The sequence below is a fragment of the Cavia porcellus genome, unplaced genomic scaffold (genome assembly GCF_034190915.1).
Source record: "Cavia porcellus strain 051 isolate PalLab524CR breed Dunkin Hartley unplaced genomic scaffold, mCavPor4.1 scaffold_9, whole genome shotgun sequence".
NCBI lineage: Eukaryota > Metazoa > Chordata > Mammalia > Rodentia > Caviidae > Cavia > Cavia porcellus.
The window spans coordinates 2,703,583-2,847,761 of NW_026947492.1; the positions used below are offsets into that span (position 1 = coordinate 2,703,583).

General features: G+C 39.0%; 1 protein-coding gene, 1 long non-coding RNA gene and 1 pseudogene across 4 annotated transcripts; 2 read left to right on the forward strand and 1 right to left on the reverse strand.

The window, feature by feature from the left end:
* Window positions 1-4,370: 4,370 nt before the first annotated feature.
* Rdx (radixin) lies at window positions 4,371-89,891 on the reverse strand. Of its 3 annotated transcripts, none has more exons than XR_010049615.1 (16): window positions 89,759-89,891; window positions 72,197-72,274; window positions 58,150-58,233; window positions 52,677-52,772; window positions 51,522-51,796; window positions 48,241-48,324; window positions 47,890-48,036; window positions 45,328-45,424; window positions 43,457-43,620; window positions 38,176-38,306; window positions 31,053-31,213; window positions 30,111-30,203; window positions 27,451-27,693; window positions 11,739-26,526; window positions 7,248-7,337; window positions 4,371-4,930 (listed from the first exon to the last, which is right to left on the reverse strand). XR_010049615.1 is itself a non-coding variant. In XM_063255723.1 (16 exons), the coding sequence occupies exons 2-15, from the start codon at window positions 72,206-72,208 to the stop codon at window positions 7,271-7,273; spliced, it is 1,815 nt and encodes a 604-aa protein (XP_063111793.1). In that variant the 5' UTR covers window positions 72,209-72,274; window positions 89,759-89,891; the 3' UTR covers window positions 4,371-4,930; window positions 7,248-7,270. The 3 variants fall into 3 exon arrangements, 2 of the variants coding, with proteins under 2 accessions (XP_063111793.1, XP_003462435.2); XM_063255723.1 differs by having other exon boundaries at window positions 26,366-26,526; XM_003462387.5 differs by lacking the exon at window positions 89,759-89,891 and adding an exon at window positions 72,698-72,767 and having other exon boundaries at window positions 26,366-26,526.
* Window positions 89,892-90,306: 415 nt separating this feature from the next.
* Window positions 90,307-110,248, forward strand: LOC134477602 (uncharacterized). Its single transcript, XR_010049617.1, has 5 exons — window positions 90,307-102,178; window positions 106,609-107,693; window positions 107,948-108,003; window positions 108,086-108,144; window positions 108,830-110,248. It is a non-coding gene; the product is annotated as an uncharacterized LOC134477602 (long non-coding RNA).
* Window positions 110,249-143,413: 33,165 nt separating this feature from the next.
* Window positions 143,414-143,537, forward strand: LOC111754467 (small nucleolar RNA SNORA2/SNORA34 family; annotated as a pseudogene).
* The last annotated feature ends 642 nt before the right edge of the window (window positions 143,538-144,179 follow it).

A 144,179-nucleotide genomic window follows, 5' to 3' on the forward strand; every position in this document is an offset into this window, starting at 1 on the left:
AAAGATGAACATGGTTCCAGGAACAGCAGCAGAGGAGGATTCCAAACAGGACAGGCGACTGAATGAAGGGGGAAGTGGAGGGCCAACAGCAGGAGGACAGCAGGGCAGAGACAATTCAACGTTAATAAAGACGGCCTCAGTTCAGCAATAGAAAGAAACACAGGGAGAGTGGATCAAGAAACAAGATCCATCGGTATACTGTGTACAAGAAATACATTTAACTGGAAAGGAAATTCATAGGCTGAAGATCAAAGGAGAGAAAACAATTGTCCCACGTGACAGGAGACCAGAAAAAAAAAGCAAGAATAACTTCCCTATCAATCGCAGAATGGATAAGAAAGATATGATATTTTCATGGAATGGAAAATTGCCCAGCTCCAAAGTAAAATAATCTCATAGCTCTTGTAGGTAAATGGATGCATTGGAGATCATGTTCACGCGTGAAGCAGTCTGAACTCATATGAGTGAACTCCAGCATAAAAAACAGAAGGAGTTAATGGGATCCAAAAAACAAAACAGTAATTATAAAAGTGACAGAGCAGGAAACACCTGGGAGGGAAAGGTGGCAACTACTAATTTCTTATTGTCTTGAACTCTTGAATGGTTTTCACAATTTTGTTAGGCTTGGCTTTTGTTCTGTCTTGATTTTACTCTGTCTGATGGATGGGCTGCTATTTTGGACATAATGGGATGTATTATGGTAATCATGATTGGTTTCCTATTATATGGTTTTGAAGTCATAATGCTTTCATTCATCTGTTTAATTGGCTTTATTCTGTTTTGTTTTGTTTGATTTTATTACATGTATGGGATGAACAGGTATTTTGAAGAAAACGGGACATCATGGTAGCCATTGCTGACTTACTGTCATCTTGTCTTGAAGTTCTGTCATGCTTTTTATTCTTCTGTTTGCTTGGTTGTATTCCATTGTGTTTTATTTCATTTTATTATGTGTGACAGTATGAACAACTTTTTGAAGAAAATGAGATATTATAATAACCATTGTTCACTTCCTGTTATTTGGTTTTGAAGTCCTGTAATGCTTTCATTCTTTTGATTGGCTTTCCACTATTTTGTTATGTTTGATATTATTGTGTGTGAAGATATAGTCAACTATTTCAAAGAAAACCAGAGACATTATGGTCGCCACTGTTGATGTCCTGTTGTCTTGTTGTGAAGTCCTGTGTTGTGTTGCTTACATTGTTCTGTTTTGCTTTGTTCTGTTCTGTTTTGTTTCATTTTCTTTAAAATAAAAAAATTTTAAAAACAAAAAAGAACATGCAGAGGGGTGAAAGCACACAGTGGACGAGGGCAAGGGGACAGCAGGACCGGGCCCTCCAGAACAGGTCGATTCCTGGGGGGCACAGCCAGGAGGGCGTGCTATGGCTGGATGTCAGTAGAATCCATCCTTCATTTCCTCTGCTGAAGTGCAGTGCCCAGCCCTGAGCTGGTAATGACCTTTAAGAGTGGAAGTGATAGGTCGTGGGCACCGCCCTCACAGGGGATGGAGCGCCCCCTGGCATAGGTGGCTGTAAGTGAGCCCCCCACCACGTGTCCTTGTCTTCTACCCTGGTTGCTCCTTGGTGTGTACAGCACGGATCTCCCTCTGGCTGCTGGAACCACGATGTTCCTTCAGCCACCAGGATCACAAGTAAAATAAACCTCCTTCCTTTCATACGGTACGTATGCCCCTCTGTTATACCCACACAAAACCGATACCAAACAGTCCTTCCCCTCCCGTTTGCTCATGGCCTTGCAGCTGAGAGGGCTGTGTGTTTAGTTCTGATGTGATGCAGGGGGGGACGAGATGTGTGTCCCTGGGGAGACGAGCATCTCCTGTGACCCTGCAGGGCACCAAAGGCACACAGAGAAGGAAAGGGTCTCTGCAGTGTGCGACCTTGGAGGATCTGTCCCCATGCTGATTGACAGAGTGGGGTTGGAGTAGGAGCGGCTTGCAGGAAGGTGCAGGGTGGGAGGGGCAGGTGTAGACCGAGAGGACGGGAAGGGCTTGCAAGCAGGCATGGACCAGCCTGATGCCAAAGGCCAGCAACAGGTGTCATGCGGTTGGCAACAATGCAACCAGGCAAAAACAATTTAAAAGACGCAATGCTGCAGAGTCCTGCTGAACGACTTCATGTGTGTAAAGTCCGAGCAAGGTGAAATGCATCTGCCCTCCGAGGGTCTGAGCAGGGACTGATGCTGGAGAAAAGGCCCAGGACCCGAGAAATGTGCCTGGGGACCTCTGCAGGGACGGCTGTTCTGTTGGTGGTCTTGTGCTGATTCCACAGATGTGTTCGGTCTATAAGGATTTGTTCCCTTATCCATAAATGTTTGCCACTTTATATTTCAATGGAAATTTTATAAAACCCACTATCTTTACCATTATTAAAATTCTCAGCTAAGTGTTTGTGCATGATGCTCTGTGAGGTTTTATCAAAGAAGAACGGCATGCATCTCTTCGATCCTGTGTTAGATCACCCTGTTAGGACTGATATATGGCTGGCATTGATTTAGCTTGTGTTCTACTTAGAACCAAAATGAGTGTAATCTGTAGACATTTGCTTCTCCCCCGGGCTGCGGCCGGCAGAGGACATTGATTTGTAAGAGTTGCTCGTACTGACCAAGGAGTGTTTTGCTGGCCCTGGTTCAGCAAGGCTGCTTGGCTGACTCACACAGCCTTGAGAACATTCGGTTCTTTGAGAGGTTGAGGGAAAGAAATAAATAGAATTTTCTTAGCCAAGTGCGTCTGAGTGTTAAAGGAGCCCTCCATCCAATAGCTCAGGCTCGCCAAAACTTGCTAGAAATGTAGACGCTTGAGCGCCATCCTTGACCTCTCAGTCAGAAACTGGAGGTAAAACCCAGCAGCAGTGTTGTGTTCAGCAGATCTTCCAGGTGATTCTGATGGATGGTGAAGGGCGAACATTAAGGTGATTAATGGTTCATTAAGTTAAAAGTTTTTAAAGCAGGAGAAGACTTAAGGATTGCTAAGCTCTTGCTGGAGAATGTGGCCTGTGTGGGTGGGAACTGGGCTTCCTTCCCGATACTGAACCCAGGGGAGATGGTCACACCCTCCACTGTCGGAGCCTGGGCATGGCTCTGTGTGTCGGAGCCATGCAGGATCTGTGGGCTTCCTGTGGAGAGCCAGGTCCAAAAGGTAAATCCAAGATCAGGATTAGGCTCCATGGGCGAGCAAAAGCTATCTGTAGAAAAGGCGATAAAGTGATTTGACACACGGGAATCCCCTGCGAAGGCAGCCTCTGTCCTTCCGTTTGGGGGCTTCGGTTCTCTGACGAACCCCAGAGGCAGAAGTAAGAACAGGTGAGCCCCAGCCACTACAGCATTGTCAGCTCCAAGTCAGGAGGGTTCAACCACGTGATTCCTTCAAGTCCCTTTCAGTGTGTATTCTTCTTCTGGAATAGGAAGTCTCTGAAGGGTTGCAAACTCTTGCTGTAGGATATTCTAACTTCTGGCCTGTAGCATTCCTGTATTTTTTGCTCTGTTTTGTTGTTTTGCTTTGTTTCTTGAGTCACAGGAGCACTATGTAGTCCAGGCTGCTGCAGCCCAGGCAGGCCTGGAACCTGTGCTGATCCTTCTGCCTTGACCTCGCAACTGCCAGGATTACAGACTGGCATCCCCATAGCTTACAACTGACTTTTTGTTTATGTTCAAGAAAAGGCCTAATATGAAGTTACAACAAAGCTATTTGATTTTTTTAAAAAACCCGCAAAAAGTATATGGTTGTTTTTTATACCATAAAGATTATTTCAATCTAATTAAGACAAATTAAATATTTGAATAAAATATTTCTTGATAAGAGAATATTTCTTGATAATAGAGAAACATATTGTATCTTATCTGCCTTCCTGTAGAAGGAAATTGTCTTTAAAACAACTAAACTTACTAAATGCCCTTAACAATCATCAGTGACAGACTGAAAATCTGATGTCACATGGGCATATTTTGTGTTGTGCTCTGCAATCTTGAACGTGCCTTTGTGCCTGTGAGTACCTGTCACAGCACTGCAGCACGGCCTGTTCTTGAAGAGTGTCAGGATGACTATTAAGACAGCTGACTCACATGGCACTCATCACCCAGCCCTCTAAGCTTCAGTTCTTGGACATTCAAACCTCCTCGAGGGCCAGGAGCAGTGCCATCTCCTGAATTAATAATGCTGTTCCATGTCCCAGCTCTGCCACTGTATCCTCCTCCACCCCTTCTCCAACACTGGCCAAACCCCAACGCTGTGAAATTAGATAAGATTAGGATCTGAGACGGGTGAGCAGGCCCCACTGGTCGGGGTGGGGGGTTCCTTAAGAAGGTGTCACTGCCTGCCATCAGGATGCAGAATAAAACGGAGAGTAAGGCCAAACTGATGATAGAATAGATTTATTGCTACATTTATATACAATTATACAAACAGCCCAGACAAGAAAAATTTTGTTTGCGTCACTTTCTGCAGATTCCACAGAGAATCACATGGGAACAGAGCGTGCACCACTGAGCTTGCCCAAAATCAGCCACATACATTTTGTTAAAATGGAAAACTCTTGAAAATTCCCCCCTTGGATTCCTCCTTACAAGCTAGTCATGCAGAAAAAGTGGATTCTCAGAAGCCAACGCCTTTAGGCATATGTTTGGGGGATGATGTCTTGGGGCTGCGGGTGCAGTGCAGAAATCCCAAGTCCTGGGGCACCTTCCTAAGGCCTGGCCCTGGGAAAGGCAGTCAAGAGGGGTTCAGAAAGAGAAAACAGCAAGAAAGGAAAACCCAACAGCCACGAGAGGAGGAGGGAGCCATCAGCAAGAGCCACGCTCGAGGGAGTACCAGGTCATCGAGTTCAGCTGCGATGCACACTTTGGGGGAGTTCCAAACACCAGGACTGTCTTGGTGTGTCCTTATCCTAAAGTTCGCCATGTGTCAGTCGCCAGGGACCTGTGTAAGGGCAGAAAAAATCACCAGAAGAGTCAGGCCAGAAGGATGAAAAGTGTTTCCCGAATGGGGTTGTAAAAAGGCGTGAGTCTGGGTGCCTCCCCACACCTGTAAGTTAAATTCTAAAGCGTGCTGCCTTTGGGGAGGGGAAGGGCGCTGAGGAAATAGAGCGAGGCAAAGAGCGTCAAAATACAGGGCTCCACAGTCTCTTTAGCCTGGTTAGAATTAGGTGTGGCTAGCTGGCCGTGGTGGCAGATCTTGTAATCCCTGCTCCTGAGGCTGAAGCAGGAGGACTGTCATGAATTCACGACTAGCCCAGGTTACACAAGCGAGACCCTGTCTCAAAACAAACCAACCCAAAAGAATTGTATTTGGCTCAAACTAAATCTAATGTAGTAAATAAATTCTACAAAGCTCCAATCCAGAATTATGATATAGACACCAGGTTAAGGCACAGATATCCTCCTTTTCATGTAATAACCACGAAACTTTATGATGAGAGCACCAGAAGAAGTATTAAACAGCCTGTGTGGTACCTGTACCCAAGGACTGGGTTTACCTCACTGACACCAGCGCCACCTGCCCTGCCTGAGGCCGCATCACGATTCGAAGACCCAGGAGATGGACTCTCAGGTCAAGTCCAACTTGGTCTGGGAGCAAAAATTAACCCAGAACTTCAGAGAAGAGGCATGCACATTGAAAGCAAGAGGCCCAGAGACATTACCAGTGTTGGGGGCTTAATATAATTTGGAAAATGTCTGTCCAAGACTGTGTGAGTTTCTACCCGCAATGAAACCGGGCAGGTGTAGCCCATCCGGGATGGCACCTCTGATCCCTCATCATCGTCCTGCACTTGGTGCCCCTCGTGATGTGCATAGCGAAACAGTGCCAGGAGAGAAACACTAGTCCCTCTCCCGATCAATATGGGATCAATAACAGTAAAATCAATTAAGGAGGGGAGTGGTTCTTTCAAGATTCAGAACTAGGTGATATTTCTAGCTGAGAATGTGGCATTGCCACCTCCCTCGTCCCCTTCACACGATCTCCTCTGGATCATTGAGATTCTCTGTCAAAATGTTACTTATCAACAAACAAAAAAGAGTGTGTTACATAAATGAATTCTTGCACTGGAAGAAATGGTCTAAAGATGAATAGCTAAGAATATTACTTGTACCAATCTGTGGAATTTTAAATTGTATTTTAACAAAAGATTCTAGTTCAAACACCCAGAATAAGACTAGCTGAATTTTAGGAATTTTTAATCAGTTACACCCTTTCCAGATGAGGACACATTATGGTGGATGTGTCACAACTCTTCAAGTGGACTTTGAAACAAGGAAAGTCTCATGACTGTACCAAGAGATACCAAGGATTCTAGTATATGCTTAACTTCATCTCAGAGCAATCCAAAATTCAGGACTGAAGAAGCAAATTGTTTGTAAAAATTCACTGCCTTACTGTAAGTCATTGGGAAAATTTATATATAACAATTTTTTCTGTCACAAGAAAAAAAATCTAAAAAATTCTATTGCAATAATGGATATTTCTTCCATACCTTAAAGGATTATCTCAAATATATGCACATTTGGTTAGAATTAGGTTTATAAAACCTTAGGAGGCTTAATCAGGAAATCACACATAGCATCCTTAATCTATATAGGATAAACTGTTATGGTTTTACTTAGAGTTGAGATGAAATTAGTTTCTGCAAGAAAAGAAATGTTTTAAAACAAGCTCTTCAGGTAATTTTGTTGAGAAATGACTTTAAAATACTGTCAGCTTGAGGTGAATGCATAATACTTTTATTAACCTGATTAATGAAGAGTTCCTTAATCCTTCTTCTCAAAATACATGCAAAGCACTTTATTGGTACAGGTGAAATTATTTTTTAAAGGAAAATTTTCCAGCAAGACTCCTGTCCTGTGTGAGCTCGCACTAAGTTAACTATTCTTGTTCCTGACCGAGAGGGTCTTTCTAAGCATGAGAGAAACTTCTAAAGTAATAAGACCAACTGGATCACTAAGATTACAGATGGAGCGTCCCTTTAGTAAACTCTAGCTGACCTTACAGCTATTAAATTGGAATAAGATGTGCTTGATTGACAGGAGCCCAAGAGATGCAAAGTGCTGCATAGAGACTGCAGACGGTGGCACTGTGCTGCAGAGGTGGCTGGAGAGTGCTCTCGGCGGCTCCCCCCTTGGACAGCGTCAAGGCCCCGCCTGTGGATGAACAGATGCGGGTCTTTTGAGGTCTCAGAGCACCGTGACAGGGCTGCTGTGAGTGTGGGCTAGCGCTGACCACAGCTCCCAGAGGTACCTACCTGGAGAGGATGCCTCTGTTCTGTTACATTTGCTTTATACTGCTTTGGCAGGAGCGCATCTGGAACAGTGCGTACAGTTTGGGTCCCCACCTTTCAAAAGAGACATCAAGATATTAAAGAGCATTTAGCAAAAGACAGAGAAGGAAGCTGAATGCGGAGGAGCGCGGCCTGCTCGGCAGCTTTCAATGCCAGGACACTTTGTTGCTCCGGGTTAATACAGGACCAAGTGAACAACTAACTGCCGAATAACCTTCCTAATCTTTACACTCTTGTTTTAATTTTAAATTCATCTTTCAAGCTCCACCACTGGAAAGTGAGCGTAAGAGTCACTAAATCTGTCTTTGAAACAGCAGCTAGAATTCTCTTAAGAACTACAGCAGCTCTACACAAACTGATCAGTTCCACAAGAATAGCCGGGCTCAAAGCCATCAACATCAGAACCCCCTTAGTGTCTAAGTAACGCGGTCTCATAGCTATTACGGATTATTTCTACTTCTCTCCTGAAGTTTCTTTCTGGTAACAGGCAGTCTAATGAAGCCAAAATACTGTGTGCTGCCTGTTTTGAAATCCACAGCTGCTGTCTTTCAATAAGCAAGTTCTCGGTGTGTACCACCTGCCGGCTAAAGGGCAGGGGTGGGACAGGTCAGACACAGGGAAAATGACCACTCGCAGTGGCCACAGAGATCAATTGCAGCCCCTTCCTCGGTGTTCCTCAGCCGACTCCCCTGCCATTCTCAGACACAGCCCTAGAGATCCCAGAAACAGTCACAGTTAACTCCACAAGGCAGCCGCAAGCCGGCCCTTATTCACCTGTCACTTCCCGGACGGAAGCAGTGCCCTACCAGTGAGTGTTTCCTAAGCAATCGGAAATTGGTGACTGGCAGTCTCTAGCTTCTACATGGATTATGTACTCAAACCACGTCTGTGGTGGACTGGTTACCCTACAAATCGTTATGGGCGATGGCTCCATTTCCAGGCAGTTGTTAACCTGAAAACCTGAATCTTTCCAGTAAGATATGGTGGAAAATTTCAAAATTGTCTAAGTTGATAATAAAGAAACACAGAAATGAGATTTATCAACAATTTTATATTCTTTAATACTTGAATGTGAGGTTAAACTGGGCAAAATAATTAGAAGATGATTAAGTAGTACTTGAAATTTAAGAATATTTTAAAGGGAATTGTTAATATTGTCAAAGATTTCAAAGGCAAGCAGAGCTAGCCCTTTATGATATCAAAGGGCATTTTATCAGCATAGTTTTACTTTTTTGTAATCACCATTTCGACTCATGATCACAATGACTGGTAAATTTAGACTTGTAAAGGGGCACAGGGAGAGAGAGAGAGAGAGCAAAAAAGAAAAGGAATGGTTTTCTAGACTGTATTACTAAGAAAATGTAAAGCTCAAGAGAAAGGAGGATGGGGAAGTAAGTGGATAAACATAAGGCACGAGAGAGAAAACAGGATGAACGTAACTCGTACTTATTACAGAGAAACATCACGCGTACATTTCCGTAGAAAGAGACATAAATCAGAAATTTCCCAAACTGAAAAAAAAAAAAAAAAAAAAAAGAAAAAGAAATTTCCCAAACTGGCCACCAGGCGGCGCCATGAGATTAAACTACTGTGAAGACAGTGCGAGCTGCAGGCGTGCAGAGCGGGGACACACACAGTTCAGATGGGCAGGACACTCCAGTGCGGCAGTGTACCACGCAGTAGGCTGGGACATATGTCAGGTAAGTTAGTCCAGGAATATAAACTTACGTTTCATGTATCTGGTTTTCTAGCTCAACGTACTAACAAGTTTTGAAGCACAGATACAGTTATCTCAATATACACAGGAACTGTACTTAATTTTATACTTTCCTGTTTAAGAAAGCCTCAGTGGATCAATATCTAAGATATATAAGGAACTCAACATCAACCTCCCTATCAATAAACGGGCAAACAAAACCAATTCTCAAAAGAAAAAGAAATGGCCAATTAATAAAAAAAACTGTACGACATTTAGCATTAGGATAATGCAAAGCAGAATGACTTCTCAAACAAAGTAAGAATTCAGCAAAGTTCCTAAGTTAAATTCAGCAAACAGAAATCAATTGCATTTGTCTATAGCAGCCACAAATAATTTTCAAATGTGGCTCTTAGAGATGCTAAATTATAAAATAAATCTAACAAAAGAAATACACGATTTTACCAACTTTAGTTACACGTACTTTACTAACATGCACTAAAACAGCAGTAAGACACGGCTGAAAGGCACTAAATGAAGAGGGAGAGACTGCACAACCACGATTAGAAGAGCTTAACGTCAGATGTAACTTCTTTCCAGGCTAATCCGCAAAAGTTTCCTCCGTATTCCCCCACACAGTTTAAACCCATTCTAAAATGTATACACAAAAACAAACACCCAAAAGTAGTTTACTATGAAAACAGAGTGCAGACTTCGAAAGGAAGCTCAACCAGGTATCAGCACTTGTCTAAGCCTGACGCTCTGAAAGGCAGGAGGGCTGTAAGTTTGAGCTCAACCTGGGCCTTTTAATGAGACCCTGCCTCAGAAATTAAAAGTTAAAAAAGGACTAAGATGTAGTTGTGTGAAGGCCCTGAGTTCAATCTTCAGAACAGGAAAAAATAAAAATCAACACATCTGAAAATGTCATGCCACTGGCCCTTGGAGAAATGTACCTGTTTCTTAAATCCTTTAATTCAAGGAGCACCAAACTGGCTTGTGGATAAAATCCAACCTGCCGCCTGTTTGGTACCAGTAATTTAAGAATGCTTCTAATATTTTTTAAAAATCAAAATATGCATGACAGTGAAATTTATATGAAATTTAGATATACCTGTGAATGAATTTCCATTGGAACACATTTACATGTCTTATAGATGTTTTTGCTCTTTAACTATGAAGCCGCAGAGCTGACACAGAGGTGATCTGGCTCACAGAATCGAATATATGTGGTATCTGAGCCTTTACATAAGTATTTTTTTTTTATCGGTACTGGGGATCGAACTCATGACCACCTGCTTGCAATGCAGGTGCCTATGCTGCTGAGCTAAATCCCCAGCCCCTTACCTAAGTATTTCACCAACCTTCATTTTAATATGGTAATTAAAATGTACTAATCTTTTTAAAAATATAACTGGGTACAGCAGCACACACTTGTAATCCTATCTTATCAAGAGACTGAGGCAGCCAGGATTGCAAATGTGAGCAACTTAGTGAGATCCTGTCTCAAAATTTAAAATACAAACCAAAACACTTTTTTTTAAAGGATCAAGGGATATATACCAATGCAAAGGTCAACCCTCAGTACTAAAAACAAATAGCAAAATGCTATCTAGGCAACTGTGTCTAAAAATGTAATTTTCACTTAACTCAATAAATAAAAATGCCATAAAGAATAATTAAGGTAAGTCAGGTCTATTTTTATCTGCAAAGTAAATCAGATAACCAGCATATAACATCTTGAAAATTATTGTGCTCCTCTCTCCATATAGCCCAGTAAGTGCCAAAGAACTGACTTGTAAACTTTAATGAACTGCTTAGTCACATTTAGTTCTGAACATTGATTTAGCATTCCCTTCATGCAAGCATGCATTCAGGTGGCCGATGAACCTACACCCTAAACTTGGCTCAGTGCCGTCCCCCGACCTCCCTCAGACCTCACGTGGAGCCCCCTAAATTCCTTTGAGTTTTTCCTCCGCCTTAACCAAGCACGAAGACCCTTCTCTCTGTCCGCTGCCTCTTAGATTTTCTCTAGACAAAGTTTAGTTCATACCACTAATGTCCTGTTCACCAAGTTTCTAAAATACTTTATTCAATGCCTAGTGGGTATTTAAAGCTTATTTCTACCTACATCCATCTCCACGTCAATATTATTTTGCTCCAGGTCTCTAAGCTCTCTTGAGCAGATTCTTTTTTTGATGGGAGGGTCTTAATATTATTTATTAAAATAATAAATATTTTAATTTGAATCCAAACTTTATCGCATCTTGAAGTTAACAATTTGACCAAATAGATGAAAGAACTTGATGTGCAGTTTGATCTCTGCTGTATTTTCTGTATTTTAACTTGAGGTTTAATATGTTCACCTTGGTCTGTAAATGAATAGACACATTATGTGATAGAATAGGTCTACAAATATAATTAAACATATCTCAGTTGGCTTTAAACTGGAAATGTGCTTTGTAATAAAATGAAAAAGTCTTCCACTTCAAAGAAAGCCAAAATCCAAATGCAGACACTGCTGCTAAGGTTGTCATTGGGCTTTTTGTTCTGTTTTTTTTCCTATTTTCTTCTGTTTTTAGACAGGGTGTCCCTCTGTAGGTCAGGCTGGGCTTGAATTCACTCTTGTAGCCCAGGTTGGCCTCGAATTCACAGCGATCCTCCTACCTCAGTCCACTGGAGTACGAGGATTACAGGCAATGTGCCTCCTCCCCTGGCCACTGGGCTTTTCTCTGAAAGGTAAAATGGACTGAGACACTTACCTTCAGGGACAACTGCAGTGTTGCGACATCTTTTTGTGGGTTAGAACAAGCTCTCCTTCCTCCAGCACAAGCAGCACTGTGACCTCAGGGTACAGGGTTCGTGGAGTCCCAGCTCAACCAAATTTGCATTCTATCTGACCATCAGACTCCACCAAAGTTACCTTAGTTTAACTCTGGCTGGAATATTTTTGTCTTCAGGGTCCAACTAATCAACAGATGTTGGGTCCAGGTCCCGAGGACTTTCTGCATGGTTTAGCAAGCTCCTCTGTGATGTGGCCCCTTCTGACCATCTCCACATACCGCTCTCCTCTGGTTGCCGAAGCTCCAGAGACACCACCAGTCTTTCCTGCAGGAGGCCAGCCTTGCTCGCCTGAGGTCTTTGCAAGTGCTATTCTCTCTACTGTGAGCCTTTGCAGAAAGGCTGGAAATTGCTGAGCAGGCCTCCTCTAGCGAGCATACATATATCTTGATGTGTTTACAATGTATTTTCTAAAAGTTCAAAATGGCTAACATGTAAAATCTGGCAAATTTCACACAACATTAAACTTGAGTATTTGAATGCTTTTCTTTGAGTCACTTTGTTCCTTCTGGTGGACATCAGGTCCACTCTGGGCCTGCCCCAGCTGAGGAAGTGCTGGCTTCCTCTTTGGATACAATTAAGTCTGCCGGTAGCCGCAGCCCCAGCCAGGCCCAGCCCTCTTTTATTCTCTGGTATTTGCATTCTAAATGGAGGAAGAAGCCAAGCAAAGCTACCTTTTTCTTCCCTCAGGTGCAATGGATAGGCTCTCTCCTCAGAGAGACTTTTCCTGACATTTCAACCTCTTATTATCAACTCTGTATTTTTTCAACCCAACTTTTTTCATAGTATCATAAAATCATTTTTATAGTTTAAGGATGGTCAACTCCTAGTAATTTTACAAGTTTTACAAATTTTACAATTTTACTCAAGTTGCAACTTTATAGTTACTTTGCTTCCTGGTGTTCTATCTTTTCCACAGAAAGTCAGTTTATTAGGGCAAGAGTTTAGTCACTGTAATACCCTCGATGGCAAGCTGGTAGGCAGCAGGCACTAAAATATTCGGATGACCTTTTGCAAATGGAAAGGGGATCTAGAGATGGAGGACAGGATGGGAGGAAATAAGAATCAAGACGTGTTACGTACATGTATCAACTTCCATGATGAATGTAATCAGGTACTGTAAACACGTACTAACAAAACCACGTGAGTATGTGGGTGAACAAGTGAACACTTCTCTTATCAAGGTTCTTCGGTGGCCCCAGAACACATACAGAGCTCTCTTGATCTCCCTGATGCTTCTGAAAGTAGCCCAGGTTAAAAGCGAACTTGCCTACCCTGCAGCCCATGGCAGTCCTCCCGCCAGGGCACCATCCCCTAACCCTAAGCTCTGTCTCACACAGCGGCCGCCCTCAGAGCTGGTGTCAGAAACCAGCCCCAAGGCGTCGCGCACTCCGTACCCCTAGCACAAGTCAGCCCTGAAGCCACCTCTGCACTCACTGAGCTGTTCCCTGGCCTGAAAGGGAAGCCGAGGGGCAGCCACGGACAAGCACGCTGACCTCTGCCGCCCTGCCCACATTAGCAAGGGGCTGGGTGCTCCCCGGCTCTCTGCAGGGACCTCCTGTTCTCTTGGCAGCAGGCACAATTATTTCCAAGTCTTCTGCTTCCTCCCCTGGACCGCAGATTATGTTTAACACACACGTGGATTCTCAGGCCCTAACCTCCGGCATCTATTTTTTAATGATGAAATTATTTCAATAAATTAAGTCATTCGAGGGCCACATGGAGCATATTTACCTTATAAGGTAATTATGGGAACAGATGTTTACTTCATTGTGTGTAATTCCCTGGACTTGGGTGGGTTCGTGCCACAGAGTGTCAGCTTCAACCAGCGGGAGTCGGAGGAGATTGCTAGAAAGAGCGTTTTTCTGACCTGTGCTGGGTTAATGTAAATAAGGACCAAAATGCGGGACAGATAGATACTGGGAAATGGGAAGGAAAATGTTCAAATGGAAAGAGAGTCCTGGGGATGTATGTGGCTCAGGGGCAGAGTCTGCCCTGCATACACGAAGGCCTGAGTTCTGTCCCCAGCACCACATAAAAGGGAAAAAAAGAAGAAAAAAAATTAGAAAAGGGGGAAGGGAAAGAAGAGACAAGGGAAAGAAAGACTAGAAGGGAATCACTGGAAGCGAGGTCTTTGTCAATAAGGAGGGAAGAGGGGCGTGGGAAAAAAGAAGATGGATGTGCAGGTGCAAAGTCCCTGTGATGAACACTGTCATTATTACGTACATCAAAGTATCTACCAGTAATATTTTTTAAAACAAAAAATTGAAGATCACAAAGAGGGATAAAAAACTTACGTGGGAAAAACTATACAGAAGACAATGCACACTTAAACTTTAAGGTAATTTTTAATCCCTCTCAAAATCACTCTTTTCAATGATTTTTTCCAAATTAGTGAGCACGTTAAGTATCACAGTAATGCCCTCCCGTGGCGGCCTTCTCCTGTACACCCTTCTCTGCTTTGGCCACGCTGCCCTGGTGAGGTCCTGGACTAAACCCAGTTTCTCTCCTTATGTAACTGACGTTCAGGTCAAACGTGACAGGTACCCCACAGCCTACTTGCCCCCACGATTGTCTAGCGTTCCATGAGTTTGGAAATCTCTGGAGAATTCTGAGCAGAAGCATAATCTGATTTGTTCAGAGCTACTGACAGGGCACCTCGCTCACCCAGTTAGGCGCCTAGGCAGCCCAGCTGGCAGGCAGCAGGAGCAAGTTCAATCCCTGCATTCTCCCTGGGATTTGTTTAAAGCTGCTGTTCACACGAGAATGAAACGCTAGCGGAATCCCAAACTTTACATGTTGTCAGTACAACTGGGCAGTTTTCAGCACATTCCCAAGTCTCTGCACCTTGATTTAAGTTGCAGATGCAGGTCCTTCTATTTGGTAGCTTTTCTATCTTTAATCTCATTTGAGAACCCATCTTCAAAGACTCGGCACAGGAACATTCTGCTCTGTGAGGCTTCCCTGGAACCCTCCAGCAAGACTGGCTGTCTTCCCCCTGAGCTCCCAGAATTCAACTGCCATGCATGTAACAGACAAGCCTCTATTCTGTGCCAAACACCACTATGACACTAAATGCATGAGTACATAAATCAGTAACACCCTTGCCCTCATGGAGCTTACATTCTAATGGGAGGAAGCAGGCCTCCTGCTTTTACAAGGTAAAATATTCTGTGTATTAGATGATAGGGGAAATGGGAAGCCACATCTTCAAAAAGTGCAGTAAGAGAAGCCTCACTGAGGTGACATTAATGACAAGGGAGCAACAAATATCTAGGGAAAAGCATTCCAAACTGGTTTTGAGCCAGCTAGTTTTAAGGCTAACAAAGAAGCCAGCGTGAGTTCTATTGAATGAGAGGAGAATGAGAGGGGTTGAGAGGGGTCCAGGAGCTGTGATGGGGATCAAATCATAGCGAGCTGTGAAAGGCCTGGAGAAGGACATGGCTTTTACTCTGAGTTTCAAAATTTCTGGAGAATTTCGAGCAGAAGCTAAGTAATCTGATTTGTTTAAAGCTGCTTTCCTAAAAGACTACAAGTAAGAGAAGAAAACATTGGAATGGAAGGAAGGCATTGTGATCACACAGTTGTGGTTAGAACAGAGTGAGGAAGTGAAGAACGAAGCTTATGTTCTAACAGATTACGAATTCTGAACGCTGAGTTAACGGATTTGTGGTTGGTGTAGATGTCAGATATGAATGAAAAAACCCAGAGATTTGAGTCTGATTAATGGAAACAGTGGACTTGTGCCTCCTCGGTGGGGAAGAGGAAGACTGACGCAGGAGAAGTTTCAGGGAAGAAACCCCTGAGCTTGCTTGGCCGGAAGTCCGAAGTGCCTGTTAGGCACCAAAATGGAAACACACGTGCAGAGGGGGCCTTGTGCGTCCCGGTGTCAGAAAGTTCCTGACTGGAGATCTGCTTCCAGCACACAGCGGTATTTAAAACAGCGACACAGGGACATGTCTAGGCGAGTTAAGAGTAGGTGATGAAGGACGGAGGCCTGAGCACACTGACAGTAAGGGATGGAGAAGGGACCTCCTGTGTCTGCAACACACAGACACACTGGGAGCGAACCACACGGTGTTTACTGCTTAGGACAAAACATGTCTTTTTAAAAAACTCTACAGACCTGGCACAGGGCCTCGCACACCCACAGTAACAGACAGAACAAAACTCTAGGAGAATCTCAAGTAAAATCTTTAAAAGGTAAATAAAGCACTGAAATGGAATCCAAAGTTTTAGGGTACAAACACCAATACTCACAATACTAACAGGTGAACAAAAATAAGAAGACCATTACTCACTCGGGCTTCTTTCATGGTTTTAAATGCTACAGATTAAAACCAGGGCCTCTGAGCTACCATCTCAGGCCCACATATATGGTTGTCTCAAAAATGCATATAAGCTGCTAAATGACAAAATGGTTTTGTCTTGTATCTATCAACAAAAACATTTTCATACTAATGATTAACTACTTTTAAAGACATTACTAATTTGGGGGGAAATAAATGTCAGGTACTGGAACAAATAAAAAGTTTCAAGAAACCTCAATAAGCAATGAAGTACATGTGCCAATTGTAGTGAAATAAACACATCACTAAATTATGATTTGCTTTTGCATATTTGATTTTACTTTTTTATAGACATACTTTTAAAATACACATATTAAAAAACTGCTAAATCTATACTTAACCTGTACACAAACAGCAAGACATATTTCAAAATGCATGCAGAGACACCATCTATTTGCAATTTGGATCACCAAGAGATTATATCCACCGATATTAAAAAGTTTTTAAATGTCAAAAAACTGACCAGATTGTATTAGGAACCATCTTTCCATTAGGAGGAAACAAGTGAAAATAAAGACAGACCCTGAGAGATCATCTGAGGAGAAGCCCATGAATCACATCATCCCTCTAGTAAAAGCTAAGTGGGTGAGCATAATCAAATATGACTCTCAGTTTTTAAAAATCCTAGTGGTCAGGCATGGGAACATATACCTATAAACCCAGCATTTATGAGGCTGAGGCAGGAGGACTGTCACCAGTTTGAGGCCAGCCTGGACGACACAATGAGTTCAAGGCCAGCCTGAACTACATAGTGAAACCCCTATCTCAAAACAAAACAACCTATAAAAAATTCCAAAACGCGTTTTTTAAAACTACTGTAGTTAATGTGTACATGTTCTAAATTAACCTTCACTAGGTTATGTTTTAATAATTATAACTTCCATAATTTTATTTTCTAACCTATAAAAACCTTTCTGAAGATTCCAGAAGAACATGGCGGATAGATAACAGCAGCCTCTGAGGCTCTTGGAGAAACTGCACTTGAAATCTAGCAATGGTGCTGGACAGGAAGTCCCAGGCAAGGGGGATATTCTTTGCTGACCAGGAACGAACTAAATTAAGAGAAACCATCTGGAAACGCAATCCTGGTGAGACAGCAGGCACAGATAAGGTCTCAGCACGGAAGCTGGACCCCCGCCACTGGAAACTGCGATTTGAATTACCTGCAGCCGCTGTTGCATCCCTGCTGTTGCATCCCAGCTGTTGCCCAGCAGGGAGAGAGATGCGAAAGCTCAGAGAGTGGGAAGCCTTGAAAGGAGTTGGGAGCAGGACTGGCTGGGTGCCCTGCATCCACCTGCGGTGAGTGAGCGAATCAGACCCTTACATAGAGAAGGAGGCTTCAGCGGAGGACATACTTGGACTGGGCAGACTTCCCAGAACGAGAAGCTGCAGTGACTTCAGTCACATATCCCCCTCTCGAGCGGGACTGGTGGGGAGTGCCTGGCCTGTGAGATGCTGCTGGCTGAGACCCAATAGGCTAGCCCAACCCAGGTCCCAGCACCTGAAGGTGCAGCCTAGAGGTGAAGCCTTGGGATAGGTTGACCTGGAGGGGCGGGCCCAGCAGAGGCTGCCCAGGTCTGTGTCTCCCTAGTACACTGCAGGGGGCGGGAACACCTAGCTGGCACAATTCAAACAGACTGTGGCCGACAGGGAAGGAAGCTGGGCCTCCTATACACGCTTAAATATAAGGAACAAAGAATATGGGAAGAGGGAGCAACAAGAAAGGGTCCTCGGCCCCCAATCCTGAGAAACACACAATAGCAGACACGGCACCAATAGATATAAAGCGCTATCTCCAGAGCCTCATAGACGAGTTCAGGAATGAAGTTATTAATGACCTGAAGCAAGTCATAAGCAGAATAGTTAGAGAAATGCTAAGCACTGCCGAAGAAAAAACAGATGGTGGGATGGAAGAACAGAAAAAAAGGGGAGAATTGTTTGATGGAGAAGATAGAGAAAATATAGAATACATGAAGCAGGTTCAAAGAGATTACCAGGAAACTAAAAACTATCGAAAACTGGCATAACAGCTTGAAAGAAACTAAGTACAGATTATCTGAACGGGAGGGCAGATTTGTAATATGGGAGCATGAAATGAAAAACTTCTTAAAAATAACAAAAAAACAAACAGCAACTATACAAAAACTAGAAGATAAGAGGATCTATAACTTAAGAACATAAGAGAAGTGGGGACACAAACAAATGGACTACAAAAGCTATTCACAGAAATAATCCAAGAGAATTTCCCTAATTTGGCAAATGGTAAAGATACTCAGATATATTAGGCATACAGGACCCCAGCAACCTACAACCCAAACAGAGCTACACCCAGGCATATAATAATCAAAATTCCAGAAATCCAATGTAAGAACAGAATATTAAAAGCCGTCAGAGACAAGAAACAGATCACTTACAAGAGAACACCCATCAGAATTGCAACAGACTTCTCGGCACAAACCATCAAATCACAAAGAGTCTGGGGGGGAATAATTCAAGCTTTGAAAGATAATAACCTCCAGCCAAGATTGATACATCCTGCACAACTGTCCCTAGAAATTGATGGAAAAACAAGGTGCTTCCAGGATAAAGAGGAACTAGGGGAATTAGCAACCACCAATTCGACTCTACAGAGAATACTGCAGGGTATTCTAAAAAAGGAAAATACCAAGATTCCAGAAATAGTGGCAGAGAGGCCACAATGAATGGAGCAGAAAACGAAATGAAGAATGACAAACTGACAACAAACGACAGAAAAAGAGCTCAACAGAAATGAGGCAGAGAAGATCAGAAGGTAGGAACAGCAATTTTGGAGAAAACAAGGCATCATAATAGCTAGTGCTGATTTAGTATCATCTTGTTTTGAAGTCCCAACAAACATGTATTCTTCAGTCTCCATCGGTTTTAACGTGTTGTATCTTATTGGATTTTATTATATATGATAATATAAGCAAAAACTTTTATAGACAAGGAGTTTATATAGAAACCATTGTTCATTTTCTGTCAATTGGTTCTAAATACCCTGTAATAATGTCATTCTCTTGAATGGTTTTATAGTGTTGTGATATGTTTGGTGCTACAGTATAAGAAGTTATACTCAAAGATTTCAAGGAAAGAGACGCTATGGTAACTATTTTTATGTCAGAATATCTTGTGGTGAAACATTGGTTTGCTTAAATGGTTATGTTTTGACCTGTGCTGTTCTGTTGTTATGCCCTCTTTTACCTCAATCCCCCCCCTTTTTTATTTACTTTTTTCTTTTTATTTTTTTAATTAAGGGAAAAATAAAAAAAAATAGCAGGATACATTTATAGTAACCTACTTTGATTTCCTATTAACTTGATTTGAAATCCTGCATTGCCCTCACCATCTTGTTTTGACTGATTTTCCTCTATTCTGCTTTGCTTGATAGTACCAAGATTGAAAGTATAGGCATAACTGTGAAGACAATAAAGAATCATGATGCCCATTCCGATTGACTATTATTTTTTTTTAAATCCTGTAATGTCTCCAATGCTTTGGTTTTATTCTTTACTGTTTAGTTCAATTTTATTATAACTGCCAATTCTTCCTAAAATAACAAGAGGCAGTGTGGTAACCATTGTTGATCACCTTATATTTTGTTTTTACATTATCTATTATGTCCATCCTTTTGATTTGACTGACTCTGTTCTGATATGTCACATTTGGTTTCACTCTCTTCAAAAAAAAGTACTAAGAACTGTGGGAGTAATAAAACCCAAAATGTGTAATTGTCATTGTACAAAAGAAAGGAAAAGAAAGTGCTCTAAAGGTTATAACTGCATATATGTTTAAGTGTATAAGATAGATAACCATATTACTGTTTTTTGGATCACTGAACAAAACTGTTTGCACTCTCACTGTTTGAAAGTCCACTTTATATGCTTCAATTTTGTAACTTGAACAACTATTTCCAAGATGAGAATATGTAATCTATTAACTAGTGATTTCTTACTGTTTATTTTATTATTATTATTTGTCTTTTTCGTTTTTATCGGTACCAGGGATCGAACTCACGACTGCCTGCTTGCAAGCAGGTGCTTATGCCGCTGAGCTAAATCCGCAGCCCCTTACTATTTTTTAAATTTTATATTACTTGTACCCTTTTTCTGTTCTTTTTTTTTCCTTTTTCTCCTTAAATAAAAAAATAAAAAACCTTTCTGAAAAAGCCCTTCTTTCACCAACTTAATTAGAATTATATGAGAACACAAAGATTGAGGGAATTACTGTTAATATGTGTGCATCACACTGTAATAATCCTGAGTTATAAATAATTCAAAAATGGATATTAACTATGGCTAAGACCACATTTTTGGAAAGACAACACATCTGGAATCAAAGTATCCATCTCTAATTCCAGAGAAAGTCTCTGAAAATAATCTGATTCAGAACTGTGAAATCAATTACCAAATTAAAATACCAACGAGTCAGACATAGAAACAACTTAGTAGGAATGCAGTCCATTACTGCTACCCTGGGACATAGTAAGACAGCTCCTTAAAAAACACAATTATCATCTGATCTGGACTTATCATCTGATTCAGCATTTCAATTTGTGGATATCTACCCAAGAGAAATCAAAGTAAGGAATCTGTAAACTAATGTTCCTAGCAGCACTGGTTACGAACCAAAACGCAGAACCCAAATATTCATCAGGTGATGAATGGATAAACAAACTACACCATGCATACAGTGGAGCATTATCCGGACTCACAATGAAGTCAAATTCTGATAAACACTTATACTTGGATATTAAGTCAGACACAGACAAATACTGAATTCACTATTAGGAGGTACCTAGAAACCTTAAATGTATAGTGATAAAGTGTAACAGTGGTTCCCACGGACAAGAGAGAAGGAAAGAAAAGGCGACTGCTGTCTAACGGAGCTTCAGTTTGGGCCCTAAGACCTGGAGACAGACACTGGTGATGAACGTACTTAATACCAATAAACAATAAACTCAAAAACGGTTAAGGGAAGAACTGGTTTACGCATGGGCTTATGCCCCAATGGTAGCTCAGTTTTCCCTTTATCTTTCCTTGTTTGCTCCGACAGTTCCTAATAAAATCTAGTCAATTTTTAGAACTCAAAAGCTATTGAAACTAAAGTGTAAGATGTTGTCTCTTTATGAATTTTGAAATATAGTGTCTTACTACTCATATATAAACTAAAGATATTATGTGTACTTTGCCACAAAACAATCCATAAATATTCAACATTGAAAACTCTGCTAAACTTCTCAGCATTTAGTATGCATATTATCTATTACTAGACTTGATTTCCTGTAGTAATGAGTCTTTCTATAACATGAGGAAAACTTATAAAATTAGGGACTTTATCTTTCAGGATATGTTAACCAATGTTTAAAATCTGATCTACGAAACTCAGTAATTTCCTAGGGAACAAGCACAGTTGAGAGACCCACGCTGCCTATTCATTCGTACTGTCTGCCAGTCGCTCTCCTAGTGTTGATTTTTTCTATACTGTACTATAATGTTTCCTTCATTATACAAATATATACTTTAGTCAACAGTTACAACTTTAAAATAATTACCTAAGTGGAACTACTGCATGTTTCAATTATTTGACTTGAATTTTGTAACTTTTCAGTATAAACAAAAGGAAGATACTGTCTTATAATTCTAAGAAATATACACATTTCTAAGTCTAAAGCAAGATAAAACATTTCAGTTGAAAAAAGCAACATGGCTATGACATACACATAATCTATGTTTTCTCAGGAGTTTTTTCAAAGACAGTCAAATCAATAATCTTAGGAATATGGATGTCACACTGCCACTATCATGGACACTTAGCTGTGAATAGGTAAAAATAAAAAAAATTAAAATAAAAACCCAAAGCCAGTATCACTATTTTCAGAGTAAAGTTGATGACACACACAAATAAAATGAATCCAAACTGTTAAAACTATAAGTGAACAATCAGAATATGATAATAAAAATAATAAACTTTACAGATGGAAGCAACTGGCTAGCCAATAAGCATGGAGGAATCTGGGCATCCAAGTAATATGAATCAACAACATGGCATTGACACGCTGAAACATCTCTGATGTGTAAATAAATGCAAAAAAATCTAAAAGTGCTAAGATAAACATTTGGAGTGCTTATTTTAAAGTGGCCAAAATGGTCACTCTAATATTGCTTTTGACTCCTGAAATATAACAAGCTCTTAATAAAAACATCCTTGACTAAAATATTAAATAAGAAGATTGAGCCACTTTCAAGGGAACTCCAGAGCCAGATATAAACCTGAATTCAAAGGATGTGTCATTTGAAGGATGGATTTTTAAAATTCCGTAGCGAACAGTGGATATACTTAAACTCCTAAGGTAGTAATAAATACAAAGCCCCAAATCAGAAAACTGTTGTGTTACAGAACGTATAGGGCATAGTATGGAAGTGATAACAGGCATTTTTCCAGAGAGAAAATGGCAGCTCTTAAATTCTTGAAAAACAGACATTTTATTGAGTGGGTTTACTAAGGAAAAAGTGGAAGCTAAAAATCATTTAATTAGCAAGCGAAAGAGAGTGTGACACATTGGGCACTACTCTGAACCAACTTTTTCTATGTACCACTGCAGAATGTATGTTATCAGGTGACTCAGACATTTTTGTTGTTTTTTGTCTTGAGACAGGGTCTCACTAAGCTGTTCAGCCTGGCCTTAACTCACTTTGTAGCCCTGGCTGCCCTTGAGCTTGCAGCAACCCTCGTGTCTCAGCCTTCCAAGTAGAGGGAAGCATGGACATTTTTATGATGTAATCAAAACCTACAGTTTTGAGCTCTCAAAATGTACCAGGATATTGCCATTCTACATGACATTATTTATCACTTTGGAATATTTAGAATTTGACAAGTAGGTTATAGTTAGCCTAAAAGGCATAAAGTATTAACATGTTAAAGTTCTGCTCACTTAGAACAAATTTAAGAGAGGAACCTGCCAGGAGAGTTGCACATTTAACTGTCTCCATACAAATTGTATTTAAGCTTCTCTTACTAACAAGCTCAGAAAATTAATGCTAAAGTTAGCAATTCCCTACGTGTTAGTACCAAGCTTGAACTTTCAAAACACATGAGCTGTTTCAATCGTGTGTGCATACAGTGGGATGCTTTGGGATTTAAACAGTTATCTTTTTATTTCTAAAACATCTCAACCTTACCAGGTGGTTAAAATTGGAACAGAAGATGGCAATTTTTTGTAATCATGGCATTAATATTAAGACATATTTTTTAAGGATAAGAGTAAGTTTAAATATAAGTCTGTAAATGGTAATTCTGGATCTTAAAGAAAAACTCAGATAAAAAGCAAAACAAAGATTACAAGATCAAAGAAGTGGCCATCTGCCCCTGAATAGATTTAGTGACAAATACTACTATAAATTGAGAAAATGCCTGGTTTTTATTACTTTTGGAAAAGATTTACCACTTTTAGACTTCGTTACAATTAGTAACATGCTTTTAAAAAAGCAATTTGCTTCTAGACAAGATAAATGTATTTAAACAATTGCAGTTAGCAATTCTTTAAAGAGTATCAGAGGTTTACTATGACAATGAATCAATGATAATGAATCTACATCTTACTTAAGAAAAACAAATTTAGCAGCTATACAATAAAAATGACTGGAAATCCTAAATTATCCTCTGTTGCCAAGACAATAAATTTAACGATTTAATTTTCCACAGAAGCAGTAACTATTATTTCCATTGTAAATGAGATGTAATTTGAGGTAAAGAGTAAATCTATGAGAATTTTAAAGCTCTTCCCTATCCACTCTCATTTTTAAGATGTGATGATTCATAGCTCTGATGGACTATACTTTTCAGGAAATATACAAGAAATCTATGTTAAATAACAACAGTGGACCTTGAAGGCATGAGCTTTTGTCACTTTATTGTTAACCACTGAATATTATCCAAAATTAGAGATGTAACTGTAATTTTAATTGTACAACACAAAATTATGCTAATGGTAAACACCTATCGGAATTTACCAAATACTCATTAGTATATTTTTACATTGCTATATGGACATGTGCTCTCAACTGCTAATGATAAAATTATGAAAATTCATATGCAAATGGCTGTTTCTGTTTAGAAAATTCACACAGCTTTAAAAATGGATTAAATCCACTTTATTCCTAATCTACAAATAGATTATAAACAGCAAATATAACTGGTAATTTTTCAACACTGTAACAAGCTGATGTATCAATGGTAGTGCACACAAGTCAAAATGAGAAAAATTAATGAAAATCCAGTAGAAGTTCATGTTTTTCACCTATTATGGCAATTGCTTTAATGCTTTGGAAAAGTGAACATTTGTATTTCAAAGCATGAAGAGCAAGATCTCTTTACCCCTCTGATGTACTGCAAGCAGAAACATCTCTTCTGGAGGATTTTGAAGCATGTGCATAACCATTGTACAACAGTCACTTCAAGAGTAACCAGTTATCTTTTGTCCTACAAAGTCCAAAAAATATATTAAGCAAAATCTTTCCTTTTCATAATGTCTGCCCAGATTAATCCTTTTAAAGTCAGCAAAATCAAAAAAGCATGAAATATTTTCAGGCACAACTTAAAACTACTGTGCATGAAAAATGTTTAATAAATGGCAATTTAACAGAATATAAATTTGAGTGCATAACACCAAATGAAAAGTAGCTGAACCACACAGAGAAAACAAGGCTTTCCATATCTTCAAATTCAGGTGTTTCACAATAAAGACAATATTAGAACATCTGGGGAAAGACTTCTTAGGTAAGACATGATGGAAATTAATATAGTCTAAATTTGTAATTTCTAAAATGGATTAAATTTTTTTAGAGATGGGAAAAACAAATACAGTATAAAAACAAGGATCATGAACTATCATCAAAATGAAGGTACAGACATTCTGCATATACCACAAAGGTTACATCTTACATAGACACACACACACTTTTCTTCAGACATGACACCCCTCCAGTAAAACATACCAGTGTAAGCTTATAATTTTTGATACAAATCAGAGCCCTACCATTCAGCTCAACGAAGGCAGTTTAAAAAATTAGCACTAAGATATACTGAAGGAAAATAAAATCTCGAAGTATTCTTTCATGATTGAGACTGTCTCTGTGGAATAAAACCTACAGCTTACACATTCTATCATGTTTGAATAACCAATCACTGCAGGTGTAGTGGTGAGGTAGTTCTACTGGCCCTTCTAGGAACTCTGATGCTTTCACAGGCTGCCTTCCAGATTTGTTTTTTTTTAATGATTAAAATCAATTATGAATTAATTACTTTTTTTTAATTAGACATCTGTTTTTCTAAATCACCTTATGAAAGAACAAAACTTTTTGGATCTTTCACAGATAACTTGTTGACAGGTAGTTTCATCAATAAACTCTCCTAGAACTACTACTTGCTGTCTACACCAGGGTGAAGTGGAAGGCAAAGAAAAATGTCTCTCACATACACACACACATCACAGAATATGAAACAGTAATCAATTTATCTGTCAAAGATGACAGCAAGGAAGTAACAAAGGTCCAATAATATAATTATATTGGGATTTTAAAAAAAACCCACACACACACTATTCTCTTTGATTTATAGTTCTCTGCCATGATTTACGGTCATCTACTACATAATAATCCAAGACTGTCCACCCAGCCACTTACAATCACTTTAAATACTGCCAATGATCTGCATGGCAGCAGGCTTATGGTCATGGCAGGGTAAAAGGGTACACTGAGCAAACATGAGAATGTGGAAATCTATGCCGGTTCAATATGGAAAAGGCAAGGGAGAACTGAGTGATCTAAGCACTCTGAAATAGTCATCATTACCCTTTTAAAATGCACAAAGTGTCAGAACACACATTTATCAGACATGATTATTAGTGTTACTCGTTAACAATAATGAAAAATCAACAAATGGAAATGCAAATGGAGGTAATGGAACACTGTGCTCAATTTCCTGGCCCCAAAGAAAACCAAACACAACGGGACACTGCCTTAAAGTTGAAGCGCTCTCCTCCAATCTGTCTGGAGCCCACAGTCACACTGGTACAAGTGCTTTGGCAAGGTAGGCGCAGCCCATCACATCTGCACAGGCCTGCTTTTCTCTGCGGGTGGTTCAGCTTAGGAAGGACATGTACGCAAAAGAACAGCTCTCACATGGCCTCAAACTCATCGATGCGCTGCTTCGTGTTGCCCTGCCGGATCTGCCGGAGCGTCTTGTACTTGTCACGGCCTGCTTTCACATTCTCGGCATGAAGAACGTCATTTTGTGTTTTCTTGGTTTCATCTCTGGCTTGGGCTAACTCGGAACTTAATGCCTGTGTTAGAGGATAAAAAATGGCACTGTCATTTTTTCCCTTTAAAGTTTTTATGAGAATGGCTTAAAGATGCAAATATAAATACACCAAATCTCTAACTTTCAGTATATTAAACTTTTCACCACAGAACGGTTTTCTTTCAAGTGCATAACCTTAGGTTTAGGGAAGAATACCCATGCCTTTCATCCCCACACCCAACCATGGGAGTTCGCACATTTCAAATTTCCTTAATTTTCTCACCCAATACTTATTACAGAGCAATGTTACTTTAAAATCCAGAACTATACCACGAGTGAAGTTTTCTCCAAAAGCCTTTATGTATTATACCTATCACTTCATTTTCCTTATTAATGTTTAAAAATTGTACCAATTAAAAAACAATTCATCTGGAAAAGTTAGGTTACAATTTTATGTTTTGAATTAATTATGCACTTTTAATAAATAAATTTTTGCCTTTATAAAATCTGGCTAATTCACATTATGTAATATCTTAAAGGGAGTCTACTAAATGTCACTGCAAGGCTGGGGATTTAGTGTAGCAGCATAAGTGCCTGCCTGGCAAGTGTGAGGTCATGAGTTTGATCTCCAGTACCAAAAAAACAAACAAGTATCACTGCCTTTCAATGCATGTTTTACTGTTTAAAAGCTGAATTCATTGTTTTCTATCACCACTGGAATAGTTTCTGTCTTTTAAAATGGGTAAGTATAATTATACATGACTCACTAGTTAACAAACACCCGCTGATATGATCATACAACAGAAAGGAAATAACATGACTCCAGTGAAGTACTCAGAAACCAATCATAAGCCGGACAGTGTCAAAGATCCTAAAAACCTCCATCCTTCATAAGCACACTCCTCTTAGGTGGGAGGCACCTAACGTGCATTTTAAATGTGCACACACGACAGCAAACGCTAGGCACCTGAAGCTGCTTCTTCACACGTTCGTTTTTCTGGGTCTCCGTCACGCGCCCCTCCTCACTCCGGTGGTTCGTCACCCCCTCGCTGGACAGCTCGGCACTGGCCTCGGCGCTGTTCTCATCGTGCTCGTCGTGCTCATTCTCCGTGGGAGGAACAACTGGCGGGGGCGGGGGCGGAGGGGGGGCAGACATTACAGTTTTTAACTCTTCTTTTGTCTTTTCCAAGTCTTCCTGGGCTGCAAAAGCCTAAACAGTAAAAATAAGTTTATGAGCAACTTACTATGAAAAACCGGTAATTAAAATCAAATTATCCTACTTATACCAGACAGTAACTACACTGCAGGGTATTGAACATAGGCTCTACTAAAGAAAGTTGTATTTTTTCTGATAAAAACTGATCAGTACAAGAAATAAAATTTTTTAAATATCACTTTTTAAGTCCTAAAGAATTACTCTGGCAAGGATTACCCACTGTTGCTGAAATTGTTATACAGATGCTTGATCGGAAATTATTTAATATAATGACTGCCACATATAACATTGTATTTGGGGCACACAGTTTAAATATAATCAGATAATAGAGGAATTAGTTAAAAGCACTAATGGGGCCTTAACTAGATACTAAGTATCTCCTGCCATGACATACTATGTATGAAACATCTAACTTTACCAACGATTTGGGTGATTATGTTTTCCTGTATAAATTTTTTGAGCTTGTTTTTGTTTTCTGAGACCGCGTTTGCTCTGTAGTTAAGGCTTGTTTTAAACTTTCTATGTAGCCCAGGCTGGCCTCAAACTTGCAGCGATCCTCCTGGCTCAGCCTCCCAATTGCTGGAATTACACGCATCCACTACCACACCTAACTATCCTGTGTGATTATTAATAACATTTCCATCGGGCATGGTGGCTCATGCCTGTAATCCCAGCACTCGGGAGGCTGAGGCAGGAGGATCGTTGAGTTTGAGACCAGCCTGGGCTACAAAGTGAGCTCCACAACTGCACAGAGACTCTGTCTCAAAACAAACAAACAAAAACAACAAAACCATTTTCTTTACTCTCAAAAGTGCTCCCTTGGGATGCTAAAGTATAGTAAGTCCCACCAGAAATTCTGAATACAGTGTAATATCAGATCAAAATTCACTAAAGTAGAATTGTATATACAGTCTGATCTCAATAAGATATACTAGTATTTTATAATCGTATTCTAGCTTTTGAGTTTGATTTTCCTTTGTGTACAATTTCTAACTTTCCACAGTTTACAGGAATTAAATCTGTAGTTATTTTTAAAAGCATGTCTTGAATCCATAAATCATCCATAAATGAAATGTGTAAAATCTATTAATGGAAATAGTGTACTCAAGACACTAACATAATTTTATTCCTTGTTTTTCTACCCTTAGCTCTTTTATTTTGAGACAGTATCTCACTAAATTTCCCAGGCTGGGCTAAATGTATACTCGTCTTGCCTCAAGCAACAGAGTGCTAGGGTTACAGGTAAACGCACCTTCCCCGCCTGGCATTCCTTCTGAGGTAACTGACTGACTGATACGTGTGTGTATGTATGTATGTATGCTGCCAAAGGTAAAGCTAAGAAAAAAAACAAAATTAAACTTCCCAATGAAACTTAAAACTTGTAAAAGAAAATCCAACTACAAGCCAAAGAAAACCATTTTCCATGATAAATACATTTTAGTATAGAAAAACCATATTAACTATATAACTTTAAAAGCAATACAACTACTATATTGCAAATGTAATTATATTTGCATTTAAGAATTACTGTCATTTAATCCAGGCATGGTGGTGAAAGCCTGTAATCCCAGCACCTGGGAGGCTGAGACTCAGTTTAAGAGCGGACCGAATTATAAGCAAGATTCTATCTCAAAAGTCACTTAAAGTTTGAATTAAATTCTCATGATCTCATATACCCATTTCTCCAACCTCAGTGTTCAAAGCCCACACATGGGTTATTTTTGACAGCAGCAGTTTCACGTATCTTTGAGCTCTCATTAAAAATCGTAACTGCAAACTTGTAATTCAACTTCATGTCCAATAATTGGTTGCCAGGCCCTTTTCAGTCTTACCAAAAATGTTTAATTCATTCTGTCTTTATATTCACTGATACATCATTTTGGGTCTCCATTTCTCAAGTGTCCAATATTCCAACCATCCTCACACCCACTGCTAAGTTATGTTATAAAATCATAACTCCGCATGCTACAATCCTGTTTTATAATCTGCAGAGCCTAACATCAACAGACGCCTTAGCAGGCTTTTAAAGCCCTTATAACTCAATTCCCTAATTCTGTTTACCAGCCAACTGGTAATTAATTCTATTTATCAGTCAACACAGTCGGCCATTTACGGACTGTCTTCAAATTTATCATGTAAGCTCATGCTTCTAGTTGTTCTATTCCCTTCTATTGGAATGACCACCTCCTTTACTCCTCACCATCCTCAAAAAGGTACAAAATCTAATTTACTAGTTAAGACTCAGCTTAAATGTATACGGGTTCCCAATACCTGTCTTATTCCACAGAAATTAATCACATCTGCATTCCCAAAATAATGAATACACATTAATCTGATATTCATCTCTAAAGTCAACATATAGGCAAGAACAAGTATTCAAAAAGTTAGTAAATGAACAAATAAATGATTACTTTGTGTTGCCACTCAGTAGCTTCCTCTTCCTTCTTCTTCTTGGCTTCTTCTAGAAGTGCAATCTTGGCAGTGAACTCGGCAAGTTCCGCTGCCTGAAACAGGGCATGTTAAGTTAAACAGCTTTCATGTATACACCCGGCTACTTTTTTTTCTTAGTCGTCTATTTTTATAAAAGCAAGATTCCTTAACGGTCTCAGGGAGTTTATTTTTATCGTGCTGTAACGAAGTAATGAGCTTAGGTAATGAACTAATGAGACCAAGTCAAAGATTCTACAGACAACTAGTTAATATTGTTTGAGTAGTAGAAATTTAAAAGGTGTTACTTAGGAGCTCCTATTATCAAGAAACTATTTGCTAAGTATACAAATAAAATTATGTGATGCTTAACAGAACTTGGTCAAATCTCAGGTGTTTCTCAGCAACCTAGTAAACAGTATTACCTCTGTTTTCAAAGGGAGGAACCTGAGAGGTTGAATAAAACGTGAAGAAATATAACAAGCAAAATTAATCCAACCAACTATGACACACAGTTATCATTCAGGGACCAAAAATTATTGTGTCAAATTATATAAAACAAAACATGCTAGGGCTGGGGATTTAGCTCAGCAGCATTAAGTGTCTGCCTGCAAGCACAGAGTCGTAAGTTCAATCCCCATACCAAAAACCTCCCCAAAAAACAAAAGATGCTGGAGGGCTCATTGCAGAACTAATCCAAAGCCTAAGTGAATGAGAATCTTTTCTTGACAACTGGATAGTTCACAGAAAAGTACATTTTATCCTGTTTTACTTTTAGGGTTTTTAAAAGGAAGTGAACATTTTGGGCTTATTTTCCTATTCGGTCATTAAGTGGCTCGGGCCTGCATTCCGGAATCCACTGTACCTGGTTTAGAAGGCTCACACACCTGCTCATCTGAAGTCTAGACCGCGCGTGTCTCCCTTACCAGCTGCTCCTGGTTCTTCAGCTGGTCGGCAGCCTGCTTCGCGATGGCGGACTTGGCCTCTTCAGCGGCTCGGCGCTCTTTTTCCAGCCGCTCTGCTTCTTCTTTTGCTCGTTTTCGTTCCTGATCCAATTCTAGAGCTTTTCGAGTCTGTTCTTCTAGTTCTGTCAAATATATGTATTACCCCATACCCCAAAAACAATTAATTACAATTATTCTTACCAAAAGAAGCATAAATGTTAGCAAAGACTCATTTGTTCAGTTTCTCAAAATTAGCATAAGCCTCAACTTTAACTTGGTGAAAAAAACTGTAGAAATACATTCTGTGACTTAAAAATGCAACAACTGAAAATGTTCTGTAATTCAAGATATTTCATAAGGCCTAAAAGCAAACACCTAAAACGTATTTAAAGTTTTGACCACAAGAAAAACATGTTTGCTGGTTGTGGTTGTGCATGTCTGTAATCCCAGCACTGGGGAGGCTGAGGCAGGAGTGCTGCCGCATGTTCGAAGTCAGCCTGGATATTACATAAGAGTTCAGGCCCTGATGTACAGGGTGAGACCCTCCCAAATCCTCCCTTCAAAGAAAACCCAATCCTTCCTTTAAAAAAAAAAAAAAAAAGAGGAGGGTACCCATCAATAGTGGAAGCCTTGCCTAGCATGCAAAAAGGTCTTAGGTTCAGTCTCTAGTATCATTCTAACCTCAGTAAACAAGCTATTATGTTCAGAAATCTTATGAAACAGCACATATTGAAACTTACATAATTAAAATATGTACATGTACCAATTCCCTAAGGTGAATGTAATGATTATGTATTACAAATATTAATAAAAGTTAAAAATTTATGAAAAATTTTACTCATGTAAGCTAAGTACATGTTGGGTCTCCTTTTTATCTGAAATGTGTGGAGGATGTAAATATTTCAGATTTCAGAACATATACATAATAAAGTAACAGGCAGGGTATCTGGTCTAAGCATAAAAATCATTTGTTTACACCTTATACTCAAAGACCCAATAATAATTTAATGTAATATTTTTAGTATATCTATGCTGTGACTAAGATCAGCCAAACAAGCAACGGAAGACTTGAAAGCAATGTCTCAAGTGTTTGTACACCCACATTCATAACTTTATTCACAATACCAAAAATGTAGAAGCAACCCAAGTGTGCCATCTGATGCACAGATAATTAAAACGTATATACATTCAATGAAGTAATTATTCAGCCTTAAAGGAGGGAAATCCTGACACGTTCTAACATAGACAATCTTAAAAACACAAAGCTAAGTGAAACAAGCCTGTTACAAAAAATAATTTATGATTCCACATATATTACTTAGTTAGAATGGCCAAAATCATAAAGACAGAAGAACAGCAGCTGCCAGGGGTTGGGGAAGGAGGGATACAGGGAGAACTGTTTAACAGGTAGTTTCAGGTAAAGCTTCAGTTTTACAAGTTGAAAAGACTTAAAAGATAGATGACAGTGATGACTGTTCAACATTATAAATGTGTTTAGTACACTGAACTGTATAATTAAAGTGGGCAAGATGGCAAATTTCCAGACACTACCATCCTTCATTTTATCTCAAAATAAAAATACCTTCTGTACTACAAGCAAGAAAACAGAAATGAGTTACAATGTTAAATTCTGAAATATTCCTGTGTTTCAAATGAACCTTCTAAAAAGAGAACAGATGTGATATTTTCAAAGTATTATTCTGAGGATGTCCCATAAATGACTTTCCATTTTTTTCCTTTCTAGTTAACTGAATTAGAACAGAGGTTATAGCAAACTACAGCCTATGAACCAAAGCCAGTAATGTTTTACTGGAACACAGCTGCATTCATAATGTTTAGTATTTGGGTCGGAGATCACATTAGAACCTAAAACACTTACTGAATTAGACCATCCACCAGTTGAAACTTCAGAGGACTCTACACAAGGTCTCCCCCTGTCGCCCCACCCTTTGGCCTCTCTGGCTCATAAAAATGTAAATCTTGAATTTTGAGTCTACAATGGAACAAGTAAGTATCAAAGATTTCTGGCTTATTTAGAAGTGCAGCTCTTTCAGGACAGGTTAAAGGTTCCAAGAACCAACTGCCTCTCATCAATAATTCCATAGTGACACAGATGGTTACAGTGTTTAATTGGTGGTAAACCTGGAAGGTTAATGTCAACTCAAGTTAAGAAAATTAGACAAAGTTTTTCTCATTCAGACTTGAATTCAAGCATTATAGGATTTTTGCAACCAAAAAACTTTTTAACCCATGATGCTGTGAGGACAAAATTCAGAAGCTTCATAGCCGTGAAATTTTAACAGCATTACTAACAAGAATACCTTAACAGACTATATGTCCCAAAAAGATTAAAGATTTCTCCTTTTCTAAGACAATTTATTAAGTACCACAGTTTTTTTAGACTAAAGAGAAAGAACACTATTTTAAAAGAAAGGCAAATACACTGTGCCTTGGTTTATAAGCCTAATTTCTTTTAGAATTTGGAGGAGGCTGACTGCATTTGTGTTTGTGGGGGGAGATGGCCATGGCCATGTTTGTCACCCAGTGAGGAACCTGGAAGTAAAAACAGAATTTTGTCACTTTTGTTTGTGAACTAAGTTGTTTGCAAACAAAAGCTTTTGTGAACCAAGATAGTACTGTAATAGCTCCAAAATCAAAATTCTTAGAAATCATGGAATAAAGACTGCAAACAAACTACTAGTAAATTAATGTTAAAATACTTGCACCAATCTAAGCAATGGAGTCTTAAGCTTCTACACAAAAAAAGGGAAGATTTCTGAGAATGTGCTGTATATGGAGTGGTTTTCAAGATGAAGTAACTGAAAAGAGCAAGATGCATGAGGATATTTAGTCAGGGGTGAAGACGTTCACTTCAGTCCCAACTACTCTAGAGACTGAGGCACGAAGACAGATTGACCTAAGCGCTCACGACTAGACTGGGCAACATACAGCAAGACCCTCTCAGAAAAACAGACATACGAGCACCGTGCACACAGGCATGCTCACACTTACATAGATGTAGTATTGTTGGGTAAAAAAGAAGAGGAAACAAGCATCTATGTTAATATGTATGTACCATGTGTTTATTTTCTATGCAAAACAGGCATTTGCTATTCCCAGAAGACTGGATAACCAGAACACGACAACATGGGAACAGCACCGAAACCAGCAGCATTCTGCCAGTCAGGAAACAAAGATTCAAGCATTTGGGCATGACTCTGAAAACGAATAAATACAGAAGTGCTTGTCTAAAAATTTACATGCTATTTTCCCTCAACATGTTTGCCAACTCCCAAAATGCATACATATGGGTGACACAATAAGGAAAAACCCAACAGAAAGCAGCTAAAGACCCAAACGGAGTGACTGACGCCCTCTTACAGCTGTGAAACTCAAGGGTGGCTGTCAGGGGCCCTCCAAGACAAGTCCTAGTCAAAACATCATCTGAAAACTAAAAAGGCAGAACCATAGAACCAAAAATACTTGCACATCATGTATCAGATCAGGAACTTGTGTACAGAGTATAAAAGAACAACGCTAGTAAAAAGGGCAAAAAGATAATCCCATTGAAAAAGGGCAGACAATCTGAACACTTTTCAAAAAAATATATATTTATGGCCAACAGGCACACAAGAAAATGCTCAACATTACCTTAGACACTAAGGAAATGCAAACCAAAAAAACAATAAGATACCACTTAAAACCCAGTAGGATGGCTACTATCCAAAAGACAGACACTAGTAAGTGTTGGTAACCCCGGTACCAAAAAAACCAAACCAAAACTGAAGTGTGGATAAGCAATGTAAAGTAATCACACACTGCTGGTGGGAATCTAATTCAGTACAGTCACTTTAGAAACCACTGTGGCATTTCCTCAATAACTGAGTTAACACAGCCCAGCAATTCTACTCCTGAGGTATATACCAAAAAGAAATTAAAACACACAAACAAAAACTTTTAGAGTATTCGTAACATTATTCAGAATAGGGGAGCCAACCTTAAAAGTCCCTCAGTTGACAAAAGAAAAAATGTAGCATATATATAAAATGAAGTATTACTCATCATTTTAAAAAGAATGAAACACTGATAATGCTACAACTCAGACGAATACCTAAAATATACTAAACAAAAGGAGCTAGTTATAAAAGAACCACATTTTTCATGATTCCATTTCTATGCAGTGTCTAGGCAAATCTGGAGAGTGTCAGCAACTGCTCACACCTGGGAGAACAGTACTGGGAAAAAACTAATGTGATCATTAATAATAGGTATGGGATTTATTCTCAGAGTGAAGAAAACATTCTAAAATTGGTGATAACATATTCAAAATCATTAAATTATATACTTTAAATGGGAATTATATGGCATGTAAATTATATCATAAGCTATTAGGTAAAGGACTAAAGTACTAAAGTTTATGATCATGTAAGTCATAATAATATAAATCACGGTGGGAATGATAAAAGGAGTGCAGGGAATATCCTGTACAGTAATACCTCGGTTCACAAACCCGATTCTTTCTACTATTCCGGTTGCAAACTGAATCATATGAAAACCAAATCAAACTCAATGGTTAGTTCAATGTTGATCTTTTGGGGAAATTTGATCTGGTTTTCATCCAGTTCAGTCTGTAGCCAGACTCATGGAGAACTGAGTTCATAAAGTGAAATATCATTGTTACCTTATTCTGGATGGTAACAAGAATAAACTCACTTTGTAAAGTCATTGGCCCTTACCCCTAAGAGGCATGCCTATCCGTAACTCAATGAAAAAGTGTGGTTTTTAAAATATTTGGAATTTAAGGAAACTGAGAAGGAAAAATGACTTGCATATAGTCACTTGCATTTTACTTCTGTCATAAATTAATGACAGAAGTAAAAAAAAAAAATGTTCCTAATTGGGTGCATGTATATCTAAATGAATATCCTTCCTGCCCACAAGTATTATCATTTTTATAATATCATGCTACTTATTTTATAGCAGTTAAAATTACCTAAAATTTTACTATGTTTAATTTATTACTCTGTCCTTCCTCAATAAAATGTTAAGTTCCATAAAAGCAGGGACCTTCTATGTCCAGTACTATCTTCCCAAAACCTAGAACAGTGCTTAGTACACACAGGATGCTTAATAAATACCCAGAATAAATGAATGAAACTGCACCTCAATCATTTTCTCTAGTTCATCTTATTGAAGATGGGAATGGACTTTGAAATCTGTTGAAACAGTAACCAAACACAAGTCTGGTTAAATCATCACCAGTGTATCTTCAAGACAGTTAAAAAGGATAAATGAAAATAAGTAATAATACATTATGGAACAATGGTTCTAATTAATGATTCAATTGGAAGAAAAACTTCAATAAAAAATTAAGAAACAAAATAATGAAGTAAAGTATCTCAAAAAATTACAGCTTAATCTATTAAGCAGTGAGATTTAAATATGGCCAAAGTTGTGGCATTTGAACGAAAGGTTACCATAAATTACAAGACATTCAGATTTTAGAACAGCCTGGAAAAACTTTACTGGAAAAAACTAACAAAATGGATGTCTTTTGCCTTAAAGATGACTGCTTTGAAATTGTCTTGATAGGAAATGCTTTAAATTCTTTTGTACGCTCTGTCTCCCTTACATTCTTTAGTGCTTTGAGTTGTTTTAAAAGTATGAAAATGATTACTACTATTGTCCTAAATGAGACTGAAAACTTTACTACGTAACTACTCTCTAAGAAAGGTGTTACATAAATGAAAAAGTGCTGATTCAATCCTTTTTTTTAATTCAACTAGTATATAAACATTCCTTTCTTGACATAAATTTGAGTCCAACACAGACTGTACGTGTATGGGGATGGAACTCAAGGTCTGACATACGCTAGGCAGGCACTCTTACCGCCGAGCTACAAGCCCACCCTCTCCCCAAACTAGTTTATTCCAGCATGAAACGTTTCACACTCCTGTACGCTGTGTTAGCAGTCCTAGAATGCAGCATTACATAGGTAAATTATAAATGTTTGATTGACAAAAAGGGTGACTGGAGTGGCAGCAGAAAGAGCACCAAACTGGAATTCAAGAAACAAGTTCTGGCCCCGAGTTCTGGTCTGCAAAATGCTTTACAACCCTTGGAACTTGAACTACTTCAGCTTCTAAGTGTTAAAGCCTTGAGAAATGAAACTTCTATTAAATCAAAGTGAAACCTGGTTTTTCCCTCTCTGGGCATATATAATTGTAAATTATTCTACATACTGCTAAAGAGCATTTCCTCACTCTAAAGGGCTAGTGCAAGTAATTTTAAAATAAAACAAATGGTTATTTCCAGTAGAGGTGAAAGGCCAGCTATACCAGCTGTTAGGAAAGCAAATGTTTACCAAAAGTGTCACCTCCAAGAGATCCTACTGCTTAAGAAGAAACAAAGCATTTTATTTTGTTCAATATATTTTTTCTTTTGTTCTCTTTAGCACCTTGTGTGAAGGTAACATCTCCCACAGCCCTTTAGTATAGGCCACACATCAAAAAACTTTGTATCTTTTTCATACACTGAAGCATTTCGGTTACATGCTGCCTAGGAAATCAGATCCTCCAAACACATTACCAACACCAATCAAAAAGTATTAACGTGGATTATTTTTTGCATAGCAGTGCTGGGGATCAAAGCAAGGACCTCTGACATGCTAACCGAGTCCTCTGCCACTGAGCTATCCCCAGGCTACAGTGTGCTTTCCAGGCACTGGTGTCTTATTTAGGGTCAGAAGAGCTGAACATGCTTCTGTGAAGTACTGGATAGATGCTTTTGTTTAAAAGCCAAGGAGTACTGAATGTGGTTTTATTTAGAGAACCCCGAACAGGAATAGGTATAAATTAAATTAATATATTCAGTCGTTTTCAATAATATATAGTGAATACACATAAAAAATATTTGTGTGATAAAAGGAAGTATCTAGCTCTGTAGAACTGAAAACACCTTTGTCAAAAAGCTTATGATAGGATTCTAACTAAACCTGGCAATTAAGTGCAACTGTCCAATGTAACACAGTAACAGTAATAACAAGTAAATACCATCAGACAACAGAGCAATGATTCTGAATTGTTAAAAAAAAAAAACCTCTTACCTTTTTGGGCTTTCATTGTCTGTTCTTCAATCTGCCTTAGCCGTTCCATTAGCTCTTCCTTTTCACGTTCTATTCTTTCCTTTTCCTTTTCTGCTATTTCTCTTTTCTTCTTTTCATTTTCTAATTGTGCCCTTAGAATGAATGCAATTCTGTGTTAGTAACAGGATGTTATTTGTGTAAAATATAAGTACTTAGACATCAACTAAAAACAAACTACAGCACAAATATTGTCTGAGTTTTCATTATACTCAGTTACGTTCAAAATACAGGACCACACTGTTACATACACTCATATGTATACACACCTGTGTATACACATGATGGGATCCAAACATTTCTTATTATGTGGTCAAAATCAAGACAGTTGGTAACTATTTTAAAGATATTAAAAACTTAGCTGAGCACACACTTAAATTCCAGCTACTCAGATGGCTGAGTCAGAAGAATCAAAAGTTTGAGATTAGTCTGAGCAAATTTAGTGAGATGCTGTGTCAAAATGTTTAAAAACACCTGGACAAAACTCAGCATTGTCAGGGCTCAATTCCCAGGACTGGGGGGAAAAAGAAATCAGGAACTTGTTTTTAAGGCAGACTTCAACAGGTAAAAAAACATTTAGATTTCTCATTTGCATACACAGGAAGAACTGACAACAAATTGTGTATGTCAGCATCGTAGGAGTTAACAGCACAGGTGTGATACAAGAAAAGGCCTTCTGCAGAACACCGGAAGTCCTCCCTGGGAAATAACGAAAGCTTGAATACAGAAAAGTAAGCACCATAAATAGAAAAACAGCCCGAGAGCGCAACAATTTTCAATCAATAATGAATTCAGGTTTAATTTCTGGGGCAATACCCATTTATGCCTACACAAGATGACAAATCAGTTTTATCACGCTTGACAATTCTATTAGAATGTTAGTAGGTGTCTAATGCTACTAAAAAAGATTATCATCAGAGCCTGTGGGGGGAAAATGCCTCAATCATTTATTATAAATATAGCTAAAACTATCAAACGTCTACCAAAAGCCAACCTGGGTCAAAAGAGAAATTTTAGTAAGTTTAAACAATATTCAGATCACTACTACTGTAACAATTCATTTTTTATTTAAAAATATCAATTTTTGTCTTTAACATTTCACAAAATGACATCATCTAGTTTCAGTTCAGAATTTGATGCATAAAACCTCATTTGCAGTCTCTCATAATAATGAAGTTTTACTATCAAAGTATTTCTTCTTTACTCTTTAAAACTACATTTTAAAGTTCTTGCAGATTTTACACAGTCTGGTGACCTCACCAAGCCAAGGTCACTGTGCTTTCTGCTGGTTTAATGAACTGAACTAAGGACCTGGCTGGGGCTCCTCACCCCAGGGAACCCCACTTCGGTTCTAGAGTTCTCCATGCGTATTTTCTCAGCACCTACGAGAAAAAGCCAAATACTGTACCCGAGTTTTGGGTTCACCTCTTTATACTTATTTCAATCTATAAAGCATACAAAGGCAAAGAGAAGACAAACGATAGAAGCTTACAGGAATGTCTTCATTTCCCAGTTTTCTTGGCCAAAACAAGGGCCAAGCACTGTAATTTTAAAGAATATCAAATGGACCCAATTACATTTTTTTTCCAATTACATTTTTCTTAAGTAAAAATTAAGAATATTTAGCTCAGACTATGTATTAATTATGGTAACAGCTACTATTTAATAAACACCAAATTCTTTGCTAAATTCTTATACAGCTGCATTACTATTTCTTATTAAAAACCCTTAAAGGTAAGAATATTTTCCTGGGGCTGGGGATTTAGCTCAGTGGCATAAGCGCCTGCCCTGCAAGCAGGCAGTCGTGAGTTTGATCCCTGGTACCAATAAAAATGAAAAAAGACAGAAAAAAAAAAGAATATTTTCCTGTTAAAAGAAGACTAATTATAAGGCTTATGTTCTTTGTATAACTATAGCCATTACACACAACTCTCATAGCTGATCTACAATTGTTACATGGCTATCTGATTCTAAATTATAAACTTGAGGCTCTAATTTTTAAATTTTGGTAACAATTTTGGCCATATAAAAACTTTTTTTTTTTTGTCTTTTTTGTTTTTATCGGTACCAGGGATTGAACTCACGACTGCCTGCTTACAAGGCAGGTGCTTATGCCGCTGAGCTAAATCCCCAGCCCCATAAAAACATATTATTTGATGTGGATGAAAATAAGAGCAAAGACTACAGTGATCAACCACACAGATGAGGTCATTTTCACTGCCAAAAAAACCAAAGTTACAAGAAAGATGAGGAGAAAATCAGGCCACATATACCAACACACTGTACAGAAAGAGGTTTCCTTTCTGTCTTCCCCTCTCCACTACCATTCTTGCCTGAGAGTCAAGCAGCACAAGCAGCACACCTCTGAGCATTCATTCCCCCAAGTATCTCGGCTGGCTACTTCACTAGCGAGTGTGACCAAAATATTTCTACATACACTGCTGCCATTTCTCTCTGACTTGTAAAGCAAGGAATAAATGCAGACCTTGCATGCCAATTGCTGGACAGCTAGGGTGATAAAATTAGTGCACTCCTAACTCTGTATAAAGCAGTCAATCAATGCTTAATGATGAAAAGTTGTAAAATGTACTCAAGAGAGGACCTGTGGATTATTTATACCACAAAAGAAACTTAAGTCTGAGTGTAGGCCTTAGAGTAACTAAAATATAGCATGATCACCATATGGTAGCATATACTAAAAGCCACAGAGCATTATGTGCTGAGAAATGAAAGATATATGAACCAGGAAAATACAATGGTCCCTTAAGTTATGACCAGCCTTGCATATGAATAACTTGGGTTTATGACCAGAATTTTAGGTTTAACTTAAGACCAAGTCTTGAGTTACAATCCACGTTTGTGTGGTTGTAAACACAGAGTTGCAATGACGGAAAAGTGAATGGAAGCATATATAATCATATATATCAAATGCCTATATTTATAAATGTTATTTTGGTCACTGCTCTATATGATCTCCACAATTGCTGCTGTTAAAACGGCCCCCAAAAAGCCACAAAAGAAGCTAAGGAAGGGAGTGTCATAATAGAAAAGACCAGTGTTAAAGAAGACAGAAACAGACAACCTTAGACCAGTTTTTAAGCAAGCTACAGGTCCTAATGCGTTAGATTCTTCCGAGAGAAAGGACAGCAGAGCGTAGGACGAAGTTCTTAGGGAAGGGCACTCTCCTTCCAAATAACACCACCTTCCATTGCTCCTCCTTGCAAGCCAAAGATGTCAATCGGAATGAAGAAACTGTTGTTTCTGGTAAAGTAGGCATATTTTATAACTTTTTGGTGAATACACTAGGAAAATTATTGGTACTTCTGATAAGTTACACACATTATACATGAAAAGGTCTCTTATGGTATACTTTGGGAATTTCAGAACATTATGGATATTTTTTATAGGAAAACTGCCTTAATGTACAACTAACTTCAGTTACAACCAGCCCTTGTGAAGAAATCACGTTCATAAGTCAAGAGTCACTGTAGTATATCAACATTATGGACAAAATAATCAGTTAAGACATAATCTCAAATGGTATGATATAGAAAATACACAGAGAGTAACTTTTCATGTAACTTATGATACTGCAAAAGACGTTAAAGAAACAATGTAAGCTTTAAGGAGATGATGATTTTAAAAAATAAAGACCAAGGCTGGGCATGGTGGTGCACACCCATAATCCCACCACTGGGGAGGCTGAGTTCGATGCCAGCCTGCGCTACGTAGTGAGTTTAAGGCCAGCCTAAAATACAAAGCCAAATCTTTTCTCAAAAAAACTGTAAGAATATATAGAAAATACAGCACAATAAAGAATTTAAAAAAAAATTTTAATACAAGAACATGAAAGCAAGTATTTTAAGGAGCCTGTGCTATAGCAGGGGAGTGTCAGTGAACAGGAGGCATCTTCCTAGACCAGCACCCAGGAAGTAACTGGGGAGCCCTGCTCGTGAAGTGTGTAACAATAAACCTGGAGCCACAGTGTAACTGAAGAACATACGGGCACAATAAAAAAGAACAGAGCCCCAAGTAAAAATCGAATTTGGTTTCTCTAGTTACAGGATCACGAATTACTGAAAAGCTTCATGCCCTTATAAAAAACCTAAAGTCTGGGCCAAGGGTTTAGCGCAGAGCATAAGTGCCTGCCAGGCAAGTGCAAGGTCAGGAATTCAATGCCTGGTACAAAAAACAAAAACAACATGTAAAGTCAGAGTCCCCTGGGGCAGTCTGAGTTAATATTACAAAAGAAGCAAAATTATATATGCCTGGATTACTTTAACATTTTAAAAAATCATTAAATACAAATATGAGGTTAACAGGCAGAGGGCATATTACCAGATACAAATCTTATTATTTCCAATATGTTTGAAATATGAATGTCTACTGTCCTCAGTTTTAGGTGGTTTTTTGGTCTGTTTTGTTTCTTTGAGACAGGGTCTCACTGTGTAGCTCGGTTGCCCTTGAACTCACTGCGTAGTCCAGGCTGCCCATGAACTCTCAGCAAGCCTCCTGTCTGAGGGTTCCCAGTACTGGCATGACAGGTGAGCTCCACCGCGCCTGGTCTTGGGTTTGTTTCTTAACAGCCTATTCGATTTCTTATTTTGTTCCTTTCTCAAGGATAGTTAGTAGTTTTTTTCCAAATAAAGCATGAAGTCAAAATTAGTCAAGAATCAGATTTGGGAGTTATGTTATTGGACCCTGTAATATGGTTCCAAGGTCCATAAAGACTTTAGTGTCACTTCATTTTCTGAATTCTCAATTCTAATATATCTGTATTTGTATCTTATTTAAATGAAAGGAAAACAGCTCAAAAAAAATCGGTAGCTTTAGCAAGGATTACTGTTTTGCTACGCTATCAATGACTTTCAGTACAATTCCGTAATGTCACTAACACTGCTTCAGCGTTTCAGCACATTTATCCCTGCAAAATTCAGTGTCACGAGGAAAACAAATTTGAAATTTTCTAACTGCAATGTCTGTCAGTAAAAAGCATGTATGATAAAAGAAAAGCACGTCTGTGAAGTCATGAAAAGCTATTTTCTCAGAAATACCTGTCAAAGATTTCTACCTTGAAAATTATGCACATTCATTTTAAAGGAAGGTAGTGGAGTAATACTTTCAGTTTACATACATGAAAGAATGTAAAAATCTAAAATTAGAGCACTTAATGAAACTAAGCAGCCTTACATTTTAAATAGCATACACTCCTATCAATGAAAAGTTAAAGGTTATAAATTCATACCTTTCCAACTGCTTCTGATGTTTCTCCTCTCTAGCCTGAGCCTTCATCTGTTGGACTTCGATAGTGTCAGGCTTCCTTCTTCGCATGTATAGTTCATGGTTTCCCATACATAAGGCCAAAATCCGCTTATTGATTCTCAAACGAGGTGCATAAAAAACAAAATCCTACACATAAAATATTCTGAATTTAAAATCTTCCCAGATAATGTCTTTCACAACATCTACTGAATACCAACATTAGGAACAAATTCTGTAATATTCACCTAGATTGGAAATCAGTAAACTTCATAACTTCAGTATGCCATGTTTTCATACAATTTCTCACTCTCATTCCTCAATAGTTTTATAATGAGCTTAACATCTTATCCTGTCAGTATATTTATGTACTTATTTTTCTTCCCCTAAATTGCTATAAATGCCTATTTTTCATACCTTAGAGGTTTTTCTTTGCCTTAAAAATGCCACTAAAATGTCAAAATAGTTCCTTGTTGGCAGCTTTTTAACCTGGAAATGTTTTCCAAATTTTTATAATTTCGGTCCACAGAGAAAAAATACTGCAGTAAACTTGACACTAGATAAATTTTAAATACATATTCAAATTAGAAAATCCAAGGCTTCAAATTACAAAAATAAAAGTTCATGCCAGGTACGGTAGCACATGCCTGTAATCCTAGCACCTAGGAAGCTAATGCAGAACGAGCAGTTCAAATTCAAGACCACTTTGTATACCCTACTATGTAGACCTCACCTCAAAAAAATCCATGAATGAATGTTAGGAGCCCTTAAAGCTGGAAACTGACCACATCTGCGGGAGCCAACCTGCCTGGTAAGAGAACAAAGACCACCCGGGGTGAGCCACAGAAAAGTGACTCCAGGCCCCAAAAATCCAGGCCCTTAAATTGCCATACAGGTAGATATCTCTACAATGGGGTGTCATGTGACATTAAGTTACTAAAAGTATAAATAAGCGTCCCTACAGTGCGGGGACAGTTTCTTTCTTCCCACCTGGAGAGGGAGGGCTCCAGCCGATCCCAACTTTTATCTCTTCTTTATTTTCTCATCCTCTCAGGGTCTTTGACCCTAGGAACCTCAAGAGCCACTCAAGACCATGGCAGATGAATGAATGAATGAATGAATGAATGAATGAATATTCATAATGCAAAACTATAGTTAATTTAGAATAGGGCTACTTCCACTACATTCAAATCACCAATAAATAAAAATTTTAAAACTGCTTGGTAGACATGCTGATTGTGGTGCTGGAGGTTTAGCTCAGCAGCGTAAGTGCCTGCCCTGCAAGAGTGAAATCTTAAGATCAACCTCCGTACCAAAAAAAAAAAAAATTTGAAGAAGAAGAAGAAATGGTGATTGTTCACCTAATAAACATTACTTGATAAACAAATCTCGGCTAACATAAAACACATTTTATCTTTTATGGTTGTACCGAGGATCGAACTCACGACCTCATGCTGGCAAGGCAGGTGCTTATGCCGCTACGCTAAATCCCTGGCTAAACACATATCTTTTTATTTTTTTCCTTTTTGAGACAGGGTCTCGCTATGCAGTTCAGGCTGGCTTTAAGCTCACTTTGTAGCCTAGGCTGCTCTCAAACTCGCTACGAGCCCCCTGCCTCAGCTTACCGAGTGCTGGGATTACAGGTGTGAGCCACCACGCCCGGCACACATTTATATCTTGTAAAAAGTTTAAGATCTTGTATCTTTCAATAATATTGTGTTAACTTTTTATCATGGGGAAATCATGGAATATTTCTCAAAGGCCATCTAATAAATGTGAACTCCATTCTTCAAGCATCATTGTAGGAAAGTAGCAGAAATTTAAAGAGTACACAAAAGGTTAAAAATTTTTACTTACAGGTGCCTTTTTGTCTATTGGCTTTATAACAAATTTTTTGTCATTAAATGAAATATTTCTGATTTCACTCCAGGGAAAGCCAATTTTAGGTGTTAACCTTAAAAAAAAATAAAAAAGAGTGCTTCCCTTTAATTAAAAGCAGGAAAACAGTAGACAAAATTATTAACTTTCTGGGGTCAGTTTATTGGAATGACCACCCATAAGAATCCTAGATTTTCAAAATATATTAATGTACTCATTATATACAGTCAACATTCAAAAGAAATATAATATACAGAGAAAACAATAGCCATTTTAATATTTCATAAATGTATCATGATCCTTTAAAAGCATTATAGTTTTCAAAATTACCTAAACAAACCCATCTGTTAACCGGTATAGAAGTGAACCTCTTGCAGTTATTTAGCACTGATTCTACTTAATTTTTATTCTATTTTGTCTCAAACTACCATACCTATCGGTTTAAACTATTTTCAAGAAAGGAGAAAACACTTAAGCCACTATAATTTCTCATGTAGATTCTGGACATAAATTACTGAATTATTTCCTCTATTTAATTAAAAAAAGGTTTGGACATATGACTATCAAACACGCTGTATTTTCAGTATATCCTAAAAGGATTAATTTATAATGTATGAATTGTATCTCAATAGAAAAGTTTTAGGCCGGGTACAGTGGCACATGTCTGTAACCACAGCACTTGGAAAGGGGTAAGGCAGAAATGTAGTGGAGTTCAAGGTCAGCCTGAACTGCATCATTAAACATCTCAAAAAGACAAAAAAAAAAAAAAGCTTTAAACATTTACACACATGAATGGCTGGATCAATGGCAGAGCCATATCTCAAACAGACTATAGAATACTTGGCTCCCTTTTTTACCTTCCTAGTCACAAAGATACAGGAAATGAGATTAGAATAAGTAATTCTGATTCTGCTTTTTCATATATTTTCCTGATTCAGACTGTTATTTCACTGTGCATACATAAATGCCTTACCATCATCTCCTAATCACAAGAGTGAAAAATGTGACCACTATACTGGCCAAAAGACATCTTTCAGTCAAGCTTCTGATAAAGCAAGAATCTCTACCTATTTCTACTACCTTTAATGTTTAAGCAAATTAGTCCCATAGCACACAAATCATTTTTTCTATGTAAAAATTCTTTACTCAATGTGGTATACAGCCTGAGATAAAAGTAACTTGCTTGAAAAGGAGGTTTTGGGAACATAATACTTTTAAGGTAATAAATACTTTATTGTATTTATATGCTGCCTTAAAAACTTCTAAAACAAGTGTCTGAGATGATCTTGGAAATCAAAACAAAAATGTTAAAAAAAAAAAAGAGAAGAAGAAGAGAAGTAGAGTCAGTCCATTAAAAAAATCAGTATTGAAGTGATCTTTTTTTGAAAAAAAAAAAAAAATTCGAAGTTTTTCTTCTGAATACAGCATTCTAACTTGCTCTGTGATATAACAGAGTAAGATCTTTATTTAAATCCTTTTCTGGAATCATTACATATACTTTGGGATACATATATTATTAGATATAAGCATATAAAAACTAGAATTCTGGAATCAATGCAGAATAAAGAATACTGTAATGCCTTAGGGAAAAGGCTTTACTGGTATAGACTTGATTGCTTTTATAAAAGAAACTTTTTTCTAAAAAAGGGCTAGGGCTGGGGATATAGCTCAGCAGCACAGTGCCTGCCTAGCAACCATGAGGTCCTGACTTTGATTCCTGGTACCAAAAAAAAAAAAAAAAAAAAAAAAAAATACATATAGCAAGCACAAGATCAAGATCTTGCGTTCAATACCTGGTACCAAGAAATAAATAAACAAACAACAGGGCTATAAGAATCTCGTACATTACATATAGTTCTATACACCTAGCCGTGTTTATTTAGCATATATACGGTATATATACAAAAAGTATTGATGAATTGTTTACATAAATAAAATTTTAAAAAGCCAGTCAACTGTAAAATACAGCTATTCTAATGATGTTCAAAAGTATTCAAAACAATTCCAATAAGCGTTCAAACAATACGTTCTAAAATGCAACAAACATACCTCTATTAACTTCATTTTCTCATTGCTTCTTGTTTCTTATATACATTAACTTCAATTTCAACCTATTTGTTAGGCATAATAAAATGTAAGGAATAATTCTTAACCTACTGAGGGAATCTTTTTAAAAAATCTTGGCAGTGCTGGGGATTAAACACACTAAGTAAGTGGTGTCCTATCAATGAACTATGCCACAAGGTCTGAGGGAAAAGATTTAATTAAGTTACTAAACATAACTCTCAAAAGATAAACTTCAAATCAAAGTATCATCCTACTTGACCAACATACTGAGAAGTGGAACTCTGAAACTGCAAGGTGGTGATAAGAAAATAGTAATCCAGTATCTAACAGTCTGTGACATCAACAAATCTTGTAATGTGATGAAAAAATTATTAAGGGCAATAAGACAAGAAGTAACTTCTACAAACAACATAATGTGAAAACCATTTAGACCACCAAATAATGACTACCTGACTATGCAACTAATTTACTTACTTGTCATCGTGCTCATAAATATTCAGGCCCAAAGCATCAACACCTAGCCACAATTCAGTACCCTTCTTATTTTTTATTTCAAAATAGTTGACACCATACATTTCTAGATCCTGTGCAATCTTCAAGTATTCCATCATCGAATCTTCCCTGTTGAAATAAAGGTAAATGTAATACACTTAAGTATCTAAACATTAAACATACAAAAATATCTGGGATTAAAATTTAGTGTTTTTACATTTATCTATGTAAGTGAAATGATTCCAGAGTGATAATCTGATGTAACACTAAATATCAGACCTTTAAAAAAATACTTTTAACTTGAAAAAGACATAAAGATAGCCAAGCAACTACCTTAGCATTCCTCTATGTTCTTCATGCCAGTTCTGTATTCTTTCTTCCCACTGTTCTTTAGTCAATTTGTGTTGTTCCAAAACACTAAAAGGGGGACAAATCCGTTAACACCTTACGATTCGAAATTAATGTTCCATTAGAAGTCTAGAACCACTTTGTTAATCTAGCTGTGGTAGTTGTCATAGCAATCAATATACATGGCAAAATTGATGAATGTGAATAGATGGGGTCAACAGCAACACGTTGGTTTAATACCAAACTCCACTTATACAGGATATGACCACCTGGGAGGATACATGGAATCTATCATCTTTAAAATACTAGTATCTGAGCCTGACAGGGTGGTCTACACCTATGATTCCAGGATTTGGGAGGCTGAGACAGGAGGATTGCCATGAGTGCGGGGCTGGCCTGGGTTACACAGAATTTAAGGCCAGCTTGAACTATATAGTGAGACCCTGTCTCAAAAACAAACAAAATATATACATATACATGTAAAATAATAGCATTCAAATCTATAATTATCTCCAAGTAAAAAGCTTTTGAATAGCTTATTCTAAATAATATAGTTTTAATTATAGCTGTTGTAAAGATAGCTGATAAGAATTCAAATGTTTCTAATGAATAAATAGAACTCAAAAAATGGCTCGCTCTCTCTCTCTCTCTCTCTCTCTCTCTCTCTCTCTGTGTGTGTGTGTGTGTGTGTGTTTTGTTTTTTAGGACAAGGTCTCACTACATAGTTGAGGCTGGCCCTGAACTTGCTATGTAGCCCAGGCTGGCCTCGAATTCAGTGATCCTCCTGAGCGCTATGATTATACGCATGTGCTACCATGCCTGGGTTGGCTTTCTCAGTTTTAACATGGAAAATCAAAGGACAGAAAACCATGATTCTTGGGCCCAATTCCTCCTTAAGTTACATACTAGTTTCTTTTGTAACCTCCAGCGTTCATTACTCAAATGTAAATAAGTACAACCATTCTTATCTTTTACTGTCAGTGTTTTAACAAAAAATTAGGAAAATCAACATGCTTGTGCTTTACTGCTCTACACATTATGGATTATGATTTTCTCTTTGTGCTATAAAATAACTGTTCACTTTCCATTAGTGATGAATCCTTAGATCCTACTTCATTGATCGCAAAAGCTGTTGTACTGAAATAACAGTTGCTTTACTTGGTAAAAATTGTGCATGAAACCTAGGGATTTCTTGGCAGTATAAGGAAATCTTAAGGCTGGGATCTTTCCCTGGACAAGTTCTACACAACTTAAAGTGGATTTTTAATGGGAGTCTGACCATTATGTTTTTATTACATCCGGCTGCTTTCTCTAGGCACTCTCAAGCTCTTCCTTCAGTGAGGAATTGTGTCCTTGTGTTTATGTTTCCTCCTTTTCCTTGTCTGTATGCCCTCTAGCTCCCTTGCCTCCAACCTGGTAAGAAGCATGTGGTCAGCCTCAGACGTATCACCCAGGATAGCCAACTGCTCACTAGCACATGGCCGCTGGTAGCACTGGAAAAGCACAAACGTGTACCATTCATTCTCTCCCTCTTGAAGGAACAAATCTAGAAATACACTTTCTTATCCCTAGAGTATTCACTTCATTTTCAGAACCAAATTTAGGAACCGTCCACATTCTCTAACCATAGCTTCTATACCTGCCATTCACCGTCCCCAATCCATAATCTGGCTTCAATGTGAAACACAGTCTACAGAAATTGCTTTTACTAATGTCACTACCAATTTCTAATTCTAACAGATACTTCAGTTTGCTCTCACACTTGATCTCTTTGAACTACATGACAGGCTGACCAGTCTCTCTCCTTAAAACATTCTTTTATCTTGGCTTCCATGATACAACACTCCTCCAATGCTATTTTGAATCACTGGTTATTTTATACAAGGGCTTCTCTCCTCTTCTGCACTTAGAAACTGAGATCAAGCAGCATCCGTCACTGCTTATTCAACTCACTACTTAAAAAACCTGAGATAACTGGGCACTGTAGTTCTGGCTCTTAAAAGGTTAAGGCAAGATATTGTCAGGGACTCAGCATCAGCTTGGACAATGCAGTGAAATCTTGCCTCAAAAAAACAAAAAGCAAAAAAAAGGATTTGGGGTTGGAATCACTATCAAAACAGAAGGACATTTCTAGGTTCTCCTCACCAAAACTCATGTTGATAGTTTTGATAAGTGGTGGGACCTTCAAGCACAGTAAAAAATCTTTCCAGGTTTTAAAACAAAGACCTCAATGTACTTTTTCTTACCAGGGACGTATGTGCAAGTTTAACATCTGAGATTTTAAAATACATTTGACAATACACTTTCTAATTTAAAATAATAATATCAAACTACAATTGTACTATACAAGTTGTAAACCACCCATTTTGTGAATTATATTCACAAGCTGGATGCCAGGAAGAACAGAACTTTCATCCTAACTGCACATCAATTTATTGCAGTTCAGAAATTTTAGGCTGTATATATTCAAGGTAATGTAATTACCAAAGAGTAGCATCAGTATTCAAAACCTAGTTCCCCATTCTATGTCATGGGACTTTAAGATAACTTAAAGAGGTAGATCAACACTGTAGACTGGAACACAACACTAGAAAATAAGATTGAAACCCTTGGTTAAAAAGCCTTTTCAAAAACTTAAAAACAGCCTGGCATGGTGACAGTGCATGTCTGTGATCCCAGCAAACAGGAGGCTGAGGCAAAAGGACCACCTTGAGTTCGAGGCCAGCCTGGGCTACATACGTAAGTTTAAGACCAACCTGCACTACACAGTGAGACTCTGTCCCAAAAAAAGAAAAAACAAAACAAACTGTAAGAATAGCCAGGTATTGTTGCACAGGCCTATATGCCAGCATTCCTGGAGGCAAAGGCAGGAAGATCACAAATTCAACTCCACCTTGAACAACTTGGCAAAACCCTTTCTCAAAAGTTTTAAATAAATAAATAAGCATTTATTAAACACCTGTCTACATGTTTCAGAATTCTTACTAAACAACAACTGACATCCTTTTTCAAGCACAAAACATCAAAGCCTCCTTACTGGTCATGCTATGGAAATCAAGACAGAAAAAACTACTTTAGGCAATTATGGAGCAGATAAATCTATGTAGTGACTAGGTCATGATTTTTAAAAATATACTTGATCAGAAAACATAGATTCTGATCCATTTTCCTGAGATTCAAGTATAGGAAAAAACACTTTTTTTTAAATTTGAAACTTCCGGTGTAAAATTTTCAGAGACTATAACCTAAAGGCGTGTTTCACTTACCGCTGGGGTAACAGTCTATCATTGGCCAGGTAGCCTGGTTTATGAATCTCTTTACTATAATCTCCATATTTGGCTTGGACAGCATAGGAAGCCAAAAGAACTGCAGTTTCTGGTGGGCAATATATCTCATCATTTAAGATGGCTTCTTTAACTTGCAGGAAGAAAAGTCTTTGTGTTATTTCTTGAATTAATTCTTCAGAAACATCTTCAGGAAAGAATTTAGCTCTAAACTTGAACTGTAAGGGATTCTCTTTTTTAACATCTTGCTGTGTCACCTGGAATAATAATTTCAAGTACAATCATCAAAAATCTTAAATTCACAATAACTGAATCTAGTCACATCACATTTTTTTGCAAGGAAGTAAGTGAAATAAAAGATTATAAGTTAAAAAAAGATGAGAAAAAAGAAAAAGATGGAAACAAGTCTTTTATAAATAAGAAGGAGACAAGAGGTTGAAGAAGTGTAGAGGAATGAGACAAGAAAGAATCAAGTTATATCCTGCACAGGGACAAGTTCCCCACATTGAATACCTAAAATGCATACCTAAATGCATACCTAAAATGTACCAACAAACTTAATTTTAAAAAACTCTAAATCAGTAAGTAGCATTAAATATGACTGTGAATCTGCAAAGACACATGTAAGAAAAGAAAATTCTATGTTCAGCTATACTGAAAAGCTTTTCTTCACGTTCTTAAGAAGCTTATCTTGTGGATTTTTTTTTTTTCCACTAAGGGTTAAAACAGTGCCTTCACAGGGAGTTTTATCCCCCAGCCCTTTTTTAAATTTTTATTTTAAGAAAGGGTCCCGCTAAGTTGCCCAGAGTGGACTCAAACTTCCAATCCCTTTTTCTGAGCCTCACAGAATGCTGGGATTACAGTCCTGCTCAACCATCTCAGCTTTATGCTACAAATGTTTAAATCAGGGCGAAAGTACTTAGTTATCCCATTTGTAACACATACCTTAAATCAGAGATTCTTATATGCTAAGTTTTCAAGTGGAAAAATGAGCAATCTTTTTCCAAAGTAAGAAGATGAATTAACATTCTGTAATGATTAACAGACACAGCTGCGAAAGACTCAGAACTTGTCGGACCCTTGGCTTTCCGAGCTCAATCTCTAACTTCAAATATAAGTTAATTTGATCATACATACCTTTTTATTTAGTTTAAGCCATGTTGAATAACCTTTGCTATCAACATACTGCAGGCCAAAAAACCAGACCTCACGCAAACCAACGGTTTTCACCACCTGGAAAACAAAATAGTTCAAATTCACATTATAACTAGGTAACTAACACTAGACACTATAGATTGAAAAAACAAAACTATGTAAGCACAGATATATTGTTTCCCCATACAAAAAGCCTTTCCTAAGTTTGCCATTTTCAGTGAGTATTAAATTCAAATGTTCTTTTTTTTTTTGTTTTTTTGGAGAGGCTCTCATTTTGTTACAAGTTGAACTTGTGACCCTCCTGACTCAGCTTCCCAGAGTCCTGAGATTACAAGTGTATGCTGCCATGCCTAGCTTAAATTCAACTCAGGTTTTGTATACTCAATTTTACAGTACCATTTTAATCTTCCTTTCTTATTTGAATTTTTGTAACATCTCCTTATTTCCCATCATAACCTCAACAACTAACTCGGGAGAATATAAAGTTATAATCATCCTCATACCTCTTTCAATTTACTCCTCCTACAAATACAGTACTTAGGCAAACAGCATCACACCGGTACTACAGAAATCCACTGCAGTCTGCTTCACCTCGCTGAGCAGCACAGCGCCCTGGGAACCTCACCCTTCTGGGTCTTTGCTCGTGCTTCTTTCTCTCTGCCTAGAATGTTTCTTCTGTACTTTTATCACCTGTTGAGTACTTCAATCTTCAAGCCCCACTCAACTAATACGACTTCTATGAATAAAATTCTCCTATCATCCAGATAAAATTAATCACTTGTTCCCTAATGGTCCCAACATACTTTTTTTACTGGTTAAAATACTATTCTAGCCTATCATCATTACCTGTGTTATTTATTATTTATAGCATATTTATTCTGCTTTAATATGTAACACTTAGGAACAGAGATACAATTTTATTGTCTTAATACTCATGTTTTCTTGTAAAATTGTAAGCTTGTGGTAGGCACTCAAAAGTAGTAAAGTAAATGAAATGGTGGAGATACTCATACTATCCCCACATTTAACAAGTGTCTGTTAAAGGAACAAGAAAAACTGTACTTTAAAAACATGTAGGAAATAAGCCAGGGACAGTAACCTCATCAATGTTTAGAAAGCTTTACAAAACATCCGTTCTTAATGATAAATATTCATCTTTTTTTAATCTCCTAACACTGCAGGCTCTTGATTTCAAAATACCAAACTGAACTCTTTGCTTTACTTGCCCTTATCTAAAAAATTTCCTAAAATGATACATACAGATTTCTGGAAGATATGCAATATAAAGACTCACACTATTGATACAAAAGCTTATTAGTAAAAAACAATGAATGATGAAACAAACGGCAATCCCAAGGAATCACAGAGAACAGTTCAGCTGAGAGGGGCAGGAACAGGAAATGCACAGGTCAAGAGCGGCGCTGTGAAATGAATCCAAGCAGCCAGTCTCAGCTTTGGCCTGCAGTGCTTTGGGAGATTCACAGTGCTGGCTGAGCACAAGGAGCATGCAGCCTTTCAAAACAAACACAGGAGGACCCAGAGAGCTCAGCTGTGACGTACCCCAATAGCCTTAATCTCCCCACTGACCTTTCCCCTACTTCTTCAGGATATGCAAACAGCTACTTTTGATTACATACTTTTATAAGTGAAAACTGCTGGCAAAAAGTACTGTATAGCTATAAATTTACTTACAAGACTTACAGTATACAATATACACTACCGATAGTACATAGTATATACTATTGTGCTAATATACTATAAAGCATGCCTCTTTTAAATAAATTTGGAAGAAGAAAGATAAAAATACAGACATTTCAGTATTTCCTGTAACCCTAAAAGGTTTTCTTTGCACATTCCCTGGGCACATGGATACTTTTAATTTCACAAGCAGAAGTTGGATGAATAGACCCATAAGAAAGACTAAGGAAAGAACAAGCTGAAGGACTTCATTCCCTCAATGCAAGCGCCTCTAACCCTTGCAGCTGGCCTCCATCTAACACTATCATCGAAAGTAGGGCTTTGCTGATGATGTGGACCGTACACCTTCTCTTCAGAGGGCTCTGCTGCTGCTCTCACCCATTTACCTGCCAGCTCATCCACACACTCACTGCAACCAAGGTAAAAACTGCTTTTACATTCTTCCATTTGGGTCCAGGGCAGTTGTCAAGAAACAGAACAACGACTGAAGAATTACTAAGAAACCATAACAAATAACGATACTCAATCATCTCTATAACCATCATTCGCAGTGTGAATATAGCTGCGTGTAAAACTGTCACATACTGTTTCACGCACTTTATCTAGATTCACTTTTAATTCTCAAAAATAACCCTCTGAGACAGCAATGCTATCATCACCCTAAATGTACAAATCACAAAATGAGGCAAACAGATGAATGCTCCCAATGCCACACAGGCACTACTGACAGTACTAATGGCACCTTCACTGCAGAGCCCACACACTCTGAACGACGGCACCTCACTGTCTAGTATAGTGTGTAAGGGTTCCCTGGTGCCCCGTGAATGCAGTTCTACTTGAAAAAGTAAATACTTCACAAGGATAATACCAAAGAAGCTGACTGATTTTGATGATTAATTTCAATATAACATTTAAATTAGTTGAGTACAAGAAACACTAACTCTATTTGCATTTTTATTCAAAATACATATATTTATGTATGTTCGTGTACACACACACACACATGCACCAAGAGGCCTAAAAGAATCCACAGAACTGTCTATTAATTCACAGGCATGATGCACACAGATCATGCCTTATAGTTACACTTTTTGCTTTACAAATTTGCTCAAACATACATACAAAAAAAACCTGTTCATTAAAAAAACTTTTTAAGATTTAAAACTCATTAATTATCCAATCAGGAAATGAAAAATTTCTTAAAATTTTAATTTTTATTTCATCAAACTTCTATCAGACAGGCATGGTGGCGCATGCCTATAATCCCAGTATGTGAGAGGCTGAGACAAGAGGATTGCTGAGCCCGAGGCCCGCCTGGGCTCTGTAAGTGGGTTCAAGGCCAGCTTGAACTGCAAAGCAAGACCCCACCTCAAACAAACAAATAAGATATGTATCAGTATGTGATAGAATGGCACATAATAAAATCAAGATATCTAGTATTTACTGCAGTAATGCTAGACTCTTTTTAACGCTTAGCTAAATTTCCAGCCCTCTTTTTATTTTGAAATATGATCTGAGTAAGATGCCCAAGGTCAAACTTTCAGGGTTTCTGCTTTAGCTTCCCAGAGTGCTGGGATTGCAGGCACGTACCACAGCAACACCTGTAACTATCTCATTATCAAGATCAAGTTTAGGATCAGGGATCTGGCTCAGAGGGGCACAGTGCCTGCCTGGCAAGCGCAATATTGTGAGTTCAATTCCTGATACCCCCTCCCCCCTCAAAAAAAATCAAGTTCACCTGACCATACACAAGTATTCTCCTGTTCTTGTATAAAAAAAGTTCACATAAAGTTTATGTAAATACTATTATCCTTTAGATCTCAAGTCATGTATGACATACTGCCTTCCTCTCTCACAGCAATGTATCTCTTTAGTTTCTTGTTTGGCCTCTAGGCACTGATCTCTTGTTTCCTTTTCTCAATAAAACTTGATGACTTGCCAGGGATTTAGCTCAGCAGCATGAGCACCTGCCTGGCAAGCACAAGGTTGTGAGTTCGATCCCTGGTACCACCAAAAAAAATAAATAAATAAAACTTGATGACTTACAGAATTATAATACAGCATGGTTAGAGCAGTTTAAGTTTTAGAATACTACTATAGTAGGCCCAGACAATGAAATAAGAATCCCTAAAAGGAGTTTGTAAGCACTGACTTTTTTTTTCTTTTTCTTCAACATACACATAAACACACACAGACATGAGACTCTCAAGACTGAGGGGGGAAAACAAAGACAACCTCAACAGTCCCAGTTACCTAAGAGGACACAGCTGATCTCTATGTCCTATCCACTGTCTAGAAAATCTTGAGTCAGGGACAGCAAACTGCTGTTAACTGTTTCATTACAGCACACAACTCCCCATGCTTTGCTCCTACCGCCCTACCTAGGACCTTTATCTACTTCATTCAGAGCTACGTAAGATGTCTGTAAATTCCTTTCAATCACCACTACATTGATTTGCACAGGAGATGGTAAGGAACTGCTGATACTATTATTTTAAAATCCTATCCTACAATAACATGGATGGAATCAGAAATCATTATGTTAAGTAAGTCAGGCATAGAAAAATAGGTACCACATAATTTGTCTCATGTGTAATAAAAAAAAGTTGATCTTGCCGGGTGTGCAAATCCCAGCACTCGCATGGCTGAGCCAAGAGGATAGCTCCAAGTCTGAGGCCAGCCTAGGCTACAAAATGAGTTCAAGGCCAGCCTGAATTCCACTGTGGAACCACGTCTCAAAAAGACAAAAAAAGAAAAGAAAGAAAGAAATAAAAAACAATCTCCTAAAAACCAAGAACAGAATGATCATTAGGAGAGGTTGGAGAGAGTCAGGGTAGGGAGAAATGAGGAAAAGTTGGTTGATCAATGGGTTCTAAGAAGCAGCTTGAGAAGCTATTAAACAGAAAAGTGACTACAGATAATAATGTACAATACATTTTAAGAAGCTAGAAGAAAGCATTTCTAATATTTCACCAAAATGAACTGAGCAGGGGTCAGTGCCACTCACAGACTGTGGAGGGAGAGAACCACGATCTACAGGGCGAAGATCCCCCACCCTGGAAACCGTATCACTTTCACTGTTTCTCCTTTTGGGTTGGGGTTTATTCCCTTTTGTTTTACTTATGTTAACTCTGATGGCATGAGCAGCTATTTGAAAGACAGCAAGACATACTATGGAAGCCATTATGAATTCACTATTGGCTTGCTTTGAGGTTCTTTATTGCATCCATTGTTTTGTTTTTATTGTTTCTACTCTATCCCATTCTGTTCGATTTTTAATATGTCCGAAGGTGATATCTGCAGCTATTTCGAGGATAACAAAGGCTTTGTGGTAACTGCTGTTGATTTCAAAAGACGTGGAAGTTCTGTATCATTTATTTTGGTTTATTTTGATTGACTTTTTCCCTTGGTTTTTTCCTCTTTAAAATAAAACAATAAAGTAAAAGCAAGAACTGAGCAGGTACATTAACAACTTTAAACTTTATACATTATATATATGGACATTACATTATATATAATTATGTGTATGAATTAAGTCATTTTAAAATTTAAAAAAGTCTTACTCCATAAATATAGGAATGAGACTGAATAAAGAATATCCCTATAGCTGATTAGTTACCTAACTACATGCTACGAAAAACTGCAAGTGCTACATTGTTGGATTATTGATGAAAGTATAGGAAAACACAGACACAGAAATATGCAATAATATCCGTATTATGGTGTCACAAATTGCATGCTGCATGCTATTAAATACCTGGTCAAAAAGTTGTTTCCCAGTTGTATTGGGCTGAATGGCAAATTCCAACTCTGCATCCATTGTAGTTACTCTTACATTGATCTGTAATAAAAACAAAAGGGACAATCTAAGAAAAATAATACACTTTTTAAACAGGAATTCTGATTTATATTTGCTTTATTAAAGTGATAGATTTTAGTTATAGGAAATCTTAAATCTATTTGAAAAAGAAAGATTATGAAGTCCTCATTTGCAAACATCTATTACTAAATCTTAACATACACTGGGTCATTGGCGACTGGACCTTCTGTGCTCTCATTTACCCTTTGCAACAGTACTGGGAGAGGCTGTTTTCATTTCCATGGGAACCCATAAGGTCCCCTTTACTTGTCCAAGGACCATAGATTTCAAACGACAGAACAGGTTTTAAATTAAATCCTAATGTCACTCACTAGCCCTTGTTTCTTTCAACATAAAATCTAATACTATCACACTGCAAATGTATTCTTTACTTTAATTAAAAAAACATTTTTATAAAGCCCTTTTACTTGCTAGACTGCATTTTAAGAACTAATGTTTTGTGTAAATACAATTCTAATGAGGTATCTTAAAACTTAGCATGCCACCTAGCATGCCTTAGCAAAATAATTTTTAGCCTACAACAGCATAACCCCTCATGTGGTCCGAATCTGTTTTGTACCTTTAAAATATGAAAACTCTCAGACTATTTTCCTGTATCTATCTTAGTCACTACAACAACTACAACCTCAGCATACATTATGGCTTTTACCTAAAATACTAATCAAATCTTACAGATTCATCCTCCTTTAAAAAAATCTTGTTCTTACAAATGTGTTTCTTGACACAAACAAGTTACAAAGGCATATTACTTTATGAAAATTCATCAACTACACATTTTTGACATGTTCTTTAATTATAATTATCAATCAACACAAATTATACAACACACATAATCACTGATGTATTCTTTTAGTATGAACTTTCTACTTCAGTTTTCAGAAAATGCAACAGTCTGATTTTTCACAATTATAGTTGTAAGATTCAATGTTTTGTGAATTTTATATGCCCATTCTCTTGTCAATGGATATTGTTTGCCATTGCTATGAACATTCCTATACATGTCTCCCAGTGCATATCAGAATCTCTCTAGAGTTTAAGTATATATCCAGAATTCCTAGATAAAATACTGTATTTCTTACAGTAACCTTACATTGTTACATTATCTTACAGCATAACTGTATCAACTTATACCCCTATTAACAGTGTGTAAGAATTCTTATTTATCTCTGTTTTCAGTATATGCTCAGATTTCTTACCACTTGACAAGACTGTAGGTATACAACACTATTATCAATATGGTCTTAAAATGTAGATTACTGGTGATAAGGCTGAGAAAGTTTTTATACAAAAATGTTACATGGCAATCACAATTCTAAGATGACCCAAATAGAAGCATGACTGAAAGACACATTCCTGCATCTGCTTCCTCACTGCCATGGAATAAGCAGCTGTCCTCCACCACATGATTGCATCATGTTACTTCTGCCTTAAGGCCAGCCTACCATGGACTGAACCCTCTGAAAAAGGAAAGAGAAAGAAAGAGAGAGAGAAGGAGGGAAAAAGGGAGAGAGAGAGAAACAGAAACAGAAAGAAAGAGAGAAAGAGAAAGAGAAAAAAAAAGCAAGCAAGCCAGCCAGTCAGTCAGTAAGCAAGCCAGGCGGCCGGGCAGGCAGCCAGGCAGGCAGGCAACAAAACTGTCCTTCGAGTTGTGGGTAAGTGCTGGCTATTTTGTCCCAGCAACAGGAAAATGACTAACACAGACACTGAAATCCGAATTTCATGTAATATTCATGTAGTATAAAATATTTTTCAACCACTGAAAATGTAAGAAAATCATGCTTAGCTCATAGGCAGTACAAAAACAACTGTCTCCCTTCATTTGGATTGTGAGCCATAATCTGCCATTGCTAATATAAATAATCTTAATACTTTCAAATCATGTTTCTACCTTTCCATTTCTTAAATTGATCCCTTTTTTCTATACAATAGGCCTCTTATTCAAAGTTTGATAGCTGCAATAATACAGCGTAACTCTTATTTCTGATTTTAGAAGGAATATTATCATATTCAAATCAGTTTTTATTTTAGGTTTCCTTTTAAACCTAGCTTAAGAGGTCACAGTTTTTATTTTTTAAATGGTGAGTGGTGATTCAACTTTAGCAACTAGGTTTTCTTAATTTATCATCATTTTCTCCATTATACTAATCATGCAAACGTCTCAGACAACAGCAAGATGGGGAACAGCAGAGAAACAACCTCTCCTGTATTTGGAACCTAGATACTGGAATACATAGCAACATGAGAAAGAGAATGAGAAAAAAAGTAGGTACCAGGAACCCAACAAATATCTGAAGGTAGACTCAGAGCCCACAGGGACAGCAAAGAGCTCAAATCTATAGAAGCACACAGTGACAACTGGAGACCCCACAGGCCACCAAGGAGAAAAGCACTAGTGGAATGGAGCAGTGAATGCAGGAGAATACAATAGCTATGGTTTCGGGCACCTAGAATAATATAGTATTTATGACAATTAACGAAAAAGTATAATATAGTACAAAAAACTGTTCACAGAAGTCATGGCAGAAAATTTCAGAAGCACAGAAAAAGAATTTGACATACAAGTAAATGAACCATACAGAGCTCCAATTAGCAATGATGTAGCCTGCAAAAGTATCTCTCCAAACTGACGAAGAAATACAGTATTTCCAAGACAAAGAACACCTGAAGAAATTCATGAGCACTAAATCAACACTAAAATATGCTAACTGACATTCTAGAAAAAGAGAACAAAGACAACTACAGGAACTCCAAAAGAAAGAATAATCCAACAGGCAAGGAAAGTAATTAAAGGATAAAGAAAGGCAACCAACAGGAGGAAATACACGTAACAAGGACAAGTCAATACACATCAATTATAACCAGGAATGTTAAAGTTCTTAATTCACCAGTCAAAAGAGACTGGCAGAATAGATCAAGAAGCAAGATGCAACAATACGCTACATACAAGAAACACATTTAATTAGAAAACAAATTCGAAGACCGAAAGTCACATGATGGGAAACAACACTCCATGTGAAAAGAATCCCAAAAAAAGCAGATCAAGAGAGACCAACAAGATCTCTACATCCCTGTTAAGGGAATAATCCTAAAAGAAAAGAAAAAAAAAAAACCATAAATGTATGTGCACCACAAACCAGTGCAACCGGGCTGGAGACACAGCTGAGTGGCACTGCATCTGCCTGTCAAGTGCACGATCCTAAGTTCAATTCCTGGTACCAAAAACAAAACACACACACATACCAACCAGTACAATCAACTATATAAGACAAATACTAAGAGATATGAAAAGTCAAATAAGCATGACTACAACTGTAATGGGAAACTTCATTACCCCGCTGTCAGAAACAGACAAATCAACTAGACAAAAACAACCAATAATGAAATACTAGAAATGAACCAAACTTTTGAACAAATGGTTTTGGTAGATGTCTACAGACTGTTCTACCCTACAACATCAAAGCACACTTTCTTCTCAACTGTACATGGGTCTTTCTCCAAAAGAGACCACATACTAGCTCATGGAACATGCTTAAGTAAATGCAAAGGAACTGAAATCATCCCATGTGTATTATCAGACCACAGCACAATGAAATTGAAATCAATGGCAAAAGAAGCCACAAGAACTTCACACACACATGGAAATTAAGTAACGGTCTCCTGAACAACCAATGGGTACAGATGAAACTAAAGAAATTATACAGCTTCTACAATTAAATGATAATGTCAATACAATACATTAGAACTTACAGGACACAAATGAAAGCAGTCCTAAGAGGGAAATTTATAATGGTGAATATACAGGGAAGCAAAGTAAGCTCAAATGGACAAACAATGTTGAACTTCAAGCTTCTAGACAAAAATCAAGTCGTCTAGAGCTCATATGACAGAGAGAAATAATAAAAATCAGAGCAGAAATCAAAGAAATGGAGACTAAGAAAACAACACAAAGAATGAATCCAAGAGTTGTTCCTTGAAAAGTTAATAAAATTGATGAACCCTTTGCCAATCCTATCAAAAAAGGAAAGAAAAGACTCAAATTTACCCAATAAAGAATGAAAAAGATGGAATCAAAACAGATCCGGCAGAAATGCAAAAGCTCATCTATACCTACTTCAAGAACCTGTATTCTAGTAAAATGGAAAACGCAGATGAAATAGACAAATTCCTAGATACATATGAACTACCAAAGCTAAATCAAGAAGATAAATGAATTCTAAATAACACAGTCTATGAAATTGAACATGTACTTAAAAACTTATCAACAAAAAAAAGTCCAGATCCTGACAAATTCACTGCTGAATTCCATAAGAAATTTAAAGACCTAATACCACTACTTCTTAAACTATTTAATGAATTTGAAAGGAAAACAATATTCCAAAATTCATTCTTGGAAACAAAACCAGAGAAGTACCGAATCAAGAAAGACAGTTAGGTCAATATACCTCATGCATATAGTCGCAAAAATCATCAGTGAGACACTGGCTAATACGATGCAGCAAATCATCAAAAAGATTGCACAGCATGAACAAGTATGGTTCATCCAAGAGATGTGGAGTGGTTCAAGAAACACAATATAATACACCATATTAACAAAGTCAAGAACAAAAAGCGTATGATAATGTCAAAAGACGCAAAAAAGAAAAAAAGTATTTGACCAAGTCCAACATCCATTCAGAATAAAAGCTCTACAGAAAACTGAAATAATCTAATAAAAGTAATTTATGACAAACCAACAGCCAATGTCATACTAAATGAACAAAACTGAAAGCTGTTATCATTATTTGCAGATAACATGATACTGAACAGTACTCCCAAAACTCCACCAACATACTTTTAGTTAGTAACCAAATTAAATAGCATCGCTAGATACAAAGTTAACAAGTAAAAAGTAATACCAATCCTGTACACAAATATAACAAATTCACTCAGACAAATAAGGAAAAATCACACCTTTCACAACAGCATCCAAAACAATGAAATACTTAGGAATCATTCTAACGATCTCTACACTGAAAATTATATAGTATTTTGAAAAAGCAGATCAAAGAGGGTATCAGAAAATGGAAAGATAACCCCTACTCTTAAATAGGAAAAACCAATATAATTAAAATGGCCATATTTCTGAAATTGTTAGGCAGATCTAACACAATCCCTACCAAAATACAAATAGTATGTCTCACAGAATTAGAAAAAACAATCCTAAAATTCATTTGGAGCCAGAAGAGATCCAGAGTAGCAATAGCAACAAGGGATACAGCAACAGCACGGCAATGGGCATCACAATTCCTGAGCTGAAATTACAGTACACAGCTGCAGTGATAAACACAGCATGGTACTAGGGAAAAGTGGGGGACTCAAGGATCAATGGACTGGACTAGCATATGCAGGAAAAACTCCAAACATCCTTATCTCTGACAAAGGAGTCAAACACCTTCACTGGAACGATAGCCCTCAATAAATGATGCTGGAAAAACTGGCTTTCCAGGTGCCAAAGACTAAAACTCTACCCGTATCTCTTCTCATGTACTAATGGAACTGGATCAAAGATCTAAATATTAAAACAGAAACACTAAACCTGCTGGAAGACAATCGTGTAGGCAGGTTTATGAACAAAACCCCGATCCTCCTGGAAATATCACAAATCATCCACAACGGAGATCCCATCTCGTTAGAAAGCTACTGCACAGCAAAACAAGAGTGAAGAGACAACCTACAGAGCAGGAAAGAGTTTTCACCAGCTGTTCCTCAAAGGACAATGTGGAGATTCCGTCTCACTTCAGAGAGAATGACTATTACCAAGAGGGGCTGCGTAGAAAACCCTTCTGCTCCACTCCTGGTGGAAATGTAGACTGGTGCAACCACTGTGGAAATCAGTGCGGAGATTCCTCAAAAACTCAAACTACAGGTTCCATGTGACCGAGCTAGTTCCCTTCTTGAATTTTTCTGAAAGAATTAAACCATCACACCACAGCAATATATGCAAGCCCATGTTTACAGTGGCAGCTAAATCTGTAACAGCTAAATCTTAGAAACAGCCCAAACGTCCATCAACTGATGAAGGGATAAGGATGATGTGGTTCTTTTATACAATGGAATTCTACTTTGCCATAAAGATAAATTTGAGACTTTTCTAATTAAATGGATCTACCTTGAGACCATACTCTTAAATGAAATCAATCAGATGCATATGTTCAAATATCACGTTTCTTTGATGTGAGAAAATAAAAGTATAACTAAGGACCAAAGTGTGTAATAGATATTGTGAAATAGGGAGAAAACGTTCAAATGGGAAGGGGAACTAAGGAGGAGGGAAGGAAAGAAGGAAAAAGGAAAAGAAGAAAATTCAAGGAAAAAAATGGAAGCAAAACTTTTGTAAATGAGGTGAAGAGGCGTTAAAGGGAGCACAATGGGAAAAAAATTAAGACTCCTACGCACACGTACAAATTTCATATGAATATTATATCTAAAATATACCAGTAAAATAATTATAAAAAACTTTAAAACATAATTAATCATGTGGCTGTGGTAGGTAATGCTTGCTGTTTGACCACCAAAATCTATTAGAATTATACAGCTACTGGGTTATTTTTCTTAGAACTAGGTATGCCTACCTGACTAAATTCTGATGAGCAGAGCCCATGCATTAGAAGAATACTACTCCTACACCTAAGCTTAAAAAAGTGGGAGCACCTCTTCCCTACGCTGTATCTTCTTGTCCTACTGGCAAGAACCCATTCATAGTTGTAAGACAACTTCAACTATTAACACCATAATGCCTACACATCTAGGGTAGATATTCGCAAACTTCATGGACTTGGATTTCTGTACACTATTAAAAACTACTAACCATGCCAAAAGCTACACACACACACACACACACACACACACACACACACACACAATCAGTATTCTCATTAGAAATGAAAGCTTAGGGCTATAGTTATCGTTCAGTAGCCAAGCAGTTGCCTGGAGTGCATGAGCCCTGAGTTTGATCCTACCACTGCAAAAAAGAGAAATAAAAGCTGACAAAACTTTTAAATATAATAATGTGCCTATTACATGTTAAGATAAATAATACTGTGACAATAAAACACTTGTAAGTAGGTGTGGGAGGGCAAGCATTAATTGCAGCATCTGTGTGTCTGAAGCAGTCTTCTAGCTCTGAGGCCATCCTGGGCTACATGGTGAGACTATGTCTCCAAAAAGTGAAGAGGACAACCTACAAATAATTTAATGTTTAATTTTTTTAAAGCACTAACAAGCATCTTTCGTAATCTTTTCATTTGTCCTGATAGCAATTATTTGAGATAACCCCAAAGCATTTTTTACCAAGTCAATTGTACCTTACAGTGAAAAAAATAAAAAACAGGTTTACAGCCAGACACGGTAACACACTCCTGTAACTCCAACTCCCAACTGGTAGCGAGGCTGAGGAAAGAGAGTCCTAAATTCAATGCCAGTGTGGCAACTTAAGTAGACACTATCTTAAAAAAGTAAAAGGTCAGGGACATGACTCAGTGGTAAAGTGTTTTCCATGCATATACAAGGTTCTGAATCCAATTCCTCATACTGCAAAAAACACAGCTTCACAGAAAATGATCTGATGACCAACCAAGGTTATACAACTATTAAGTACAGAGTTAAAAAAAATAGTCAGCATACAACATGGAAACCAACTTAGGTTTCTTTAAACCTCTATTTTGAAAGAACAGACTTACTTTTATTATTTATTAGAGTAAGTAATGGGTTAGCTATTCTCTGACCTTAAGGAAGAAAACCACTATTAATGTTGAAATTTTTTTCTTCTAAATTTTTAATGCATTAACACACGTAACTGATAATCAATAAATTTTATTCACTAGCTAAGGAATACATAAATGTTCACTTAATTACAGTTAAATTATTTTCCAACACAGCTGTATACTTCTGCATTTCTACTAAAAACATTTACATCCTCACTTATACCGCATTACCTGATCTTACCTGTCTTTAACTGTTGTTATCCTAATAAGAAAGTGATACTTCATGGTATTTCTGACAACTACAAACATGTGGAATCTGTTCATGTTTGTGAGTTATTGATATAGCTTTTGAGAAGCAGATGTTCAACTTTTTTTTTTTTTTTTTTTTTGGTAACGGGGAGCGAACTCACAACCTCACACTTGGCAGGCAGGTGCTTATGCCTCTGAGCTAAATCCTCAGCGCGAAAAAAATGTTTGTCCATTTAAAAACTAAGCTGTCTTATTGAACTGTAAAACACACACACACTTAATACTTTGTCTTTCTGGGGGGGTACTGGGGATTACACTCAGGACCTCGCACTTGCCAGGCAGGTGCTGTGCTGCTGACCTAAATCCTCGCCTTTTTTAAAGACCAGGGTCTTACTACACAATTCAAACTGGCCTTGAGCTTCTTGTGACCTTCCTGCCACGGCCTCCCAAGTGCTGAGATGACACACATGAGCCACCATACCCATCTTCTGTTTTGTTTTGCTTTTCATTAAACTTACTGGTGCATTTCAGCTACACACAATGACCATATTTATTATAGGGAATCTGTATCTGCACATGAATACCTTGATCTTTTTTTCCCCCATTCTCATCCCTTCTCTTCAAACCTCCTTCCTCTCCCTGTTCAGAAGCTGCCTTCATTTTATCCTTTTCTCATTATTTCCTTTCCCTTCCCCTCCATATTTCCCTTCTCCTTTGAACAATTTCTTCATTCTTCACGACAGCTATTGTACATTATTTATTTTTTCAGTTTCATACACCAGAGAATGCGGTACTTACATGGGTCTAATTGCACTTATTTGACTCTCAAGGTCCATCCATTTAGCTATGTTTCATTTTCATCTTGCTTTATGGCTGAATAATACTCCATTATATTAAAAATCCACATCTATTTATCCATTCATTGGTTCATGAGCTCTTGGGCTGCTTTCAAGACTTAAGTTATTACAAACTAGGCCACTATAAATGTAGGAGCATATACATTGCTGTGATATAATAAGTATTAATTCTTCTGGGAAGATACTCAGAAGGGGAATAACTGGGTCAAACAACTGCTAATCCCAGTGTGTTTTGGGGGGTATTTTTTTTTTTTGAGGAATCTCAATACCGATTTCCACAGTGGAGAAATGCGCCAGCCTACACTCCCCAAAACAGTGGAGAAATGTTCCTTTTTCCTCACAGCCCTGTCAGCGACTGGTTAATTTCTTGAAGATAGCCATTCTTTCTGAAGTGAAATGGAATCTCAGCCTTATTTTAATTTGCAATTCTCAAATCACCAGTGATGCTGAACCTTTTTTTCATATATTTATTTGTCATTTATATTTGAGAAATGTCTATTCATCTCAGATGCCCATTTTTGGATTGAGTCCTGCAATTCAGAGGGTCTGATTTTTTTCCAGTGTTTTGTATGTTCTAAATATTAGTCCTTTGTCTGACAAAAAGTTAGCATAAATTTTTTCCCATTTTGTGGGTTGTCTTTTCACTCTACTGCTGATTTCTTTGGCTGTGCAAAAGCTTTTTAATAAAATGAAACTTTTAATAAGCTTTTTAATAAAGTCAATTTTTCGTGACATTTCCAGTACAGGGTTTTGTTCACCAAGTCTTTGCCACACTAACATCTTCCAGAGTTCCACTAGACTACCTTTCAGAAGATTTATTGTTTTTCCTTTAATATTTAGATCTTTGGCCCATTTTGATTTTAGTTTACTGCATGATGAAACGTAAGGGTCTAGCTTCAACCTTCAGCACGTGGAAAGCCAGCTGTTCCAGCACCATTGTCCATCTTCCAGTGAATGTCTTTGGCCCCACTGTCAAAGATCAGGTGGCAAGGGCCTGGAATGTGACTGCGAGGCACAGTGCCTGTCTGGCAAACACAAGCTCCTGAGTTCAATTCCCAGTTTAAGAAAAAACTCAGATGGCACAGTGCATGTGGAGCTCTTTTATTGCCAGTACCATGCTGCTTTTATCACTGCAGCTTTGTAGTATAATTTCAGGGATAGTGATGCCTTACCCTTACCCTTACTGCCTAGAACTGTTTTTGCTATTCTAAGCCTCTTTTGGTTCCAAATGAATTTTAGCAATGTGTTATCTAGTTCTGTGAAGTATGCTAATGATATTTTGATTGAGGTTGCATTATATCAGTATAGAAATTGTGGCCATTTTCCCTGTTGATTCTTCTTAAGAACAAGGGATCTTCTCATTTTTTGATATCTTCTTCGATCTCTTTTTCCAGAGTACTATTAATTTTCAATGTAGAGATGTTTTACTTCCTTGGTTAGATTGATTCCCAAGTTGGTTTTTTTTATAATGCTACTGCGAAAGTGGCAGTTTCCCTAATTTCTCTCTCAGTGAGTTATGACTGACTTTGTATCCAGCTACTCTATTGAATCTGGTTATTAAATCTAGAAGTCTTTTAGAGTCTTGTGGAGTCTTCCATGTATGTAGAGTAACATGTCATCTGTAAATAATATAGTTTAATTTCTTCCTTTCCTATCATTATTTCTTTTATTTTTTTGGTATCTCAGTGCTCTGGCCTAAGTTTGCAGGACTATATTGAATAAGTGTGGAGACAGTGGGCATCCTTGTCTAGTTCCTGATTTTAGAGTGAAAGTTTTTATCCATTTAGCATGATGTTAGCTAAAGTTAGCTAAAGTTAGTTGTCACAGATGGCTTTTATCAGACTGAGATAAAGACCATCTATTCTGATTTTCTGTAGGGTTTTTATCACGAATAGATGTTGGACTTTGTCAAATGTGTTTTCTGCATCTATTGAGATGATCATGTGACTTTTGTCCTTTGTTGATTATTAATTTGCTTATGTTGAACCATACCTGTATCCCTAGGATGAATGTTACTTGGTCATGGTGTATAATCTTAATGATTTGCTGCATTCTCTTTGCCAGTACCCTGCTGAGCATTTTTGCATCCATGTTCATTAAGGAGACTGGCCTATAGTTCTCTTATTTCAGTGGGTCATTTGTTGGTTTTGGTATTAGGGTAATACTAGCTTCCAGGAATGAATTTGGGGACATTTCTTTCCATTTCACTGAAGAGTCTCTAGTGTAGTGGTATTAGATCTCTAAATTTCTCTTATAACTCAGCATAGTATCCCATGAGGATCTGAGCTTTTCCTTGTTGGTAGGTTTTTAATTACATCTTTGATTTCACTGACTGATACTGAGTTGTTTAGAATTTGTGTGTCTTCTTGATTCAGTTTTACTAGTTTCATTAAGTGTCTAGGAATCTGTCCATTTCATCTGTGATTTCCAATTTATTAGAATACAGGTTCTCAAAGTAGGTACTGATGAGCTTCTGGATTTCTGTATTATCATTTCACCCTTTTAGTTCCTACTTGTGTGAATGAGTTTTTTCTTTACTTTTTTGGGTAAGGTAGGCTAAGGGTTTATCAATTTTAATCTTTCAAAGAACTCTTTGATTCACTGGTTCTTTGTATTGTTTTCCTAAGTCTCAATTTCATTAATTTTGGCTCTGATCTTTATATTTCTTGCCTTATATGAACTCTGGGCTTGACTTGTTCATTTTCTAAGAGTTTGAGATTCAACATTAGGTTGTTTTTTGAGCTTGTTCTGTCTTCTTGATATGGACTGCTATAATTTCCCTCTTACAACTACTGTCATTGCACCCCATAAATTCTGGTATATTGTATCAGCAGTATTATATTCAGTTGTATATACTGTTTAATTTCTTCTTTAATTTTATTTGTGACCATTGGTGGTTCACTAGGATATTATTTAATTTCCATGTATTTATGGAGTCTTTGTGGTTTCTTTTGCTGTTGATTTCCAATTTCATTGCACTATGGTTAGACAGTATGCATAGGATAATTTCAATTGCTCTGCATTTACTTAAGCGTGTTCTATGAGCTTGTATTTGGTCTATGTTTGACAATATCCCATGTACAGCTGAGAAGAATGGGTACTCTGATGCTGTGGAGTGGAATACTCTATAGACATCCATTAAGTGCACCTGTTCATAGATTTGATTCATATCTGATATATTTTTATTTTTTTGTCTAGTTGAAACTACTTGTGACAAGAGGGTGTAATCGTTCTCTATTACAACTGTGTTAGCGCTTACCAGATTTTTCATGGTCTATTTTCTTACAGTTAGGTTTCATAGAAAAAAAAATAAAGGTTTTTAAATTTGTCTCAATTTCTTTAATAAGAGGCTCAAACTTTTTGTATATGTCCTAAGAAATTCTTGTCTATGCCAAAGTCACAAAGTTTTTTCCTGCATTTTCTCCTTGAACATTTATAATTTGGTCTTTTGCACTTAAGTCTATTCCATTTATAGTTAGTTCTAGAATATAAGAAAAGGGTCAATGTCCACAATTTTCCTGTGTAGGTAATTCTTTGTTCCATCAACATTTGTTGAAAAGAATTAAATTTCTCCATTCAAGTTTGTGACGGTTTCATTAAAAATTTAATGATTATAAATGTGTGTAGGTGTTACATCTGTTTCTTGGATCCTATTACCTATCCTTTCACCAATACTATGAAGTCTTACTTTTGTATCTTGAAGATAGTGTATAAACCCAGGTGTGTAACATTCCCAACTGTTCGTAAAATAGCTTTTACATTTGGTTTCAACCAAAAAAGTCTGCTGGGATTCAACTGACTGGAACTGGATTAAATTTACCAATATATCTGGGAAGAACCAATATTTTAATAGCAACTTGCAAACAAATCTATAAACATTGCATAGTTGTCTGTATTTTTAGATTTTTAATTTGTGTATACTACTAGGTATATATTCCAGGACCTTCGTACTTAGCTATATCCCTGAACCTTTCTTAATTTGAAACAGGGTCTTGCTAAATTGCCTTAACTTCCAACTCTCCTGTCAGCCTCCTAGAGTGCTAGGATTTTAAGTATGTGCCATCACACCAAGGTTGATCTTTTAATTTCTTAGTTTTCAGTACAGATTCTGCACAGCTTCTGTAATTTATGTTCTTCAGTTTGCTAACTTTATTTTTCAAACTATGCTAGGGATGTATTTTTAAAACTATTGATTTTTTTTTAATATAACCTTGTATCTGAAAATCTTGCAAATTCAGTTATTAGTTCTACTAGTTGCTTTATACATGTATAAGGATTGCCTACAAAACAATCCCTGTCATCTGTAAATAGAAAAGTTTATTTCTTCCCTTCTGGTTTTTCTACCTTTTACTTACTTTTATAATTTCCCATCAACAATGTCCTTTGCTACCAGCTGAGTTTTTAAAGTCATTCCACAGTGACATTTATGCCAGAAAATTCTAATAACTATAATCAATTTTCTTGATAAAGATTATTGGTCAACATTACTGAGAAAACTCCCATTTTATTCGGTGAAAAACACCCTAAGACAAAAATAACTTTAGTGCAAAAGACCCACATAATTTTAAAACTAAGTAAATTGATCATGAGTATACAAATCTCAGAGGATATAATATTGACATCACTAGCACTGAAGCTAGAGTTACGAAAAATTAATATGCATGCATCCTCCTGACCTTTCATTATTTCTCTTAACAATAAGTTACCATTTATTGAGCAGTGAATGTGTCCCAGCTTGCTTTGTCACGACACTCCCTGTGTAAGTTAACTAACGATGAAATCAAGTGGACAGATTGAACTACATTAACAAAGATCATCCACCTAAGTGGCACAACCAAGAAAAGCACTATTAGTTTGACCTCCAAAACCATGAATTCTAATTAACTACAATGTTACCCATACTTCTTCTTTACTGGCCACATAATACTATGCTCTAGCTACACTAATCTAAAAGTAACATTAACAGTAGTGGTCTTTCCTTCCAACAACTTTCCTGTATTTGACCTACTCCAAAAAATAGTAATAATGATATTCTTTATTAAGTGAAGAGTGTCAAATGTAATAAAATATACTTACTGGTTTCGGCATTTTCCTTCTTTTTCTGTTACGGTCTTTATAGGAAATTTTCACGTATGTAAATCCTGTTGTCCCCTTCTGTTAAAGAAAAAGTATAATTCATCCATTATTTTTGTATAAGGTTTTTAAAATTCTAATTAAAACTTACATAGAATAAGATAAAAAAGCATTTTAAAATGTGGGTGTGGGTTAAAAGTAACAGACCTCTCTTACTCTAATTTTCAGTGCCTTCGTACACACATATCAAATCATACAGTGTAAAGCATGCCAACCTCCTAAAGGCTTCAGTCTAGTTACAGACTACACAGCAACCAGACAATGGTTGAGAAAAACTCAAATGCTGCCACTGTCACTCCGAGTGACCCCTGTATCCAGCCTAGTGCAGGAGACTGTAAAAGTGAGGATGGATTCAGATTCTTAAAAACTAAGTTCAAGAAAACTTTTGAACCTTTTATCTCTACTGTCAAAGGCAATGGGAATGCTACACATGGTGGTGCACACCTGTCATTCCAGGAGTCAGGAGGCTGAGGCAGGAGAACTGCTGCTGTGAGTTCAAGGCCATTCTGAACTATAGTGAGATCCTGTCTCAACAACAACAACAAAAAGACAATAGGAAAACAGGAAATTTTACTGTAACCTACGAGAAAATTTTCAAAAACACTATTTTTTTCCTTGAGAGCTTGAGTAGAGGAAAAATATCTGAGTTTCTTACTGATTTAAAGTGTATAAACAGCCACAGTCCTGCACACTAAAATCCAGAGCAAGCTAGTGGCTGACAATGAAATTTAGAATTGCCCTCACGACCAATGTATCTTCACCTAGGACAACACATTTCTTTAACACAAATGAACAATAACAATGAGACACAATTTCAAAACAACATAATGGAGATTAACAAGTGTTAACATACTGCACACTGTTATTTTCAAACAAGGAAAACCGTAAATGTTCCTACTAAGAAACATTAAGAATGGAGTTTTTCCTTATAAGTCTACTAAAAGATCTAAAATAATTAGTTGTCCAGAAAAAAAAATACAATTCCAAATTTGAAAACCTACAGTCAGAAGTGCTATATTAGAGAAGAAACTTGTCTAGGTAATATCACTGCCAAGAAAATTTTTAAAAAATAATCTCCCTAATTTGCCAGTCAGAATATTAGAAGCTTTATTTGAATATTAAAATGTATTTATAAAATTAGTATATTTAAATATTAAAAACATGATTTAGAGCAGCCTACTCAGGACCCCTTCTGTCTCTTTCTCAAAACAGAAGCTTTCTTTTAACAAATATATTCTGCTCTTAAAAAAAAAGAACATGATTTATAAACTATTTAAGAAATACAGGCTGGAGATTTAGCTCAGCGGCATAAGCTCCTGCCTGGCAAGCGTGAGGTTGTGAGTTTGATCCTTAGTACAAAAAAAAAAATAAAGAAAGAAAGAAATATGACTACATTTTACACGTCTTTTGGGGAAGGCCAAGCTAGGATTAAACCCATGATAGATAAGTGCTCTTCCACTGTGCTATATGCTAACCCTTTCATGTTTATTTTTAGACCAGTCTCAATAAGCTGCTCAGGGGCTCAAACTTGGATCTTTCTGTCTCACTCTCCCAAGCAGCTAGAATTATGAGCATGCATTGATTCCTAACTTCAACTCATATTTCATATAACTTTATTCAAAATCCTCATACATTATGTGCAATAAAAATGTATCAAAACTATGCGACTTTCTGAATCATAGTCTTCCAGATTAGTATTTTTAAGTCAGTATATTTACACAATCAAATATTTATGCCAAAGCTTAAGTTTATGTTAGGATCCCTTGCCCCATTTGTACTCTAAGAAGTAATTTTTAATGCCCACATCGGAGTTTCTTTGCCCCCTTTTTTTTTTTGATACTGGGAATCGAACTCATGACCCTGTGCTTGCCACGCAGGTTCTCGTGCAGCTGAGCTGTGTCCCCAATTGTCTAGTTTTTTTATGTTTTGTTTTTTTTTTTTTTTTCTTTTTTTTTTGGTGGAGAGCTTGTTTGGAAGGTCTAGCAGGGAAGCACAGCTCCTTGCACACCATTGTCCAAGGACAAAGACCTCCTGTGTGGGAGTGGGTCGTCCCCTCCACCGCATGAACAGCTCTGGGAGAGAGGCACAAGGGGTGGTGAGCGAGGAAGGAGACACCTGCTTGGCCAGCCAGGGCACCCTCACATCCTGGCTGTTTGTTGTTTTTACCAAATCTGATACAGATTTCTCTGCCTCTTTCCTATGTTTAGATCACTTACCAGATGAACCCTGTGAGCTTCCTTGGCTCCTCTGAATTAAAGCAGTTCGAAAGCAATCATCTTAAGCAGAACTTTCAGGTCCAAGGTAAAGAACAGCATGCTGTGACCATTATTCCCTCAGCATTTGGAAGCCACCATCTCATTCTGACACCTCTTGCTGCTAAATCTGCTGTCATTCTAACTCATTCCTTTTCATTAATCTGCTCTTTTCTTTCTAGTTTTCTTTTATAACTTTTACTTTTCTTTGGTATTCTTCCTTACATTTTTCTCGTTCAAGATTTGGCGAGCCAGGCATGGTGGCACATACATGTAATCCCAGAACTTGGAGGCCGAAGCAGGAAGATTCCCACAAGTTTGAGGCCAGCCTGAACTACATAGGCAAGACTTTGTATATACACACACAAAAAAAACTTAGTCCTCTCTTTTATTTCAGTTAATTCTAAATTATCTCAAAAGAATAATAATGCTATCTTTACTCACTGAACATGAAGTGATTACTCAACAATGCCTGCATTCATCAAATACTTTATAATTTTGTTTATTGATTATTTCATTTTCTAATAATAAAAAACCAAGAAAGCAAATTAAGACAGGTCACATGGTAACTACTTTGTAGTTGAGAAAATAAAACTAGCCCATTCTTAAAGTAGTTTGTCCTAAATCTCACAGGTAATTAATGGACAGAACTTAGCATCTGCTCTTTCTACCACATAAACCCTCTTTTCTCCCCCCCCCTTTTTTTTTTTTTTTTTGTCTTTCTGAGACAGGGTCTCTCTATGCCTTTCAGGCTGGCCTTGTGCTCACCTTGTAGCCTAGGCTGGTCTCAAACTTGCAGCAAGGATCCTCCTGCCTCAGCCTCTCGAGTGCCAACTGCTGGGATTACAGGGGATTACAGGCATAAATCACCATGCCTGGCTCAATTTTTTTTTTTTTTTTTTTTGGTACCGGGGATCAAACTCATGACTGAGCACTTGCAAGGCAGGCGCTTATGACGCTGAGTTAAATCCCCAGCCCTCTTGCTTCTTATATTAAAAAAAGTATTATCAAATCATTTAAATTGTACAAATATAATCAGAGAAAATATTTTAAGAAGAACAAAATTTTGTCACTTGCTGGAAAATGGATGGATCTGGAGATGATGTTGAGAAAAATAAGCCTGACTTAAGGTAACATTTGGTATGTTCTTCCTAGTTATGTGGAATCTAAAAAAAAGACGCCAAAGAAGTAGAAGAGCAACTATTATCAGACAAGAGGAAAGGAACAAGTGGTAAGGACAGGGAAGTGTAAGGGCAGGTAAGCGGAAGCTGGATATGTGAAGCCCTGTATTGAAATACTCAGAACACTGGAGGAACTGTTTCATGAAACAAAGAATGTAACAGTAAAATATAATAACCTGGAAATCTTAGAAAGAAAATGCGTACAATGGTACAACCACAAAAATTTTAATTATAGTGCTGTTTATAAGTGTATGTAATACTAGTTAAGTGAGTCATCATACATCTCAGACTCCACAGACCATAAAGCACCTAATCAAAAAGCTATAGAAAAATATTAAGTGACATGGAAAAATACAAGCTGCTGAAGAAAAAGGCAAGTTATAGAGCAATCCACAGAATATTATCTTTATTATCACATTTCTTTTTAAACAGGTGATGGAGAAGAGTCCAAAATGAATATACTCCAAAATATTTAAGTGTCTCCAGCATTAGAATGAATTTGCAAATTTCTAAAATGAAAATATACAACTTCTGTAATTAGAAAAATAAAAGAAAATTAAGACTATTCTAATAAAGCTCAAGTCATAACTGTATATACTATTCAATAATCCAGGTTTAAAGTTTTTTCAAAAAGAAAAAGATTCTAGTTTTAGAAAATATGACTAAGGAGAATGTATACATCATGATAAAAATGTATTTCTAAATCCCTACATAGGTAAAGAGATACTAAAACTAAAATAATAGAAAAATATTCAATAGCCACGATCAATTGCTATGCAAAACACTTAACAATCCGTTAAAAAAGAAAATCCTACTTTAAAAATGAGCCAGGCTTCATACCTGTAATCCCATACAGGCATGTACCTGTAATCCCAGGACTTGGAAGGCAACAGGAGGATCAACCTGAATTCAAGGCCAACCTGGGCTACATAGTGAGTCCAAACTAACCTGAACTACACAAGACCCTATCTCAAAAACACATACACACATACCTACACACACACACAAATGAACAACTGCTCTACTAAATCTACAAGTCAAAACAGCTTTCAGGTATTCTTCCTTACGTAAGCAGCTAACTAGGGAACTCGGTTACACATGCTACTACTGAGGAGATGATGCTGGCAAACAATAAATATCTGGCAAAACCAAAAATCTGGCACCATATTTATAGAAAGTTGCCGATATTCATGAAATCCTAAAGGGCTTTTTGAACAGAAAATTCTGCTTCTGGAGTAAACCCTACAGGAAATAAATCAAGGAAAGTAATCTCTACCAAAATATTCTCAGCAGCACTCTTTTCAGTAGCCAATGAGTAAAAATCACAAAGTAATGTTGCAACTATGTGATAACATGACAGATATTCAAAATGGTATTTTCGTAGGGGGGCTGTTTCGTTTTTGCGTATTAGCACAAGCTGTGTCAACGTTTACATAAAGGTAAGTGGAAAGATCAAACATATAAAAGTAGCCACTCTTACAACTATTTAAAAATACAGTATTATTACAAAAGATATCTGGATAAACAAAAATGGATCATTTACTAAAAATCAGGGTTTTATTTAAGTTTCTAATTTTAAAAGTCAGATGACAATTTGAAAAACATTTTACTAGCTGCTCACATATTTTACTAGTTTATATAATATAATTAGTACAAGATTCCTACTTTAAATATTCTAGGACAAACTATGTAAATAAGGAATAAAAAAACCCCCAGTTTTTGCCATTTCAATGAATGGCTACTGAAATTTATGTCAAGATATCATTTAGCCAAGTACAGTACTGTCCACCTGTAATCCCACCACTTGGGAGGCTGAAGCAGGAGGATGGTGAGATCATAACTAGTTTAGGCTTGGGAGGAGTTCAAGGCTAGTTCAGCCTACACAGAGACCTTATCTCAAAAAGACAAAAAAAAGAAAAAGATTATTTAACATCAACAGTATATTTCCAGTCCCTCTGGGAATGTATGATGTTTTAATTGAAGGTGGCATCTATTCATAGAATAATTTAATAAAATATGACACAGAAATCCAAGAAACCTAGATACATGTCCTTAGATTACACTTCACACTTGAAACTTCATCTTTCACTGTCTTTTCCTCTCAAAACAAGTAAATCAGCTAAAGTACTGTGTACCAAACATACATATTTATATATCAAGCACTTGTAATTTTCCCTCCTCCCTCATAATAGAGAAAAAACTCCTTTTTGTCCATTCTTACGGTTAATTCTGAACTTTAACTTTCTTAAATTTCCCTTATTCTTTTCTCCTTATTCTTAAATCTTACTTTACCTTTTTCACAATGAATCTCCCAAGGAAATGAAATGCAACTGTGGCAGCAACATACCAGCAAATAATCTTAAAGAAAGGCTGCCGGTTACCTGTTCCCCACTTCCTGAAATTAGCCATAAGAATACTACTCAAACAATTATCACGCACCAAAGACAAAACATCCCTGGTCTTTTCTTTTTTATTAATTGTATACAAAGAAAGACTAAACAAAACAGAAAATGGGTAGAAATAATACATACTTTCAAAGAAAAACCAAAAAGGAATCACTTGCTGATGTTTACATAATATCCTCTTACAAATACTTATTGAAGATACAAGAGTGGAACATAAAAAGTGGGAATTCAAACAACAAGACAGCAAACACTTCTGTTCAATTATCCAACAAAAACTTAGAAATATGGTTATCAATCCTATACACTTAAACATACACGCAGTTATCCATATCTTCAGTTATGTTGAAATTGAAACAAACCCAAGCAGGCTAACATCACTCAACAAAGTATAATACTATTGCTGGGTTTCACATTACGACACTCCAGGATCAGCACTGGGTACTTTGGTGTCTCTTTTTATTCCAGAGTATTTGTTCATTTCATCATGTGTCATAAGATCAGTTCTCATAAACTGTTTATAGGTTCTACACATGCATGAGTCTTAACATGTATTTCTATCCTTACTATATTAGAGGGAGAAATAAAACAAAGCAAGAAACAAATGAAACAAAAAAGATGTATAAGACCATTATACAAGGAGTTCTACCATAGTTTCTGTGTTGTCTCTTGTTATCTTCAATAGAATTGGCTATATCAGACATAGTATAATTGAATATGTCAGTACATAACAGTATTAATAAAACATAACTTTGTATATAGTATAAAACTTCAAAAACAGGTAGTAATCAAACCTGAATGTGTATCGTAGAGTCTTGTCATCTTCAGTGTGGTTGCGTATACTCTCAGACTTGATACTATCATATCAGTTTTGAATAAAATTTGTTGATACCAAACAGCAATCAAACAAATCAGATTTAACTAAGATCAGTCATGTTAAACAGTATAAGTCATACAAGGCTCCAGATTAAGTTAACAGGAAATTAAAGATGATTTCTGTGCTATATCCTAATGTTTTTGGAATAGCTGTCTGTGCCTTCAAATCTAATGCAAGTAGATAAACTGGGACAGAATAAAATCTATGGAGAATGGTGTGAGTAATGTGGGTTTTAAATCCTGATACACTATTAACAATATCTTCTGCCATCTTTTTTAAGACTCTCCCTCCCCTTTCACTTCCCCAGGGTATACTGTGTATTTTTGGGTCTGACCAAGACCCTTAGTTTTAAATTGGGGGAGAGGGGGCAACCTGCTATTTACCTAAGTGGTTCTGAACCTTCTCTCCTGGACTTGACCTGTAATTGCATTCCGTTACCTATTAAAGCCTGTCTTTCCAACCTATCCACAAATACTGGTCTAGTTGCCCCTATTACTCTCTAGTTCTCTGTCACATAGAGCATTGTGTTCTCATATTTGATTTTCAGTCCATTTACTCTTTTTCATGTTAATTATATTTCCTAAAAATAGCATCTCGGTGGACCCTACCTCCTGATCTACTCTATGTGTGATTTTTTTTTAAATTTAGTGCATCAAGGCCATCTATATTAGAGATTAGAGCCAATCTTTTCTGCCTCATTTCTGCTATGCTCTTTTTTTGCCATCAGTTGTCTGCTTGTCTTCTTCATCGTTTTCTGCTCCATTCATTGACGCTTCTCTGCCACTGTTCCTGGAATCCGAGTACTTTTCTCTCTCTCTGGAATGCCCTGCAGTATTCTCTATTGAGTTGGATTGGTGGTCACAAATTTCCCAAGTTCCTCTTTGTCTTGGAAGCATCTTGTTTCTCCGTTAATTTCTGAGACAGTTTAGCAAGGTATATAAATCTGGGCTGGAGGTTATTTTCTTTCAGGGCTTAGAATATTTGCTCCAGGCTCTTCTTGACTTTATGGTTTGTGTTGAGAAGTCTGCTGTTATTCTGATGGGCCTTCCTTTATCAGTTATCTGTTTCCTGTCTCTAATAGCTTTTAATATTCTGTTCTTTTATTGAATTTCTGGGTTCTTGATTATATGCCTGGATGTAGCTCTGTTTTGGGTGTAGTTGGCTGGAGTTCTGTATGCTTCATACATCTGCATATCATTTCCTTTTCCTATGTTTAAGAAGTTTTCCTTAATTATTTCTGTGAATAGCCTTTGTGGTTCCTTTGTTTGTACCCCTGCTTCTTCATTCACATTCTTTATTCTCGTTATAGATCCTCTTGTCGTCTTCTAGCCTTTGTATTGTTACTGCTTGTTTTGTTATTTTTAAAAAGTGTTTCTTTCATAATCCCACATTGCAAACCCGTCCTCCAGTTTGGATGATCTATCCTTAGTTTCATTAAAGCAGTTTTGCCATCTTTCTATAGTTTTTCATTTCCTGGTAATCTCTTTGAATCTGCTTCATGTATTCTATATTTTGTTTATATTCTTCATCAAATGGTTCTCTGTTTTGTTTGAATTCCTCCCTTCTTCTGTCTGTGTCTTCTTGAGGGGTGCTTAGCATCTCTTTTATTAATCTTCTTATATCTTTGTTTACTTGGCTAAATATTCCTTTTTGAACTTGTCTATGAGGTCCCAAAGATATCTCTTTACGTCCACTGGTGCCGTGTCTGATATTGCATGTTTGCTGTTCTGATTCTCCTTTGTATTTACCTGTCCTGGGTCAATGTTCTCAGGGTTGAGACCTGGGGACTTTTTGTTGTTGCTTCCTCTTCCCATCTTTTTTCTTTCTTCCAGGAGGCCCCAGTTTCTTTCTTTGTTGGTTACAATTCTTCTAAGGCATGCTGGCTAGGTGACCCTTCTCACTGCAGAGAGCTAATGAGTTGCAAACAGGGGCAGCATATGCTGGCCCCTCCCCTCCAGATCAGTCAACCTGCTGAGGCCCTCACTGTATTAGTGGGCACCGCCTCCCCTCCGGGTCAGTCAACCTGCTGAGGCCTTCATTGGATTAGTGGGCACCGCTGGCATAGGGAGTTGATTTCAGATAACCTATTAGGTCTCAGTCAGGTTGCGTGACCCAGGCCAAGCTCATTCCACCAATTCCATTCAGGAAAGGAAAAACTGACTTAAGTCACTACTGCCCCTTGTTCCTGCCAGTCCTGCCCGATCCCAGAATGTCATCTGTTGGAGCCCCCGGCTCCATGGAATGGTTTATTCCCGTTACTCGCCACAGGTTGATGCAGGTTTCCTGCTAGCTCAGCTCTCTGTCGGCTCGCCGATCTCCAACCTCAGTGTGACTGTGTTTCCAGTAAGTAGAAGCGGCAGGATTTCCAACAACTTGGTAAGTCTCTGCCACTCAGGTTCGGGCACAACCAAACCTTTAGCAAGAGCACTGAACCTTTAGCTGTTCCAATAGTAGCACTGGGACTGTATGTTTGATTGGTTCTTCTCAGCTTAGTTTCTTCTTGGGACAAGAGAATTCATCTCCCTCTATTCGGGGATCCCACGTTGTAGTACATTAAACTCTAAGTTGACTATCTCAGGGAGCCTCTGTAGCCTGCTGTTATCTATTGGCCATCTTTGCTCCTTCCTCCCCTATGTCTTTTCTTCTATGCCCTTTTACTCTGGGGCTTATCCTAAAACTTTCTCTCTATCTTATACAATGGGAAACAATGTCACACCTGTAAGTAGAGCTATGTTATGGCAGTGGCACTGTAGGCTACTGCCTATCACATGGTAAAACAGATGTTATTAAATCTAGTTTACACTGAAGCTTCAACATTTTTAATATTATGAAATACTTGCAATTTCTAATGGAAACAGTCTCTGGTACTACTAATGCTACTGTTGCCTATATGAATAAGAGTATGTATAAATAAAGATGTAACTTTTTCCCCATCCAAGTTCACATACTCCTAGGTTTAACACCATTAAATTACAAATAATTATTTTTGTTAGTTTTAGTTCAGTTTTAATGTTAACTAGCAATAATGATTTCTTTTTCTGTATAAAGCGCCATGTGACTCTCAAGCAAACAGTACAAGAATTTTTAGTGCCACCCCCCCCCATGCTAAGGACTGAACCCAAGCCTTCCTCCCACACCAGCAATCATTTTTTTAATGTTTCATATGAAAGAGGCTCTCAGTAAATCAAAGTTGCCCAGTCTAAGCTTGAATTTTCAATCCTCTTGCTTCAAGGTCTCATTGTCCTGGTATGCACTCCATGCACAGCTTTTAGTTCCATTGTGCAAGTGTAAAAATAATACCAAAAACAAGAAGAGTGGCATATAGAAGGCGCATTTGTAGAACACTCACTCTACAGACATTTAATAGTACATCTTCCCAGAGACTGCATATCTCTAATAAATTAAGATTCAAGTGACTTAGCCAAAGTGATGGGCCAGTTAACAAAGAAAGTTACAGTCCTTTTAAAGCCTACTCCTAAACTCTTATGGTATTCGCACTCTTCTTAACTATCATTCTAAATGAGCGTCTCCAAAACAATTTACAGGACTTTCCAAGAAGCAAACTAGTGAAGCTTTTCCTATTTTCAGCTCAAAAGACTGCCTCTAAAGATGCAAGGGCACATTATCAAGTGGTGATTACCTCTGTAACTGTAGGTCCTGTAAAGGAGATATGCAATTTTAAATAAGGTACCAACTGCGTGCACACGTAGAAGTGATTTGTTTTAAGGACATTTTCAAGGAATGAGGTATTCAATATTTTGAGAAAATGAAAATGCAAAGCAAATTTCTAAGACTTTTACAGTGAAATTGGGTTCTCTTCTAAATTTTATAAATTTAAAAGAAAAATAGCTATTCTTCCTACTGAACAGGTGTGCAGAAAGGGGATCCTAAAGTGAAAAAAACGACAAACTGTTACTTACAATTATTAATTTTAAATGCAAAATCCAGTCCAACTCCTTCACTTTATCTATAAGAAAATATTAAACATTCACATAATGTTAAAAATAATGGTGCATTTCAGTTATCAATGTAGCAAGAAAGAGCCAAAGATTTGAAATGACCTTCAAAAATCTCACAATTTAAAAAAAAAATCTCAAAACTATGTTTTGAAACTCTAAAGCTATCTGGCAGCTCTCTGTATTATCTCTATACTCTCATTAATAGAAACCATTGAACTTCACATTTTCTTATATTTATCTCTCCTTGGGATACTAGAATAGTACCTGTAACATAGCTGGTCCTCAAATATTCACCACTTTTGTTAATGCATTAAGCATATATATAAACTCATTTTAATTTTTCTGTTAATTATGTCAAAAGCAGTATCTCCCTGTGATTTTAATGCTGTAAAATGACCACAGCAAACATGAATACTCAAAGAGGTTCACAACTAGATCTCCCAAATTCAGGTCTTTATCATCTCTATTCAGAACTGCTTCAATAATTTCATTTAACCTGGCACAATTAAAGAATAAACTTACTATTTAATAATTTGGTGTTGGCAACCTGCTGGGGATCCCCTTCTGTCTCTGAGACAGAAGCTTTCTTTCCCTCAATAAATGTATTCTGCTCTCAAAAAAATTAAGTTGGTGTTGACTAGGTATATATATGGCAAGCTTCTGACATATACTATCTTAACTTAATAACTAAATGTGTATAGCTTTTTCTCATCTAGAGCCTGTGACCAGCTTAACTACCAAGTGCCATAATGCAGCTAATGAAGTTTTAATCCATTCTACATACATCATAAAGACCCAAGAGTTACACAGCCAATTAACCACAGCCACGTCCTCCTTTCTCCTTTCCAGGCAGTGGAAAGGCTTTGCTGTTTGAGGCCAGTCTTGCTGTGTGGCACCGACTGGTCCTGAATTTGTCATTCACCTGCCTCAGACTCCCAAGTAGCTAAAATTATAGATATGTGCCACCTTGGTAGAAGAGAATTTGTGACAAATACACATACTCTCAGGTTACTGAGAGATTATTAGTTACAGAAAAAGTTTTTAAAAATTTTAAAAGTAGGAAGAATTGTCGAGAAAGCACATTACAGAAGACACTGCACTGAATGTTACTAGAATGTGCACTCAAGATGAACTCTAGTTTACATGCACCGCTACAATAGCGCGTAACACACTTCCAGACATACAATATGACCAACCTTCCCGTTAAGAGTGTAAATTCCTTACTCATCTTTGCATCCTAAAATACAGAGTAATTGGCACAGGATAACAGCTTCCCAAAGTATGCCTGATACCTTAAAGCAGAACTCAGCAAACTAAAGGGTCAAATAAGTAAACATTTTAGATTTTGTAACCTACACAGCCTGTTGCTACTGGGCTGGTACAGCAGGAAATCAGTCATAGATAATAAAGAAGTAAGTGAGCTACAATGTGGTCAAATAAAACTTTATTTACAAAAACAGCAGGGGAAGTTATTAGCAAATGGACTAAAAATTATCAAGTATGTAAACAGGAATACTTTTTTCACTGAATAATTTACCTAAACTCCATACCCAAAATGTGAACTCACGTGTTCTTGCTAAATTATTTATGATTGAACTTTGCTCTGACTTTGGGTGAAGACAAGAAAGAATTCAAAAGCTGTGGTATATGACTAAGGAAAATCATCTACTGGGTACTGAGTGGAAAGAAGGGCAATTCCATTCCTCTTGTCCATGACTTAGACATGGAGTTTGCCCAACCCTGGCCAAAGCAGTGGCGAAGACAGCAGCTGAGGGGGAGGCCTCAGAAAAAGACACAGTGGTCTTACTTCTGTGGCTACTGCTGTGTCTGGAATGGCATGCCAGTCCTTGAAACAGGCCAACTACGGCTGAAGAAAGGAGTCTCAGAAAGAAGCCAATGGAGAAGGCCACAGGGCAGAGAGTGGGAAGAATAAATCTTTGCTCTTTATTGAGCTTTTTCCATTTATCTCCTTTTTGTTTTTTGTTGTTGTTTGTTTGCTTTTGCAGTACTGGGGGTTGGACCCAGAGCCTTTGCACTGAGCTACATCTGCAGCCCTTTTTTTTACTTTTGAGACAAAGCTTTACCAAGCTGGTAAATTACCAAGATTAGGCTCAAATTTGTGATCCTCCTGCCTCAGCCTCCTAGAGTACTGGGACTGTAGGCAAGTGCATCACATATTGAGCTATTACTAAGCTTCTGGATTTTGCTGTGAAGCAATGGCCTCATTGTTAAATTTCCTCACTATTTTTGGCAGTTTGAGCTTTCTTTGTTATTTGCATCCAAAGCATGTGAAATGATGTATGGGCTAAAAATCAGGCGAACAAAGACTGTTCTCACAAATTCACCTACAGCTGGTCTGATTTCAAATTTCCACAAATCAATTAAATTCATATTTAAGGTCCTGAAAGCTCACAGAGATTATCTAAAACTTAGGGAAAAAATGTAATACTATTGACATAAACAGCCAACAGTATTTTTTTTCTAAATTAAGAGCTAGTAAACTCTTTCTGTAAATGAGCATACAGCAAACATTTGAAATTTTCTGAGTCATATGGTCTTTGCCATTACAGCCCCAAAGCAGCCACAGACTATCTGTAAATGAATCGCTACTATATGTTCCAATAAAACTTTACTTACAAAAACAGGCAAGGAGGGTGCACCACCTCCAGTCTACCCTTGCTCTAAATGGATAACAGCATGAGGCTATCTTTCAAACAGATCTTCTTACTAGAACTCAAAAATAGTTAATTTCAAATGCACATAAAGTATGAATAAGTCACCAGTATTTCTTGATCATAAAATCACTTTATGTAAAAAGTTAATCACCTCGTATACATTAACTAGAAATTAATAAATGTTAAAAATGGAAAAAGCAGGCCTGAGACATGGCCAGCTAGCTAGGCAATTGAGCATGGCTTGTCAGTCATGGAATCCAGAAAACATGCTCAAGTCCTGCACCTGGAACCAATCAGGAAGTTTATCGTTAATTCTTCTAGTTAGAACCCACGTAGGTTTTTCATAGGACAGCCCAGATCTGACATCAGTCTACTAAGTGGTTAGCACAAAAAAAGATGGTGGCCAATTTTCTCATGGCACTGTGCTCTTTTTTTACACTGGTCTGCTTTCAACCTGCAGAGTATACTCCTTTTCCTAAGTTTCTTTTAAGTTGCGTCTACGGCTATGCCATCCTGAACGTGCCCGATCCCATCTAAGTTTCTTTTAAACTGCAGAACATATTTCTTTTCCTACCTTTAATAAATGTAATTCAAAATTATAGTTTTAAAAGATCACCTTTTTTTTTTAAGTTTTTGATGGGTTTCTTTGGATTTTGAGACGTCTCCCTTTGTAGTGCAGGCTGGCCTTGAGCTTACTATGCAGCTGGTGTTAAACTCACTACATAGCACATGCTGGTCCAGACCTCATAGTGATCTTCCAGCCTCAGCCTCCTGGGTGCTGGGATGATAGGTGGGTGTCAACTCACTCAGTCAGAGCACTGTTATTATACTACAAAAAAATACTTATAAAATCTATCTACTAAATAAAACTAAGTGGTCTAGTGAAACTGCCAGGAATACTACGCATAATAGCTGTTCGAAAAAAGTCACACATGGTGCCCATGAATCCATGTCTTCCAAGAAGCTGACACCAGAGTTCATCATTAAAAAAATAAAGAAGTTAATCATATAGACCATTATTTCTTTCCAAACAGCTTTCAAATAAAAAAGATTCATACAACACCTGGACGCTTCACTACCCCACATCATAACTTTTTTAAAAAAGCACCATTTTCCATATAATTATGTACCGTACTCTAGAGAGAAAAAAAATCCTAAATTTCCTCTTCAGTCATTAATCAAGAAAATTTGCACATACACTTACACAAACATTTTTGAGAATTAGTACATATAGGATATTCCATTGTATAATTTCATTCCAAAGAAAGCCTGAGAAACACAATTTACTCCATGATTAAAGTAATAAATGATCTTCCACTGTGTTACCATCTAACCTTTTAACAGACTTTAAAAAATGATACAAATATTCCTATCCTTGCATAACTAGAGGCATTTTCTATATATACATAACAAGAAATGGCTAGCAGCAATTACCTATGAAAAAAAGAATTAGGGCTGAGGTGGTTTCTACAGACTGAAGTGAATTTTTACCTTTCCCTGTCTTTCTCAGTTCAAACTGCCATAAAACATATTACAGTACAGTACTTTAATATTTTCAAAAATACTTTAAAAGTATACATTCGCTGTAAAATAGTAACATATCAGGAAGTTACCCAAATAGGCCAGTTGGGATTTCTCTAAAATTCACTAAAGATGGAGGTGCTGAGGTCAGATTGGCCTTCTACTACCGAAAAGATGAAGAACACATCCTAGGTACAAAAGTCAATGTTTAGTGCTTAGTAACACCAAGAAATCTCATAACATGTAAAATGTACAACTATAGCAACCCCGGCCAGCTCCACTGAATCTTGTACCCAGGTTAGCATCACAGATTTTGGTCTGTGGGACCTTCAAGATACCCAAGAGTGCTTTTCCTGACTTCCCAGATTCTCAACAGTAACATGAAATTCTGTTAGCTAGACTGCCTGGATAAGCTCCACCAGTACTCCTCACTCTTCACAACCTTCATGGAACATGCTATTTAGGCTCAGTCTTTGGGGAATACTGCTTAAGATGTGTCCCTATTTTTCAATGGCTCACATTATAATATGTAAAATTAAAAGTAGATGAAAATACAGGACCCACTATTATTCAACATTTCGGACTATTAAATTGTACATGGAGGGGCTGGGGATTTAGCTCAGCAGCATAAGCACCTGCCTTGCAAACAGGCAGTCGTGAGTTCGATCCCTGGTACCGATAAAAACGAAAAAGACAAAAAAAAAAAAAAAAAAAAATTGTACATGGATATTAAAAGACTGAGAACTGAAAGTCAAAATATACAGGTTTTCAACAACCTGCCAAAGATAAACATGAATAACAAAAAATTCTGTTCCTCCTCAGAATGGTGAAGCAATAAACAACAACAAAAAAAACTCAACTTTCCCATTCCTCAGGCCTGACAATCAGGGAGATAAGAAACTGCAAATCCTATCATTTCCTACAATCACAGACAAATGAATAATCACTTTAATTTCCAGTTAAGTAATTACAGTTTTCAAAAAATAGCAGAGATAACCTATTTTCCCCACAATAAAATTAACTACCTCTTTCAGTAGTTCTGAGCCTCTCTTCCAGTGCTCTTCCTTATATGTGGATACAAGAGTGGGGGGAAAAAGCCACTAGGGCAAGAATTTCAACGTTTTAGAGTGCTATAACCAAATCTCATTTATACAAAAATAACTCGGTCTAGGGGCTAGGGATTTAGCTTAGTGGCATAAGCGCCTGCCTGGCAAGTTGCAAGGTTGTGAGTTCGATCCTTGGCATCAAATAAATAAATCTGTCTACCTAGTCTTTCCTTACTAATATTAACTGATTATTCAATTCAAAACTATAGAGAAATGACTAAGAAAGTCCTTTTTATAGCATACACTTAACTTCAAAAAGTACCCTGCATTTTGTCATATTTGAAGTAAATTATTAGTTCTGGATCATAAAAGCACATTGGTTAAAGCAAAGAAATTGTGAAAGTTAAAAAAACAAAATTCAATCCTAAATATCAGTCTGTAATCGAAAATCAAATACTGCTACTTTAGCAAATGGATTAAATCATTATTTACTTAGCAAAATGAACGGGGCAATTGTTCATTCCAAGCTCAAGCCAACATACAAGAAGAGTATTTAGTGTTCGAAAAAATGTATACTCCGTCAACAATAGATTGTGAGGTTTAAGCCAAGTACTCATTTATCAAACAGCCTTATTATCTTATGTCTCACGTTTATCTCACGCCAGTCCTACTGCCACAGTGCTGGCAAGGAGCTCCCTCACTAAATAGGTCTCAAGTGTATTTTAATTTCCTTTTCTTTTCGGTTTTTGTTGAGACAGGAACCCACTACGTAGTCCAGGCACGTCTTGAACTGCCTGTGTAGTCTAAGACTAGCCCAAAACCAATCCTCCTGCCTCAGCCTCCTGTTAAATGCATTTGACGAAACCGATTTTTTCAACGTATTTCCAAGCTCATTAATAATCACTCTTCAAAAAAGAAAAAACCACATCCAAAAAACGAGAGGAAAAAAGTGCAAGTGCTGGGAACGTTTAGGGAACATGACGCCTCTGTGTAGGACCTGCTGCTCGGTGTAAACCGAAACGCGGTGCTGCACGGCTCCCTTTCAAAGTTAGGTGCGCACAACTCCAATCCCTTCCGAGCCAAGCCGACCGTGAGGCGCTCAACTTTGCCGGCAGAGCCGGAGAAAGTTCCCGGGCGGGGAGGCAGCCGCAGGCGCAGCAGGTAGAGCGGCGAGCCGGCGCGGCGGCGCGGGGGCCGGGTGCGCGCGGCGGGCGCCCCAACCCGGTCACGCAGCATCCCCGCGGCCCCGGGCGGAGCCCGCGCTCCCCAGCACCCCGCGCCCTCCTCGCACGCCGGGCCGGGGCCACCGCGCCCGCCCGCCCGCACCGCGCGAGGCAGCCGCCGGCGCCCCGGGAGTCTCCGCAGAGTCCCCTCGGGACGGACGCGCGGCCGCCGGCCCACCCGGCCCTCCAGGCCCAGCCCGAGCGGACCGCGGGCCGCCAGGCTGCGCGCCTCGGCCCGGACAGCGCTCGCGCGGGCGGCCTGGCCGAGCCTGCCGGCGGCTCCGCAGCGGGCCCGCAACTTCCCGCCGCCAACTCAGCGTCCCCGGCGGAGCCCGAGCTGGAGGGGGAAGGGCAGGCGCGGCGGCTTACCGAGAGCGGCGTCCCGCCCGCCGTCCGGGGGCTGAGGCGCTGCGCGGTGGCGCCGGCGTCGCGGCCGCGGCTGGGAGGAGAGTCGCCGGGACGAGCGCGGGCCCGCGGGCGAGCAGAGGAGAGGCGCCGCCGCCGCCGCCGCAGACAGCTCGGCAATATGGCCGCCCGGCGCCTCCTGGGGGGGCGGGGCTGCCCGCGCCCCCCGCGCCCCGCCCCCGCCCCTCCCCCACGGCCCTCCCCTCCCCCTCTCCCCTCAGGCGCGGGTCGGGGGCGGGCCGCGGGCCGGGCGGGGCCGCGCGGGGCCGCGCGGGGTCGCTCGGGGTCGGCAGACGCGGGGCCGCGCTGCGCCCGGAGCCCCTGAGGAGGCGGGCGCGGGGGGCCGGGCGCCCGCGGGGAGGCCGCAGCCCGGCCGGCGCCCGCCGGTGGAAACTCGAAACTCCCGCCGGCGCGGCGAGCTCGCCGCGGGCTCTGCGCCGCCCCGGGCCGGGCCGGAGTCGGGAGCGGTCCCCGTGCGGCCGGGCCCGCCCCAAGAAGGTGGGTGTGCAGCGGGCGGCCTTGACGCCACCGCAGCTTTTAACCAGCGGCACGGATCGTGCTCTTCCAGGAGCAGTTTTAACCCCCGAAGCCTGCTGCATATGGCGCCAGTCGGCGGTGCGAATTTTAATCCGGACAAAGATGTGCGATCGGTTTCATCACCCGGGACGATCCTTGGCTGTTGCATGAAGTAGGTTCAAAAGGAAAAGGTGAAAGCAGGGCCCAAGGAGCAGGCAGCCTGAATCGCTGTAGTTATGCAGAGAGGTGGTCAGAGCCTAACGCTTTGCGGTCCACCCACTTTAGTACTAACAGGGACCAGATAAATAGCTGACTTCTGGGTCAGCGTTCCGAATCTCCGGGCTCCACCAAAGCAGATTAGCCTGTCTTACCTGGACTGCAATGCTTTATTAAATTTACCTTCTGTAAATAAACTACATTCAAATAAAACTTGAGTGTTAACTTTTATAGAAAAAATAATTTGTACCCTTCCTGCCCTAACATTTGCCTTTGCTGAGACAGTAGTTTTTCCAAGAACTCTTTCCAAATCGCTTTCACTAACCCCTCCTCTTCAGTGAGTTTCCACTTTTGCCCTTTGAAACCGCTAGGGACGCTTAAAAGCCCCAAGAGAAACAAGGGTTAAACCCAGAGATCTTAACATTGCAAATTGCTTCAGGATAGGAACCAGGTGTGCTGTCAGAGACTACCAACAGATTACTCCCTGACTTTGGGCTCAAGAGTTATCCAGGTAATTGTTCATCCTTTAAGCCCAGATCGCTTGCACAAAAATAGTCAGATTGGCCCTCTAATCAAACAAGTCAGTAGGCTACTTTTGCAATTGAAAAGGAAAGATTAAATTTTGTTGGTCATGTGTCAATGCTGTGAAAAACTCTAAGTGACTTAATGATTACAGTAACCCCGTGTGTGGGATAAATAGCGACATTTTTTTAAAAATGAAAAAAAAATGATTAAAGAGAACGTCAAAGGGTTAAGTAATGTATGCAGTGGTGTCAGAGCTATGACCAAACTTACATATGTATTTAACTTTGTTTTAGCCTAAGATTCTGAAAGGCAAATAGAACAGAAATTCTAACTTTTAAGTTGGTTATTAATATAAATATATTATTAATATATTTAAGTAGTTCAAAAGGATACTCATATTTGTAGGACTGTAAACTGAAATAACTTCTTTAGAAAGCAGTTGAGCATTGTGGTTCAATCTTTAAGAATGTTCATAGAACCAAAAATCAGCTTCCTATACCTAGACTGATTGACTGATTTATTTTTTGAGACAAGGTCTTGCTAGTAGGCTAGGCCCCGTGTTGGCAAAGCTTTTAGAGATGGATGGCCAAACTACAATTCAAAACCCAGTTTAGAAAAAATAACTCCCATACCACAGGTTTGCCAGCTACTAAGTGCTTGGATTACTGGCATACACCACCACTGAAATTGTTTCTCAAGGAAATAATCTGCAATAGAGCAAAAGCCTTATTCATAAACACTATACCATAATATTTATAAGATACAAAAATTTAAAATATGGAAACTAAATGTCTATATAGCTGTATCTAATCCGTAACATTTAAGGTAACATTTTAAATGTTTATTATGTAACAAGTTTTTGATGTTTATGTAACAAAGCAAGAGTTACAGGTTGTTTTTGTTCCTGGTTTGAGTCAGGGTCTCTAAGTCTGGGTGACTCCTCACTGATCTTCCTGGTTTCTAAATGCTGGCATGACAGTGTGCACCATGGGAAGATTTTATAATTTTAAGTAGGGAAAAAACTGATGAAACTGATGCAGTATGGTGACAGCAATGTTTTAAAAGATTATAAAGTGTCGGAAAAAAAAACTAAATCCCCTGGTTTTCTCTGGGTAGTGTTTCTATGGGCAGTTCTCCCTTTATTTCATTATTTTTCTATCACTTTTACCGTATTAAAATTTTTGTGTAAGGTGAATTTTGCCACAACTACAAATTACTGATTACATAAAAACAGCAAAGCCACTGTTGTAATAAGAATTGTAGTGAACTTTGCTGGCAGAGGTATGGTCAGACTAAGTTTATTGTTAATTGCAAATATAATCTATGCACACAAATACAAAATTTTTATATTTTGTTTCTCATATCAAATATATGCACTTCTAAGTAAAGTATTGGAGAGTTAATTAAAGTTTGTACTTCTCATTGTTACTCTAGCACTTCAGATTTCAAAGGGGAAAAGAATCACATTTGCTAAAACTACTTTTTTTCAGAAACATTCTGATATTAACAGTTATGGTACAGGACATATTTTTATATAGGACAAGCTTTGTTTACAAAGGAAACACAAGCCCCACATGGTGGCACATGCCTGTAATCCCAGCACTCCGGGAAACTAGACAGGAGGGTGAAAAGTTGGAGCCCTTTCGGACAGTTTAGTGACTTTGGGAGAGCCTGTGTCAAAATAAAAAGTCCTGGGGATTTAGGTTAGTGTCAAGGCCCTGGATCCAATTCCTAGTACTATAAAAGTAAAATCATAAAGTAAAAACTCTCAAACCAATCTATTACTAAGACATTGTGCTAAAATCTGTAATATGTTGATTTATTCCAAATGCTAGAGTTCCACTGAGAGGTATAAAGCACTTCTATCACTAGCACACACTAAAGTACTTCTTAAAAATGAAGAAAATTCATTTTTGCAAGAATGTTTACATTTATAAATGTGGAGAGCTGTGTTTGATTTTGATATCTAGAACATTGTATCATGGGCCCCTTGCTAGTGTGAATAACACTGCGTTCCTGTCTTCTGGTTCATAACAGGAGAGACACACAGGCTGTGCAAAACAGCTATAATAAAGGTAGACAGAGAGTCCTGGGAGATGGAGAAGGGGGCAATTAGCTAACTGCCTAGAGAGGAGAATGCTGAGGAGCAGGGGGGGAGGCAGGCGAGAGAGGAGTGCGCAGAAGCTCTCTGCAGAGAGAAGCAGAAGCACCTGGCTGGGAGGCTCAGGCCATGGCAGGACTGAAGGTTACCTACAAGTTTGTTTATACCCAGATGTTTCAGAAAGGCGAATTGAGGTCTGTTTGACAGTCTAGAGTTTGTCCTTCATCCTTAAGGAAATAGGAACCCATCGGTAAGGTGTATTAAGAAGAGGAACAATGTGATTCAATTTATATTTTATTAAGGCAGCTGGTGTGGAAGGCCTGTTTCAGTGACACTGAGAGGGGACAGTGAGGTCACCCGGGACACCTTCGCTAGACTACAGCGATCGACGGGAGATAGAAAGCTGAACACAGGAGGTGGTGAGAGTAAAGAAGTGGGGAAGAAAATGTAAAAGATTCGGGGCTCCCCAGGCATGGCGATGCACCCCCGTAACTCCGGCTACTCAGAAGCAGGCAGGAAGATCACAATCATGAGCCCAACCTGGGCAATTTAATGGAATTTTGTTTCAAAAATTAAAAAAATAAAAAAAATGCCTACGGATGTAGCTGGGTGGCAGAGCCCAGCAGGCGCCAGGCCCGGATTAAACACCCAGTACTGGGGAGGAGACCAAAAACGGACTAAGGAGCAGGAGAAGAGATACACACGTGTGCGTTCAGGTTTCCAGTGAGCACCAGGAAAGGAAACGGGAGTGAAAGACAAAAGTAGAGCGAGGAAAACAACAATAATGCGGCAGGCTGAGGACAGGTCGAATGTTAAGTCACAGAAATCTAGGAACAAATGTATGCTCAGTAATTGGGGAGAGGTGAGCTGTAAGAGTCATTACGAATGAGACATTCAGTAAGTACTCATCAAAGAAAAGATCATCGATAACACGCTAAGACAAGCTGGCTTTCCCCCATTTCCTTGAAAATACACTTTTGTAAAAGCCAAGGATTTCTGCAACAGTGTTAGTATTAATCTAATGCATTGTAATATACTAAGATGTTTTTTCCATCAAAGAAAATTATTCTCATTAGGCACAGTGGTACACACCTATAATCTCAACTCTGAGCGCATGAGGCAGGAGGATCAAAAGTTTGAGTGCTGCGTGGACAACTTAGCAAAGAGCCTGTCTCAAATTTTAGAATCTTGTAAAGTGAGGAGGATGTAGCTCAGTGGTGGAGGAGCCCTGGATTCAATTGCCAGTACAGAGTACCACGAAACAAACAAAACCTCACTGCTTTTAAAAAGCTAAAAAAAACGCGAAAATTACAACTCTCTTAAAATTTTTATTGTAAGGAGGTAAAATTAAACAACAAAATAGGACATAAGAAAGCAATGTAAGAGATATAAATTTCAAAGCTAGCTGACCTGAGGTCTTCACTGTATCTATCAAGTTGTCTCTTGTTTTCTTCCAAATAGTTGTCCATGTCCTCGCACACAGAAACAACGTAGTATAGAACTGAGCTGAACAGAATGAGGAAGGCGTTTTAGGTCTTCAGAACCAGACAACAGGGAAGTCACTAATGGCTGTCATAGTCTCTCGTTCTCTCCAAAACAGCTGTCCATACTTGCATGTATATTGAAGTGAAACAAAACTGGCAGAGGAGGAGGGGACGCTTCAGACCCCAGCACAGCGCAGGCCCCAGCAAACCCTGGTGGCTCCCGTCCTGGGCCACCGGAGCCTGCGAAAATTATCTCTTTTTAAGACCTGCATTGTCAACAGTGGTGGCACATGCCTGTCAGCCCAGCACTTGGGAAGCTGAGGAAGGAGGAGTTCAAAGGGAAGCCTGGGCTACAAAGTGAGTTCAAGGCCAGCTTGGGCTACATACTAAGACCGTGTCTCAAAAAAAAATAAAAATTAAAAAAAGATTTTCTATTATAAACCACAGTGTTTCGTACTACTGCCATTATCTTGCACCTTTAAGTACACATTCACAATGTGTTTAACAATATAATAGCCTGCAGTAAAATTAGGCAAAGTAAATAAAACTATCTTATCATTTACTTTGTGTGCCTAGGAAACCATACACAGTTGCTGATATAAGCTATAAAATTTCAGTAGAGTCAATAGAGGTACGATGGCTGGCATAGCTAAACCTGGAGTCTTGAAACACCAGGCTACTACCACCTTTAGGAAATAAAGGAGAAAACCCCTCTCTGAGATCAAATTACATAAGTACATAATTCATGTGTTCACAGATAGGAGCGGATTAGCCTTCCACAAAGACAAGGTAAAAATTTTAATCCTTTCTGCTTGTGTAGAGGCAATTTCATTGTGATAAATGGCACTAAAATTTTCAAAAACAAGTAATAAAGAGCGGAAAGAGTCCAAATGAGGGCATCTACCAATTTGGCTTTATTCCCAGTTCCTACCAACAGGTTGTGAAGTGACCTTGAGAGAGTTTATGGGCTTCTGTTACCTACTTTAAGCAATATTAACAGAGCAAGGAGAATGTTAGAATGTTACACATATTGTGCCTGTGTCAGGTATTGTTCCAAAAGACAATAAATTTCAGGACTGGAAAAAGACCTCAAAGAGCATTGGCTCTCTCCTCCAACATTACATTTCCAAATGACTTTCTCAGCAGTAGACTTCTGCTGAGAACAGAGCTATGCAAGAGCTATGGAGGGAACCGTGTGTGTGCTTAATTTTCTCTTCTATAAAGTGAGGAAACTGGCCTAGCCCGTCTGTAAGCTTTCTTAAAGCTCTAAAAATTCTCAACCCTGATTCACATATATAAAATCTTTAATTTTGCTGAGTATTGTGGGCCGTGCTTGTCATCCCAGCACTCAGGCAGGAGGATTGAGGGTTGGAGTCCAGCCTGACCAACTTGGTGACTTAGTGAGAAATAGAGGGGAGCACTGGGATTGTGCAGGCTCAGAGGTCCATCCCCTGTACTTCAAAGGAAAAAAGTTGGTTCTCAGACAGACAGTTACATAATTTACAGGCATTACTGTATATTTTGTAACACACAAAAAGTATGTGTGTACAGAGAATTGTTTAATATCTAGGAAGTATAGGTCTATTTTTCTCATTTATGACTCAGTAAGCTTGGTGCATTTTTGGACTTCTCTTGCCTTATGGGGGTATATTAAAGTAAATGAAATTAAGAAATATTCACTCTAAATACTGACACTGACTATTCTAGACAGTTTTTCTCTAGAAGTTTGTGACATTTTAGTGTTACATTAATTTAGCTGAATCTATATGACAATGTTGATTACTGTGGAAGAAAGTAACCCAGTAGTTTTGGAGTGTCGAGTGTGCAAAATTGAAACCTTATTGTGGTTTGAACATATTACCCACAGATAACTTGATGTTTCTTTAAGAGATGGAGCTGACCGTCCCTCTTCCTGAGTGGGCGGGACTTGACACCTTACTGTTAACAAATAGCTCACAGGAGAATTGACAGCAGCACTGTGGTCCGAATGTGTCCTCCCAAAATTCCGTATTTGAAATTTAGTTGCTAGGGAGACAGAGAGGTGAAGGAGAAGTAAAAAGAATTCAGATGTGTTATGTGCACCTACCAACTCCCCACAGTGAACGCACTCACTAGGTATCACAAACACACACTAATGAAAAGAAGCAGTTCACAGAAGAGACTTCACCCAGGCTTTGCCCCTTTCCCTCCCACCCTTGCCCAATGAGGACAAATAGCAAAAAGGCTCCCTCCGAGGCACAGATAGCCAGCCAGTTCTCACCAGACAGCAAATCTGCTGGTCCTTGATCTGGGGAATTCCCAGCCTCCAGAATTGTGAGAAATGAATTAGTTATAAACTGCCCTGCCCGTTAGCCTTCCATCACTGTAATGAAGTATGTAAGGTAATCAACATAAAAGCAAAAGCTCCTTTTGGCTCCCGCTTCTGCAAATTCCAAGCCAGGATCAAGTGGCCCAGTTGCTTTGGGTCTCTGCTGAGAATGCCACATCACACCAGTGTGTCTGAAGGGGCTCACTGCTCACCTCCAGGACGGAAAGCAGAGAGCTCAAGAGCCTGAGAGGCAGGAATCCCACAGTGCCTTTTAAGTCATTGGGCCGAAGACCAGAGGACCCCCCATAAGGCCGCACCTATTGAAGTCTTAAGGTACCTATCAATACCTCTGGGACCTGCGCCTTTTAACAGATGTTTGAGGGACGCTCATCTGAGCCATAGTGACAGGACCAGACTAAGAGAGTACACAGTTTCTGAGACCAGATCACGAGAGGTAGGCTACTGCAGTTTCCTCCTTTTTGGCTTTGGGATCACTTACTTTGGGGTAGTTCAGAAGCCACATACTGATGAAGCAGCTCTGGAGAAGTCCACATGGTGGCCAAGGGAGGCTCCTGCCATCAGTAAAGGACCTTCTGCAAACAACCACATAAAGAAACACCATGGATGCCAACGGCTCTTCCAGCCCCAGTCAGCCTCTGGATGATGGCTGCTCCTGCCAACACCCTAAATGCCACCCCCTAAGGCAGAACCATTCAGCAGTGCTGCTCCAGACTCCTGACTCACAGAAACTAAAACATTAATGTCATTAAACTTTAGGATCATTTTGGATATTGCAATATATAAACGCATTTACCTATAAAGGGTTCCCACTCGAGTTAGATGACTCTGTAGTTTTTAAAGTGATTGAATTATTTAATAAGATCTGGGACTGGACAAGACTTCAAAGAAGAACTGAATTATTTTGCAGAAACCACTAATATCTCTCGAGTTTGTCTTGGTCAAATGTGGGCTTCTACTGTTTCCTATCTCAGTGAAGGTGTGAACTCATCTTTCACCTTCCTTTCTGCTTGATACCCTCATGCCTAACCTAATTATTTTACCGCCTCTTGCCTCTACTTTTTTATTTTATTTTATGGTACCACGGATCACACTCATGTTTGTGAGGCAGACACTTATGCCACTGAGCTAAATGCCTGGCCCTCTACTTTTAAACCTGTATGACCCCTCCATACTCCAAGCCACACAATGGTTATGCCCCCCACTTCTTTGAGATAGTGTCTCATTCCATAGTTTAGCCTGGCCTTGAACTCACTGTGTAGTCCACACTGGCCTCAAACCTGCAGCAATCCTCCTGCCTCAGCCTCTTGAGTGCTGGGATTACAGGTGCATGCCACCTCCCACTTGCTATCCCTTTTGAGTCTCAGTAATAAGATAGCCTCTTCTCATGTTAACTTATGCCCATAAAATTAATTCTCAATACTAAATTAACTAATATTAATTATGGTTATCTCCCATTTCCATTCCATCACTGTCCCTCTAAACTTGTCTGTTGATTTCCCATTTCTGGTCATCCAGTTGCACTTGTTTTCCAAGCTCAAGTCACTCTGACCTGTTGTTACTCCTAGAATACAACTGCTACCGCATCCAGGCTGCAAGGATCCTGCATGTACACTTCCCTCAACATCATTTGCCTCCTGATGCCTGCTCATCCTTCAGATCTGAGTCATAACTCAAATCTGAACTGATGTCCCTATACAACTTCCCTGTACCTTTTCCTTGTAGTACTAAATAGCAGTTATATGGGTGATTTGTTTTGTTTGGGATACTAAGGATTGAACCCAAGGCCTCACACATCCTAGGCAAGTACTCTATCACTGAATTATACTGCCTGCTCAGCATTTATATTGTTACTGCTTGGATTTTTAAAATTTCGTGTCTCGCTGGGTGTGGTAGTGCATGCCTCCAGTCCCAGAACTCGGGAAGCTGAGGCAGCAGGATCACTGTGGGCTCAAGGGGAATCTGGTCTACAAAGTGAGTTTAAGTCCAGCCTGAACTATGCAGTCAGATCCTGTGTCAAAAAGCCACACACAAAAAAATTCGTGTCTGTTCTCCTCACCATGCTACAAGTGTAAATGTAAGAACAGTGTATGTGTCCTTTCATCCTCTTTCTGTGAACATAGCACTGTGACTGGGGCATTCTAAAGTGTTCAGTAAACATTTTGTAATGGAACAATGAATCAAATCACCCAAGAAGTTAATGTGAAACTAAGATTTAGGTTTTCTATCTTTAATTTTAATGTTAATTACAACCCACCTGCAGCTTTCAGTTTGATGCACTCAACTACAGATATCAATATAATGAATATATAAAATGCAAACAAATCATTGATATTCCTCAAATATATTTAGCAACCAGTGGGACACAACATCTGGTTATAGTTACTGTATAGATCACTTTGTATATTTTGAGTCTAAGTAAAAGAATGTACAATTGGCTTTTTACAAAAGAAATCAGTGTATATAAATGTAACAATCACAGGTAAATTTGGAGAGACTATCTGACTCAGAGTTGGCTGTTGCTGATAAGTATTAGGAATGAATGTGTGAAGTAAGTGGCAAATTCTAGGTCCTTGATCTAGTCCAACTGTCAGCCTCTGGAGTTTTTTCCATGCCACTGGCCCGTGTCCCTGTTCTGCTCCTTCTGAATCCTTTTCTGGTGAACTGATTGCAAAAGCAGTTGACCCAGCAGACCTGAAGCACTGAGGCGGCAGCCATCAGTGCTGTGTCCCTTGTCGGTGGCTGGCTCTCAGCTCTACTGTAGTCAGCGTGGCTTCCAGGACGGTGTGCGGGGCATCGTAGTAAATTCTTCAGGGGAAACCTGTAAGAATGCAGGAAAAGGCTTTTGGTCAATGATACAAACTATATTACTTATCACTGTCATACAGTAATACACAGTACATTACAATGATATAAACTATATGGGAACTGTTTGGCTTTTTCCCTATGAAAATGATTTTGAAGAGCGATTCAGTTCTGAGGATGACCAGAAGAAGCTTAATAAAATATGATACAGCTGGACCAATAGTCTGGTGGTGTCTGAAATCAACTGAGGTAATCAAGTTTTGATCAGAGCACAAATTGGAGTTTGATGTTGAGATGATAAAAGTGTGTTTCTGTTTTCAGCTAATTAAACTCTGTCCATTTACTTAGTCTGTTAGCCAATTACAGATTCTACAGGAAGTGCTGGGACTATCAGGTGGCAGGCCTGCTCCTCCCTCCGCAGACTCAGTCCAGCTGGGAATGGGGGTGCACGCCTGTGATCTCAGCACTCAGGGAACTCAGGCAGGAGGACCGGCCACTGTGAGTTTGAGGGCAGCAAGGAGTACACAGTAGTTCAAGACCAGCCTGAACTACAGAGAGAGACCCCGTCTCAAAACAAACAAACAAAACAAACTCAGTCCACTGGGAGGAACAATGTCCTCAGCATAAAACTACAGCATCCTGCAGGACACACGCCAGTTGATCCCTCTCCTTTTCTAGGTCCATCTACTTACTCATAACTGTCATAGCATCTTGACTTCGGGCCCAGGAATAGCTCAAACTCAGCCTTCCCAGGGTGAACCCATCATCTTTTCTGCCCCAAACTCTCTTTCTCTTCTTCCTCTTTCTCCTCCTGATTATATTTCATCCTCATTTGTGAAATTATTTGTTCACGGTCATCCTTCCCTGAAACCTGAAAGTAATCCTGAACTTGTTCAAGTTCCACTTTCCATCAGCAGCCAAATCCTACTCATCCATCGAAGCGTCTTCCGAGTCACTGTCTTCTCTAATTCACCTAATTACCGTGGACTTGATCCTGGATGCTATTGAGCCTCCCACCAGAATGTAACACCAGCGTTCAGCCCCTCTCTCACACAGCTTCTACCAGATGTATTTTCTTTGTGTTTTGAGATATCTAGAAATCGTAGCTGCAGGGCCAGCCCGCAGTAGATTATACTGCAATTAGCAGCTCTTATTAATGTGGCCAACCTGGTGACCAGAGTTTATGTTTGCTTTTGCTACATCACTCTGGAATGTGAATATTCTATTAATTCAAGGACAATCAGGTCACAGACTATCTGGCTCACATAAATTTATAAGAGAAAGTAAAAATATTGGCTGTTAAGTTCAGACAGTCCTATGTTCTAAATCTAGCACTGCTATATAACATGGCATATAAAATGTTTCTTGATATTTTTCTTCTGTTGCCCTCATTTTATTTATAGAAAAAGGGAGTTTTCTATTTAAACAATTAGGATTAAGCTCAGCAGGAAGTGACAGTAAGCCCAAAATAATAGTAGCTTTAAAAAGATACCCAGCCAGGCGGGTGGTCTAGAACTGGTTCAGTATCTGCTCAATTATCAGCCTCACCATTTGCAACAGGTGGCTTCCGCCACATGGCATGACATAACTGCCCCAGTTCCCGCACCATGTTCACATTAAAGGCAGAAGAAACAAGTTTAAACAGAGAAGAGAGAGAGAGAGAGAGAGAGAGAGAGAGAGAGAGAGAGAGAAGGGCGTTCTCATTCCTTTAAGGGCACTTCTCAGACTTGTCTCTCTGCACATCATTATACATCATATGTGTACTATTGGTTATCTAACCCTAATTATAACACATACGTGTTATATATAGAATGTTCATTGGACAGAACTTCACCATAATTTAGCCATATGACTAAATCTGATGACAAAGGAGATTAAAATTATATAGTTTTTACTCTGGGTAACTGTTGGGAGCCGCGTCTGTGATAGCTCGCCTTGCGCGGCGGACGTGCGGCCTGTGGTAAAGAGCAAAGCCTGAGGTAGATTACCCCTCCCATCGAATATGTTAGTTTCCTGCTTACCGCGTAAACAACCCGCTCAACAATATAGTCTGCCTGGCAACTGATGATGTTAGCCAATCAGCTTGCCTTGCTTACTTTAACATGATTGGACACTGTACCCGTATATATACCGGTGCCACCCCTGGGCGGAAGAAGAAGCCAGGTAGAAGCCCGGAAGTAGAAGCACAAAAGGAGCCGCGGGGAGCGGACCAGAGGAGGCTTCAGCTGGGAGAACCCAGGGCAGGCTGTACGGAGAAGAAAAATAAAAGAAAAGGTTGTCCACTGCCAGACTTTGTCGTGTGTCCTTCCTGCCGGCCGGGAGCGGACATCGACATTTGGAGGCCCGCCCGGGGACTGATCACCCCCGAGACGTGGAAGTGGACAACGCTCCAGTACAGAGCTGCGAGACAGGTGAGTTGGGGATAAGCCTGGGCTCTGGGTGGCGCGCACCTACAGGACTTTTAGACTCCCCTCAGGCTCACGCGTAAGTGGCGGATTCCTTGGGCCTCACGCGGTGAGTAACATATTAAAAGATGGGAAACATGTTAGGTAGCAACACTAAGAGCGAGGGTGGTTGTGGAGAAAGCTCTCAAGAGCTTACAAAAGTACGCAGGGTATCTGAGCAGGCCCAGTCAGGGAGCTCCCGAGAGGGGTCCGTCAAGGGGAACAAGGATGCTAAGGAGGAGGACGGGGCTCTAGCCTCGGAGTCGTCTGACTCCGAGAACGAGGGAAAGTTGAATGGCAAGGAGGCCAAAGAGACCAGCTGTCAGGAGCCTAAATCGCTCAATAAGGAGTCGCAGGGTTCTTTTCCAGCGTTGCCCCGCGAATTGCGCTCTGCTCAACCTGGTCTGCGGAGGAGTAGAGAGCTCCTGAGCGCTCCCCGGCGCGAGAGGGAGGCGAAGCCTTCCGCCCCATCTTGGGGGCCGTTTCCGGAGGCGATTCCTCGCCACGAGGCGGCCGCCTGGGAGCTCTCTCCCCTTTCGCCAGAACAGGAAGTGATGCACGGGCCCCCATTTTCCGCCCAATCACGGCCGCTGTCTTATGCTCCGCCGCCGGCGGGTCGGTATTTTTACAGGCGGCTTTGGCAGGGGGGACGCTTGTCTCATGAGGTACATCCACCTGGGATAGATTCCCAGGGATCTATCCTGTACAAGTAGCTATGGGCCAGGGACGCAATGTATGGGAGCCTTTTGAGATAAAGCAGATTAGAGAACTTAAAAATGCAGTTACAACCTTTGGGCCGACTGCGCCTTACACCATTGCCATGCTGGAGAATCTGTCTTCTGGGCCCCTCACCCCCGCGGACTGGATTCAGCTGGCAAAGGCGTGTCTGCCCTCGGGCAGTTACCTGGATTGGCGAGCCTGGTACGCAGAGTTCTCTGCAGAGCAGGCTGAGAGAAACGCCAATCGGGGAAACCGGGGGTGGAACAAGGAAATGCTTATGGGAGAAGGTCGGCACGCTGATGACCAGACCCAGTTCCCCGGCGCTGTCTATGAACAAATCAATGCCATAGGGCTCCGCGCCTGGAAACAGGTAAGTGGTGCCGGAACAGCCTCCTTGAGTCTTTCAAAGATAATTCAGGGTACCACAGAGCCATTTGTTGACTTTGTGGCCCGAATGCAAGATGCTGCCGATAAGATATTTCCTGATCCGGGAGTGGCTCAACCGCTGGTAAGACAGCTGATTTTTGAGCAATGTACAAAGGAGTGCAAGGCAGCGATAGCTCCTCATAAGAACAAGGACCTCAACGCCTGGATTAGGATATACAGAGAGATAGGGGGGCCGCTCTCCAACTCGGGAGTGGCTGCTCTCCTGGCCGCGGCTGTACAGCAGAGGGGACCTCGCGGGTTAGAAGGGGAATGTAAGGCTAAAGGGTGTTTTGCCTGCGGGGAGCCAGGACACATTAAACGTCATTGCCCAAACAATGCAGATGCTAGGCCTCACCCTAGGAATGAAAAACCATATGTTTGTGGGTGATGCAAAAAGGGATCACACAAAGCTGAGGAGTGTAGGTCGGTCTTTGATGCTCAGGGCAACCGTATTTGTGGACAAGATGCTAGAGAGCCAAAAAACGGCCAGAGGGGGCCCCCTTCACAGGCGGGCCCCCGCCCCAGAGACAGGACAGCTCAGGGTGGCAGCCTTCAACAAGGGCCACCCCTGGGTCAGCAGGTGTGGACCTCAGTGTCGCCTCAGGACTTATATTAGTGCCTGATATGGGTGTTCAAGTGGTTGAAACCACCTTTAAGGGACCGTTACCCGAAAATTCCGTGGGTCTGGTGATCGGGAGATCCTCCACGGCCCTTCGGGGTCTCACAGTAGTCCCAGGGGTCATAGACTCAGACTACACAGGATATATTAAAATTATGGTTCAATCTCTTGTGGGTACTATGGTAATCAATAAAGGAGACAAGATAGCACAGCTCTTGCTGCTCCCCAGTCTCCACAAGAGATTTCCCTCAAAGCAGAAAATTAGAGAAAGTCAAGGTTTCGGTTCCTCAGGGGAAGTCTTTGAGGGACTCCATATAACACTTGGTAAAAGGCCCATGCTCTCACTTAAGGTCAATGGCAAGAATATAACAGGGCTCCTAGACACAGGAGCTGACCGTTCCATTATCTCCAGAAAGGATTGGCCTTCCAACTGGCCCACCAACACTGCAGATAACACGCTGCAGGGCCTGGGGATGGTGTCAGCTCCTCAGGTTAGTGCTTCAACCCTGCTCTGGTGCGATGAGGAGGGTCATCAGGGCCATTTCCAACCGTTTGTGTTGCAGTTGCCAGTGTCTCTATGGGGAAGGGACATCCTCACTCAGATGGATGTCACGCTTACGTCAAACTGCTCCCCCCAGGCTAAGGATATACTCAGAAACCAGGGATATACCCCCGGCAAAGGCTTGGGCAATGCCCTGCAGGGTCGGACATCCCCAATACCAGTAAAAAACAAAAAAGGTAGGCAAGGATTGGGTTTTTCTTAGGGGCCGCTAAAGAAGCTCTCCTACCCACTTCAATCAAAATCACCTGGAAATCAAATGATCCGGTTTGGGTACCTCAGTGGCCCCTGCCTAAGGAGAAGCTATTAGCCTTGTCAGAAATAGTCAGTACACAACTTAGATTAGGACATATTAAGCCGTCAACCTCCCCATGGAACACCCCCATTTTTATAATTAAGAAAAAGTCTGGCAAGTGGAGGCTGCTCCATGATCTAAGGGCGGTCAACGCGCAGATGCAGTCCCTGGGGGCGGTCCAGAGGGGGCTGCCAGCTCTCTCAGCCATCCCTCAGTCCTGGCCAGTTTATGTTATAGACCTTAGAAACTGTTTCTTCTCAATTCCCCTGCACCCAGAGGACACTCATAGGTTCGCCTTTACTTTGCCCACCATTAACCAAGAAAGCCCTGATCTCAGATACGAGTGGGTAACGTTGCCCCAAGGTATGGCCAACAGTCCCACTATGTGTCAGATTTACCTTGATTCCCTACTGGCCCCCCTACGAAAATCCTTTCCCAAGATAAGATGTATACATTACATGGACGACCTTTTGCTCAGCGGCAGGGACCCAGACATGCTAAATAATATGCTCAGCCAGTTGGTCGAGGCCCTGAGACAAGCCAATCTGCATGTTGCCCCCGACAAGATTCAGGGAGGAAAAATGGTGACCTACTTAGGCGCGAAAATCTCCCCTATGCTAGTCTCTCCACAGAAGGTCACCATTAGGACGGATGGCGTTAGGACCCTAAATGACATGCAAAAACTATTGGGAGACATTAATTGGATTAGGCCATATTTACATATACCAAATTCAGATCTCAAACCCCTGTTCGACCTTCTGAAGAGAGACCCAGATATAGCCTCCCACAGGAGGCTCACTCCTGAGGCAAGAGCTGCCTTACAGAGAGTGAAAAAAGCCTTAGGTGGGGCTACCTTACACAGAATTAAACCAGGGCGACCCTTTGATGTCTGTTTGCTAAAGACTAGTCTACAGCCTACAGCGGTGATTTGGCAGAAAGGACCACTACTGTGGATACACCATAAGGTCTTCACCACCCACATAAAAACACATACATCCCTGCCGGGGCCCATGGCACAGGGGAATGTGGCTGCTGACACTGCCACTCGCCCGTTATGGATTTTTACCTTACTAACACCAATCGAGCGAGCCCGTGCCTTCCATGATAAATTTCATGTTAATGCCAGGACACTAGCAAACCATTTCCATGTTTCTAGAGCAGATGCACAAGATATCGTGCGACTATGTGACTCCTGTGCCACATACAAACCTGCCATACCGATGGGAGTAAACCCTTGAGGTTTGATCCCTGGTGATGTTTGGCAGATGGACATCACACATATACAGGAGTTTGGGACTCTTAAATATGTTCATGTTTCCACAGACACCTGTTCTCACGTCATATTCGCAACAGCAGAAACAGATAAAAAAGTGTCTAATGTGATCAATCATTGCCTGGCAGCTTGGGCCACATGGGACAAACCAAAAATATTAAAAACTGATAATAGACCAGCCTATATAGACAAAGCCTTCAATGAGTTCTGCAAAATGATGGAGGTTCAATTAAAACATGGTATCCCATACAATCCCCAAGGTCAAAAAATCATTAAGAGGGCTCATAAAAGCCTCAAAAAATTTTACAAAAACAAAAAGGGGGAGTAGGCCAAGGCCTGGCCCCAAAGGCACGATTATCCATGGCACTATTCACACACAATTTTTTAAATTTAAATAATGATAATCGCTCCCCAGCTGTGGAGCACTGCAACCCTTCCCCCAACCATAAAGGGTGGGTGAAGTGGAAAGATGTCCTGACAGGACAATGGATGGGCCCGGATCCAGTGGTCAGCTGGAACCGAGGCGCGGTTTGTGTTTTCCCACAGGAACCGGGACGAGAACCACTGTGGATACCGGAGAGACTGACACGGGCGACAAAGCCCTCGACTAAAGATCAGACCTGCCCTACCGGAGATCCATCACAGACCAACCAACAAGATAAATAAAAATAGCGGTAGCCCGAAATAGACAAGAAGATCCTCAGGCATATGCATGGCTCGCTCGCCTAGCCTACGACCGAGTCTAGGGACGGTGAGCTTCCCACACTCCTCCTCTAAAAAATTATGACATAGCTGGGTAGGAGAGTCAATGACGGGTAAGAGCGTACTCCCCCGGTGCGACTCAACCTAAGCCAGGCCCTACCCCATTCTGCACGTAAGCCGCTGGACTGTTAGATGCTGCCCAGGTCTAAATTTCTCTCCGAGGGGATTTCTTTACGGAGAGGAAATGAGTGCAAGCTTGTGTGCATCCAGGTTCCGTCCAGTTTGTGCCTGGCCCTAGAAAAAGGACGAGGGCCTCAGGGCCTTGACAGACCATGGCATGGCCGACCAGGGTCTAAGCCAAGGACCTACGGTGGGCCTACACATAGGGCATAAGCCTCTACACCCAGTCCAGGAAGGGCTACGATGCGCACATTCATAAAAAATAAAATAGGGGGAGATGTTGGGAGCCGCGTCTGTGATAGCTCGCCTTGCGCGGCGGACGTGCGGCCTGTGGTAAAGAGCAAAGCCTGAGGTAGATTACCCCTCCCATCGAATATGTTAGTTTCCTGCTTACCGCGTAAACAACCCGCTCAACAATATAGTCTGCCTGGCAACTGATGATGTTAGCCAATCAGCTTGCCTTGCTTACTTTAACATGATTGGACACTGTACCCGTATATATACCGGTGCCACCCCTGGGCGGAAGAAGAAGCCAGGTAGAAGCCCGGAAGTAGAAGCACAAAAGGAGCCGCGGGGAGCGGACCAGAGGAGGCTTCAGCTGGGAGAACCCAGGGCAGGCTGTACGGAGAAGAAAAATAAAAGAAAAGGTTGTCCACTGCCAGACTTTGTCGTGTGTCCTTCCTGCCGGCCGGGAGCGGACATCGACAGGTAACCATCCATCTAGCAAAAACTTGCAAGTGCTGTCTTACATAGAAGTCGGTAATGGACATGACCAATGCCACAACCTGGACTCCCCAGGTAGCAGAGCCAGAGGCAAAGGTTTACCTGCTGGTATTTATCAGGAAGTAAAAACCAGGGAAACCGGCAGTGGGGGTGAGGCAGGGAAGGCAAGAGAGCGGTGCTAGGGTCTTTACTCAGCTGGTGTCACTTGGGTCAAGCCCAGCTTCTGTTTGGTCTTACAGCCGGGTGCTCAGACAGGAGTGTGGAGCTGTACCTCAGAACAGTCTGTCTCCGTGAGGTAAGGAAAGAGACCACCACTTATTCTTGTGTCCTGTAGGATGAGGCTCACCCTCCCAAACATCACGTCTTTGCAATTCCAGGAATGCCTGTGCCGGCCTGGTGGTATCTCCTGCGTCAGCCTCAGCAGGGGCGATTCAGAGTGAGTCAGTAGGTTTACGACCTGGACACGAGCTGCCATCACCTGTTACCTGAAATCTGAGCACAGGCAGGGCTGATCAGCTGAGCAACTGGGCCAAAACACAGACTGATGCCCAGAAATGATGAGGCTGAAGGACCCAAGGTGACACCTGCAGACGCCAGGTGCGGTGGGCCTTCCGCTGTCTCTGCCATACCCTCCAAACCGAGGCTGACCTCTCACTGACAAAGACAGGGAGCACCTCATACACATGCCCTCACCCCAGAGACTTGTACAGAGAAATGGTGAGACCAACAGCATTCGCAACTGCCTGCCCTTGGCCAGGTAGTCAGCTTTATTGGTACTGGTCCAGTACCCTGTAATCCTAACAACAAAACCAGGTGGAAACACAGTTTAGTTTTTCCCTTCTGTCTTCTCCCCTTCTCCCTTTTTTTTCTTTTCTTTTTCCTTTCCTCTTTCTTTCTTTTTTTATTTCTCGCAATGGCAGGGAGAAGTGAGATTTACATTCAGCAATCACCCGAAGTGCTTTGCTGCTGTAAGAAATTAAAAATGAGAAAGATGCAAAATTAGTGTGAGGTTAAAAGAGCATTTTTTGGGGAAAAGGAAACATTATGATCTTAAAGAAAGTATCAGTATTTAATGGAAAAAACTATCTCTCCATAACCTGTACTCATCTGTTTCTACCCAGAAACCAGTAATGCCTTGGCAGGAAGGTTTCTCTGCTAATGCCGACTCCTGAGGAGGACATGGCTCCTCTCCAGACTGCTCCCTGAATGCATCCAAATCTTCCAAAGGATACAAGTCTGGCCTTGGCTTTGTTCTCCCACCACCTGTAGTATCCCTCTTTGATTATGAAAATAATGTCATCCTTTTCTTCCTCCCGTCCTTGTCTCTGTGCAGAGAAAGATCCTTTTTGGGTGTTGCTCAGGTATTTTACAGCTCACGAGACAAGAGATGCATATAGGAAATTCAGGTAGCATCAGACAAAAGCTTCAAGCTTATAAGTAGCCTTAAAAGCTAGACAGTAATACTACTCATTTTGTTTTTCTTGGCATGTGTGTGTAACTAGGTCAGCCTTTCTGAGGCTTCTTCTTTTCTCTGGTCCATCATCTTCAAGAAATAAGACCCAGGCAGTCCAGTTCCTGGGTCTTGCACGTAGCGTGCAGCCTGGAGCCCAGGCCGGTCCTCTCCGGAGGCGGCTCTGTCCCAGCACACTGCGGGTCTGGCTCCCAGGCCTGGGTGGGAAAGAAGAGGAACCTGAAGGAGGGAAAACGGACGGCAAAGGCTGCGTCGTGACTTACACATTTCAAGTGGAGCAGGCTGCCTGTCTTCTCAGTTATGTTTTCATTTTTCACACGGAAACCTCACCTACAGTTATTCTCAGAATAACATTCAAATCCGAGGTCTCCCAGCTTTGTTAAAAACTTCTTTCTTATTTTAGAGTAATCATTGGCTCACACAACAAACTGTTACTAAGCACCTGACAAGCACCAAAAAGGCATCAGGGATAACTCAGGTATTTTCATCATTCATCATTTCAACGTGTTTGTAATATACTGTGATACTGAGTGAGTGTGTGCATCGTTTCCTTCTCAGTCACCATTTAAATCATTTCTTCCTGGCAGCTTCCTATAGCCTGCACCCGTGGCATGTGCACCCATTTTTTATTCTCAAATGGTGTAACTTTTTATCTCCTGCTTTACCATTTTTTAAATCCCTCACTGAAAGCCGACTTAACATTGGGTCTATGGACCCTGCTCCTGCCTGAATTCTCTAGAAGGCCAAGCATCCTCCAGTATTACGCACTGTTTGAGCCTCTTTCCTTGGTATTAAAGCAGCATCACACAAACCACATGGCAGGAGGCGAAAATCACCAAAAAAGACACAGAAGTCTCAGTGTTTTGAAGATTGCACAAAAATGAAGATACCCTTGATCTATGTCTCACATCTAACCCTGATGTGACAAAATTAAAAACAAGAAATATATCTCAGTTTTAACTATACATAGTATATTGGATCATACTTCATATTTTTAGTTAAATAATTGTCACCTCTTACAACAATTTCTACTAGAAATCTGTAATAAAGCATTAAGCTACAAAGAAAAGTGAGTCATCATTTCACAAGCTATGCCTTAAAAAGCTTACAAAATTTTTACTTGTTTTTTTAATCAGAATCAAAGGTTATTTATAGTGGAGAATTTGTATATCAGTAAGCAAAAAATAATTAACACACTTATGAGAGTAACGCGTATATGACAGTTTAATGCAACATTAGTGAATATGACACTACTTGTCTCATAAATGATTCTTTGGTTTTTACTTTTCTTTTAAATAAGATGTCATATCAATATCAAAAGAATAATTTCTTTCATGGAATGTCTTTGATCCCCTAAACAGAGAGGAAACATGCTGATAGAATTGAAAAGGTCCAATATGTTTTTTTTTTTTTTTTTTAACAGCACTAGGGATTAATCCCGAGGTGTTCTACCATGGAGTACATCTCCAGTTTTATTTATTTATTCTTTGTTTTCAGACACTTTCTGGCTAATGACCCAGGCTGGTTTTCAATTTGTGATCTTCCTGCCTCAAACTTTCCAGTAGCTAGGATTATGTGCATATGTCACCACACCTGGGATCAGCCAGTACTTTACAGTATAAAGTCAGGTAAGCCCTCCTGTGCAGGTTTATCTACTTTAGACAAAAGCATAAATTAGCACAGCATGCTGAAGAAAACAGTTTACACTATTTGTAGGGAGTTTTAAATATATTCATGCTCTTTGATCATTCATTTATAATGCTATACGCCAAAAAATAAGGATAGGATTTCACACATATGTACAAAGATGTTCAACACAGCATGTTTTATAATAGTGCAAATTTGAGAAACAGTCTGCATATTCCCCAAACAAGAAATGTTAAATAAATTATGATAAAGAGCACATAGTTATCCCTTTCTGTCTGTGGACTCCACATCCAAGAAGTCAACCAGCTGCAGATAAAAAATATTTGGAAAACAATATATACCTGCACCAAAGAAGTGCAGGTTCTTTTTCTTGTTATTATTCCCTAAACAATATAGTACCATAACAACTGCTTACATTATATTGGGTATTACAGGTAATCTAAAAATGATTTCTAAACACAGGAGGATTTACGTAAATTATATGCAAATATGCCATTCTACATACATTCTCATACGTGAGGGAGTTGAACATTAGTGAACTTTTGACTACAGGGGAGATCTTGTAGTCAAGTCCCTGCAGATACTGCAGTACTATTATCTGTAATCATAATATAATAATGTACATAATAAACATGTTTATGCAAAAGAAAAATCACATTTTTGAAAATGATGCAGTTATACATTAGAAGTACCCTTTATGTAAAATCATTGTACAAAACAGTACATGCAATATAACCCTATTTGAAAAATTAGTATGTTTATGTATACCTGAGAAAGCTAGCCTGAGAAGCTGTGTGAGACTCTGTCTTCAACTCGTGATCCTCCTGCCTCAGCCTCCTATGTAGCTGGGATTACATTTGTGTAACATCACTGTACAATGTTAATATTCATAGTAATTTTGAAATCAGGCAGTGTGTATCCACTAATTTTATTCTTTATTTTCAAAATCATTTTGAATATTCCAGATACTTGGCATTTTCATGTGAATTTTAGAATAAACTTATGCATTACTTCAGAAAAAAAGAATGCTAATAATTTGACTAGGACTTTATTGAATATGTATATTAATATGTATATTAATTTGTACTGTGACTGTCTTCTAATTCACAAACACGTGAATTTAAGCTTTTACTAATTTTTTCCAGCAATGTTTTGTAGTTATTAACATACCCATCTTAACACATTTGGTTAAATTTATTCCTCTCTGGTTTTTGGTGCTGGGGTTTAAACCCAGGGCCTTCACACTGAATTACATCCCCAGGACTTCTTTTGCTTTTTACTTTGAGACAGGACTCATTAGGTCACAAAGTTGCTCAGGCTGGGCTGGAAAGTTCAGTGCTCCTGCCTCAGCCTCCTAGAGGCCTGGGATTACAGATGTGTAGCACCATGGCTGGCTTATATATTTCATTATCAACAATGAATAAAATTAATTAAAAATTAAGTGTCTCTCAACACTAAAAATAAAAGTTTTGACTTCTTTTTTTTTGGTACTGGTAATCAAACTCACGACTGCACGCTTGCAAGGCAAGTGCTTCTGCCACCTAGCTAAACCCCAGCCCAGTTTTGACTTCTTATGGATTCAATAATATAGTAAATAGAAAGTCAAATAATGTGAGTCTAAGGACTAATTTCTTCTCACAATCAAAAATTTTAATTCTTAGTTGTGATACATTGTGGCAATTAGGACAGCTAAAATTTGAAATAATGTCAATTAAGCAGTAGTTTCAGCATCGTGCTAATAAACACAGATATTCGTTTACTAGGACAGGTGCGTGCAGCCCTCGAGCTGAGCTGCGTGTTGTAGGTGCGCATCGGCTGTCAGCTGTTCCCCTTTGAAGGGGGGCGGCCAGGCTCCCCTCTGAACAACGTGGGTCTCATGTATTATAACCGTACATCACAAGCACGTATTTAAGGGATTTGAACCAAGATAAAGTCAGCCTTGACATAAACTAACAAAGCCAAAAGAAAACCATTAAAAATAAAATTCCCCGAACAACTCCAAATCAAAAAGCTAATCCTAAAGGCCCATTTTTTAACTATAGGTGCCTAATGTACCATTTAATGAAAATACACAAAGATATCATAAGTTCTAGACAGACTGTGAGGAAATCCTAAGTAAAAAGAAAAGAGACACATCTAATTTACTAGTATTTGGGACAATCCATTTGTCTGTGTGATAAAGACTAAAATAGACTGATTATACCGCTGGCCAGGAGCCACGCCATTCTTCTGTGGATTCTTAAGATACGGGCCTGCATTGTTCTGTGTGTCATCCTTGCCAGTTCCTGTCAGACTGGTCCTTAGTTATGCAGGTTTCTGCTATTTATCAAACTCGTGAGGCTTGAAAATCTCCTCCTACTTGCCTGAAACAAATTTATTTCTTTATTAAGCATGTCCATTTGATGAAATTTCCAAGGTTCACTTCTGAGTGGTAAGCATCTGATATAAACAAAGGAAACATGCAAAACAGCCTTAGGAAAGTTACACAAACGGTTAAGACGATCTTTGGGGTGGTCATTCCCGTAGGCTTTAACAATGAATCATTTCACTGAAATAAGAACTTGCTATAATTTAGAGAGAGTCATTCTGCCCTACTGGTAAGTGAAAGAAATCGGACACACGTGTATAAATATCACGTTACTTCTCTGGTGCGAGGAACCAAAAGTGTAGATGAGGACCAAAATGCTTATTAGGTATCGTGAAATAGGAAGAAAATATTCCAATGAGAGGGCAACAAAGAAGGGGGGGGGAAAGAAAGAGGGGGAAAGTTAAAAGAAAGTGGGGAAAGAAGGGGAAAGGGAGCCATTTCCAGTTTTAAAGTGTTAAAGAAAGAGGATTTCAATTGTGTTTGAGACCAGTTTGGGTGACTTACGTAGACCCCATCTCAGAGTAAAAACAGAGGACAAGGAAGGCGATGCAGTTCAGGTGCTGAGTGCTCAGCTACCGAGCACAGGCCCTGCGTTCGAGTCTCAGTGCGGTAGGTCCCAACTTAAAACAAAGGGTTAGTTTTAACAGGTGTCAGTGGGCCTCGCATTGCTGACCCTGGTAAATGGGAACAAACGTGGAAAGAGCTCATGTATCCCCTGGAGGTTGCCACAGTCGTGCTGCTTGTGCTTACTGAACAGCGCGACAGTGTTCAGTGGTACAGTGCTCGGTCAGAGCCCAGGATGTCTGGAAGCAGGAGGAAAAGCAGTGGTGATGTGGTTTGGTTTTTTTATGCTTCACATTGTATGTTTGTGTCAAAGGTGTATGAGACTTGCTTTGTCAAATTTACAAGCAAACTCGACTTTTGAACATCCTCCCAGAATGGAAATTGTTTGTAAATCAAGAACTTACTACAAAAGATAAAAAATAAAATGACAAAACATAAGCTAATGATCTCTAGCGTACAGAGTCAGTGCCAGTGTTATGAGATTAGATAAACCTAAAGCCAAAAATGACCTGGTACAGTTGAAGAACAAGTTCTTCTTCTTCTTTTTTTTTTTTTTTTTTTTTTTTTTTGTCTTTTTCCTTTTTATCGGTACCAGGGATCGAACTCACGACTGCCTGCTTGCAAGGCAGGTGCTTATGCCGCTGAGCTAAATCCCCGGCCCCAAAGAACAAATTCTTACACGATTCTTACGCTTTTTTTGTTACAAATGAAGATTTCACTGTGTCTTTTTGGACTTTTCACTGTATTATCTTGGACTAGAAAATTCTTTGGCATTAACTTCATTTTGCATTTTAATTCCAAAATCCTCCAGTTCAGTCTTTGTGATCTGAGAAATATCTTGTCAGTTAGACTCTAAGTCTGTTTAACTGCATTTTTACAAACCTCCAGATATTAGTTAACAAAATAAAGATGACATCAGCTCCGAGATTGCTCCTGTGCAGACCTATGAGTGTGTTTTCATTTGTTTGGAGGCACAAATGTATTACAGACAAGACAGAAAAGGGACCATGTGAAAACAAGACATGGACAAAACATGCGCTCGGTTCTTAAGTCCACCTTGGGGAGTTATTTTGCAAAAGGTGAGCATGAAAAATTGAAGGAAAAGAAGGCTGAAAAACAGGAGGAGCTGGGCGTGGTGGCACATGCAGAGGCCGGAGGATTGCTGAGAGTTGGAGGGGTCCACGGTTAATTCAAGGCCAGCTTGAACTGCGTATCAAGACCCTACTTCAGAAAAACATTTTTTAAAAAAGGCAGTAGAATGGTGATATATTTACTTAGTCATAGAAAATAATAAATTTTGTTAATACCACTGATTGCCTGTGTTCTGCAGAAAAGATTAAGAAGATACTAAAATTTTAACTCATGGGAAGAAAATGTATTTTAAAAAAATAGGAATGGGGCTTTTAAAAAGTTTCTCAAACTCTAGGCAATTTTAGAATTGTGAAAGCAATCATGCGTTCCATAAGAGTACTCAGGGCTTTCTGCCAGCAAGACAGCGTGAACTGCAAGGCAAGCCAGGTCACACCAACCTTGCTGGACTCTTAAATGTGCTAGGAGTTCACAGCGAAGTCAGGCAGCTCTATTTCCCGCTCTGGGGTTGGCATCTGATGCTTTATTACCATCCTGCTCCCTAGGAAGCATGGAGGAGGAAAAGGACAGGGCAGGAACTAGGGTAGGGATCAGGGAAAAGCTTGTTTTCAAGTTATTTTAATGGCCTAAGCACTTTTGGAAGGGGTGATTTTGAACTCGGGCACTGCGTCTGGCTGGGTGCCTACCCACAGGTACCTGATGAGGTCCTGTGTTCCGGGTTTCCCTTCTAAAGGCAGTGGAGCCCACTTATTCCAGAGCAGCTCTAAGATAAGATGACAGGATTTCCTCTGTGAGAGGAGACAAATGCTTTTCTCTGGAGTAATGCGCATTCCACAGGTCCACAGAGCAACCTTTAGTCCTCCCCTACCCTGACCATGGGAAGTCACAAAGCCTCTTTCACCTCTGGCCCAAGGCCAGCTTGCAAAGCACAACTAGAAGAGCATAAAGATAAGGTAGGAATCCCCGAGCAAAGTGCTAACATGACCTGCTGCTCGGAACCCTCCTCCCTGCCTCTGCTTCCCGGGTTATCTCAGCCTGAGAGTCCCTATGCCCAGCCCGCTTTATACACCTTCAGGTTATAGCCATAATTTACCCTGATTTAGGTTTGGGAAATCAGTTTTCCTCTGGGCTCATCTGGGACTTGATGGGGATTTTTTTTTCCACTTGAAGAAAAAGAAAGTAAATATGAGAACACAGGAATGGACAGGTTTACAAAACCCAGGCTTTTTTTTCAATCCTAATCTCAGCGGGCCTGGCTTTAGCCTAGCTGGACTGGCAGTTTGCGAAGCACCCCGCTCCACTCCCTTTTCCTGGCCTCCCAGTGTCTGGGATGATGGGGCGGAGGCTGGACGCAGCTCTTCAGATTTTTGGTTCCAGGTCACTTTGGAGCAAAGGATCTTTGGGAAATCCAAGGAAGGATCCTGGTTCCTTCTGGAAGTTGTTTCTGTGTCTGCTCTCTGGAGTTAACCCTCGGATTATTAGTTCCTGCTGGGGGCTCCACAGTTTACCTTGCCACAGACCCTTTCCTCCTTTGGCTCAAGTTTAGTTCTTTGTTTTTCTAAGTAATAACTTAAAAAGCACTGAATTTTCCTCCCTGCTCTGCAAGGATTCTGCCCTGATCTTCAGATATTTGTGTTGCGCCCTGGTACTCAATGTCTCTTTGTGGGTCTGCACCCTAAGAATATGACTTTTGCTGGGTTCCTCTACTTCCCACTGGGTAGTCTGTCTGATGGATCTGCTGGGGTTGGGTGAAGAGGGTCGCTTTAACACTTGCGTAGACTGCCAAGTCTTCACCTTACTCCATGGTTTTCTCCTGCCCCTCAGATCCCCACCAGAGGGTTGTTCCCTCCTGCTTCAGCCTCCCAGAGTCCTGGAATGACCAGGGTTTACCATCACTATTACTATTTTTTCTCTCCTTTTTTCTTTAGGCAGTGCTGGGAATTGAACCCAGGGCTTCACGCATGCTAGACAAGTGCTTTAAAGGTGAGCTGCCCTGGTGCGCATTTTAAATTTTCTGCTTCTTCTCGAAATAGTTTTGTTGGATGAAGTTAAAACGTTTCTTTTAATTTCTGTAAGGTTTCTTCTTTCTCCTTCCCAGTGTAAATAATTAGTGTCCTCACTTATTCTTAGTTAATGTAGCTGAGGATTTGTCCATTTTTTGATCTTTTTAGAGAAATAACATTATTTTATTGATTTTTTCTATTGTTTCTATTTCATTTATTTCTGCTCTGACTTTGTTTTGCAATTGTGTTTCTGTTTAGAAAATCTTTGCCCATACCTATTACAAGAGTTTTACCTAGTTTATGTTCTAGCAGATTAATTATATTTGCTTTAATATTTAGATCTTTGATCCACTTTGACTTTAGTTTACTATGTGACGAGAAATATGATGGAGATTCAGTGTTCTGCATTTGCACAGCCAGCTTCTTTCCTAGGGACATGTTCTAAGGAGGGTAGGAGTTTGGCTCTTTTGTCAAACATTAGATGATGAATGTGTGCTAGTACATGCTGTTTTTATCACTGTAACTTTACCATTTAAATCAAAATCCGGGATTGTGATGCTTCCTGTTTTGCTATTGTTATCTAGCATTGCTTTTGCTATTCTGGGGCTCTTCTGGTTTCATATACATTTTAAAATTGTTCTCTGTAGTTCTGTGAGGGACCCTGTTGATATTTTGATTGAGACTGCATTAAATTCATGTTTCAGTTTTGGAAGCATGGCCATTTTGAAGAAACTGCTTCTGACTGTCCACGAGGAGCACATGCCATTCCATTTTCTCAGGCCCTTTTTATGCTGTTTTATATGGTACCACAGTTTTCATTACAGGGGCTTTCACTTCCTTAGGTAGGATAATTCATAACTATTTCATTTTTCTTGGTACTATTGTGAATGATGTCGTTTTCCTAATCTGTCCCATGGAAGCCAATGTTGATGTACAGGAATACTGTTGATTTCTGAGTGCTCATTTCATATCTCATTTATTTATTTATTTTGAGACAGGGTCGCACTATGTAGTTCAAACTGGCCTGGAATTCCCTATGTAGCCCAGGCTGGATTCATTCTCACGGCAATCTTCCTGCGCCAGCCTCCCAAGTTCTGGGACTACAGGCATGTGCCACCACACCCAGCTCCTAGCCTGTGGTCTTCCTGGATTTCATTAATTCTAGTAGTCCTTTTTTTTTTTTTTTTTTTTTTTTTTCTGAGTCCTTTGGTGGAATTTTTTGGTCTTTCAGGTAGAAGACCTTCCCATCTGCAAATAAGAATCATTTGACTTCTTGCTGTCTTATACATGTCCCTGGTTTTCTTTCTCTTGCCCAGGTGCTCTTGCTAATGTCTTAAGTACTATATTAAACCAAAGATGATAGCGAACATCCTTTCCTGTTCCTGATTTTAGCGGGAAAGTTTTCAGCTTTTCTCCATTTAAGGTGACATTGGCATAAATGATTATATCTATTTTTTTTCAGATTTTTTTGAAATCATGAATGAATGGTAAGATTTTTCTGAAAGGTTTTTCTGCATCTACTGCGATGATGTGGTTTTTGTCTTTGCTCCTGTTTATATGATGTATCCCTCTTATTAATTTGCATATGTTGAATCACCTTTGCATCCCTGAGATGAAGCCTACTTGGTCATGATGAATGATCCCTTATTTATTGCCTTCTGTATGTCTGTATCTTCTTGAGGATTTTTATGTATATACTCATTAAAGAGATTGGCTGTTGTTTCTTTTTTTAAAAGTTGAGTCCTTTTCTGATTTTGGAATCAGGGTAATGCTAGCTTCTAGGAGTAACTTTGGGGGTCCTTCTTCCCTTTTAATTTCACTAAAGCATTTGAGAAGTAAGAGGTTAGCACTTTTCTGAGGTTCTTGAAGAATTCAGTGGTAAATCCATCTGGTCCTGGGCTCCTCTTTGTATTTTTTTATTACTGCTTCAATTTCATTGCCTATAATTGGATTATTCAGTGTTACTGTATCTTCTTGGTTTTGTTTGGTAATTTGTATGCTTCTAGGAATTTATCCACTTTTTTCTGGCTTCTTCAATTTATTGGAGTACAGGTTTAATGAAATAGTAATAACCTTCTGGCTTAATGTGGTGTCTGTTTTGATTTGCCCTTTTCATTTCTAATTGCATTGATTTGGGTCTTTTTTTTTTCTTTTTTGGAGGTAGAATGACTCAGGATTTACCTATTTTGTTTATTCTCCAAAGACTAGTTCTTCATTTCATTGATTCTTTGTATAGTATTTATTTTTTACTCAATTTCATTAATTTCTGCTCCAATCTTTTAAATTTCCTTTCTTGTATTAGCTTTGGATTTAGATTATTACTGTTTTACTAGGACCCTAAGGTATATCATTAGGTTATTTATTTGGGGTTGCTCTGTATTTCTGATGTGGGCTTTCATTGTATTCTATAGATTCTGGTATGTTATACTGGCATTCTCATTTGACTCTAGGAATTGTTTAATTTCTTCTTTGATTTCTTCTGTAACCCGTTGGTTATTCCAGAGGTTATTGTTTAATTTCCATATGTTTGCATAGTTTCTGTGTATCTTTTGCTGTTGATTTCTAGTTTCCTTTCTCTATGGTCTGATAATATGTGGGACAATTTTGATTCTTTTGCAGTTACTTGAGCATGCTTGGTGGCTATTATGTGGTCCATTTTAGAGAACATCTTCTGAGCTGCCAGGAAGAATGTATATTCTCTTGCTATTGTGTGGAATACTATGGAGGTAGCTATGAAGTTCATTTGTTCAAAGGTGTGATTCAACTCTGATAGTTCCTTGTAGATTTTTTTGTCTAGTTAATTTATTTGTGATAGTGGGGTAATGAGGCCTCACGTTATAATTTTGTTAGTATTGATGTGATCTTTTATGTCCAGCCCCTCTTTTGATTAGTTTTGGCATGAAGTCCACTTTGTCTAAGAATAGAATAGCTGCTCCTTCTTGTTTTCAGGCTCCCCTTGCATGGAATATTGTTTTCAATCATTTGAGTTTTAGTCTATGAAATTCATTTTGGATTAAATGTGTTTCTTTCTCTTTTTTTTTTTTTCTTTTTTCTATTTTTACTGGTACCAGGGATCTAACTCATGACCACATGCTTACAAGGCAGGTGCTTATGCCACTGAGCTAAATCCCCAGCCCCAAATGTGTTTCTTATCTAAAGCATGCCATTTGGTTTTGTTTCTTAATTTGATCTGCCATTTGGGGTCTTTCAGTTGGAGAACTGATACTATTCATGTTGAAATTTATTATTGAAAGACACCATTTTTCCTATCATTGCATTATTTTCCTGTTGCTGATTCTTTTATTTTTTCCCTTCTGTTCAACTGCTCATCCTGCCTGGGGTAGTGACTCTGTTAGACTTTTTGGCATTGTTGGCTTCCTGGTCTCTTTCTAGGATACCCTTGAGAATTTTTTTGAAGGTTGGTTTGGTGGTCATGAATTTGTATAGGTGCTGTTTTCATGGAAAGAACTCATTTCTTCATTAATATTGAAAGATAGTTTTGGGAGAGCACATATAAGAAGTTTTTGCTACGTTTTTAGGTTTTTTGTTGGGAGGCAGGGGCTTGCTATGTAGTTCAACTTGGCCTTGGACTCACTACATCACCCAGGCTGCCTGAACTCGTGACAATTCATCAGCCTCACCCTCCAGAGTGCTGGAGGCACGCACCACCATGCCTGGCTGGAAATTGTTTTCTGTTAGGGCTTGAAATATTTCAAACTCCTGAATTTTAAGCTTTGCTTTGAAAAGTCCCTGTAATTCTTATGGGCTTACCTTTATAAGTGATGTGTTGGTTTTCTCTAACAGTTATTAAGAATCTGTCTTGTTTTAGACTTCTGGGTTTTTTTTTTTATTATGATGTGCCACGCAGAACTTCTTTTCTAATTGTGACAATTTGAGGTTCTGCCTGTGTGTATCTCACTCATGTGTATGTTAAACTTTTTTTCAGTACTTGGAAAATATTCTTCTTTCTGTAAAGTAGATCTTTTTATGTAAATACATTTTTAAATGTCATTTATGATGTTCTTTGTTTCACTAATTCCAGTTATTCTTAGATTAATCTTCTTTGCTTTATCTAGCAGCTATTGAATTCATTTCTTAGGGTCTATTGTTTAAGGTATCTTTGAGTATCTGGTCATCTGCATCGGTACTGTCTTCTGTTTGGACGCTCTGTTGTCACATTGGTCACTTCTGTTGTCCGTACTTAATTTTCAGTCCACTGGATTTTTGTTGCTATCTTTCATGGACTCTAAATTTTTGTTGTATTTGCTTTTTCATATTTTGTATGATTTTGTTTAGCTCAGCTTTTTTTTTTTTTTTTTTGTCTTTTTCCTTTTTATCGGTACCGGGGATCGAACTCACGACCGCCTGCTTGCAAGGCAGGTGCTTATGCCGCTGAGCTAAATCCCCAGCCCCCAACTAAATCCCCAGCCCCCAGCTATCTTTTTATTAGTGTCTTCTTTACGCTCACTGATTGTCTTGTTTATTAAGTTCATTATCTGTTTAGTTATATATTCTGTGATGTCATGAGTACTTTATCCACCTGGTTGATCATTTTTTTGTGTCTCCTCTTTTATCTTGTCATGTAATTCAGCTGTTTGGCTTTTGATTTCCTTCCAGTGATTCCCCATGGATCAGCTTTGGGGGAGCTGTCAGTTTTTGGAAACATGTGGTCTCTTCATCTTCTCATGTTTCTGTTGTTTTATTTTTGTGCTGAGGTTTACAGCTTGATTATAGTAGAGAGTGTTTGATGCTAGCATGGAAATCTTTTTATTTATTTATTTTTAAATAGCAAGGCAGGATCTTGCTATGTAGTCCAGGCCAACTTGAACTTCCTGTGTAGTTCAGCCTAACTTGAGCTCATACTGACCCTTGTGCCTCAGCCACATAAGTGCTGGGATTATAGCCGCTACACCTGCTTTTGGAAATTCTTTTAGTCAGTGTCTGCTTTTCAGTGATGCACTGTACATGTGGGTAACTGTAGGTCTCTATTCTGACCAAATCTATAAATTTGAGGAGGGAGGTGTTGTATAATCACCCCAGTACCCAGTTCTCTGAAAGTGAACTGCTATATTATGTGTGACACAAAGACAAATCAGATATTGGCATGCAATAAAAAAAATAAATAGCAACAACTGTGCTATGTTGGCAATATCAACAAAATCAGCACCAATAATAGTCAAAGACAAACTGAATATTGACATATCAAAAGAACCAATAAGAGGTACAACTCTACAACCCTTACCCATAGCAAAGAGATCTATAATTATAATATAAACACAAAGACAAACAAAATATTGATGTGCAGTAAACATACACTAAATGCAATAATTTTATCACCATTAACAATAGAAAATAACAAGAACAGCATAGAGCTAACTAAATATGTAAAGATTAATAAGGTTTAATGCTTATACTAATAAAGATGGAGGGGGAAGTGTGAGAGAAGAAGCAAAGTTTGGGGGGCGCACTAGGGGTCAAACTCTTGACTTTGTGCTTGTCAGGCAAGCACTGTGCCACTGAGCTAAGTCCCCGGCCCAGAAAGAAGGAAAATTTGAAAAATAAACCAAAGGAAAATGAGAAAGGGGAGAGAAAAGTAAGATAAATGAATCTACGAGGGAGTAAAAAATTATAATTAGGTAAAAGTAACAGCACTGAACAGGAAAAAGAAGAAAAAAATAAAACTTAGACAGCAAAATAAAGAATAAGAGGGAAAAATATAAAGGGAAAAAGTCCAAAACCTGAAAATCCAATAAAGAAAATAGAAAGAGAGAGGCTGGGGATACAGCTCAGTGGCACAAACAGCTTCTTGGTAAGTGAAAAGTCCTGAGTTCAATTTCTGGTTAAAAAAGAAAAAAGTGAAAAAATTTCCTTCGTGCTTGTGAATGAGTGGCTTCTTTCTAGAGCTAAAGTGCTGGAATCTACCAGACCGGTGAGAGACAGTAAATCACTGCTGAAAGCTTTGTGTTTCCACACGTAGTTTTGCGTGTGAGTGGTTAACCTTACGTCCCTTTCCCATCCGACATGGTTTGTCAGTGGTGTCTGCCCTAAAGCTCTGGTCACTTCAACAAATCCCAGTCTCTTTGCACACCCAAGTCCTGGTTTTCTTCACCTAAACTCGTGCCCCATGGGTTTGTTGGGTGACTTCCCTGCTGAGTCTTCTCTGACCACATATCCAGGCCATAGCAACTGTCCAGCGGCGGGATATCACTGTTCACGTTGGTTTATTGGGAAAGCAACAGTTGACTGAGTTTTGCCTTGGATGTAGGCAGCAGACAGGGGTTGAGGCAAAATGCTGGACTTAACACCAGCACTTTTAAGTCCAGCTACATCTGAAAACAACACATGACTGGCCTGGCTTCTTGCCATGGGGAAGGGATATCTGTATGTCCTTCTGGGCTCCATGTTCAGCCCATGCCTTTCCCGTGACTATCTCTTATGGCCATCTACATCAAGTCCCTGGGATAGGGTGACACCAGGAATACTGAAGCATAGTAGCCCTGTCATTGTTCTTTGGCGTGGTTTTAAACAATTAATCCCTTCTCTAAATGGCCCTTGATTAAACTCTCTCAAATAAGGTTGGTACTGCACTGAATTTCTTCTCCAATTCTAGTTACACAGGAGAATCACTTTCACAGTAAAGCTCCATGATGTTTTTGCCTTTTATGATTGCCCAGGCTTTTCTTGGGGCTAGCATTTTCGGTCCAATCTATTGTTTCTCCATGAAGCTGTTTCAGTTGAATCTGGAAAACTAAATGCTGAAAAGGGAATCAAACAAAGCCATTCAGTCGTTGGTAATGGAATGGTTGGCGCGTATCTTTTAGAACATTAGTTGCCTCACATGTAAAATCCAAATTTTCTACAGAGCAGAACACCCTTTAGGGACCAGACCAATGTCTTCTAAGGCTTGTTTTCCATTTCCACCTTTTTCGTATTTCCGTGTAATTCCATAGATCATTTTCTAGGCTTCAGTAATGTCTCTCCATGCGTCTCTACATGCCTGATTTTTAGGAGAAAATCTTGTAACTTTTGTGATACCATCTCTGATTCATGCAAGTATACTTTACTTTCTGTGTGTTACACACAAGAGGAAAGGAAAACATGTTTAATAATTATGGGTCTTTGGCTAGCTCTGATTTAGAATGAGATTCATCTTGTATCCTCATCTCCCTTTGCACATCAAAATAAATACTTGAAATGTAAAAGATGAAATTTCAAAAGTGAAGACTGGAAAAAGATAAGGAAGTGATTCAGGGTAGGTATGATAATCTGAACACATACATTATCTCTTTTTTTCTTCTTGAATCTTGCTTTTAAAAACCACTTAAAATGGGCACAATGATACACACCTGCGATGCTAGCTAGTAATTTGGGAGTCTAAGGTAGGAAGATCAAAAGTATCAGGTCTGCCTTGGTAATTTAGAGGAACCACTGTCTCAAAATAAATTTGAAAAGCTGGAAATGTAGCTCAGTGATATAGTACTCCTGCATTCAATTCTAAGTACAACAAAACGAAACAAAACCACCCAAAACCCACCTGCCTTGAGGTCCTGAAATTTTTAGCTTTGTAGTTTTTAGCAACCTTTGAAGGGAGGGATACAGAGTTAGGCTGAAAATAGGAGAGTTGCTTGAAAGCAGCAGGTGATCTCTCCCTCCAGCTCAGTTTTTCTGCCCTATAACCCTCCGTCACATCTGCAGAAAACCTTTTAAAGCTGAACCAGGGGCCTCCGAATTCTGGGGCACTGGGGATGAGCCACCACCATACGGAAAAGAGAGTGTGGGTCAAAGCTCTCCCAGAGTTCTGATTGGCAGGCTTACATGATCCCTTTAAACAACACATGGGAGGATTTCTTGTAAAATTAAACATCTCCCAACAAAAAGAACTTTTATATGTTAATATATGGAGGAGACTGTCCAAAGAAGCAGCTGCACCTTCTTCAAGTAACCAATTGTGACACTTATCCCTTGAAAACCTTTCAGCTATGTAGAGAGCTTCCAACCAGCTAATTCTATTAAATTTTTTTCATTGAATCTTAATAATTTAAAACAAAGGGTTATTCATTTTAGTTATGACCAAAGCTGGAGTTCTGGGGTACTGCTCAGCTTCTCTCACTCCTGAAAGAGGGGAATGAAGAAAAATCATTCATGAAGACTGGATCTGCGTCCCCCGACACTGATGTACCCACACTCCACTTTTCAGTTCTGACTCAAATCTTGCTGGCTGAAAAAAGCCAATGTTTCAGAAGAATCTGTAGCTGATTTGATTTGATGCTATCCATCATTCTTATCAAAATCATTATTCTCAGTTGCTTCATTTGTGACCTGAGAGTTTTCAGTAGAATTTTTTTTTTTTTTTTGAAATGGAGTTTTGCTGCATTGCCCAAGCTGGTCACGAATTTGTGGGCTCAAGCAATCTTCTTGCCTCGGCCTCCTGAGTATGCTTTACCACAGCACCTCAGATGAGTTACTTTTAATAAACATTCTATTCCATATGCAGTAGGCAACAAGTAAAATCCTTGAACTTGGACAGCCTCAACTTCTTGTAAAACAGAATCACAGGCCAGGAATTTAGTTTAGTGGTTCATGTGCTTGCATAGTAAGTGCCAGGCTGTGAGTTTGATCCCTGATACCAAAGAAAACCAAACCAAAGCAAACCAAACAAAAAACCCCCCAAAACCCAAAAAGCAGATACACAGGTCATTTGGTTCATTTAGACAGGGAGAAAAAAACAGGCAGTAGACAGTGAATACCGTGGAAATGACACAGCAGGCTGGTAGCAGGCCAGCTGCTGGTGGGGGCGTGGATGCTGCCGAGGAGAAAGGGCAGAGGTTTCTGACACAGTGGTGACCACGGAGATGGTGACAGATGTGATCACAGTAGACGCAAATGCTCCAAGGAAGGGTGGCAGAATGGTGGTGGGGAGGGGACGCCATGGTATCACGTGTCCTCTGCAGTGACTCCAATAGCTCCATAATCAGCAGGGCTGCAGCCAAGAACAATAGGCCGCAGTGATTACAAGAAGGCGCAGCTGCCGTCAGTGATGAGGTGACAGCAGTGTAGCCACAGTGCTCAGATAGGAAGAGTTTTTGCAGTAAACAAAGAGGCTTTAGATCCCGGGGAGCGCATGGGTAGAAAGAAAAGTTCTGGGCTGCGGAGATAACTAGCGCCCGTCTAGAAAACCCGAGTCCTGAGTTCAATTCCTGATACCCCCAGCCCACAAAAGTCCTTGGCAATCCATACACTTCGCTGTTTCTCATGGTTCAGAACTGTGCACTGGGCTCTCAGGAGCTTATAGATGACCCCAGGGAAACTCGATATTAGGCAGAACCATGTAGAACCAAGAGCCACAGAAGGACACATCAGCCCAACACGAGAGACCAAGCCTCTGTGTTCTCTTTCCCAGCTGCTCTGCAAGCAGCCTCTGGTCCTGACCTCCCAGGTATGTAACCGAACTTCAGTCCCCTGGGGTTGAGGCAGATGGTGACAGCTAGAGAAACTGTTGTGGGAGGAGCACACTGTGAGCAACGTCTCCGGCTTGGCACCGTTTCTCTGCGTCAGTGAGCAACTCCTCAGTGAGGACAATCCCAGTCACACACACACACACACACACACATGCACATGGAGATGTTTTGCTTCATTAGTCATAAAACTAAAAAATACAGTAGTTCAATTTAAAACAGAATGATTTTTGCTCTTATTATATAAATTGCTATTATATAAATAAATTGTACGCTAAAAACCAGAATAAAATGATACTTTACTACGTATACACTAGGAGTAATTATTTTAAAAAATGGAGGAAACAGAAAAAACCAAACTGTGAAGATGAGGAGCAATTGGAACCCTTGTGCGCTTTTGGCTAGTATGAAAAACAGTGTAGTAATTACTCAAAAATTAAAAGTAGAATTACTATATGACTCAGAAATTCATTTCTAAGTATACATACTAATATATAATATATAATAAATATAACTATAGTATACATTTCTAAGTATATATACTAAAGAATTGAAAATGGAATTTTGAAAATATATTTGTATACCTATGTTTGGTATAGAATTTCAGTTTCATAAGATGAAAAATTCTGGAGATTGGTTTCATAAAAATGTGGGGCTGGGGATTTAGCTCAGTGGCATAAGCGCCTGCCTTGCAAGCAGGCAGTCGTGAGTTCGATGCCTAGTACCGATAAAAACGAAAAAGACAAAAAAAAAAAAAAAATTGACTATCCTTAACACTACTAGAGTGTTCACTTAAAAATAATTAAGGTAAGGGTGGGGATTTAACTCAGTGTCATAAGTGCCTGCCTGCCAGGCAGAAGGTGAGTTTGATCCCTGGTACCAAAAAAAAAAAAAAAAAAAAAAAAAAAAAAAAAAATCAATAAAAATAAGGTGCCTTTCTTTCTTTCTTATGTATTTTTGAGACGAGGTCTTGCTATATATTTCATGCTGGCCTTGAACCCATGATAGCTGGCCTCAAATTTATGGTGATCTTTCTGCCTCAGCCGCCTGAGTGGTGGGATTACAGGGATGCAACACCATACTCAATGGAAAAATTTAAATCACTTGTATTTGCCACAACTAAAAATAAGAGTTAAAAAAATAACACTATGAACAATTCTTCTAACAGGAGGAGGCGCTTGTTTGAGGCCCTGGCAACTGAACCGGCGTCTGCCTACTGCACTACAGCCATACCCATGGCTCTTCCCTTTATTCATGAGCCACAGTCTTACCACGTCACTAAATTGCCCAGGTTGAGCTTGAATTTGTGATTTCTCCTTGTCTCAGCCTACCAGAATGTTTTAATTACTGGTGTGTGTCACTGAGACAGATTAGGATGCGCCGAAATTAGCTGAGGAAGCAGGCATAAGGTGCTATTTACAAGAACCCAGAGCACGTGCGCAGACACTGCCCAAAGCCCCGCCTTCACACGAGCTTCTCGTGAGAACTCCCTCCTTCACGCGGGTTTCTCGTGAGAACTCCCTCCTTCATGCGGGCTTCTCGCGAGAACTCCCTCCTTCACACGAGTTTCTCGCGAGAACTCGAGCAGGTTTTTATTGGGAGGACCTGGCTCTGATAGCGTCTCCTTTCAGGGAACAAACGCAGGGGTTCCTGCGGGTTTCTTCCAGATTTTGGCCTACGTAAAAGGAGCTCGCTGTCATGGTGTTCCTCCTTGTATTAGTTCCAACCTCACTCTTCACTTTTACTTTTTCAAATTAACTTTGCTACAGTTTTTTGCTCATTTCATTCAATTCTTTGTTCAAAATGAGAAGAACCTGGAATTTAACCTCAGAGCCCCGTTCTTTGGTGAGCCACTTTTAGGAGTGTCTGATAATACCACCTTTTCTGGCTAGGTAGAAGTTTGTGAATGTTTGTGGTCACATCTACATCTCATGCTTTGAATATAAGGTTGATTTTATATCCAGTATCAACTTCTCACACCTATGCAGTAGGCTGTCTTGTGGAGTAAAATAGCCTCACGGCATCACAGTGCTTACATATCTTATTTATCCTGTGTAATAAATTGGCATAAACAACTGTTATTTATTGTCATCATAGTTTTGTGTGTGGGGGTCAGGAAATTAGAAGTGACTGGCTGAGGGTTCTGGCTTGGGACCTCCCATGAGACTGCAGATGAGACTTTGGGAGGGACTGTCCTCTCCTGAAGCCTCCATCAGGCCTGGAGGACCTACTACCAAAGTGACTTCTTCCTGGCTCACAAGTTGGGGCGAGCTGTTTGCTGCAGACCTCAGTTCCTATGTCTACCTTTCCTTCATTCTTTCTTCCTTCTTCCCTGTCTGTCTTTCTCTCCCTTTCTGTTTCGAGACGTCATTTGACTAATTTGGTCAAGCTGGCTTTGAACTTGCCATCCTCCTTGCCTCAGCCTCCCAGGACCTAGGATTACAATACAGAAGTGTGTGTGTGTGTGTGTGTGTGTGTGTGTGTGTGTGTGTGTGTGTGTGTGAGAGAGAGAGAGAGAGAGAGAGAGAGAGACAGAGAGAGAGACAGAGAGAGAGAGAGAGAGAGAGAAAGAGAAAGAGAAAGACCACACCTAGCTTCTGTGTCTTCACATGAAGCTGGCTGCCTTCTCTCAGGATGAGTGATCCAAACAGCAGGAGATGGAAGTGACCGTGCGTCTGATGATTTTCATGCGGAGTCACACACTTTCACTTCTTTCACATTTTATTTTTAGAAAAGATTAAACTCAACCAACATTACAGGAAAGGGGAATTAATCTCTGCTGTTTGGAAAAAGGTGCATTGAATAATTTAAGGACCTATTTTAAAGCCACCATAATATTGATTACAAAACATGTGAGTATTGGGGACTGGGTAAAATGCCAAGCTTCTTGCCTCTGGGAATTCAATGCTAGTAATTTATGCATGCAGCAACATTACAATTAAATTATCACCTTAGTTAATTGCAATTAAATGCCAATTTAGTTAGGTTGTGGGAGGCTATGCAGCTGCTGCTTTTGAGCATGATAGTTTCTAGGTGCAGTAGAGCTGGAAGAAAATGACAAACTCAGGTGCTTCAGTGCTTAAATAAAATCATGACATCTTTAATTTCTTGGGGCCGCAGGACTGATACTGTTGAAAATCAAACATAAAACTTAGGTTGTAGATTTACAACATTCACTGAATTTATAGTCCCACTAAGCACAACACATGAAAGTTGGAGTTTGATTAGAACAGGCAGGTAGCTACCCAAAGCACCCTTTCATTTTCCTCCTATTGTGCTTCTTGCTGACAGTTCAAAAACAAAGTGCTATAAAGCTGTAAATAATGCTAATGTGTCATTTACGAAAACTCTAACAATAACAGATTGCCAGGATTTCAGGATTCTTAAAATGCTTCTGGTATGTTTAACTGACTTTTAGTTTGAAACTTAAGAAATTTTTAATGGAATTTGTTACAAACACATAAATAGGCCACAACTGAATGTTTAAGTAGAGACCACAAAAACATATTCTGAATCATTTTCACATTCAGTTAGTAGCAGTAATAATAATATGCAGCCCAAAAGCATTTTAAAATTTTAACTTTATATAAATACTTCAGTGTAAATGTCATGAACACATACCAAGTTGTGAAAATACTAAAAAGTTTTCTTAAAGAAAAATGATAACCATCTTTTAAGGAATTTAATACATGCCTATATTGTTAAGGAGAAAGTTTGATAATGAGTCTTGTCTTCTATAGACTCTGACATAGAGTCCTTTGCCAAGGTACTAATTCTTGTTATATAACTTAGGAAACTATTTTCATTAACTCTACAAAGAAACATAATGTTCATATTTGAACCTACATAAAAGAAATGAAAAACTCTGGCATGAATGAAGGTAAATGTTACATTGTTTCTTTTTTATTTTCAATTGCTATAAAAGATAACTGATTATTTAAAACAAAAATTCATTGTGATAATGTATTTCTATAGTATAAGTAAAATATATGATAACCAGAGCACTAAGGATGAAAAGGTAGAATTGGAAATAAACTATGGTGAGGCCCTTACACACCACGTGAAATAGTATGACACTCTGCAGGAGAATTTTAGTGAACTACATGTATGTGTTTTCAGAATGTCGTGGTTACATTCTTTATGAATGTTGGTACATGTCTAAACACATCTTAATTCTTTTTTCATCCCCTTCCCCCACCTTTTCCTTTCCTCCTTCTCTTGCTCCCTTTCCCATTTGAGATTTAGCTTCCTGCTTCCTATTATCTATCTTTTATTTTGTATTGTATTTATATTTTGGGTTTCTCATATAAGAGAAATGAGGCAATATTTAAGCTTGTGTGTCTGATTTATTTCACTTAACATTATAGTATCAAGGTATATTCATTTTCCTACAAATGACTCGTTTACCTTTCTTTATGGCAGAGTAGTACTACATTGTAATAAATACCACATTTTCTTTATTCACCTGTTGATAGGCATAGAGGCTGCTTTAAAGATTAACTGTTATGAATTATGCTGCAATAGACATTGATATGCATCTATTACTGTAATACGATGTCTTTAATTATTTCAGGAAGATAACGGGGAATAGCTGGGTCAAGTGGAATTTCTAGTTTCCATTTTTTCAAAAAACTCCATCATGGCTTCCATAGTGGTTGTACCAGTTTACAATCCCACCAAAGTTAAGAAGGGTTCCTTTTTCCTTACAGTCTCTCCAGTATTTGCTATCCTTTGATTTCTTGATGATAACCATTGTTTTTGGAATCTCAGTGTTTTAATTTGCATTTCTGAAATGGTCAGCAATGTTGAACATGGTTCATGTAATTGTTAGTCATTTGTACTTCTTCTAAGAAGTTTCTTTTCATTTTAGATTTCACATTTTCCCAGTTTTTAATTGGATCTTTAAATTTGGAGTGGGAGTCTTAATTTTCTTGAGTTCTTTATATGTATCCTAGTTATAAGTTCTTTATCTGATGGGTAGCTGGCAAAACATTTTTCCTGCTTTAAAGATTGTCTCTTCATTCTATTGGTGATTTTTTGTTTTGCTGTGCAAAAGCTTTTTAATTTGATGTGATCCCATTTGTTGATTCTTGATATTATTTCTTGGGGAACTGAGATTCTATTGAGAAAGTCCTTGCCTACACCTGTTTTCAGAAACTTTACCTGGTTTGTCCTCCATCAGATGAAGTGTTTATTTTATTTTGAGACAAGGTCTTGTTATACAATTCAGGCAGGCAGTGAGCTCACTATGTAACCCAGGCTCGCCTCAAAGTTGTGATAATCTTCCTACTTCAGCCTTTCAAGTGCTGGGATTACAGACATGCATCACCATGCCTGGCAAGATTTATATTTTAGTATTTAGATCTTTGATCCATTTTGATTATAGTTTCATGCATGAAGAAAGATATAAACCTAGGTTCAATCTTCAACATGTGGATAGCCAGTTTTTCCAGCACAATTTGTTAAACAGGCTGTTAATCCTCCAGCAAAAGGATTTGACCCCTTGTCAAAGATAAGGTAGCTATGTATGCCTGTATGCCTGGAGTTGTTTTTATACTCTCTAATCTGTTTCTTTTTTTCACAAGACTGTTTTCTTCTTTTTGTTTGTCTGTTTTCAACAATACCATGCTTTTTTTGTAATCACTGTGGCTTTATTGTATAACTTTAAGATGTGATGCTTACCATTGTTACACAGAATTGCTTTTGTTATTCTATGATTCCTTTGGTTCTATATAAATTTTAGGATTGTTTTCCATAGTTCTGTAAGGAGTGCTATTGGTATTTTTGGACAAAGGAAAAATTGAACAGGAAGAGTTAATAATTATAAACATATAAGCACCAAATACTGGTGCACTCAACTTCATAGAAGAAACACTATTTGATGTGAAAAATCAGATAAACGTCAATACAATTATAATGGGGAACCTTAATGTCCCCTGTCACAAATAGATTAAACAAACAAAATGAAATCAACAAAGATGTATCACAGTTGGATCAAAGCTTTGAAAAAATAAACTAAATATATAGATATACACAGAGTGTTCCATGCAACAACAAAGTATACATTCTTCTTAGCAGCATATGGGACATTCTCCAGAGTAGACTACATATTAACCCATAAATCATGCTTAAATAAATGCAAAAGAATCAAAATTATCCTGTATATATTTATCAGATCATAGTGCAATGAAACTAAAATTCATAGGCATTGAAAACTATGGATATTATGCAAACACATGGAAATTAAACAGTAACCTTTTGAGTAATCAATGCATCATAGAAGAAATTAAGAAAGGAAATTAGTCAGTTCCTAGAATTAAACAATAATGTTGGTGCAACATACCAGAATAAAGGACACAATGAAAGCGGTCCTTACAGGGAAGTTTATAAGTAGTGAATTTCCACGACAGAAAAAGAGTGAGCTCAAATAACTTAATTATGTATCTCTACATCCTAGAAAAACAAGAACAATCCAAATCTAACATGAGGAAGGAACTTACAAAAATTGGAGCCAAAATTAATGAAACTGAGACTAAAAAGGACAATACAAAGAATCAATAAATCAGAAAAAATAGACAAATGCTTAGCCAATCTTATCAACATAAGGGAAATAAAAAGACCTAAGTCTATGCAACTAGAAATGAAAAAAAATCACAATAGATTCTGCCAATGTCCAGAAGATCATAGTAACTACTTAGGGAACCTGTGCTCTAATGAAACAGAAACTTAAGAAGATACAGATTTCTGGGATACATATGAATTACTAAACCTGAAACAAGAAGATACAAAAATCCTAAAATCCAGTATCAGTCAATGAAACTGAAGAAGTAATAAGAGGACTGTCAACTAAGAAAAGCACAGGTCCCAAAGGATTCAGTGCCAAATTCTACAAGAACTTTAGAGAAGATCTAATACAATTACTCTCTAAACTCTTTAATAAATTCAAAAAGGAAGCAGTATGTCCAAAGTCATTCCTTGAAGCAAGCATTACCTCAATTACAAACCCAGGAAGGGGCCAACAAAAATAGAGAACTATGATCAATCTCTCTAACGAACATAGATGCAAAATTTCTCACTAAGATCTCGGCAAACACTTTGCAGAAAATCATCAGAAAGATCTTACATGATGATCAAGTAGAATTCATTCCAAAGATGCAGAGATGGTCCAACATATACAAATCGATAAGTGTAATACATATTAACAGAGTCAAAGACAAAAACTACATGATCGTTTCAGTAGATGAAGAAAATCACTTGACAAATTCATGATAAAAATCTAGGATCCAAGGGCTCATTTGATCCACCTATCCTCCTCTTGGGGATTTTTCCCAGGAGAACTGAAAACATCATACCACAGTGATATATGTGCACCCGTTTATAGCAGCGCACTTTGTAATAGCCAGATTTTGGAAACAACCTAAGTGTCCATCAGCTGAGAAACAGATTAAAAAGACGTGGTATTTTTATACAGTGGGGTACTACCTAGATACAAAGAAGGATCAGCTCAAGGTTTTTATAGGTAAATGGGTACAACTTGAGACCATACTCATAAGTGAAATAAATCAGACTCACATGTGTAAATACTATATTGTCTCCCTAGTATAAGAAACTGAAAGAGTAAAGAAGATCCAAAGTCTACAATACATATTGTAAAAGAATAAGAAAATTCTCAAAGGGAAGGAACAACTGGGAGAGGAGAAAGGAGAAAAGAAGGAAAGGAAAAGGAAAAAAATATAAATTTATATATATACACACAAGATAGTTAAAATGATTGTAGTAGTAATTCTATTAGTTCTTAGAGAAAAAGTTAATACATGGTTTGATCAATTTTGCATGTCTATATCTGGTAATCTAATCACCTCATTTGAAGATAATATGAAATATAACAATCATTGTTAAATTTCTATTATCTTGTTTTGAAAGCATTTATTGTTATTTTGGATTTTTGTTGTTGTTCTTTGTTTCTTTTATCTTTATGTTTTTTTTTCCTCTCTTTAAAATAAAAAATAAGTATGGAAAGTCTTTATCACTATCTGATAAAAGTCATTTGTGCAAACCAACAGCCAATATAATAAATAGAGAGAAGCTGAAAGCCTTTTCTCTAAAATCAGAAGCAAGACAAGGATTGAACTCTTGTTCAATACAGATATTGAAATATTAGCCAGAGCAATCAGACAACAGAAAGAAAAGGGACATGGATAGAAAAGGAAGAAATTATCAGTCTTTTCATGTGACATGATGCTCCACATAGAAGACCCCAGAGACTCCATCAAAAGATTTCTAAAATTAAAGACCAAATTCAGTAGTGTAACAGGATACAAAGTCAACAACTATCAATAGCACTTCTGTATACCAATAATAAATCCACTGAGGGAAATTAAGGAAATAATACCTTTCAGAATAACATCAAGAAAAATTAAATACTTACAAATCAACCTAACCAAAGAGGTGAAAGAGATCTACAAATGAAAACTACAGTGTTCTATTAGAGAGAGAGAGAGAGAGAGAGAGAGAGAGAGAGAGAGAGAGAAAGAGAGATCGAAGAAGCTATCACAAATACCTCCTACTCCAGGATAGGAAGAACCAATATAGTCAAAATGGCTATATTTCCAAAATTATTCAGATTTAATGAAATCCTCATCTAAATGTGCATAATTAAATCCTTAATGGGAGTAGAAGCACACTCCTATAATCCCACCATTTGAGAACACAATGAGTTTGAGTCTAGCCTAAGATAAACAGCAAGACTTCGTCTCAGAAAAAAATAAGCAAAAAGTAAATAAAACTTTAAAATAAAAAAGACTATAGACATAGAAGGAAAAGGATCAAAGAACATATGGAAAAAACACAAAATAGTTACAGGATGAGATATTCTTAAATCTAGTCATATGTACATTAAGTAAAATAGTCTATGCCAGTTAAACAGCAGAAATTATCATTGATAAGCAATAAAGGGCTCAATGTTAGAAAATTTGCCTAGCTGCATGAGGTCCTGGGTTCAGCACAAAGATTAGATTTAAAAACAAAACCCCAAAATGTACTATATATAAGAAATTCATTTTAAAGCCTGGCATGGTGGTGCACACCTGTAGTCCCAGCACTTGTAGGCTGAGGCGGAAGGATTTCTGCAAGTTCAAGGCCAGCCTGAACTTCATAGTGAAACCCTGTCTCAAAAAGACAAAAAATTCATTTTAAATATAAAGACACAAGTTAAAAATTAAATCTAGTCTGATGCCCCATTTATTAGAATGAACAAATGTCCAACATAAGGCACCACTGATATGCCTTTTCTACATACAATTCGACTACACAGGAGAGTAAAAACCTGCCGCTAAGCAGGTGGCGTGTCATCTGTCTAGGAGGCCTAGTCACCAGGAGTTTAGTTGTTCCTTCCACTGCACCATGATGAAATATTAAAAAAACAAAACAAAACAAAACAAAACAAAACCTCGTACCTCATTGCTTCGCTGGGCAGATAGAGAGATGCCCTTTCCAACGAGCTCCTCTGATACTCACGGACTGCTATGCAAACCTTACTCTATCAGGGTTTGCAGCATGTGATGACCCGGGTAACACCTATCTGGGTCTTAACCCCTGGAAGACCCTGTGTAGGAGTTGCTGAATTTTGTTGTTTGTAACGCTGCTCATTCTCAGAATTTTATAACTTCATCTCTATCCTCTTTTTAACCCTAACTAAAAAATAAATACATCTCAACTCTTTCATGGTGTCCAAGGAGACTTAGCATTTAGGGTATAAAGCTGTGGCTTCTTTCTTTAAGGGGAGCTGGGGTACGGTAGTAAGGAAGTACTAGGTATCAGTTAGGCTTGCATTCACTGGCAAACACGTATGGCTGCTGGAACAGTGTTTTTCTCACTTAGGTGGTGGTTGGCCTTGTTTCTCCAATTTGATGATGTCAGAGTGTCTTCCTTACTTGTCACCAAGACAATACTACGCCCACAACTCTAAGGCAGACAGGTGAGTATAGGTGTCAGTCTGTAGTTGGTGGGCTCCAAGAAAAGGCGGCATGCAGAGGGGCACACCAGAGGAGAAACAGCTCATGGCGTTGCAACAGAAGGCAGATATACACTGTAACACAGGATATGTGTATCCGTGCTTCTCCCGACCTTTCTCTTTTTATTTCAAAGGGAATAAAACAAAACAGAATAAAGCAAATCAGAACAGAACAATGCAAGCGATACAGGACTTCAATATAAGACAAGAGGAAATCAACAGTGGCTACCATAATGTCTCTCATTTCTTCAAAACAGCTGTTCATACCATCACACAAAATAAAATCAAACACAACAAAATAGAATAAAAACAAAACATGAAAGTGAAACAGGACTTCAAAACAAGATAATAGGAAATCAATAATGGCTACCATAATGTCTCATGCTTTCTTCAGAATAGCTGTCTGTTATGGTTGATTGTGTCAATTTGAGAAATTTAAAAGTTTAATTACAGGGAGCCAGGATCTTTATTTTGTTAATATCTTCATCCTGAGCAGGAGGAGGACACAGAGATTTTGTGAGTGCTACACCCAGCCTGGAGGGCACGGGTTGGCCTCTGAACAGTATAAGGGAGGAGAAGAGGCTTGCTCTTCCTCCTCAGAGTGTTGGCCGAGTCTTGTGCCACCCTGCTGTGCAGCCGATTGATTATGGACCAAAACCTTCAAGAACTGTAAGCTAAATAGATCTTTTCTTTCTTAATTTTGGGTGATGGGTATTTTGTCTCAGCAATGAGAGAAAAGTAACCAAGACACTGTCCGTACTGTCACACATAATAAAACAAAATACAATAAGACCAATCAAAACAAAAGGATGGGGGCTGGGGATTTAGCTCAGCGGCATAAGCACCTGCTTTGCAAGCAGGCAGTTGCGAGTTTGATCCTCGGTACCAATAAAAAGGAAAAAGACAAAAAAAAAAAAAACAACAACAACTGTTTTGTCCAACTTTATAATATCTAATGAGATAGACAATTCCTTTTAAGGAAACAAGAGACAATGTTGATAACCATTGTTAATAACCTTGTACTCTGTTCTACATCATGTGCTATGTCTATCCTTGGTTTTGACTTACAGCTTTGTTTCGCCATATTTGACTTTATTCTCCCCCCACCCAAAAAAAAGTAATAAGAACTAAGGAGTAATAAAATCCAAAATGTGTAAATTTTGTTGTAAAAAAGAGAGGGAGGGAAAAAAAAAAGAGCTCTAACGGATTTAACAGCAAGTGTGTTTAGGGATGTTAAATAGCTGACTATATTAATGTTTTTGGATCATTGAACACAGCTGTTTGCAGTCTCTCTGTTTGAATGTCTACTTTGTATTCTTTGATACTGTGATTTGAGCAACTATTTCCAAGATGATAATATGTAATCTATTAACAGGTGATTTCTTACTGTTATGTTTTTTTTTGTAGTTCTGTATTATGTGTAACCTTACACTGCTTTGTTTTGTTTTGTGTTTTTCTCTTTTTCCTCTTAAATAAAAACAACAACAACAACAACAACAAAAGGATGAAAGATTTATAGGACCTCAAAACAAGATTGTAGGAAATCAACAATGTGCATCCCATTATCTTATCCCATAGTGCATCCCATTATCTTCAAAATAGCTGTCCACACCATCAGACAGTAAAATCTAACAAAATGAGACAGAATAAAACCAAACGTAACAAAGGTATGAAAATGATAGGAGAATTCAAAACAAGATAATAGGAAATTAACAGTGGTTACTACTTTCCCTTTTTTCCCTCCCCAATCACTTTCATAATACCTATTATGCTTTTCAGATCCCACTAACTCCTTCAGTTTTTCAGACTAGAGAGAGAACTCCGTGTGTACCATATGAATCCAAACCATTTCACCCATAAGCATGATCTCCAGTTCATCCATTTACCTACAAGAGCTTCGAGATTATCTTACTTTATAGCTGGGTAGCTTTCCACTGTATGAAAATACCGTATCTTTCTTATCCGTTCTGCAGTTGATGAGCAAGTTACCCTTGCTTTTTTCTGGTCTCCTGTTACATGGAACAATTGTTTTTTTCTCCTTTGATTTTCAGTCTATGAATGTCCTTTGAGTTAAATGTGTTTTTTGTATACAGCATATTGATGGATTTTGTTTCTTGATCCACTCTCCCTGTTTCTTTTTATTTGTGAATTGAGGCCATCTACATTAATGATTACAACTGGCATGCACTGGTTCATCTCTGCCATGCTGTCCTCCGGCTTTTCCTCCACTTTTCCCTTTCATTTAATTGCCTGTCCTGTTTGGTGACCCTTCTCTGCTGCTGTTCTGCCTGGTCATCTTTTTCTCTTTCTAGAATATCCTTCAGCACTCTCCGTAGGGTTGGTTTGGTGCCAGGTTATGAATTCTTTCAGTTGTTATTTATCATAGAAGTATCTAATTTTTCCATCAATTTTGAAAGATAGTTTTGCAGAGTACATTAGTCTGGGTTGGAAGTTGTTTTCATTCAGGATTTAAAACATTTCACTCCAAATTTTTCTTGACTTGATGGTTTATGTTGACAAGTATACCATGATTTTGATTGGTTTTCCTTTTTAGGTGATCTGTTTCTTTTCTCTAGCAGCTTTTAATATTTTGTTCTTGTGCTCAGTTTCTGGGATTTTGATTATTGTATATCTGGGTGTGGATTTATTTTGATTATGGCTATTTGGAGTTCTGTATGCCTCACTTACTTGAATGTCATATCCTTTTCCCATGTTTGAAAAGTTTTCTGCTATTATTTCTGTAAATAGTCTTTTTTATTTCATTTGTGTTGACCTCTGCTTTTTTGGTGATATTTATCATTCTTAAATTATTTTTCTTTGTGTCATCTTGTAACCATTCAATTGTTATTTCCTGATTCCTTGTTATTTTTAATAGAGCTTTCCCTTCACAATTGCTAACTGCCATCCTGTCTTCAAGGTTTGAAAGTCTATCTTTAGTCTCTTTCAATTAGTTTTGCAGCTTTTGAGTGACTTTTTAATCTCTTTAAATGTCTCATGTATTATAATTCCTTCCTATATTCATTCAAAGTTTCCATCATTTTCCTATGCTCCTCTTTTTTTCTATGTCTTCTTTAGATCTGCTCAGCAGCTCTTTCATTATGTTTATGATGTTTTCCTTTACCTGTGACATTATTTTTGTTTTGATTACTTTCACAGTGTCATGAGGTTGTTTCTTTATTCGTTTCTATCCTCTAGGAAATTTCAGGTGTATTACTTCCATTTTCTTCCATGTCTATGCTTCCCAGATTTGCTCTGTGTGGGTTAGATGTCTGAGATTGCCTTTTTCTCTTCCTCTTGACATTCTCCTGGGTTCCTCCAACAAGCCAGTTGTGGGGTTCCAGGCACTTCCCATGTTGGCTGCCCCTCCATGGTGTAGGAGAATGGAACAGGCATCTGGGTTTCTCTCAACCCAGTTTCCCAGGGAGGTAGCAGAGTATGTAGTGGGCTTCTCCAGACTGATGCAGCTACGTGAGGCTTCCCCAGTGACCATGGGTGTGTGGGAGGGGGCTGCTGCTTCTCTCAGCCTGTGTGTCTACACCAGGACTCCCCTGATGGCAGCAGGCACACAGGAGTGTGTCTGCCCGATTCTCCCAGTGGGTGTCAGCTGTCTGAAGAAAGCAAGGGTCTCCACTGGTGTCCTGCAGGCCCTCAGGGCATATCTGGCTGCGTCTCCCTGCTCATGCTGGCTACCTGCAGGAAGCAAGCCTTCTGATGGTGGTGGTGGGTGCACAGGGGTGAATCTAGCTGCATCTCCCTGCCTGTGCTGGCTCCTGACCGTTCTCTCTTGGCAGTGTAGAGCCAGCCATTGATTCTGTATTTGTGAGAGAAAGAAGGGAATAGAGGGAAAAAGGCAACTGCAGCCTTTCCTGGTTTCTTTTTTCCAGGGAGCAGAAGATTTTTCAAAGTTCTTCCTTGACCAAGAGGCCTCAGTTATTACCATAGGCCAGAACTGGGTCCCAGGGCCATCCCTAGATGTATGGGAGGCATAAATGGATGAAAATCATCAATGACATTGGACAAGCCATTCAGCATTTTTCATAGTCCTTCATGCTTTCCTGATGAGTATGAAATCAGGCAGAGTTCATTTCTCAGACATATGGCCCGGTACTTGCGTCAGCAGTTTATTAATCAATTCAATCTCCAAAAATAGATACTGTGATAGATAATAATGACGGTACCTTCATAGATCTCAGGATAAAAAGAGAAAGCACAATGAACATGAGAAATATGGAAAAAAGGAGGCAGGGGACAAGAAAAGGGAGTGAAATGGAGAGTGAGAATCACAGACAGGCAGACATAGAGAAGCGACACTCTGAGGCCCGGGGCCTGCAGACTTCTATTCCACAGGAAAGATGCTTCTGGGGCCCGGCTGTCACCAGGGTGCTGCGTTGTGAGTGCAACCAAGAACACTCTGCAGCCGACTCCAGGTTAGTTGGGCAGGATTCGAGGAATGCTAAGGACTTCATACGTGAACACTGCTTTGTTTCTCCTCCTTTAGTCTTACTGCATGCTTGGACTAGAGCAGGAAAATATTAAGTTGCACAATTCAAGCTGATATGTTTATAAGGTTGTATTTGGCAGATTGATAGAATTTTCGATGCAGCTAAAAAGATAAGAAATATGAAATAAAAGTGGCCTTTATTTTAAAAATGTGGAGAGACACTCCATGATCTTGGGGGTCTGGCTTTCTCTCTGCAGACGCACGGTGTGGGGGCATACATATAGCTTAGGTTTGGGGTGGAGCCTGAGGGGCATTACTGAAGCACCAGTAGCCCAGTGGAATTCATTTCTTGCCGCAGGGCAAGAAACGCCTGGGGGCAGGGAAGGCGACTTCAAGATAGAGCCCCTTGGTTCCGCCTTCCAGCTCCCACCGCTGCAGCTTCCCATTCAGGGCAAAATCCTTTCACAGATGTCATTTGCTTATAATTTTGAAGATAAATGTACTTTACGTAAATAAGAACTATATGATAAACATCACTGAAAATAAAAGCACAGAGGACAGAGAAATGGGGATAAATTCTCCACTAAATTCCACCTTCCAATTCTTTTTTCTTCTTTCCTATTAGAGTTCTTTTCTTTTCATAGGCCCAAATCATTAGCGTTGTATCTGGGTGTGTGTGCACATGTGGCTAAATACACACAATACCTACAGTGCAAAGTCACCTTTCTTGTCCCTTTTTCTCTTACCAACTAATTTATGTATTCAAGGAATATTAGTAGATCACCGATCCTTTCCTCCTGCAGATAGTGAGTGAGTTGTGATCAGAGTACAGGTGGTTGAAGAAGTCTGAGAGAAAATACATTCACTCTGGATAGATAAATAGACACTTCTTTCCTTTTTTCTTCCCGTTACTGAAGCAGAGACCAGTAATACGTTGGGAAGGTCTATTACATGTCTAACACTATCATGTTGCGTATGCCATAAGACTTCTCTATTTCTTTGCCTTTTTATTAAAACAAAACTGGTATTATTCCTTTCTTTTCCTTTTCCTTTCATCTCTCTTGACCAACTATCTGTTACACAGATAAATGAGATGATGTTGGTCATATTTCTCTGGGAAAAAGCAAAACCAAATTATATATAAAAAGAACAGTTTTCTTCAATAGAGCTTTTATGCCTGTCTTCAGTGGGTCAACCAAGGAGGAGCCGCCGAGGGAGAGTCACAGAACTCTGCTCTCTGTTTTCGAGGCACTGCCTCTTAATGCAGAGGCACGGACCAGACTGCGGGCCTGCACTGCCTCCCTGCATTTAATGATAGCAGTTTGGCTTAGTTGCATACACTATTATAATTTTCTTTATACTATTAATTCATTTGTATACTTACATTTGATCATATCTAAAGTGGCCTGTTTAGGCGGAGATGGACCTTCCCCAGGAAAACAAAGAAGTCCCTGAGGGCACGATCAGACAAAAGTTAATTATTCAGCCCAAATGTCACCATGCCTTGCTTGGCTGCCTCGTTCCTGAAAACAAACATCAGCACTCAGCAAAACTCTTTGCTTCTGTTATTCCTCAGTCAGTCTGGGAGTTTGAATCAGTTGGCTTCACCCCACTCTCCGTCTCTCATGCCTTGGTTTGTCTCTCTGACAGGGTTTGCTGGCCCAAACCTGCCAAGGCATGCGTTCCTCTAGACACAGATGTGTAGGAGTTAAGGAAGAGAAAGGTCCTCTGTTCTTGAACTTTACATCCTCAAAGGAGAGACACATGATAAATAAGACACATACATATATGCACACATACATACACATAAAATGTCACTAGGCAATAAGCTCTAGAAAGAAAATAAAGCAGATTAGGAGAACAGAGAGAAAGATTTGAAGAGGGAATGGTCTTTCAGATGGTCCCTGCTGAAAAACTGACATTTGAACAGAGACAAATGTATGAGCTGAAGAAGAGAGCTATGGTAATATTTGGGAGAATAATATCATAGAGAAACATACATGGAAATGTCCCAAGCTGGGAATATACAGAGAAGACTCAAAAGAGTGGGTAGGAGAATGGGAGAGAAGGCAAGCGAGAAGCAGACAAAGAACAGATCGTGTAAAGACGTGAATGGCACCGTAAAGATTCGGTGTTAAGTGCCATGGAAAGACTTTGGAAAGATATAATTAAGGACGTAATAAGATCTGGCTTGTGAAGCTCTCTCATATATAGAGAGAACAGAAGGGTAAAGTCCGAGTGATGAGGTGAGGATGCACTGGGAAGATCCAGACGGTAAGAAATGATTTCTTGAACTGAGAGAGGTGATGAAGGTTTGGAGAAATGGCAAGACTGTGATGTAGCTGGAAAGTGAATTAGCAGGATCTCCTGCGAAGTTGAGTGTGTGTATGAGAGAAAGAAAAGTTACTGATTATGTGAAGATGTTTTGGCCTGACTAAATTAATAAGGATCTTGTTTAGCAAAATATAGGACACTTGTAAGTAAGATCTGTGAGGAGGAGAGAAGGGAATTTAGCACTTAGTTTGGGGCATGTTTAGTCTGAGATGTTAGCAACTCCCTGAGACTGGATATTGAGGAGAAAGATAAATGCAAAAGTGACAAATTGTGAATTATGACTGAGATGAAAATGACAATTTAGGAGTCATATGCACTTAGAAACCACAGAATTTAAAGTCTATGGATGATTGAAGCAGGAGCCTAAAGAGATGTCTTTCTATGGTCTGTTGGCCATTTCAGAACTGGGATAGTGAAATGGTCGATTCATTAGAAAGAAGCAGCTTGATGCACCCCCCACTGGTGAGCGGCTGTGAGTATGGCAGGATGGGGCACCCAGGACAGGAGCCTCTGGCATTTACTGGGACCCGTGCATGCTGGGACCTGGAGTGCCAGGAAACCAAGCAACCCCTCTCCCCTTGCCTGTTTTGTTTTGTTGAACTTCAGTATACATGAAAATATGGACAGCTATTTTGAAGAGAACGAGAGACTCTACAATAGCCATTAGTGACTTTCCTATGGTCTGGTTTTTGAAGACCTAAAATGCCTTCCTCATTCTGTTTGGATCAGTTTTATACTATGTTCTTTGTATAAATTCTCTGTATGTGAAGACATGGACAACTATTTGAAAGAAAACAAGAGACAATTTGATAGATAGTGAAGATCTCAGGTCATCTAGCTTTGAAATTTACATCTCTTACATTGCTTTCTGATGTCCTATTTTGTCCTGTTTAATTTTACCCCCTTTAAAATATTAAAATATTTTAAATTAAAATATTTTATATTAAAATATTTTTTAAAATATTATTTTTAATATTAAAATATTAAAAAATAACAAAGTCTATTGATGAAATGTTTAGAAAAGGAGTGTGGTGAACTGTATAAAATGTTTTGAGAGGCTAGGATTGACTGAAAACTGGCTGTTGGA

What these genes read in the sequence shown, in the direction of transcription:
- Rdx (XM_063255723.1), bottom strand. An exon ending in TGAAGAACCAGGAGCAGCTG is followed by an intron (nt 30,204 to 31,052) that starts GTAAGGGAGACA and finishes GCCCTGTTTCAG; the next exon opens with GCAGCGGAACTTGCCGAGTT. An exon ending in GTGTGAAGAAGCAGCTTCAG is followed by an intron (nt 26,527 to 27,450) that starts GTGCCTAGCGTT and finishes CCTCTAACACAG; the next exon opens with GCATTAAGTTCCGAGTTAGC.